The sequence below is a fragment of the Conger conger genome, chromosome 2 (assembly GCF_963514075.1).
Source record: "Conger conger chromosome 2, fConCon1.1, whole genome shotgun sequence".
Classification (NCBI taxonomy): Eukaryota; Metazoa; Chordata; class Actinopteri; order Anguilliformes; family Congridae; genus Conger; species Conger conger.
In genome coordinates, this window is record NC_083761.1 from 12,152,810 (window position 1) to 12,277,393 (window position 124,584).

General features: G+C 40.1%; 6 protein-coding genes across 9 annotated transcripts; 3 read left to right on the forward strand and 3 right to left on the reverse strand.

Moving 5' to 3' along the window:
* Positions 1 to 11,349: 11,349 nt before the first annotated feature.
* On the reverse strand, positions 11,350 to 15,832 carry LOC133121503 (small ribosomal subunit protein eS24-like). 2 transcript variants are annotated; one of them, XM_061230708.1, is made up of 5 exons: positions 15,742 to 15,832; positions 14,947 to 15,012; positions 14,491 to 14,700; positions 14,166 to 14,279; positions 11,350 to 11,857 (listed from the first exon to the last, which is right to left on the reverse strand). In XM_061230708.1, exons 1-5 carry the CDS (start codon positions 15,742 to 15,744, stop codon positions 11,855 to 11,857), a joined length of 396 nt encoding a protein of 131 aa, XP_061086692.1. In that variant the 5' UTR covers positions 15,745 to 15,832; the 3' UTR covers positions 11,350 to 11,854. The 2 variants fall into 2 exon arrangements, with proteins under 2 accessions (XP_061086692.1, XP_061086691.1); XM_061230707.1 differs by having other exon boundaries at positions 11,781 to 13,086.
* Positions 15,833 to 16,142: 310 nt separating this feature from the next.
* Positions 16,143 to 39,404, forward strand: polr3a (polymerase (RNA) III (DNA directed) polypeptide A). 2 transcript variants are annotated; one of them, XM_061232181.1, is made up of 32 exons: positions 16,143 to 16,340; positions 17,052 to 17,187; positions 17,561 to 17,698; positions 17,816 to 17,987; positions 18,232 to 18,386; positions 18,927 to 19,166; positions 19,292 to 19,454; positions 19,657 to 19,793; positions 20,228 to 20,331; positions 21,454 to 21,595; positions 21,976 to 22,116; positions 22,238 to 22,307; positions 22,598 to 22,725; positions 25,069 to 25,207; positions 25,299 to 25,463; positions 25,866 to 26,038; positions 26,701 to 26,812; positions 26,991 to 27,109; positions 27,740 to 27,877; positions 28,674 to 28,844; positions 29,441 to 29,554; positions 31,317 to 31,352; positions 31,973 to 32,059; positions 32,136 to 32,218; positions 32,780 to 32,950; positions 33,531 to 33,624; positions 34,850 to 34,942; positions 36,156 to 36,320; positions 37,046 to 37,210; positions 37,370 to 37,501; positions 37,637 to 37,769; positions 38,199 to 39,404. In XM_061232181.1, exons 1-32 carry the CDS (start codon positions 16,297 to 16,299, stop codon positions 38,345 to 38,347), a joined length of 4,209 nt encoding a protein of 1,402 aa, XP_061088165.1. In that variant the 5' UTR covers positions 16,143 to 16,296; the 3' UTR covers positions 38,348 to 39,404. The 2 variants fall into 2 exon arrangements, with proteins under 2 accessions (XP_061088165.1, XP_061088166.1); XM_061232182.1 differs by lacking the exon at positions 31,317 to 31,352.
* Positions 39,405 to 43,145: 3,741 nt separating this feature from the next.
* qrfprb (pyroglutamylated RFamide peptide receptor b) lies at positions 43,146 to 49,045 on the reverse strand. Its single transcript, XM_061224810.1, has 6 exons — positions 48,688 to 49,045; positions 45,881 to 46,039; positions 45,412 to 45,473; positions 44,258 to 44,493; positions 43,808 to 43,905; positions 43,146 to 43,522 (listed from the first exon to the last, which is right to left on the reverse strand). Exons 1-6 carry the CDS (start codon positions 49,043 to 49,045, stop codon positions 43,146 to 43,148), a joined length of 1,290 nt encoding a protein of 429 aa, XP_061080794.1.
* Positions 49,046 to 51,216: 2,171 nt separating this feature from the next.
* tbata (thymus, brain and testes associated) lies at positions 51,217 to 62,204 on the forward strand. The gene is made up of 9 exons (XM_061233094.1): positions 51,217 to 51,274; positions 52,084 to 52,325; positions 54,369 to 54,539; positions 54,727 to 54,803; positions 56,287 to 56,445; positions 57,878 to 57,959; positions 58,762 to 58,924; positions 60,258 to 60,301; positions 61,108 to 62,204. The coding sequence occupies exons 2-9, from the start codon at positions 52,088 to 52,090 to the stop codon at positions 61,200 to 61,202; spliced, it is 1,029 nt and encodes a 342-aa protein (XP_061089078.1). The 5' UTR covers positions 51,217 to 51,274; positions 52,084 to 52,087; the 3' UTR covers positions 61,203 to 62,204.
* Positions 62,205 to 67,914: 5,710 nt separating this feature from the next.
* star2 (steroidogenic acute regulatory protein 2) lies at positions 67,915 to 70,975 on the forward strand. Its single transcript, XM_061224822.1, has 7 exons — positions 67,915 to 67,978; positions 68,159 to 68,281; positions 68,398 to 68,543; positions 69,120 to 69,278; positions 69,587 to 69,771; positions 70,066 to 70,159; positions 70,829 to 70,975. The coding sequence occupies exons 1-7, from the start codon at positions 67,915 to 67,917 to the stop codon at positions 70,973 to 70,975; spliced, it is 918 nt and encodes a 305-aa protein (XP_061080806.1).
* A 351-nt stretch (positions 70,976 to 71,326) lies between these two features.
* LOC133122241 (A disintegrin and metalloproteinase with thrombospondin motifs 14) lies at positions 71,327 to 120,340 on the reverse strand. 2 transcript variants are annotated; one of them, XM_061232106.1, is made up of 22 exons: positions 120,067 to 120,340; positions 119,128 to 119,522; positions 110,084 to 110,240; positions 104,023 to 104,219; positions 91,681 to 91,764; positions 89,738 to 89,885; positions 86,143 to 86,248; positions 85,522 to 85,665; positions 85,250 to 85,382; positions 84,691 to 84,804; positions 84,174 to 84,322; positions 83,535 to 83,707; positions 82,803 to 82,936; positions 81,710 to 81,833; positions 81,274 to 81,354; positions 77,678 to 77,841; positions 77,407 to 77,572; positions 77,112 to 77,244; positions 76,318 to 76,525; positions 75,286 to 75,415; positions 73,803 to 73,913; positions 71,327 to 73,344 (listed from the first exon to the last, which is right to left on the reverse strand). In XM_061232106.1, exons 1-22 carry the CDS (start codon positions 120,143 to 120,145, stop codon positions 72,764 to 72,766), a joined length of 3,711 nt encoding a protein of 1,236 aa, XP_061088090.1. In that variant the 5' UTR covers positions 120,146 to 120,340; the 3' UTR covers positions 71,327 to 72,763. The 2 variants fall into 2 exon arrangements, with proteins under 2 accessions (XP_061088090.1, XP_061088089.1); XM_061232105.1 differs by having other exon boundaries at positions 89,729 to 89,885.
* Between the last annotated feature and the right edge of the window lie 4,244 nt (positions 120,341 to 124,584).

Sequence of the window (124,584 nt, forward strand, 5' to 3'; positions counted from 1 at the left end):
CCAGTTTCTACCTGCTCAATATTGTGGCAGGTAAATTCTGAGGCTACACTCAGGTATACAAAAGGTTTGATAAACACTGTGCACCCTGGGTAATCTTGAATAATTTTAGAAAATTGAAAAATAGTTTGCATGAAAAACATAAAACTGGAATGCTCTGGGGAAAATGTGTTATCTGCTATGTCTTGTGATTCGAACAGTGTGGCAAAATGTTGTCATATGATTATTTCATAATATTTTAGTTTAATTTCATCAAGATATTTGCTCAGATAGTATGGAACATGCAAATGCTGCAAAGTGTGAGTTTGTCGTATAGAGTCAACACTTTTATACATTTATCCAAATCTCAAAGCACCTGACAGAGGGAGAAATTTATCTTTCAACATCAATTTTCTCTGATTCATGCACAGCTTACGTTTTATCCCAGAATCCACACAACACATCAGATATGATGGGGAGGCAGTGCTGTCTCTCAGCCTGTCAAAGTGAGAGGTAATTAGGCTGCCAGACTAGAAACAGACTGACTTCATTGCTTACAGGATGAGAAAACTCACAAAATTCCGAAGGAGAAAAATAGGCTGAACGTCTTCTTTAGCTTATTCACTTTCTTTGGTTCTTTGTGCTTAATATAAGTATTCATTATTTTGATTGCGATTTGAGACCACATCATAGGAGATAGGTATGACCACACAACATGACTTGGGTCATTTTACCCAAAGGATAATAAAAAATATTTTTAAGTAAGGTTTCAGCCCGAGAAGGATATTGTGGCTTTGTCATCTCAGATGAAGATGGCCATACGTACAGCGCAGGCAGAGTGAGGAGGCAGAGGATCGGAGAGGACACTCAGGGTGTAATATGTACGGAACCGGAGGCCGGGCTCCCTGGAGGACTGCCGAGCCCCGGGTTCATATGCACCCGGGAGGGGGTTCATGCACAGGGTCACTCTGTGCCATTTCAATAAGCCCACAACATATCATAAAGGCAACAGAACAGTGCACAACCTGGGGGAAGACAAATCCATGCATTTTAATTGCTCCATTTTCACTGCGTTTCAGGGCATTTCTATGCAAATCTGCCAGCACACTCAGAGGAGGAATCTAGCTTGCACACAGCACTGAAAATACAAAGGTCTGTGTACAGAGCTCCCGCTATGATAACACTGTAGAATAAAATGTTTTCCTTAGCATGTTTGATGCTCCGGAGTGCAGGGAATATTCAAAACAACATGAAATCAAAACGGAAAAGCATAACAGCACCAGACTACATTATTATATAAACTGCAATGTGACACCCATTCTATTACTGTGGCACCTTGTGCTGTTTTTTCCAACACGGGTTCATGTGTAAAAGTGACTACTTAATAAATCTTAAATATGAAGTTAACCACAGTTGGCCTCGTCTTGATGCATGTGTGAAACAAACAAAGAATTCCATACATTTTCTAAAATATGTACTCCAAAATTATTACATTTCATTTAGTTATAATATATAATTCATGCTGATGTATGCTCTATTTTGGTCCAAACACAGCTGCAACACCTGAATTGCAGCAAGCTGTTGATCTCAATTAAACACATTTAATGTCTTAATGTCTATTAAAGGATTTACTCTCTGTCTCATTTTATGTGAAATAGCTAGGCACACCTTGAAGAATAGTGTTCCATGTTCAGGTTCCAGCACTTTTCACGAGTCAGACCAACTGATTGATTTAAAATGATTTAAATGCTAAACTGACCGGTAAAATAAGTGAGATCCAAACTGTGTTGACACCTGGTCACTGAAATCAAATCAATGAGCCAAACCTGCTAACACCATTAAGATATAATTAGGTAAAACATTCTGTAAGAAGTTAAACACCCATTTAAAACAACATTAAGTGAGCAACAGATTGGCTGTAAGGAAAACCTGCACTGTAAAGAAAAGTTGTATGGTCAAATACTGGTAACTGACTTGCCAGAATTTTACCTTAAATTATACACAAAATTCTGAGATTGAAAAACCCCAATTTATAGCATAGAATATAGTGTAGCTCACCTAATTCAGCCACTTTGATTCATGCTCATTAGAGGCATTTCTGTGTTGAGAAATTATGCACTTCCACGTAATTATATTCAACATGCACAGGGAAGTATTTATACCTGTTATGCATCTACTGTATATTAGAAAATATTCAGAAATAAATTATTCAGCTTCACTAACTTCCTACAGTAGGAGGCTGTAATGAGACATGGCTTTGAATTTGTAAATCTCAGACAAATAATTAGAATTAGAAGGAACAAGCAGAGGAATAGATTGATAAATGATTTTTCTGTTTCAATAGTGTGTCTAGACACACTGACCTTTCATGGTCATCAGGAGAATGAATAGGACGTCCAGTGTAGGCATAAAAGATGTAGATGTTATTATAACCTTGTTTTCATCTAAACAGGACAGCATTTTCATGCCACCGCTGTAAGACACATCAACCTTGGCACCTATCAGAGCGCACTGAAAAACAGGCGATTGTGTCAGCTCCTCATTTCAAAATGAATTGTGTCACATTACCCAGCTGCCCTCTTCTGTGCTCGTATGATACAAACAGCCCTCGTTCTGACCCTGGTCATCACACATTAACCACTCTATAATCAAGATTGTCTCCATAGAGAAGACACACTAATTATATGTATTTTTTCAGCTTGCCATCCCTCCTGACTTATTTCGAGTAATAAAGTGCACTAAATCCAAATTTAAGTAGACAAGGAGCCCTGTTTTGACAAGTTAAATGACGATGGGGGATGATGGTCTTCCAGTCCACAGGCAGCCCACGTCACCTTGTGCTTCTTCTCTTTATTCCTGCGGCAGCCTCCAGCCCACCGCATACCCTTTTGAGGTTAAATTGAAACGAATTGTGTTGTTCAATATTTTATTGACAGCAGCCTCGCAGAATGTTGCTACAATGACACCACGGATAATTATTTCACCGCGGATTTCCAACCCCCCCTCGCCCCCCCCCTCTCCTCCCCGGTTTTTCTCAAGCCCTGCTATTCCTGTAGAGAATTAGTTCTGCATAAATTACCCAGTAGAATATTGAATCAGCCTCTCCACAGGGAGGCCATGTGGCTGATTACCAGGAGCAGAGCAGACATGGAGAGCAGGAGCCTCCAAGCGAGAGATGCTACAACTGCAGCACCGAGCCAGAAATATTTACTGTTTGTGCGGCTGTGACTACCATAGTCTCGCTGAAGAGCAGTCGGCCCCCTTTCATAGGTCAGTGGTTACAGTGTGTTCGATTGTAATGGTCAGGGCGAAATGGCCACCAGATGATTTGGATTTCTACCACCCCCCAACCCCAATCTGGACATTTTCTTCCCCAATAATCCATAGTCATTTTGTATTGTATCAAAATAAGAATAGGTGCTTTCCTGTCGGTCACTTTCAGTCAATGATAACATTTTATTTATTTATTTCCATTTTACATATCCCACACAAGGTAAAAACATGCATATAGGTGTAATTTGTAACATGTATTTTTCAACCATTTATAGCATGCCTGTAATCTGTAGTACAAACATTTAAATCTACAGCTTCATCTAACTTGTGCATTGATGTGGCATATTCTAAGCAAATGAACCACAGTCCCTAACAGAATAATTGGGACATTGAAACTTCTACAGCTCAAAACAAATGAGTCATGTTCATCAAACGTTATTTAATTTGACATTCATATCAAATAATTAACAAATATAAGTACATTGCGGCAGGCATGAGCAGTCCGCATAACTGTCACACGAATGAGTCATCACACATCTGCTTGTAAAACGGACGACAAATCTTATGCATTTGACTTGCTGATGGAATATTCAAGACGCAAGGAAACTGCAGAATTGGTGCTATGGCAGACTGCAAGTCTAATGCATAGTATTATTTCATTCGGTATAATGAAAACCAGTGGATATGAAACCACTGCTTTCCAGAGTGAACTGATTGATTGGTAGATAACTCAACTAAACATGCAATCGGCTAGCGGACCTTATAAAAGGGAACCGGAAGGGCTCTGAATCTTTCAGTGCACTGAAAGGGAATGCTCAAAGATTGTGTCTGAATGTCACTTTTTGGTGTTCATTGTAATGCAGGGAGAGATTTTCTCAGGACAAAAAGTACCTGCAGAGTGTGCGATTAACAGCTGAACCTGAAGATAGCTGTGCAATGCAATACTGAAGCCCCTGAACTATCGCCCACTCTGCCGCCTCGTTTGTCTCTCACCCTTGAGGTAGAGACGGAGAGATACCCACACACCCATGCCTTTGTTCATCCACGGTGACACAAAGGAGTATGAACGTGTTTGGGTAGATATCCTCTCCCACTGGGACCCTGCACGTCGTTTGCTCTTTGCTATAATTACAGACGTAATGGATTGTTTGTGTCCATACTAATCAAATGCCCTTCCTTGCCTAAATAGATCAATCATGTCTCTCAAGACTAGCTCAGACATTGGGATAAATACATCAGTCAGATTCTATATTACTGCCTGGGAGGTGCCCTGTCGCGTTATCAATTTACAATGCCCTCATGGGGAAGACACAGATACTGCTACAACATAGCTTACAATTACAGTACAGTGCATATAGCAGTCTAATCTTTTGTTTGCATGGTTCAAAGGCAATCATTTTGGCTATTGATTAAAAACGCAGGCCAATTCACATTTGTAAATATTGTAAAAGCTGATCCCAGCACTCCAACCTGTTGGTGTGAATTGAAGGAGGCCTAGTCATGGAGGTTCGAGGTCTTTATAATTACTTTTGCGATCAGAGGTTTTGCTAAATCCAATAACTTAGGGATTTGCTAAAGCAAGCATGGACATTTGTGTGCTTTAGAAACAAATTAGTTGTGTTTGTATAAACATTTCCTCATATTTCAGACATTTCATTTGAAGGTGATTATAAAAATATTTAGATTTCCCAAAGCAATTCAGACTTTGAAGGAAAACCTTTGCTTCTGAAGATAGCACAGCACTGCACACGATGTGCTTAATTTCCTCGATCAGCTGAGTTGGTCCAGCAGGAGCTGTGGAATTTCAGGTACCCAGGGAACGAGAGGAGTTGCTGTTTGTAAGAGAATATAGTATAGACTGAAACCCTCCTTCCATGGGTAATGCTCAGGGTGATTAAGCATCACCCCTACGAATCCTGGCTGATGGTACAGCCCAGGATTCAATTGTGACTGCAGAATTCATGAGCCTACTAAGATCAACCAACTCAGCTGTTTTTTATTTATTGTTTTTTATTATATTATTAAAGTACATGTACAACACAGTGAAAAATATACATTTGCATGTATTACTTATCTTCAAACTTTTATTGATAAACATGCTGTTGCTGGGGTTACCGTAAACACTAAAAAAGGTTGTAACCCATTATTACAATGTCCTACTCACACTGACTTTCACTAATGACTTAAGTAGTTGCCTTAAGTTATGAATGCACTACATGATTCAAATACACATGCTGAAATAAAAAACTATTACACAAATTATACTTATAAATATAGACAAATGCTTTCAGCAAAAAATGACAGAGATGAGTTGTGGTATGTTTATCAATAAATAAAGTCCAAAGACATGCACGTTAGGCTGATTGGAGAGTCTAAATTGCCCGTAGGTATGAGTGTGTGAGTGAATGGTGTGTGTGCCCTGCGATGGACTGGCGACCTGTCCAGGGTGTATTCCTGCCTTTCGCCCAATGTATGCTGGGATAGGCTCCAGCCCCCCTGCGACCCTGATCAGGATAAGCGGGTTCAGATAATGGATGGATGGATGGATGTTTATCAATAAGCTAATTGTAGTCATACACTAACGGAACTTAGGAGAGAGCATTTATCTATATGTGTCTTCTTCTGTATAAGCCATCATCATTCATGAATTTATCCATACAGTCCCTGATCCCAGGCACCCGTGCACAGCACACCCATACTCTCTTAACTATGTTTTTCAGATTATGCACATTTATTGCATTACTGCATAATATTTATATCAATGTCACTGCATTACTATATTGCTTTCCGTACTGATAATTTGTTTGTTTTTTGTGTGAGGAACAAATCCCCCTTTCTGCATAAGTCTTCATTATTGAGTCCAGATTCCTCCTCTGCTGGGAAAACGCATTCTAAGAGAATGGTGGTGGTCCTACTTACTCTGTTAGAAATATGCAACAATATATCACCTTTATGTAATAATATGGTCTAAAGGGGAAAAGTGCTTAGAATTTATGTTCACTGCCAGTAAGGTTCCCTAGTCCACCAGCTTGCTGTGAGAGTTCTGGTGCGACTGCAGTTCTGGGCACTGGATACCGGCCTTGGAGCACAGAATGCACTCAACCCAGGGATGAAAGTCTCTAATATGGAGGCCTGTTGGGACAAAACTATCATTGCTGAGAGTATCACAGGTGTGACAAAAACTAAGAAGTAAATGGTTTGTAAAAGCATTTAGACTACGTACTCATCAAGACTTTAAAGCGGTTACAGAGCCAATTAAAATATAAGAGTTTATACATGAGTCATGAATACGGGCACACATCAACCATTGAGAGTTGATTTAAGGCTTGTGTTCTTGCTGCGTTCTTTTCACATTCCATGTTGCTTATCCGGTCTGTGAAACCGCTATAACCTGAGGAGTGAGAGCAGTTGTTTTCCGGTTTAAGAAATTCTAGTAGCGTAGTGAAAAGCACAAAATGAGGTGGAGAAAAGGCTGTTAGATCACATGTATTCTCAGACTCAGTTGACGTGTTATTGCTAATGCCTCCCAGTCAATTCAGGGTCCTTTCAGTTCCCTTGTGAGATATTTCTACCGCTGCAGAATATTTTTCAATTTACCTAAAGCATTCAGCACACATCCCTTTTTACTCAGTTGCCTGCCTTGCTCCTTTGACACCTTCTAGAACAGTATCATGAAGAGGGTGAAAATTTGTGAAATGTTTGCTCATACTTTAATGAAACTGGGAATTAAAATTAGATTAGTCTCTCCATTCAGTTTTCAAGTATGGACCATCAATTATAATCATATTTTGTTTCCTGTGGACATTCATTTTATAATATAACGCCTGCATACTGGAGCATGTGTGATGGGTGTTTGAGAGACACTTAATGCAAAAAATGTTCTGCCGTTGCAGAAATTTCAATATTTTCTAAATAAAGGATATGAGGGTGCTAGTCTGCAATAATAGTCTGCATTGATCATATTTTAAAATGTGCTTAGTAAGATACAAAGGCCATTATGAAAAGAAATATATATATTCTACACTCATTGAGCACTTTATTAGGAACACCAGTATACCTACTTATTCATGTGATTGTCTAACCAACCAATCGTGTGGCAGCAGTGCAATGCATACAATCATGTAGATACGGGTCAGGGGCTTCAGTTAAAGTTCACATCAACCATTAGAATGGGGAAGACATGTGATCTAAGTGATGTTGACCGTGCCAAACAGGGTGGTTTTGATTCTCACGCACAACAGTCTCTAGAGTTTGCAGAGAATGGTGCAAAACATCCAGTGAGCAGCAGTTCTGCAGGTAGAAACACCTTGTTAATGAGAGAGGTCCAAGGAGAATGGCCAGACTGGTCAAAGCTGACAGGAAGCTGACAGTAAGTCAAATAACCACAAATTACAACAGTGATATACAGAAGAGCATCTCTGAACACATCAAACCTCTAAGTGGACAGGCTAGAGCAACAGAAGACTGCTCACTGAGTATATATTTAACATTATGCTGTCAGACTTATTCAATATACTGGCTTCTTCAGACTCATTAATGCTGATGGTTATCCTAAAAATCATAAAAATATGATTGTCAAGAAGAGTATACATCTGGATTTTGTACTCATACCAAGATCCATTCTTAAGTAAGTGTTAGCATGTTCTCCACGTGTTTATGTGGGTTCCCTTTATTGCATTTGATGATACTTACCAACTCTGTTGCTTGGAATTGCTGCTTGCAGCTATATTTATTATTATTATTATTATTATTATTATTATTATTATTTTGTACCACACAAATATGTACTGAGAAAAACGGACAGCCAGAAGTATCATCTCTGACACAGTGCACATACATGTATTTGCACACTAGGGCAGAAATGATGTACTCTATCCCAACTCTACAAACATAATTGGGTAGTAAACATAACAACATTACCATGGAGATGGTGGCTTACTTTCAGTTGGGGAGTTGTAGGGTCTCTCGAGGTTCTGATACAGCCCCTGTTTATTTACTTTACTGGAGGCCTGCAGGGATTTCAGCCATGGAGAACAGAGATGTACCAACATGGAACTTAAACAAACAAATGACATCTCCACGTCTCATAAATAGAAAATAGACAGCCAGTCCACAGTATATATATATAACCTGCCAAGCTACTTTTCATAAAGCATTTTTATTGCACTGTTCAACTTACTCTATTATCTAGAACTTTACAATGATGTTACTTGTTTCACAGATGAAGAATATGTTTCACTGGATAGGATTCTGCACCCAATCATTTGGAATGGCAATCTCGGATCAGAGTTTGTTTACTAACAATGTTTGGTTCCGATGCTTCCCCCCAAACAGCAAAACTGAAACTTGCCACAACAAATCATATTGGAGTTAGCCATACAAGTTCTCTGATGTTAAAAGCATTCATACAGGGACTAAAAATAAAGCCTTATGTACTGTAAGTACACAGTGATTCTTCCTGTGGCAGGTTTGAATTGGTCCTGCTTGATTTCATTAAGAAGTGATTGGAGTTGACAGCGACTGGTGTGACATGACAGCTTGTCAGCCAGGGTGTGACGTGAGGCTGTAATCTCCTGCCAAGAAGACAAAAGGCCTGAGAAAAAAGCAGTCCTTACTTTTTCTCAACAATTAGTTGATACTCCTTAGGCCCAAGGTAGTTAATACTGTGAGACCCTACAAAAGAACATTACAGCTGATCGTGGTATTGATGTGCCAAGAGACGGTAGTTTTCCATTTTAATGGGAGATATTGGTATTGTTTAAAAAGGCTAAAAAGGCACAATAACCCAGCTAGCTGCAACTTGTATTTTTGTACTAGGGTAAGGTTACATTGATTTAATAACCCATGGCCAACCCATAGACCTGCCCCAAAACCATGTAACGTATACAGTTGCAGAAACACAATGCAGAAATTGAATATGAATTAAATTCACTTAAATATAATTAGTTTTCATGGGACAGCTTTAGTTTAGGAGAGTCCAAAGACATGCAGGTTAGGGACTACAGATGAAAATTAGCTCATTAGCTAACTCTGGCACATTTAAATTTATGTGAAAACTGATAATGTTGATTAATGTGCATTGTCCCTGGTAAATAAATAAAATAAATTAAAATGCTTTTGAAACAGTTGATCCAGGGCAGCATTGAGGACACTACTGGAAGAGTTGTTTATCCAATAACATACAAAAGCAGTAAATAATATTATTTCACTAGGCCTAGCATGAAACCCCATTCAGTATGATCTGAGGCAATACAAAATACAGGCCTGAGCCCAGCAGGTAACAAGCACCTCACTGAAACAAGATTGATCACCATTGCTCATGCTGAATAGCATCCCAAATATAAATGAACCCAGTCAGACACCTTCAAATCTCCAAAGTTAACTTCACGCTTATGCTGCATATCAAGTTTATATGATGTCAACGAACCCAACCAAACTACACAACCAGTCATTCATCAAAACGGTTAGCTGCAGCAGTATATTAATAGAGCTAGACAGAATCTCTCATTTTAAAATGGTAGACATGCTGTGGATGCCCTTGAAACTCATACACAATAATGGGTGCACCGAAGGGCAGCTTTAACAGATACACAGGCCCACCCACACCACTCATCAACAGCCTGTGCTCCAGGACACAGTGGGCATGCCCAGTTTGATACTCGCAGCTCTTCACGCACATAAATCACGTTCAAAATCGCATTGAAACATCCAGAAATCTGTTCTGTCGCGTGGGCAGATTGAGACCTCGGATTTCAGCATATTCCAATTAATTCCCAAGACGCTGAGGAAAGCATCGGTGCTTCATACTGTTCATAGCCTGTGCGCTTGTTTTACATCATGATATTGCCTTCATTTATCAGTGTGCCAGTGGTAGAACGGCACAGCCTCAGCATTTATACACTGTCTGTCTTGGTCTTGGCACAGCAGGTCTTGGCACTGGCCAGGGTCTCAGGAGCCCTGGTTTGGCCGTGGTCTCGGCAGGGCCGGTCTCAGCTCATCTCAGTTGAGCGCATCTGAACTGGAGGTGCTACCGCATCACTAGCTGCATGCATCTCTGCTGTGCCCACCCACCTCCCCCAATCAACACAGACAATAATGGAGCTCTGGCGATGGTGAGGACCATCGCACCAAATTAAAACCTGATGTGACGTGTAAGTCACATCCCAGAATGAAGAAACTGTTCTTTTTTCCCAATATTGTTGTTTTTCCAGCACTGTTTACAGGGCACGCACGCAAGCGCACTCATACTCCCAACCCAGCCCTGGGAAATACACTGGAAAGTCAGGTCTGTCACGTTGCATTATGGGTTCTTTTCGCACGAGCCCCTCACAAAGCAATCGTTACGATCCCCGAGTGAACGCAGACACCGGAGGGGAGAACACAGCTCCGGACTCTCTTCTGTTCCTCCTCCAGTTAACCTCCGGCCATGTTGGAGGATAATTCACCACACAACGCAACAATAAGGCCAGGCTGCTGGAACGACCGTGTGGACCAGGTCCTGAGCTTCGCGATCGTACCAGGCAGGTGGCAGCAGCGCCTGTCGCCCAGCCCAGTGGGACTAATTAGCTTTTACTGCGAATAACACACGCCAAGAAAGCCATTCGCTCCCTCCGCAGTAAATCATCGTCCAGAACACGCCCGTTACCAAGGCGGTATCCGTGCCGTTTATCCCGACTGAATGGGAAAATTCTACAGGCTTAAAAATAATTGCTATTTGTGTTCAGCAAGGACGGTTATTTAGTTTGTTTTTTTGGTCCCATGTGGTTCTTCTCTACTGCATGGGGTTTTACGTTATCTGCTTAGCAGAAAACTCAACCCACAATAATCCTTTACATTCCGTCACCCGTTTGTACAGATCCCTTGTTTACTGGTGCAATTGAGGTAAAGTGGCTCATTCAAGGCCACAGCTGCAGCGTGGCCTATCCTCTAAAGCTCTTACACCACAGGCTGTCGTGAGAGAGAACATCCCGAGTGGATAAAACTGCACCTAATTCAGCAGTCCCTGCAATAGTTTACAACAACTCTACAGATATAAACATACAAGCACCATCATAAACATCACCTGATGCTAAATTAGAATTATAAAATCAATTAAAGCCATTTGCAACAAATCGGATTTTGCTTTAATGCTTCAACATTTTCAGATTTGAAATTGAATGGATTAAACTAATAAGAAACTTTGCACTAAATACAGCACTCAAATACGTTTCAGAAATTTAGCAACATGCTGAAAATTGGCCATCACAAATACTGTGATAATTTGGTGCCACCTAGTGGATATAGAGAAGAATCAAAAGCAATCATCCATCTTGCTCTGAATAGTTATTTTGTTCAGTAAATTACAAAATTATATTAAATACAAAATGCAGCCATTTCATTCAACAAAATGTAACAATTGTTATTTGTAACTACAAATCAGAGCAAATAAATGTTACCTTTGTTTTAAGAGATGCATCATTTAACCACATTTGGCTATTTTATAGTGGTCACATTTTTTAAAATTATAATTAAACATTAAAGACGAAAAGGAGTTTCTTTTTTTTTTCTTTTTTTTTATTCAAGATACATAAGAACATAGTCGACGGCATTCCTGGAAGATCCGGGTTTACTGCAAGAAAATGACAAGAAACACAGAATTAGAAAAGCCAAAAATGCCTTGGTTTTAATCCATACTTGTGTGATCAGGTAAGCAAAAAAAAAAAAAAAGAATCACCAGCAGAGGAAAAGGTGGATTTTGCAGTTCAACAACTAGCAATCTAAATGCAAATGGGAGATGAAGTTCATAATCACATGTTGAACAGTAATTTCATATAAGCTCTGGACTTCATTTCCCATCAGCCTGCAGGTGAAATGCCGCATACTAAATAGACCTGCTTAAGGTACTCCTATTAGCAAATGAAAACTATTATGCTCAACAGAGTTTGGTCAGTCAAATAGCTTCTTCAGACTAAGACAATACAGCAATTGAACTGTACAAGTAAAAATTTCCTAAAATGATCATGAAGTAAAGTAAGCTTTTCCAAGGATACTTGAAAGCTGCCTTCATATTAAATAAACCTATGCACCCAAAATGTAATTACATTATTTGGACCAATGAGCCATACTGGACATTTTTAGCAGGCATCTGTAAAAGATATCAGCCCTTAAAGCAAGGTAAATAAAAATATGCAGGCATATTCACCCTTCATGTAGTACAAACCCGCCATTAGAATATCATTATTTCCCCAAAAAAGATTACTGTGCCCTGAAGAATACTGTGTTGAAAACTCAAAACCATTTCGCTTGACGTTCAACAACAGTTAAGAGCAAATCGGTCATTTGTGAGGTTGCACATTATATTAACATCCATTCAAAAGAACAAGTGAAAATCTCAGAACACACAGATGAGCTAAGTTCATTTTAATGCAGCACAACTGTGTACACATTGTGTTTTATCTGCTGCAGAACTGTGTACAGATTCATAATGCGAACTAGCAGCCCGACCCTGTTCCTGGACATCTACGGTGCTGTAGGTTTTCACTGCAACCCTAACAACGCATACCTCATTCAGCAGCTAGAGATCTTAGAGCTACTAATGAATAGAATCAGGTGTGCAATGTTAGGGTTTAAATGCACAGGATGGCAGGTCTCCAGGAACAGTCGGGTAGCCTCGGACTGAAGTCACTAAACCATCACACAGACACTGCAGCAGAGAAACAAACAGCATCGGAAGGGTATGGTGATGGCAAAAGGCAAGCAAAGCTCTCCCCAACTGGGTCAGACGCAGTGTGAGGCAAGATGAACAACGACCCAAACCCCCTGCTCCTTTCTTTAATACCTGTGACTGAGACTTCATTTCTGAAAGCACCCATGGGAAGTACGATGAAGAGAGAGAGACACATGAAATGGCAATTTAGACCGCTTCACTTAGCCCAATATATTCTCAAAGACAAGTCTACTCAACTCCTGTCCTGGAGGACTGTGGTTCAGAACATCTTCCTGCTTCATTTACAGCCCAAATGCACACAGAGATTTATTCAGTCTCAAACAGGCTGTCACGTTGGTACAGAAGCCTCAGGCCCTTCAGGACCAGGAGTTGAACAGTGCTACCCCAAGTGATTCTACCAACTAGCCTACATTTACATCCAAGTGCTTTACAACAGTATATGCCAGCACATACTGTACACATGGCAGTCAGGTGCTCAAACCAATAACACTAGGGAAATTAAGAGATTAAAAGAGAAACTACAAAAAGAAGCTTAAAGTGTCAACCTGTATTTTTTCCATATTAAAAACAACTTTTGATACATTCTCACAATGGCAATTTAGCAATACTGACTCAATGCGTTTGCGTTCTTCAATTGCTCCTCTATATGCAGTTTCTCACTGTTCATACTGGGTGTGACATACGTGCCCCGTATTAAAAATTGATGATGCGTGTAAACTACGTATATGGCAAATGTGAAAGCATTTGCCTAAAATATTAGTGTCAGATGACATTGTTAGTTATCTCTAGGCACTCTTTTTACCAAAATATGCTGACGCTGGGTTATCTAAAACATTAAGAGCCTGATCTGCAGACTGTGCTCCTAGTAATTTCGTTTGGAATGGAACTCTGGCATGTGCAGTGTGATGACAAACCCTTAAACACCAGATCACAGATGTCACTAACTCAACGAAAACGGAAAAATTACAGATAAGACACTTTAAGTACTAAAACACGATTAGAAATGATAAAATAACATCACTGAGCTTCAGATGTTACAGTTTTACAGGAGCTACACTACTGGTGAACGAATTACCTTCTGTTGTCCCAAGGAACACATTAAAAGGAGAAACATGGGGAAAATTAAAGCAACAAAACACGGATGAATGAGGCAAGCTGAGAATGTTTGATGAGTGTCTGATAACACAGAATTTGTAAAAAAGCGAGTTACCTTTTTGCCAGAAGCGCCAACATTGGCTTTGGCCACTCCACGGACTTTCTTCATTCTGTTCTTACGTTCCTTACGCTGTTTCCTGGAGGACTTTTTCTTTTCAAACAGGCCGTGCTGTAGGTACAGATGAACACACATTCGAAAATATTCTAACCAATTAGGGCTTTAAATGACATGTATACCTTTGACTCTGTACCATCAACGCATGCAAACCAAAGTGGTCTTTTCAATATTTCAGATCAAATTAGACTAACAATTGAAGAAAACAGTTGGAGATGATTTAGGTTCAGCTGTAAGTTGTATTGTGAAGTCAGCGTGAACTCACCCTGCCCAGCCTATGTTTGGGCTCATTCTTCTTGGCGTAATCTAAAGAGTCGTACACCATCGCGAAGCCGGTTGTTTTGCCGCCACCAAACTGAGTCCTGAAGCCAAAAGCAAACACCACATCCGGGGTGGTTTTGTACATTTTGGCGAGCTTCTCCCTGATCTCAGTCTTTGGGACCGTCGACTTGCCAGGGTGCAGGACATCGACAACCTTTAAAGTAAAAAGGACAATATTCATAAACATAGCAACAAACTAAGGATTCACAGAAACTGTATCAACATAAACGAATAGTTTAAATTCAGATGTGTAAATCATGAAAACCGTTTGATGAGTATAAAAGCCATACTGGAAATTATATTATTTGTACCAATAAGCCATACTGGACGTTACATCATATAGGACAAAGTCTATATAACACCTATAAGTTGATAAATGATGACTAGTGGCCACACTTACCATTTGCTTCCTCTGAAGCAAACGGTTCGTCATAAACTTCCTGGTCCGAACTGTCACGGTGTCGTTCTGCAAAATAAAGAGTAGAGGAGATGCTAAGTTACACACTGAAGTCACATATTTAAGACAATAATATTAGCAATACAGACTAGATTGCAGTAAAATCAGAAATGTTCAAATCGCCAAGAGCAAGCTACTATTGTGACTTCCCATGACTGTTCAGCTGGAGACGCCACATTTTCTAAACGTTTAAAATACCACTCGAGGACAAAGCTGGGCATTTGACAAGTGTATTTTAGAATACAATTTCTGCAGCTTCATTCTTTCCATTTTGAGAATTGACATGCCATGTAGGAAGCATACCTAAGTTACCTATGAGTATGGGTATGCAAGTTATGGTTGCTAAGGCAGATACAAGGCTCATACAAATTGGCAAGTTAGCTCGTCGCACGCATAAGTAATATGTTACAAGGCAGGATGATGTTTTGAACGGTCTGATAGGATATACTTAGGTTGGTTATCGAAGACCTACTTCTGCAGTTATACCTCAATATATGGATATCTGGAACAACTTCACATGGAGCTTGCTAGCTCATATGGCATCGCTAGCTAGGTTTTATCGGAGGGAACTTGGGAAACTGAAAATTAATCATTTTGTCTCTTATACCCACTCATACAGTGTAATGAATCATTGGACCCTTTTTATATGATGTCTTAAATGTAGTAGGTCGATTACGATGGAAGGATGGCACAGATTTTGAACGGTTTTCTTTCCAAACTCTGGGTTACCGCACTCACCATATCGGCAGTTGCCTCTCTCAGGGATGTGGAAAAGACCGAAGGCCCCGCAACTGGCTAATCATATGCCTGAATAGGGGTCGCAATAGGAGTTCCAAAAAATGCCTGATTTCAAATAGACAGGCTTATATACGGTAGAAATAATAATATGTAGTTTCATTTATTCTAACTCGAAACCACGGATCATCCACCATAAATAATAAAATCCATGATTCTGATGAGAAAAACTCTTGATAACGGGGTCCTCACATTAATGGTTGCATGTGCGACCATTCACCGCTAGATGGTAGTAATCATTAAATAACGCCATTTGTATTTCTCACACCCTACACTGGGAATGTCTTTTTCAGAATTTGCGTTACACGTTGTCAAATAGGTTAAAGTTCAGGAGTCAACACATTGCGGCAGCTTTACGTCATGAGCGAAGCTGTGACAGTATGATGGTTGCGTGCGTTTCACCTTCTAGCTAGCCTGTGGTATCAGGAATCATAACATTTAGCATATTCCTCGTCATAACTTATTTTTCCTCATAACAGTATCTCTCAGAGCTCCATCATGGTGAAGGAGCAATTTAGAGAAACAGATGTGGCAAAAAAGATGTAAGTTCGATTAAATAAATTCATTTGGAGTCTTTTGCTCCTCAAATTAATGTTGGCTAGCTAGCCGGTTAACTGGCCAGTGAGAAAAATACTATTCCATAAACTAGATTGTAAAATGCATGTGCGACTCCGTTGAGGAGACGGTCTGTCGTAGCTAGATTAACGTATGCTATTTTGCTATTTGATAACAACACTTGCATGATCAGTAACAAGTATCTGTTGCTAACATGACGTTTATAATCGCGAGACATCAGTTGTTCATCGCCTTCTTAATTTAGTTGACTAGCAGTAATTTACATTTAATCCATTATTGGTAGCAAACTACCTGTAATCCACCACAGCAATTTCAAATTGTAATGAATTCATGAACTTGTTTTGAGAAACTTGGCCGAGGGTGTGCTGCATTGTAGATGTCTGTACTTTTCACGTTGGTGCTGATCTTTTTTTCTTTTTCTTTTACCACTACCGTGTGCAGCCTTGCCGATTTTTACATTGTGGTGTCACATTTTATTCTGTTATGTTATATGGGTCTTTATCCTCATCCCAAAGTAAGGTTTATCTCGGTCAACTGATGACTAAACCATACGAAATGACGAGCTTTAACCCCATTTTACCTTTAACCTTTCTGGATAACATCGTAGCTAGAACTACTTGTGAAAATGCATGTTTAGAGTCTTCAGTGATGCATTGTTGTTTTTCCTCCTGTTTCAGTAGCCACATCTGTTTCGGGATGAAATCCGCCGAACAGATGCGTCAGCAAGCTCACATCCAAGTGGTCAGTAAAAACCTGTACAGCCAGGACACCCGGCATACCCCGCTGCCTTACGGAGTGCTGGATCATCGTATGGTGAGCAAAGATGGTTGCCGTGTCATCCTGACATCACACACCCACCTTTCCTGCTGTATGTGTTACAAAACATACAAATTTGGTAACGCTCTACTGTGAGGTTAGGTACATTAGTTCGTGAAATAGCATGAACTGTAGTTGTTAACTAAATACTGATAAGTTAATCTTATTTGCTTTATGTATTTGGACATCATTAATTAATGTTACAACCTACATTAGATGATGACAATTCATATTGGAATGGAAATCCAAACCGACTTACAAAACAATGAAAACATAATGCAATCAATTAATATGAAGAGAAATAATAAAAAAATAAAAAAATTGCTATGTCAGAAAAGGTCCATGTCAGGAATTTCTCGTTTTCCTTCAGGGCACTAGTGAGAAAGATCGGCCTTGTGAAACTTGTGGGAAGAATCTGGCGGACTGCCTAGGACATTATGGATATCTGGACCTGGAGCTGCCCTGTTTTCATGTGGGGTATTTTAAGGCGATCATTGGGATCTTGCAGGCAAGCTTCTTTCAAATACCTTTTTTTTACTTTATCGCAGTCTTTCTTAAAATAATGTGACTGTTGCCAGTCTTTGCCCAAAATGTGAAGGATTTATTCTGATGTCATGCTTTACAGATGATCTGCAAAACGTGTTCCCATATCATGCTCACCAAAGAGGAGAAACAACAGTTCCTGGATGTTTTGAAGAGGCCCAATCTGGCCTACTTACAGAAACGTGGCCTGAAAAAGAAGATTTCTGATAAATGCCGCAAGAAAACAATCTGCTTGAACTGCTCAACCTTCAATGGTAAAAACCAGTGCCATTCATTGTAAAGTTGCATTTGATTGAATTTTGCATGTAATTTACAATTTACTGTTTTGTCAATGCAATATTTAACTGCATTCACAGTACTTGCCTTATTCAGCCAGTGTAGACACACAGTGGTATTTTGGTGGTATCACAGTGGTGTTCTCTTGTTGCTGCCTGTACAGTTCTTGCATATCTTGCATTGAGATGGCTCGTCCTTTATGAAATTACCCTGTTTTGTTAGGTCCGGTGAAAAAATGTGGGTTACTGAAGATTATCCACGAGAAATACAAGACAACCAAGAAAGTAGTGGATGCTGTTGTGTCAGAATTCCTCCAATCATTTGATATTGCGATAGAACACAATAAAGAAGTGGAATCCTTACTGACAAGGGCGCAGGTAAATCAGTTGTGGACTGCCTCTGATTGCAGCCTTATGGAAAAATTAAGCATTTCAGGGGACTTCATGTTTCATATGATATACCAATTCTCACCAACGAATGAGACCAAAGCTGCCTCCAAGTCTTTTAATTCAAGTTGCTTTTAAAGGCACATATTTCTAAACAGTATTTTAGTATTAGTTTTTTTTTTTTTATATAAGAGCAGGAAATCCACCCTTTTGTTGTATTTTTTCACTTTATTCTGATGGGGAAAGGCAGAAAGGGTTACATATAAGAGATTGGGTTGAACAATAATGGGGAATCAAACTTTCAGTTGAGTAGGTCATGGTGTAGAATGTTTTGTAACTTCCTCATTTCTTTTAGTTTCTATTATTCCATGTCTTTAACATATGTAGATTTGTTTTGCCCATTGTGTAATGCTGTTATATTGCGTGCACTGAACCTGTGGTGTGAAATGCACTTTACAGGCAAAGCTTTTAATTCTGTCCATGTGTGTGTGTGTGTGTGTGTGTGTGTGTGTATACGTGTTTGGACCGCAGGAGAACCTGAACCCTCTGGTGGTGCTGAACCTGTTCAAGAGGATCCCATCGGAGGACGTGCCCCTGCTGCTCATGAACCCAGAGGCAGGGAAACCTGCGGACCTGATCCTGACCCGGCTGCTGGTTCCCCCTCTCTGCATCCGCCCCTCTGTCGTCAGCGACCTCAAGTCCGGCACCAACGAGGACGACCTCACCATGAAGCTCACCGAGATCATCTTCCTCAATGATGTCATCAAAAAGGTGACTGAGAGCTCCCTCCACAATTCAGCCTGATGCAGGAAGATGATCCTTTTTGGAAACACTCTTTACTCTGCTCACCTTGCAATGTATGTAAACAACTGTGACAGCTGGTCTCCTCCTCTTAGCACCGCGTGTCTGGAGCCAAGACGCAGATGATCATGGAGGACTGGGACTTCCTCCAGCTCCAGTGCGCCCTCTACATCAACAGCGAGCTGTCGGGCATCCCGCTCAACATGGCTCCCAAGAAGTGGACCAGAGGCTTCGTGCAAAGACTCAAAGGGAAACAAGGTGACTCGCTGTGGACTCACTGTGTCACGGGCCTTTTCATACACTGCTTTCAAGTGTGAGGTGCAATCATCATTTCAATGTGCTGTGACTTGAGGAAATTCTATATTTGGCACAATTCTTAAATAGTATGTGAATGGTCTTGCATTAATATGGTTAAAATGAGCGTAGAACACAATACAGGACGTTCTTTTATGGTTTGTAGGGCGATTCCGAGGAAACCTTTCTGGAAAGCGAGTGGATTTCTCTGGCAGAACGGTAATCTCTCCTGACCCTAACCTGCGCATTGACGAGGTCGCTGTGCCGGTCCACGTGGCTAAAATCCTGACTTACCCAGAGAAGGTGAGCCCTCTACCGCTATCCTTGAGCTCAGACAGCTGTGCATGGCAGAAGCACAATGTGACTTTTTTATTTTTACGGTTTATTCCTAACTCAATTTCTTGTATTGTCTGCTCTATATGCAGTTATCGGTTTCTACTTTATCCTGCTGGGTCTGTTTCACTGCCCTATACTTGACGAGTGGATAGTTTTGTGGGTAGATGGATATGCACATTCATTGGACACATGGTGTCATTGATGCGAAGCCCTTCTCTGTAGTAGCACCCCTTAATTTCAGCAGCTTGAGTGCTAATACCTCCCCCTTGTGGGGAATCTTCAGCCCGCTAAATGTTAAATGAGTGAGTTGCAAGCCAGAGGTCCACGAGGTGCTTTGCATTTAAACACAAAAACAGAATGTGTCTTTGAGTGTGTCTCTTTGCTGGCTTGCTGTGCTCCAGGTGAACAAGGCCAACATGGACATGTTGAGGAAGCTGGTGCGGAACGGGCCAGATGTGCATCCAGGAGCCAACTTCATCCAGCAGCGCCACATGCAGATGAAGAGGTCAGAGCAGAGCCTCCTCTCCCCTGACCCTGCGCTTGAGCAGAGCCTCCTCTCCCCTGACCCTGCGCTGGAGGCAGAGCCTCCTCTCCCCTGACCCTGCGCTGGAGGCAGAGCCTCCTCTCCCCTGACCCTGCGCTGGAGGCAGAGCCTCCTCTCCCCTGACCCTGCGCTGGAGGCAGAGCCTCCTCTCCCCTGACCCTGCGCTGGAGGCAGAGCCTCCTCTCTCTTCACCCTGCGCTTGAACAGAGCCTCTGCTCCCCTGACCCTGGCTTGAGCAGAGCCTCCTCTCCCCTGACCCTGTGCTTGAGCAGAGCCTCCTCTCCCTTCACCCTGCGCTTGTATAGGCTGATGCTGGAGGCAGAGCCTCCTCTCCCTTCACCCTGCGCTTGTATAGGCTGATGCTGGAGGCAGAGCCTCCTCTCCCTTCACCCTGCGCTTGTATAGGCTGAGGCTGGAGGCAGAGCCTCCTCTCCCTTCACCCTGCGCTTGTATAGGCTGAGGCTGGAGGCAGAGCCTCCTCTCCCTTCACCCTGCGCTTGTATAGGCTGAGGCTGGAGGCAGAGCCTCCTCTCCCCTGACCCTGCGCTTGTATAGGCTGAGGCTGGAGGCAGAGCCTCCTCTCCCCTGATCCTGTGCTTGTATAGGCTGAGGCTGGAGGCAGAGCCTCCTCTCCCCTGACCCTGCGCTTGTATAGGCTGAGGCTGGAGGCAGAGCCTCCTTTCCCCTGATCCTGCGCTTGTATTGGCTGAGGCTGGAGGCAGAGCCTCCTCTCCCCTGATCCAGCACTGCTCTGTGCACCTTATTGGTTTATTGCATTGAACAGTTCTGCATAGACTGCAGCTGTGGGGGGGTGGAAAGATGATAAATGTCTCTTGAAAGTATATTCACGTGAATAGCCAATTAGCTTTGATTGAGACGGCAGGTAATCTGTTCTGTGACCGAGGTAATCGGTTTTGCATCTGCTATAATTATGGTCATGAAAGGCTGGCTAATGACTTTTGGACTAAATTATAAACCAGCAAAAGAATGAAGTCGGTAGCAGGTAGGCTAGTCTTCGTTGGCTGTGTTGGATTGTGTGTGTTCATCATAGTATTGTTAATCTTTTTCCCGTTTTTTCGTTAGGTTTCTGAAGTATGGCAACCGAGAGAAGATGGCTCAAGAGCTGAAATACGGAGACGTGGTGGAGCGACACATGATCGACGGCGACATCGTTCTCTTCAACCGCCAGCCGTCCCTGCACAAGCTCAGTATTATGGCCCACATTGTGAGTCACGGCAGCGCAAGATCTGATCCTGCATGAATCCGGCCAAAACTGTCGAAGAGATAGCTTTTATGACTGGTAGAATAGGGGAATTTGTTAAGACGGGTGTTCTCAAATCAGAACTGAAATCGGCTCATATGTCAGAGAAAGAACTTCCATTTTGTTCTTAACATTGTATAAAGTGTTAAAAGCAAGCAGCCAGCAAGATTTTGCAAGGCTTTTTGCTAGGTATTGCGTCCTGCCTCGAACCAAATATGGCTGCCTGACCCCAAAAACACGTATAAAATGACTTCAGATACAACTGACCGCAAGGTCACTGGCTTCCTTCAAACTTTTAGATTTTTCATTTAATTTTTCATTACCCCTATTTTTGATCTCCTTAGGCCAGAGTGAAGCCTCACAGAACCTTCCGCTTCAACGAGTGCGTGTGCACGCCGTACAACGCTGACTTTGACGGGGACGAGATGAACCTGCACCTCCCGCAGACGGAGGAGGCCAAGGCCGAGGCCCTGGTTCTGATGGGGGTGCGTGTCCGCAGGAGGGGTGGGGGGGGGGGGGGGGGGGGGGGGTCTCACTCCCCTGTTTTTCTGTTTGTCAGACCAAATGTGCCTTCAGCCCAAACACTGCATTTCTTTTTTATTCCAGACTAAAGCAAATTTAGTCACCCCCAGAAATGGAGAGCCTCTGATTGCAGCGATTCAGGACTTCTTGACAGGTGAGGGTTGCCCATCAACCGCTGATTGGATAAAAGGGCAATGCTGTTTCCCTTGAAAGTGCTTAGGTTAGCCACTTTGATTTTTGAGAAAATACTGTGTATGACTACCATTGGGGAATGTATTTTAAAGCAGTTGTTGTTTTTATTAATACACTTCCCCCAGATCTTTTTATGCTAGTAAAGTCAACAAAATGACTTGGTAGGCCCACAAAGGCTTATTGCTCCGGTGCTCCAGTAGGGGGAGCTGATGAGCTGTTCTCATTCGCTGTTGCTGTGTTTCTGTTTCTCAGGGGCCTACCTTCTGACTTTGAAAGATACTTTCTTTGACAGAGCAAAAGCCTGTCAGATTGTTGCCTCTATTCTTGTTGGAAAAGATGAAAAGATCAAAGTTGCACTCCCTGCTCCGGCAATCTTGAAGGTAAACCATTTTTCTACATTTGCTTTCCTTTAACAGTAATACTTTAAATGCTGTTTCTGGAAAAAATGTATCATTACATTACACTGCTCATGCTCAGGAAATGGTGCAATAAGCTTATGTCTTGGAAGTTATCCTGGAATATTTTTTTCCATGGCTATTTTCACACAAAAATACTGTTAACCCTTTTCAGTCCCAAGCTCAATAGGAAGTGGCCTGACCCACATCCCAAGGGGTTTTGAAAGGGCATAAGGTTGAGACTGACATATAGCACTTTTGGGACTGAAAGGGTTAAATTACATTACATACAAATGTGGGCTTACTTTGTCTCTTCCAGTTAAAGTCCTTGGCCTTTGTCTTATGACGCACCCAACTGTTCACTATGATCTTGACGATGGTCTATGATATAATCGTGACGATGATGGTGCCCAAAATACTAGTGAGTGAGTGGTTGTGCCCTGCAGGCAGTTGGAGGGCACTGAGTGGGAGGGGTTCTGCCATTATGAGCCCCACCTCATCATAAAAAGTCTCGTTAACTTCCATTTTTCACTGCAGTCCACCAGCTGCCTGTACTACTTCATCTGCTGTCATGACTGTGCAGCTCTGTCAAATTTATTTGAAACACATTTTCACCAACATCGCAAAAACTCTGCAAAACAAAGGATACATAAAATAACATGTATGCTTAAGCTAATGTACTGATGTGTCAGTTATGTTTAGTGTGTGCATGTCACAGCACTAACTCTGCAAGTAACTCTACAAGTGCTACAAAATGTTCCAATTTTGGGGAGAACTTGATAAGCTGGAGATGTTTTTCACCAATATGTTTCTGGTTATTTTGTTTGGACGCATGTGGACTGAAGTGCACCTCAGGAAATTGCACAAAAACCATCGGAAAATCAACCTTTTAAAGTGATTTGGTCCTATAATTACTATACTTCAATGGACTTGTTATTTTAGACTTTTCAGTATTTGCAGACAGCAACCAAAGGTTATATCCTCTAATGTAATTTTTTCTTGTTTTGTTTAATAGCTTATATTCATGTCCACTCAGCCTCAAAATAATGGTATTTTTTTGGTTCTGTTCTTGGCAGTTTGAGGCACAACTTGTCTGACAGCCAGAGCGCACTCATTTTCATATTAATGAAATGATATGTTAATTATGTCAGTAAATAAAATAGCATCTCCCCTATCGGTTTTGAAATGGCATTTTGTAATGGCTGTTAATTATAGGGCAATTCCATGCCAGCTTCAGGAAGCTGCACCACAGCGCCTCTTTTTCAGTGTGTTTGTAGGCAACAGTGATAGAACTCCACGTTTAATTTTGCAGATAGAGCCATTTCAAGTTCACCGGGTGTCGAGATGAAAAGCCTGTTATGGCACGAAATATGATTTTTATCAGGAAAAGTGCTTGATTCTTTCAAAATTATCACAGTTACCTGTATAGCTACTGTAGACTATTCCACTGTTGGGGTAAATGGGATTTAATCCATTACTGCATACATCATTGATTTGTATTTGTTGACAGTATTTTATTTATTCTATTGGATTGATGCGTGTACAATATGCATAATTTCTAATCATAGATAAAAAAAATTAATGTTCATTGGCAAAGTTACACGACCTTTAGAATAATTGTTTTGGTATCACTCCAAATGCAACTTCACACGTATTACAAAATAACCAATTATTCTGAAGGTCGTGTAACTTTGCTAATGAACATTTATTTTTTACCTATGATTAGAAATGATGCAGTATTGTACACGCATCAATCCAATGAAGTAAATAAAATACTGTCTTTTTTATGTGCATGTCATTTCCTGATGTGATTTCAAATTAGGCCTTCAATAAATCCCCTGAGGTGATTCTAATTTCAAGTGGCATTTGGAATGATACCAAAACAATGAACCTAATTAACAGACTGTGTTTTTTTCAGTGGATCAGGGATATATACACAGTAATGGATTAAAATGTGGAACAGTCCACTGTGGCTAATACTGGTCATTGCAATTGGACTTGAGTTGGCCTGGAATGGCCCCAAACTGTGTGGGGTTTTTTTTTCTGTTTAAAATGGGCAGCAATGCCTTTTGCTGGGTTCAGATTAAACATGCATTTAGCTGAATAGTAGTGAGAGATTAGGTTGAAATGAAATTAGTATGTAGGTTAGTAGCAGTGAGAGATTAGGTCTAAATGGAATGAGTATTTTGGTGAATAGCAGTGAGAGATTAGGTCTAAATGGAATGAGTATTTTGGTGACTAGCAGTGAGAGATTAGGTCTAAATGGAATGAGTATTTTGGTGACTAGCAGTGCGCGATTAGGTCTGAATTATGAATGTGTGCTTGCAGCCCGTAACTCTATGGACAGGTAAGCAGATCTTCAGCCTCATTCTGAAGCCCAGCAAGGACTGTCCTGTCAAAGCCAACCTGCGCACGAAGGGCAAGCAGTACTGCGGGAGAGGAGAGGACCTCTGCTACAACGACTCCTGTGAGTGCTCCGCACGAGAGCCCCAATTACATCCGCCCTGCCGAGGCCCTCTTTCTGAGCTCTTACCTCCTCCCCTCTCCTGTGTGTCCAGTCGTGGTGATTCAGAACAGCGAGCTGATGTGTGGCAGCATGGACAAGGGAACCCTGGGGTCCGGCTCCAAGAACAACATCTTCTACATCCTCCTGCGGGACTGGGGTCAGATGGAGGCGGCCAACGCCATGTCGCGCCTGGCCCGGTTGGCTCCCGTGTTCCTGTGTACGTCCCTCCGACTCGCCCCAAGTGTGCACATCCTGTCTGACGTCCATGGTTTGAGGAAATATGGTGGTGTAACACTTTCAGTCCCAAGAGTGCCAAATGGCCCTCGAGTATAACTACCGTAAGGCACCCTCAACCTTTATAACTTTTGTACCAGTCAAAATGACTGCTATACTGTTGTTTTGAGCCCCTATTAAAACACTACAAAATTCTCAACTTTCTCTATTTCTTCAACCCAAGCCAAAACCCCTTGGGATTTCAGTGGAGCCACTTCATATTGGGCTTGAGACTGAAAGGGTTCATTTGTGGTGATTTTGCCCATTATCGCCGGTTTGCAAACGGTTAAATATCAACACAGTTGTTAGTAGGCCACAGTTAATGATGGATGTTGCCCTCTTGCAGCCAACCGAGGGTTTTCGATTGGGATCGGGGACGTGACCCCAGGCCAGGGCCTGCTGAAGGCCAAGCAGGACCTCCTGGATGCAGGGTACAAAAAGTGCGATGAGTACATCGAGGCACTGAACTCCGGCAAACTGCAGCAACAGCCAGGATGCACCGCTGAGGAGACCCTGGAGGTAAAAAAACCACATTTTTCCTCCAACTCTTCATTATCTTACCTGATCTATTCGCAGTTCTGGTCGAGCCATCTGGTTGATTGTTATGAAACTCAATACGTTGTTAGAGCGTAGTTCCAAAGCAAAATCCAAACTCACAAATTTTCCTCAAGGACCCATTAAACATTAAACTTGTTGTACTATTTTTGGTGAAATTGTGTGTAAACAATGTTTCTGCATCAAACAATATGCCGACAATGAGCCAATACCATTGCAGCTAGGCACGGCTAATCCCAAAACTTTTTGTATGTCCCACATGTTTATTGCAAAGACCACAAACTTAATGCTTTGACCAATCCCCTCATTAGAAATGTATATGTGCCCAAAGCATCACCCCCGTCCTGAATTAGCTGCAGATTGTTGTAGTGTATGAACATGGGATTAATCTTGCATCTAAACTGTCAAAATGTGGACAGTCCACAAGGATGACAAAAATCACAGCGCAACAATTTTGGGACTCATTTGCCACACTAGGGCATTGTCAACTTGCTGTATACATCAGTTTCTTTGTGTTCGTTGTTTCCTTGTGTTCATTTTAAATGAATACAGAGACTTTATTGCAGTTTGTGAGAGTGTCCTTTGGTAAGTGCTACTGGGGCGGTGTTTGTGATTGTGTGCTGCAGGCTCTGATTCTGAAGGAGCTGTCGGTGATCAGAGACCACGCGGGCAGCGCCTGCCTGACTGAGCTGGACAAAAGCAACAGTCCTCTCATCATGGCCCTGTGTGGCTCCAAAGGTAGGTCACCGGAAGGGCCTCCCGTTCTCCCCAAGAGCCGTGCGGCCCGCGTGGAGACCCCACCGCACCGTCCGGCCCGCCTTTGCTGGGCCTTTTGCGTCACAGCTGGGAAGGGACACAGGAAGTGCGTTCACCGTTTTTAAATGCTAATGAAGTGTTTTTCTTCTCTTGCTGAAAGGGTCCTTCATTAACATCTCCCAGATGATTGCCTGTGTCGGTCAGCAGGCCATCAGCGGGTCCCGGGTCCCCGATGGCTTTGAGAACCGCTCGCTGCCGCACTTTGAAAAGCATTCGAAAGTGAGCCCTTCAGTACTCACGCATGCTCACGCTCCAGCTGCTTTTACTCACCCATCCAAACATTCGTACATTTCTTTTGTACTATTTTTTCCTTGAAAGGTTGATTCATTTTACCAAACACCTCTACACCATGAAAAAAGCCCTTCATGATCCTTTGTTCCAGTGAATGAACAGTAAGAGAATGCACAAATTATATAAAATACTACTGCACCACGAGCACAAGAAGGGCCCCACTTGATGATTGAAGACTTAACTGTGTTATGCCGGGTCTTCCCTCATTCCACTTTACATGTGGCACACTTCCCTTGTCATAGCTGACTGTGAGAACAATGTATACCTCTGCTGAAATGGAAACGCCAAATGCCTGGTAATGGACTGTAAATGAGTGTCCCCTGCAGGTTATGGAGTTTGAGGGAGGCTTCTTTGTGGGCATTTCAAGACTTGTTTGCCTGGTTTTGACTGCATGGAGTGGAGTCGTTCTCTGATCAAAGCTCCACAAAGAAATATGTGGAAAAAACTATTTAAATCAGCATGGGGGAAATGGTTGGGAAAAATTCTGAAAGGATAACATTATTTCTTATGATACAGTGACATACAGTGAAATGATAACCATGTCATCTCTTCCTACAGCTTCCCGCAGCGAAGGGTTTTGTAGCAGACAGCTTCTACTCTGGGCTGACACCCACCGAGTTCTTCTTTCACACCATGGCTGGGCGAGAGGGCTTGGTGGACACTGCTGTCAAAACGGCTGAAACTGGGTACATGCAGGTAATTCACGCATTTACCTCTTCCCCCTGTAGCTTTACTTCGTTCATAGTATACTCTGAACAGCTTCATTGAAACAATGCCATACATGTTGTTTTGTAGGAAATGTTATGTATAGGTTCACACCATGTCACATCACATTTGATATTAATTAAGCCTTCTATTCTTCTGCAGATTGTTGGGATGAAATTGCAGTTCACTCAAAGCCTTATGAAAAATTATACAGTACATTCTGTTGTTTTTGTATTTATCTTGCCACAGGGCTCCAACAGTCTTTGAAAAGCAGCAGAGTTCTGTAAAAGTTTCAAATGCAGATAAAAATGCCTGCTGCCACCAAGTTCTGGAAAAACTTTAAAATGCAAAAACAATGACAGCAGGCACTGTTCTGCAAAAGTTCTTTCAACTGATGAAATATCTTGCTGTCCTTGCGAAGCTAGTGAAAATTGTCTTCGGAAAGATATGTCTACTCGAGCTTGATGACACTTGAGTCACAATGACGTTTTGAGTGGTAGTGCTGACACCTTTTTTTATTCTACATTATTTCCTACCAGAATATGTTGGTCCCTGTGGCATGAAGTACATGCCTTTGTAGACACTTGAATTAGGAATAGGGTGTTACTGTTCGGTTGGAGCAAAAGCCTGCACCCGCCCCGGCCATTTCTGGATGATACTGAGGACCCTCTGGTTTAGTGTTTACAACCAAATAATTTTCCCCCGATTTTATTTTCCCCATAGCCAGGTAGCTGAAATGTCACCTTTTTGTGTGATGTGTTGATTATGGACTTTGGCTTGTTGGCAGAGACGTCTGGTGAAGTCCTTGGAAGACTTGTGTTCTCAGTATGACCTCACTGTGCGAAGCTCCACTGGTGACATCATCCAGTTCATATACGGAGGAGATGGCCTGGATCCGGCAGCGATGGAGGGCAAGGATGAACCACTAGAGTTCAAGAGGGTTCTGGATAACATCAGAGTATGTGAAGTACTGCCTTTCTACCCATCAGTCAAATGTTTTTAGACAAGCAGGCATGTATACACATACACACAGACAAATGCTAACATATTTTAACAATCATGTTTCTAGATCAGGGGTGTAAAACTCCAGTCCTGGAAGGCCACAGTGTCTACAGGTGTTTGTGGTTTCCTTTCAATCAGCAGCCAATTAAGGCCTTGAGAACAAGGTGTGTGGACTCTTTAGCCAATGAAAGACTTTGAAATGTATATCTGTGCTGAAACACACCAAAAACCAGCAGAAACTGCGGCCCTCCAGGACTGGATTTTGACACCCCTGCTCTAGATGTACAGTAACATGGCTTGTTTTTAATGTACATCTTATACTTTTTTGATACCACAGACCAGTAGTAGAAACCTTCGCAAGCATCTGTTTTTATTGATACATAGAGGTGGCCAGCCTGCTGCCCTTAATGCATGTGTGCCTATCTTATGTGTTGCCTAACTGTTGCATAACTGAACTCTTTTGTAATTAAAAAAAGAAAAAAAAAGAAAAGGCATTATATTAAATCATGTTGGTAGATTGTCTTTTCAGCAGTAACCGATTTTCCGTTTCAGGCTGTGTATACGTGTTCAGACCAGCCGGCTCTGAGCAGGAACGAACTGGTGCTGACGGCTGAGTCTATTATGAAGAGGAGTGATTTCACCTGCTGCAGAGACAGCTTCCTGGAGGTCAGCTTCCTCTCCAGGGCCGGGGGGATGGGGGAAATATTCATTTATTTATTTTTTATTTATTTTATTTGATCTTTTATCTTTTATTTTCCTTTGTGTAGATCTTTTATTTCGCAAATCTGCTAGCGTGTTTTCTTCCTGTTCGCATATCGTGAGGCAAATTTTTTTTCTGCCTGAGGAAAGGTTGGCTTCTCTGACCCCTGCTCCTGTGCACCAACAGAAATGAACAATTGGCAAACGGCCACTGTGAAAGCGCAGACCAGTGTGTGCATTCTCCAGCCAGGAGTTGGCATGTCGTAACTAGCGCTCGTATGCTACAGTTTCTCATTTCACTGAGCACATGAAACGATAGCTGGTTAGATGCCGGGTGCGGAGTTCGGAAGTAAGTTTGAAAGGTAAACGAGCATTCTGCTCTATTAGTTAACGTTCCTGGATTTCCAGTTTCCACTATAAGCAGTGCATGATGTATGATTTTAATGACTGGAAGTATCATAACAATAGCTATATAAGTTTCATGTCTAATTTAAGTTTAACTTGTCTTTCATTATTATCACAATGATAGAAATGACTAATCATGAAACATGTGATGCCTACATTGGTAGTGTAATTTATCATGAACCATCTCTTTACAGTCGTCCATTGTGCATAGGATGACTGACACTTTAAATCCTCATTGGCCTACTTTAGTACCTCAGCTGTTCTGGATAGGATACAAGATTCGAAACCATAGAAATGGTTTGAAGAAAGCGTAATCAGGACTGCTCTCAAATCTACCAGCAATGACCCTATTACCCCTCTTGCTCGCTTGTTCACGGTGGACTTGCAATGGGTTATTCTATATTTGATTGATCACATACACCCGGTCTGGTATGTGATTGTAAGAGGTTTCTTCATTCTTACAATTTTATCAGAAGTGATGATCTGAATTGTTGCTGGAGAATTTGTTACACTGTAGTTTAAAGGACATGGTCTTTTTGTGATTAATGCAAGATATTCTGTAAGCAATTAAATCAAATACACCCGAGGTAATTGGAATGGGTCCATTTGAGCAACTCTCGATTTCGATAGTGTGGCTGTCAATCGACATGGGGTATTTATTTGTGGTAACTGACTCTCTGTTGTTGGCTGGTGAAGTGAATGAAATCGGTAAATGAGCTAAGGCTACGTGCAGCTACATCAAGTTAATCATGAGAATTTGCTAAATAAACTGCAATTTTTGGGGAATAATATTTCTATTGCAGCAGCTGCACTAAATGAATGCTAGTGTGGGTGTGCGAAAGAGGAGAGAACGCTTTGCTTAGTTGTTTTTAGGGACTGAGCGGCACCTGTCAACAACATAAACTTCGGTAGTAACATGAATACTACACATCCCGCAAGATATTTGACACGAGCCGCGGTTCTATGCTTTTTCTACTCCTTGTACCAAGATCGTGGTAGCGACTAGTACAAGGTATCGCCATCCATTGGCGGACTGACCACATTACACACAGAAATCCAAATCAACTGCAATTCATTCGGATATGATTTTTTTGGGCCGTTTTCTCAATTATTCTCATTTTGGCGGTCATGATTTCCCTTTCGCTTTGGCCTCTTCCAAAGAATTTTCTATGTATAAAAAACCCTATGTAAGGAATGATAATGCAGAGGCATTGGGATGGTGTTTTCTATGGTGAGACTATGCCTTCCCAACATTGAAATATAAGTCTGATTCTTTTTCTTTCTTTTTTTTCCTGCGCATTTGTTTTTCTTTTTTTATTTGAAGGCATTAACTGAAACAGGCTCTGAAAAGTATTTTGAGGTACCGTGACTCCAGCATGTAGTGATATTGTGTGAAGTGCTTTTATGAGATTTACTGTACTATGGCGGGGTTTCATTGTACACACTGCATCGTGTTAAGCTGATTACACCTTTAGAAAATGTTTGTGCTTTGATATAATACCTTTTACCAGTTTGGAAGTGTGATTATCAGTGTTATCAGTGTATCAGTTATCAGTGTAGCACTATCTTTTATTTAATTGGCATGTTTCTAACGAACTCAGTCTGTGTGCAAATTACATTTAATTTATGAAGGGTGGCACAGCATAAAATTTTATTTTATATCTTTGGTTTGATTCATTTCTGGTATGAGCCAGGAAATCTGGAGTTGTTTTTGGCTAATATTCCATTTGTTTTGGTATGTAATCTGTTGGAAAATTTGGACTGTGTTGCATTATTTTATTGTGTTTTACCTGCACACATTCCACTTGTGTGGTTTTATTAACAGATTAGCATTTTATTTGTATGAACAATTTGTTCTTGTAACCTTTAATGCCTTGTAATCTTCTAATACCATGGTCTGCCAAATGAATGACTATTTCTGCTGCTTGTCCTTTTGTTTCTTTGTCTATTTATGCTCACTTTTTTTCTTTTTAATGAAAGGAAATCAGGAAATTCATCAAGAATGTTTCAGAAAAGATCAAGAAGACCAGGGACAAATATGGCATCAATGACAATGGTACCACTGAGGTAATGACCTGAAATTATTATTTCTATATACAATAATGCAAATGACTCCTATTAACTGTTTTCTCATTTGTTCTAGCCTAAAGTGCTTTACCAGCTGGACAGGATCACACCAACACAACTGGAGAAGTTTCTGGAGACATGCAGGGACAAATATATGAGGTAGCACACTTGGGGGGGGCGGGGGGGGGAATAATGTGATATAATACACTTGCTTTGTGTACACATTGACCACTTTATTAGGTAGACATGTACAGCCGTTTGTTAATGCAAATATTTAAGGTAATGCTGTTCACAGTATGATAAGCAAGTGATGAGTTTGAACAACTAAATGGTTTAATCTGAATTACTGTGAAGCACTCTTCTATTGCAAACTTGCACAAAAGGGACTATATAAAGTTAGATTTGATTTGAACTGCAGTACTGAAAGCCCCCTTTGAAATGGCTAAATAAGAGTTAAATGCTTTAAGCTTCATGTTATTTACTAATCGCATGGCTGGCACTTCATAGGATGAAAAGTGGTGACATCACTCCCATTGTAATGCTTTTGCAGCGTTGTATGCATCATACTTTTCTCATCATAGTTTCTCAGTTGAACCTTTTTCATAGTGGTTTTTACTGTATTGGTCTGCTACCTGTGTGGTGTCCCTATTGGTTTGTGTGCCTGTTCGTTGTCGGTTGGACCCACGTTTGAGTGATCCTGCTCTGGGCGTCCCTCCACAGGGCCCAGATGGAGCCTGGCTCCGCCGTCGGGGCCCTATGCGCCCAGAGCATCGGGGAGCCCGGCACACAGATGACCCTGAAAACCTTCCACTTTGCTGGGGTCGCCTCCATGAACATCACCCTGGGGGTTCCCCGAATCAAGGAGATAATCAATGCCTCTAAAAATATCAGGTAGGCTTTACAGGGCAGGAGGGGGGCTGTGACTGAAAACCTGGGCCTGATTTAATTTTAATATTTTACTTTCAGCAATGAATGTATGTCTTTTTAGTTAAAATACTTGTTTGAGCACTGCTGAGCTGGAACATGAGATGAAGAACTGAAAGAGCACAATGTTAAACAATGTCACTCTTTGACAGGCAAACGTATTTGCTTTTTGATTTAAGTGTCTGTGCAAAGTCTGAGTCACTCTGCTGGGTATTGTGACACTGGAAGTCTTTGAAATTTGATTCTTCCACGTTACCTTTGTAATATTTCTTTGGTGGCATGTATTGCTCTTTCTGTAGGTGAACATGATACACTTGTATCCGTGTAATTAATGTATTTGCTCAGCTAATGCTTTAGTCGATCAATGAATGTTCTGATAATAATTTATTTATTTTAAAATTTTTAATTTAATTTTAGTTTAGCCTTCATTTATACAAGGTAGTCATTTACTGCAAAACTCCCAGGAGTCAAACCTGCATGTCTTTGGATTGTGTTATGACAGCCCTACTTGTATTATAGTGGAATTTAAGATGGTTTTCTCCCATAGCACCCCCATAATCAGCGCGCATTTGGATATTGTGGATGATGCAGACTTTGCCCGCCTGGTGAAGGGGAGGATTGAGAAGACCCTTCTTGGAGAGGTATTTCAGTCTGGTCTGGATTAAATTGGATAAATTTATACACTATAATCATAACAGATTTTGAGTGCTCATTGTCCTGCTTGTTCTCTTGCTGAAAATTTTCTGTGCGCTAAAAATGAAGACAATTGAGTTCTGCCTGACCAGATACTGGCACCGATTGAGAAACTCTTGCAGATTTAGTCCTGTTGGGGGAAGTGAGGATTAATTCAAATGTGTTTAAAAGAGCGATTCCTAAATCCAGCAGTGTTAACCATCCACACCCTTTAAATGTCCAGCACTCTGAATACTGAACACATGTGTGCCAACAGTTAAAACGCCTCACTTAACCAACATGTAATATATATTTATTTGATTTAATTTGGTAATTGTCAAAAATAAATCCATTAAATCGCCAATTCTTTGATAGGCAGACCAACCTGTTGGATCAAAATGCACAACTTACATTCATTTTAACCCGGTTGTATAAAATGTATTAAGTAGAAATATGCACATCTAAACTAAAGACATGCTGCATCTACCTTAAAACAGTGACGGTGAAGACGGCCAACATTCCAGAAAGACCAGTGATTTAAAGAGTAGAACGGCAGACCAATGTGCAGGGCTTGGATGTTAATTTCCAATTCTAACCAAAAAGCAAAAAGGCTAGGTCTGTTGTAAAGTTTGGGATCTTATATCAGGATGTCACCCCCCCCAGTTCTGTCTCTCCGCTTCTTATCTCTAGACCAGGCCTGGCCTTTTGAAGTTCCCTATGGCCCAATGGTGAATTAGGAATTAGTTCCCTGACACTCCCTCTCTTGAAGGATTAATTAACACCCCTGTAAAGTGATTAGTCCTTCACACTAACATGGCTTATGTCCTTGAATGGAAACTTCATTCTACAAACCAATAAGGAGAGACTAAGGGAGGGGGTTTACCACACGATAACACCAACAGAATAAACCAGAATAAACCATTTGCATCTTTGAACGCATTCCAATCAATCTCAAGCTGGGAATGTCCACTTTGGATTACTGTCATGGAACTGCAGTCCAGCTTTTGTGCTGGGCTTCCAGCTTTGTAGTGGAGCAGAGGCTTCACCATGCCTCTGGTAGTGTCCATCAAAAGATGTGTCTTGTCATTGTGTAAATTGAAAGTGTCCTTCTCCAGTCTATGTCTTATATGATCTCTTGTGGCACTGTGATTCATGGAAGTAACCAAGTAATCAAAATTTTCAACTCTCTGTCAGATTTCAGAGTACATTGAGGAAGTGTTCCTTCCCGACGACTGCTTCATCCTCGTCAAGCTGTCACTGGAGAGAATCCGCCTCCTTCGCCTGGAGGTAAGCTCAGACGTCAACACTCCCAAGAGGCCCTTTCTCAAAGGGTTGTATTCACTTGGGTGAATTATATTGCTTATTTTTTATTTCAAATTCCTCCCCTGTAATATCAAACAATTCCTCCCCTGTAATAACAATTTTAAACGTTAACTGTTTATATGCCCCCTTCATGGGGTCAGATTCATATAAAATCAGCATTGGTTCTGCTCCATTTAAAAATCGCGAAGGTTTCAAGAAAATGGCATAATGAAGCAAAGTACCAGCCTGTGTACAGTAAAATGCATTATTTAAATTTCTGGACTCATTTACAGCTGAATTTGTTTAACGGTGGTAGAATCCTTGACTGTCATTGCCACAACTTTGGGCCTCATGTTGACAAATGCCAAAAACAGACTCCAAAGGAAACCATGAGTCTAGAATCAAGACTAGATACTGAAAGCTTTCTTATACCTGTGCTTAGGAAGTGATTGAATACACCTGGCTATTCAGAAGAGAAGCCAACCATCCAATTATTTTGATCCCCTAAAATAGGGGGTGACTATGTACAGTATAAAAAAGGATGTGTTTACCCAATATGGATGTAAATACCCTCAACTTAAAGGGGACAGTCCGTTTCATTTCAAATCCGATGTGCAGGCTTACAGAGCCAGACATTGTACCAACTGTCCAAATGCATTTGGACTGCACTGCATGTAGTCCCGTATCTTTTTAAAACAAAAACATGCGCCCCTGAAATGGTTGTCCTGGCGATATCCATTTGTGTCCTTGGTAACGTGCGTCTCCGGGAGAGGGCTGCCAGGCAGCGGCGGGCATCTAGAGTGTGTCCTGGCATGAATCCTCAAAACAGGACCGTGACGACATCCTCTCCTCCTGTAGGGGAGGCAGAATCCAGCCCAAACAACCCTGGGATGTAGCAGTGTTTGTCTTTGAAGCGACAACATTCAAAGAAAACATTATCCCAAACCACTTGCCTATGGCCTGCCGTACTTGTTCAAGGCCATCAGTTTGTAGAGCGTGTTCTGCACAGAATTTTGTATCATTCGGATGGGAGCGCGGTAGATGAGATGAATTGATTCAGATTCTACATCAAAGCAAGTTCCACATAGTACTTCAAATGTTTATTTCGGTGCATCATTTAATCGCTATCATGGGCATTTCTTTTGTTTGGAGCAGGCATTGGAGTGTGTTCACGCATTCACCTGGCTGTGCTCTGCAGGTCAATGCCGAGACGGTGAGGTACTCCATCTGCATGTCAAAGCTGAGGGTGAAGCCAGGAGACATCGCTGTCCACGGAGAGGCTGTGGTGTGCGTCTCCCCGCGGGAGAACAGCAAGAGCTCCATGTACTACGTCCTGCAGACTCTCAAAGAAGATCTTCCCAAGGTTAGAGCCAAAGCACACAACACGTATGCTTCTGTTGAAGGTTATGTTCTGCTGGAATCTGTGTAATACATTATAGAACGCCACTGCCACACAGCAAATTATTCCAGTGGGAATTCACTTCAGGTAGGTCTGCATGATTAATTTCTGTTTAACTATGATTTTCTGTTTGAGGAAACCACACACAGCTCCCTGTGCTTCATACAGGCACCTCTTTGAATACAAATGAGGCCTTTTACTTTCCACCTTTTTGTTAACCAAAACTTCTTCTTTCTTTTTTTTTTACTTTATTGAACATTAATTTTATGCTGGGTTTTTTGGTTTAATTCACTCCTGATGCTTTTCGTGGCAAAGACAGCATTGTTAAAGGCAGGTGTCTCATTAAAGTATGCAAATTAGTGATGTTTCTTTGAAAAGTCATTTGACGAGCAGACGTGAGGTTGCGCACTCTCCCTTAGCGACAAATGGGATTCCATCACTGATAGAACACCTGCAAAAATAAACGCATATTTGCGGCTTTAATTAATTACTTTTTTTCCTTCTTCTTTTACAAATGGCCAATAAAATCCGAGTGCCAGCAAATTGATTGCACAGGGGATGAAAGTAGCAAACAAGAGATGTATTATCATGAATCATAGATGTTCATTTTAATCATTTTAATTATTTCTGTCCTGACAGATTCATGTCATGTAATGTTTTCTGTTTCCTCCCTCCTTTCTTTCTTTCAGATTGTGGTCCAAGGAATACCTGAAGTGTCCAGGGCTGTCATTCACATTGATGAGCAGAGCGGCAAACAGAAGTACAAGCTTTTAGTAGAAGGCGACAATATGCGAGCCGTCATGGCCACCCATGGCATTAATGGCAGTAAAACCACCTCTAACAACACATATGAGGTAGGCGTGCTATCAGATGACTGACGGGAAATGTATCACATCTTCTGATTGTCGAAACAAGGAAAAAGAGTATTTCCTGTTTATTGAGTTTCACTTTTTCTTCTTAAATAGTTTTCTACATAGTTAGTCATGCCTGAACAACTGTTCCTGTTTTCTAAGGTTGAGAAGACCCTTGGCATTGAAGCTGCAAGGTCAACCATAATCAACGAGATTCAGTACACGATGGTGAACCACGGGATGAGCATCGATCGGAGACATGTCATGCTTCTGGCAGATCTAATGTCCTATAAGGTTGGTCACGCTGGTTATTCCTTCTCAAAACATCAGTGAAATTGAGTTCCATTCCACAACTGTCTTCTGTCATGCAGTGCAGAGCTTGTGTTCCCGAGGTGACCTCTCGCTGTGTATTTCCTAAAACCTTCGCAGGGTGAGATCTTGGGCATCACTAGATTCGGCCTGGCCAAAATGAAGGAAAGCGTCTTGATGCTGGCCTCCTTTGAAAAGACTGCCGATCATCTCTTTGATGCTGCGTACTTTGGACAGAAAGACTCTGTCTGCGGTGAGCACACTGAATTTTTCATTATGGCTGGTTTACTTTCAACCGTTTTTAATACAGCTGAAAGGTGGAGCTCTTGTAGTTTCAGAGGCATGTTGGATTTTAGTGCAGGCTTTGGACTGTTGATTTAACCACGCACCTGCTTTATTGCAGTGAAAGCGCATTTGAATTTCGGGTGCAACGTTACAGTTTTGCACACTGTCAAATGTGTACAATAACTACTGTACTTCTACCAGTTTACTTTGGCCCCTGTAACTGAAGCCTTTGAAAAAGTACCTATGAAGTTTGCTGTATTTGTTAACTGGTTACCATTCTGTCATATACATTTAAATGGCCATCGCCTCCCTCTGTGCTCAGATATTGATCACTTGATCACAATTGGAGCACTTCACCAATTGGCAAGGAAACGACCCTGCTTGTTTTTGACCACAGGTGTATCCGAATGCATCATCATGGGGATTCCAATGAACATTGGAACAGGACTTTTCAAGCTGTTGCACAAGGCAGACAAGGACCCAACACCACCCAGAAGGCCCCTGCTCTTTGATAACAGTGAATTCCACATATCGCTAATCACATAGTGCTACCGTCTGTCTGGTCTGGTCCAGCCTCTGTAACTGGTCTGTAGAGCTTTTTTCTCAGTCTATCCATGACCGTGAAAATGACTGCCTGAAGGAATGTAAAACCAGGTACTCTGTAAGCCAAAAAGGGCTTTGCTGAAAAGTAGATATTTCTTTTCAAAGGTCTCACTTGCTTTTTACATGATTACATGTTACATTACAAGCCTTTCTGAAATCATGATTAGCTCTGGTTTTCAAACGTGAAAGCACTACATGAAAGCTATCATTACTCAAAAGGTATAAACTCCAGCTACGTAAGGATTAGCAGAAAAAACTGTGTTGGGGTTGTTAACACTCCTATAATTAGTTTATTCAGTTTAGATAAAAATCTAAAACCTCTTTTCAAGTTGTAATTGAGGCATCATTTTGAAATTATGAGCTCATTCGAATAAGGTGTGTGTAGTTAATTTTGTATTTTTTTTTTTTTTTGGCCAGAAATAATTTTTCAAATTCAGATTATTTCCATCGTGAGTTATGGTTGCCCTTTAAATTAATGTTCAGAATGACCACACTTTACATTGTATTTTTGGGGAAATGGAATTAAGTCAGTAAGATGTTTTAAATATCATTTGGGCTGATATTAATAGATTTAATTTCATATGGTCAAAGCTAATAAATATGACTTCAGTTCTTTAAAACATGCGTACAGTAAGCTGCAGCTGCTTCCCCGAAATCTCATTACCCCAGCCTTCTTTGTGCAGTTTCTTTGGGTTATCATCAATGTGCTTAATGCATTTAATGTATTATTTACCTTCATTGGCACTTACACAGGGATCAGGTTGAGTTTCGCATTGGAAATGGATTGTCTATATTTCTGTCCTTTTTATCTTGCAGTCAAACACACAGAAATTTGACATGTTATGCAAGACATTATGTAAGGGTACCTATGTTGTTTATTTTCCTCATTTCATTCAAAGTTGAAACTCCAAATTGCTGTCAAAAGGTTTTCACTGTATATTTTCAAATGTGTCAGTTGTGAATAAAATGTAATTTAATAAAATGTGAAAAAAAGATTTCACTATCTATTCACTGTAAGTTTAATGGCCCAGTTCCATGTTTCTCTGGTCAATTCTGGAATTCACCAAGGGCATTGATTCTCAGTGTATGACAAGCTAACCCCAGTAACAGTAGATTAGCTGTTTATTGCAGCTTTTTTATAATTGTAACCCTGGAGAGATGATCACAACTGATCAACCCTGGCTTGGTCGCCTGGGCAATGTCTCTGATATTGAAAGAGGCAAAACTTCACTGATGTGTCTAAGCAGCAGTTCTGTAAACGGGGTGGATGGTAGGTTAGGATTATTCCTAGGGCCCTGCCTGACATGGTAATATCTGGAGTGAGAGCGTTTCATGGGACCCAAAATCCCTGGTGGCACCTTTTGTGTCTAAGTGCATCTAAAGATTTCAATCAATCAATGATCAGTGTTTTTTTCTTCTTTTTTTTTCTTTAATTCAGCAACTAGACTAAATCCTTACATATTTTATTGATCTACACATACATTACCACTCAAAGGTTTGACCGTAATGCATGCCTTTGTATGAAATCTTCAGTTTCTTTGTAATCTCAGGCATGGAATAGCCTTCTCAAAACAACTATTGACTGACTTAATTTCTAGAAAAAGCTATTTCGTTTTGGCCATTTTTTAACCAAAATTGAATTTCAGAAATGCCAGTGTACTAGATGGATATACTATTTTGTAGCTTCCTTAAACGGCACAGTTGTTTTCAGCTGTGTGTAATATGTATCTCTTGTACCAGATTAGCACATTAGCAGGATTATTTAAGGATGAGTGTGTTGTTGCTACACTGGAGGAATGGCTGATAAAAATAGGGCTTTACAATAATATAAACATCGAATTTCAAATGGTTGGTGGTTTATAAAATTATCTTGTTTTGTGTCTATTTTTAAAAATCTATTTAATACTACCTTGGTGAATAAAAGTGTCAATGTATTTTAAAACATAAAATAACTTTCACAATCAATATTTAAGTCCCACAAAACTCAGGCATGGTCTAAAGCTATCATTAGGAGATTCATAACTAGCTAAATTACAAGCTAGTTGCAAAAGTATCTTGTTCTATTGAAGCTTGGAGAAAATCAACTGGTAATCAAACAAAAGGCATTTGTACAATTCAAATTTATTTGAAAACATGGGGAACAACGTAGTCATCATGTGAGCCTTTCTGTGTTTATTTTGCCATTTGTCTCTACAGAGTGACTTTGGATCGGTGTGCATCCATCGTGCTAATTCAGAATTGGTCATTAAAGAGCAATGGCAAAATACACCTGCTGCAAACAACATTACATTTCTACAGTATGTGAGCTTCTAGAACTATAGAGCTCAAGCAAAATACAGCAAAACACAAAACGGCAGCCAGCAACTGACAAAAACGCAATACAAATCAACACACTTTGCTTAAATATGGATTCATATGAAGTAATCCCCACAATAGAAACTCACACACTGTTTCCATTGTTCGGAATGATATCAAAGCCTTGGCCACAGTTTTCACAAAGCATTACATTATCACAGATTCACAAAATGTAGAGTTTTTTTTCTTTCTTTTTTTTTAAATCACTTTCAGTATTACACAAGAGATTCAAAAAGAGACAATGTGAGAAGTGATGACAATAGGGATTTAATTGCAATAATCCAGTTTTGATGCAACCAGAACGATTTTGAGTTATTGTTTTGGAACACGACAGACATTTTTTGTGCAGATTGAGAAAGGCCGTTCTCAAGTCATCTTCTCCATGTAATATAAATGACAAAGGACAATAAGAAATTACCTGAGACTAACTTACTTTTGTGGATGGTGAGACTGGAAATGTGTCAACCATTAATGTAATGTAATGTAATGTAATGTAGGAGAAGAGTTTGGAAAACATATCCATAAGTATGTCTTCAGATTTGTCACCGTCCCATCAGAAAGAGGTTAAATGTCATCCAAACTCTGATGTAGCCCATTAATAAGAGAAGTGGAAGGAAGGAGGGTTGTTTGTAAAGTAAAGGCATTATCCTTACATGGTAAGGGTTCACTGAACAAAACTCATAACAATGTTTTCTCCAGAAGATGTGCTAAACTGTCAATATAACATTATTTTTTACAATTCTCCAGAGGAAATGTAATCTTTGTCAATTTCTCCTGCCTGCACATTAAGGAAATGCTAATATCTCTGGTGAGTTTGTATTCTTTGGAACAAGATTAGCCCACAAGATTTTCAGACCAGTACTAGCCAAGCTTCTCCCCAGTACACAGCCAGCCAAGGGCAAGCTATTATATCAGTGACTAACAATAATTTTAGCCAACACATTTACGATTCCAATAGTGTATAGGTTGCAAGGCTTGTGTAAAAGGACCATAGCTTTTTCACAGAATATCATGCATGGTCAAGAAAGTTATTTACACCTAAAATGAAAATCATAGTGACTGCCTAAAGTAAGTCTAAGCATATGACTTGGCATGTGAAGGCCTTGGAAGAGATCACCAGTCTGAATTAATATTTCTGAGGACAATTTTCACTCCACAGCAGAGGACATGATCCAATTTTAGATCGGTGAGTATTGAAAACTCATTCATGCAATTATCTAATCAGCCAATTGTGTGGCAGCAGTGCAATGTATGCAATTATGCAGTTAAGAGTCATGGGTTTCAGTTAATGTTCACATCAACCATGAGAATGGGGAAAAAATGTGTTTTAAGTGGCATTGATCGTGGAATGATTGTTGGTGGCAGATAAGGTGGTTTGAGTATCTCTGAAACTGCTGATCTCCTGGGATTTTCACACACACTAGTCTCTAGAGCAGGGGTGTCAAACTGAACTCCCAGGGGGCCGCAGTGTCTGCAGGTTTTTGTGGTTGCCTTTCAATCAGCTGTCAATTAAGGCCTTGGGAGCAAGGTGTGCGGATGGCTTAGCCAATTAATAAAAAAATTAAATGAACCATAGGTGCCGGGAACAACCCGAAAACCAGCAGACACTGCGGCCCTCCAGGACTGGAGTTTGACACCTGTGCACTAGAGTTTGCAACAAATGGTGTAAAAAATCCAGAGAGCAGCAGTTCTGCAGACAGAAACGTCTTGTTAATGAGAGACGTCAGAGGAGAACGGCCAGACTGGTCAAAGCTGACAGGAAGGTGACAGCAGTGGCATATTACAGAAGTGGTATGCAGAAGAGCATATCTGAACACACAATGCATCATAACTGGAAAGTGGATAGGCTACAGCAGTAGAAGTAAAAAAAATTACTGAGTGTACAGTAGATGGTATCTTTATATATAACATACATACATTGGTCTTTACACTTCAAAAGACCGATAATATAATTTGGTTACCAATGTCCAATTGACTGCAAATGAGTAACTGTTGGTGGGTCACCCAGCTCTGTAGTAAAAATAAAAACTTGCTTTCTGGGAAAACATAAAAAAAATTTTTTCGCATTGCTTCTAAATGTTCTCATTTTCTAAATATATTTCACTTTTTCACATGGGTGATATGGGTGTTTGATAATAAATACATTTGTTCATTAAATTAATTAATTGATCATGTGTTTACTCAGTTTCCCTTTGTCTAATATTAGATTTTGTCTATGGATCTGAAAGCCTTCTTTATGACAAATAAGTAATAATAGAAGACATTAGGAAGGGGACAAATACTTGTACTTTCACTGAACTATATCTATAGCCAGAAACATACTGTAAGTGAAACCTGAAGTGTTCTTAGTCCCCTTACGGACCGAGTAAATGATTTCTACCCATGCTCACTGTGAGTAGCTGCTAGATGGTAGCTGTGAATTTTCAGTAGATGTTTTCTCTTCAATGAAAGCTGTGAATGTCTTCCGGTGCGATGTTCCCGATGGACCATCCCCAGAACTGTGCACCATGTGCGTGTCCACAAGGAAGGCCTCCTCTTTAGGTTTTGTGAAGTGCACAGTCAGTTTGGGCCTCTCCGTTGGAACCGGGCACTGGATTGGTTTTTTGAGACAGCCGCATAGTGTAGACATGCAGTTCTTCTGGAAGTTCTCGTTCATGAAGGCGTACACGATGGGGTTGTTGAAAGAGTTGAAAAATCCAATGGCTTGCACAATTGCAATAATCATGTTGACGGTGACCTCGTCGTATTTCTTCTCCAGGTCATCTAGGCAAAGATGTTTTAGAGACTCAGTAAACAGGCAGGGCTGTGCAATCCTTCATCATTGCAAGCTTTGTTCTTAAGGTTCAAGGGAAATGTTTAAGGGAAATGATAACTTCAACAATGAGGTTTAGAACAGAAATGTACTGATCCTGGTATAGACCACCCTGTAGTGTTTTCACTCTTGAAGTTAAAAGAAATTCACTTGTATAACACAGACTCATTTTAAACGCTCTCCAGCACGCTGAAGTTTAGCCGGCAGGATGATCTGAGAAAGCATGCAATACTTACTGAACTCACACAGCATTTGGACAACGTGGAAAGGGGCCCAGCACACTGTGAAAAGCAGCACAACGGTGATCATCATTTTGACAGCACGCTTCTTCTTCCTGCACCAATCAGAACAGACGGAGACAACAATATCATCCTATATTATGTATGTAGAAACTTTTGTTTTTATGATAATAATGGGGTTCAGAGTGTTTTTATCTGCGGAAGTGTGTCAGGGTTTTATGACAGCTCTAATTTTAAGTAGCATGTACATTTATAATAATACAAAATAAATGATAATAATACTATAGCAGTTATGTTACTTCCAAATATGTCATTCAGATATTAATTGTAGACTAATAAAAAACATATTTCGCAATTAGCCAATGATCACAGTGCAACATAGGAACTCCTGACCAAAAAATGTTTTATCGATGAACTATCCTCAACTCTTGCTCACTGGTTCCTTACCTTGATATTTTGTTAACTTCACTGTGGTTCATGGTGCTTAACACAGAGGAGTCACCGACCCGCTTGTGGATCCACAGCTTCAGCGCAATCCTAGTGTAGAGGATGAGCATGACGGCTAGGGGCAAGAGGAACAGAGCCATCAGGATGCAGGTGGTGTAGACCTGCCGTTGGGTCATGGATTTCCAGTGCTCCTGGCAACAAACGTGGTGGTGCTCATACAGGAAGTCGTATTTCACCTGCAAGGAAAAGCAACGGGATACAGTGGCCTCCATAATGTTTGGGACAAAGACGCATCATTTATTTATTTGCCTCGGTACTCCAAAATTTGAGATTTGTAATACAATTAATTGCATGTGGTTAAAGTGCACATTGTCAGATACCTTGAATACCTAAAGCCATTTAGTCAAAAAAAATGTGTTCCATACTGCATCAGCATGATTTACTATTAAAATCGGACAATGTGCAATTTAACCACATTTCTTTATTTTGGTCATTGCCCAAACGGGGCCTCGGGGAGCTACCAGGGGGGTCTACAGATGATATGAAACTATTGAACACTTCAATCACAAAACACCAAGATGTAAGTGATTATTCAACTAAATAATTAACACAAAGCAAGCAATTTGTAGTATAAATATAATAACTTTGTCACACTCATATGTTTGCTATGAAATTGGATTTTTGCTTTGTAAATTATTATGATTATATTACTTTACGAACACTTTACGAACTGTAAAGTGTTTACATAGGGAGTCAAAATGATGACAGGCAGATAGTGGGTGGGATAATTCTATACACAGTGGGGGCCATGTCATAAAAAAGGTTGAGAACCAGTGATTTAGCATGCACTACGTTCTTTATATGTAGCATTATACTGCCTTTCAATGTGATATTTATCATGCAGTACTTCTAAATTCAATATTTATAACCTTTCAGTTCAATATTTAGCTCATAGTACCTTTCCCCTTTTCCATGTGTGGTTGTCAATATTTAAAAACGATTAATCTAAAATATATTATATAAATATATAGTTGCATGTCTTAGTTGAGATATTATTGAATTTATGTACCTGAAATGTTTTCTATGAGTTTACATAAACGCTAAGACGAATCTGCCAGAATGAGTTTGTCATGCAATACATATTGGATACACACCTCCAGTTGCTGCACAAACAACATGGGGGAACCAACGATAACTGCTGTAATCCAAACGACTCCTGTTCAAACAAAGTTCAAAAAAACAAAATGGCCATGTTATGATGACTGCATAAGTACAGTCTGTCTTTGTTCTTATTTTAGCAGATACATGCTGGAATGCTGATTTGTCAGATTTGTTTATGTTCATTGTAGATTGATATAATTAACATACAAATTTAACACACATTTAACCACATTAAAAATTTGACATACACACATTTTGAGAGGCTATTTTAAAGACTGACAGAATCACAGAATGTACAGTATCAGAATCAGAATCTACAGTACTGTCTTTTGTCTGAAACATGTGAGAATTAGGCATGATGTCCAGTGTGCTCACAAACACACTGCCAAACTGCATACACTCAACATTTTTTTGATAAAGTTGTTTCAGGGAGTAGGTATCTCCAACCTAACACCAGCACACCTAGAATTTTATACGCTCTCAGTGACGTGTAGTGCCTCCTCATTTTCAGTGGATAGACGATGCCCTGGTATCTCTCCACAGCTATGCAAGTCATCGTGAGGATACCAGTCACAATGGCTATTGTCTGCACAAATGGGACAGTCTTGCAAATCAGGACACCTAAAATGAAGACAAAATGATAAAGAATAAATGTGCCAATTTTTTTTTTCAATAATATGTGCACTACCGATACATTTAAAGTGACTGTAAAGGTAAATCTGTGAATGGCTTCTGACCACATTGTATGGTGTTATTACGCTATGCATTAAGCATCAGTAGAGAAATAAGCTGCATTGCAATATCCACTTGCAATGCAGTCCATAAGTATTTGGACAGTGGTACAATTTCTGCTTTGGCTCTGTACTCCAACACATTGGATTTGAAATGAAACAATGAATATGGGGTTAATGTACTGTCACATTTAATTTGAGGCTATTTACATCATATCATATTTACACATTTAGAATGTGTTTAAAAGAGCAGTTCCTGACCATCAACACCCTTGTTTAAATATCCAGCACTCTGAATACTGAACACAAGTATGTCAAGAGTTAAAACACCTCACTTAACCAATCTGTAAAATATGTTTATTTCATTTAATTTGGCAATTATTATCAAAGATATAAATGATCGATTAAATCGACAAATTCAGTGATAGGCAGAGCAACCTGTTGGATCAACCTTTATCAAAATGCACAACTTGCATGCAGGTGAAAATAAAGAGATGTATTTAGTTACAAAAATGATCAAAATTGACATTAAATCTAAAGACGAGATTCATCTACCTTAAAATAATGGAGGCTACAAACACAGACACATAACAGCCATTCGTGGAAATGGATGAATGATAATACCAAACCACAGCTTGTTTCCTCAGGAAACCTGAAGACATCCAAACATTCCAATAAGACCAGTGGAGGAAAAGTTAAAAAGCCAGGTCCAATGCAAAGTTTGGGATCTTAAAGAAGGATGTCAGCATGAGGCCTGCTCGGCCACCCCCATTGAGAGACACACACACACAGACACATGCACACACACACACACACACACACACACACACACCATATTAAAGAAAAAACCCCAAACACCTGTCTGACAGATGAGAAGATAACACGGACGTGTCGTTAAACAACTCCTTGCAGAAGACTTTGTAAACACATTTACAGAGGCTACACTGGGGAGACTAAAGGGAACTGCGCATCTGTCGAATACGGTGGAGGGGTCTTTGGACAAGTATAGCTGTCACAGGTGCTGGCTCACTTGCCTTCTTTGATTATGTAACTGCTGATAGCGGTACCAGAATGAGTTTTGAAGTATACAGAAGCATCTTATCTGCTCAAGTTCAATCAAATGCCTCCAAACTCATTGGGCGGTGCTTCACTGAGTCTATTGTTTAGCCTATGTCTCTGACTGATTTTTTTCTTAGTTCTCTGTCTCATTATGGCTTCCTTGACTTTCATTGGCACAATTCCAGTCGCCATATTGACAAACGCCAATAACAGACTGATATGGATGTAAATACCCTCAAATTAAATGTGACTACAATTTAACCTCACATCCAGTGTTTCATTTCAAATCCAATGTACAGAGCCAAAAGAATAGAAATTGTACCACTGTCCAAATACTTGGTACACTTGGTACTACAGAAATATTGCTTTCACCTACCTTTAATTAAGCTCTTTCCAGTCCATTTTTCCACATTTTGGATGCTGTTACAACGTGCTCCAACATTGTTACAACATGCCCCACAGGTGTTACAAGTTTCTCTCTAGTCGGGGCTGTTACTTTTGATATAACTGTAACTGCCAGGAATGTCCTAGAACTGTACTGATGGTTTATAATCACAGCAAACAATTGTATCTTCTTTGTGGATTAAAAAGTACCCTAATATGTGCACATATTTGTAATTATGTATTTGTAATAATTTGGTTTAAGCAAAAACCAAAAAGTTGGCCAGTCTCCCAGTGTCCCCGACAATACTTAGTGTATTTAAAGGTTACCACAATAAAAATGTGTTCAGAAATGGAGGTATACAAATAATTTCATTTTGCAACCCTCCATTCCTGCAAGCCTTCAAACCTCTTTTTTTTACTGTGACACATTTAAGTAGCCCACAGTAAATATTTTGGAGGTTTTAAAGGTCTGTACCGAAGTGGTCAGGGAAGTGGGTTTCCAACAAGGTTGTAGGTTTATTGCCCGGGTGAACTGCTACTGTTATATCCTTGAAAAAGTAAAAACATTTTTTTTAAATGGATTGTAGCCTATGTAAAGAATGTAAGCTAAGCAATTTGCTCTGGATAAGAGCATCTACTACATGTCTAAAACATAATGTTTAATGCAATTTGGAAAATGTTAACGTAATGTGTAAACCAACGTGGTACAGTATGAACTTGTACTTTCCCTTAGAAGTGCTCACCTTTATACAAGTGTGGTTTGGGGTTTTACAGAAAAGCTCATTCGCATTTCTTCATAAAGGCTTCTTACATAGTACATGCTGATGCAGCTAATGAATTACAGTGTCTGCATTCCCTGCATTCATTGATAATCACAATAATAGCCGCATAAATAATGTACATTATTTTGATAAACTGCAACACATTATTTATCCATCATTATTACGTTCTATGAATACACTATAACCGCGTGTCAACTTGAAAACATTGTCATAACCGTTTATCGTACTTAAATCAGACCTTGTTTTAAGAGTCACACGGTATATAGTAGGCTGATAAAGTAGGCTACCCCGTATATCTGCTTGTGAAACTTACCTCCAAGCCACTCAGAGGAAATGTTCTGCAACAAGGTGACGGGTATGCAGAAAAAGGTGATGAGGAGATCGCTCACTGCTAGCGAGCATATGAATATATTGGTAGCAGTCTGCATCGCTCGTTTTTTCACGACAATATAAACCACCAAACTGTTTCCAACGAGTGCAAGAACAAAAATGACTGCATACATAATAACAAATGTGGTTTTCGCGCTGGTCGGCAGCTCGGGTACATACACGAGAGGCTGTATATTATAAGTATCAATAAATTCCTGACGAGACAGGTTATACAATTGAAGGAGCTGTTTCAAGACTTCTGGAGTTATTTTCGTTGTCCCCATCTCTGTAACCGTCGTCATGTTGGAGTTTCTGCCTATTCTGAAAAGTAGGCTACTCATAAAACGGGAGAAATATTCTTTTGAAAAAATCCAGCTGTAAATCCTTTAAAAACACGACCCGATATACGTCCAGCTGTTTTGGTTGTCTTACAGAAAAGATGTTCGTATCATAATTTTCTTAGACCTAGAAGGAATATTTTTCCTTTTGAGTGACAGACTTGCGTTAGCTCGGTAACAGTGGCTGGAACCACACACGTGTTTCAGTCCTTTATGTTTTCTATTGTAGACTATTAATCTGAACAGTGGCTGATGTCATCGAAACATGCCGCGAAGAAGTAGCAATTTAAAAAAAATGTTGTCATATGTGCGAGAAAAAAAAACAACTCATTTTGACATTCTTAATATATTTTTGCTTTGTGTTTGTTGCATTAGCCACCTCAGGACTGCCATACCTTCCAGATAGAAAGTGTGTGTGTGTAGGCTACTGTATGTGAAAGAGCCTCAGAAACAAAGGATGAATTTTCTGAATATCCGATAATGATTTGTAAATGTGTGAATATGATATTGCATATCATCCTTTTATTTCTTATTCTTACGTTTCTTTTATCAATGGTAAGACCAAGGTTTCTCTCCCCAGGTACATTTTTATATCCATAAAACCTAAGACCAAACAGCCAATTAATTGTATCATGCCTAACTGCTATCAGGTCTGACTGCTCTTTTTTAACTGAATTTTGCCATGTGTTGCTTTGCATACTTGGTTTAAACTTGTGTTAGAAGTTTGTCTTGCATGTTAAATCCCCTGCCCTTATTGTGCACACTACACTCTACAATTCGTTTTTAATAATGTTGCTAGAAAGAAGGTCTATTGTTTGCTGTGTTTATAACAAGATTTGCACTAATGTGGCTTAATTATTCCATTTTAATGATTAAATCACCCCCTTGTAATTCAAATATTGCTCTATTGTAGATTCAAGAAATGACTTGTATATTCAAACTATAAATACATGTTTTATCTTGCCATTTATACCTATTGGATAAACCAATAAAATTTGATTACAAAAAATATATATATATAGATTCATGGATTTAAAGACATATATTGAGACTTTTAGCCTGTGTGTTGAAACACCTATATATACACATAGTGACTACTTTAGTAGGAAGACCTGTACACCCGCTTGTTAATGATATTTAATCAGCCAATCATGTGAGAGCAACTAAATGCATAAAAGCATGCAGCCATGGTCAAGAGGTTCAGTTGTTTTTCAGACCAAATGTCAGAACAGGGAAGAAATTTCATCTAATTGACTTTGACCGTGGGATGATTTGTTGCTGTCTCAGATCTGAGATCTTCAAACCACAACAACAATCATTCCATGGTCAAAGTGAGTTTTCCTTTCAAAGATCAAGTTTCTTCCCTATTCTGATGTTTGGTCTGAATAACAACTGAACGTTTTGACAATGTCTGATATGTTGCCATGTGATTGGCTAATTAGATATTTGCATGAACAATTTGGTGTACAGGTCTGCCTAATAAAGTGGTATATAATAAAGTATATCTACACTTTATTAGGTACACCTTTCTAGTGCTCGGTACCTTTGCCCCCAGAACAGCCTGAATTCTTTGTGTCATGGATTCAACAAGGTGCTGGAAACATCTGTCAGAGATTCTGATCCATGTTGGCATTGCACACTTGCTGCAAATCCGCCATTACACTTCTTCAAGCCTCTTCAGAGAAAATGACAGACAGTTTAGAAATATTGCTGTGTTCACATAGCAGAATACAGACTTGCAGAATTACAGGATTTGGACTTGCTATAGATAAACCTGTAACAGTGCTGGCTAATGGGGCTCTGGTTACCTTAATTGTGAAATAAAGTTCCATTTTAAATGCAATTTGGTTAGAAAGCATTAGGAAATTACCCATGGGTTAAGTGGAAAGGGTTAAAAAAATGCTTCCTTGGAAATGCGACTACCTTTTAAAGACAGTTGGGTAATGTATAAAAGGTTCTATGTTTACAGTACTTTTAATTAATTTAAAAAAAAGGGTGATTAACAAATGCTGAATGTAATGCTAAAATGCTACTGCACTCAAAGGTTGTGCATGGAGTGCAAGGACTAAGTAAACTGAAGTAGGATGTTGTTCTTTGTATGTTGAGAGCTGGTATCTTAGCAACTTGAAAACAGTGAATCTGGAAGAATACTGGGGAGCCATAGATTGGGACAGACTGGAGCTTCTGGAAAAGGTAAGGTTTTGATTCAATTTGGTAAACAGAAACTCTGGTTTTGAGATTGATACAAATCCTTATTTTGTTATTAAGGGAGTCAGATAAACAGAAAAATAATTGGAAATATATCCTGTAAATTAAAATGAAGAAAAGCGGATTACCGATGCTACATTCCCTAAGGAGCATACTTAATTCAGAATAAGCAGAATATCAGAGGCAATTGAAATGCCTTTTCCCTTACCATATCTATTTTTGTTCATTTTATAAAATATATTTGACTGAAATTCAACTCATTAAAATTGTTTATGCAATGCAAAGCTGTGGCTAACTCATTGCATTCTCTGTTGGTTTTCACAAGATTTCACATTTTGTTTTTGGTAGTCATTATTTGAACAGACGAGTGTTTTTGTATGTTTGAAACATCAACCCATAACATGTATACATCAGACTTTCTGTTGACGTGTGCCTTCAGTTACAGTATATCATTTGTAAATTTATTTTTTACATTCTTGCCTCCTGGGTTTGGGCCCTTGCCATATAATACCTATAAATGCAGTTTGTCTCATGGGGGTGGCAACCAGTAATTAGCAATATGAGACCATGAGTGTGTTGCTGTAACAACAATACTAAGTCCCATTTAAATAAATGCTGAATTGTTATGTTAGCAATATAACACTCAACTGACGCATGTCAGTTGACACAACATTTCACAATGCATGAATGCATTGGCTCTCTCACCAGACAAGCACAATTGGTACAGAATATGCTCCTCCAATTCAGCCCAATAGAAAAGTGGGCTGCAGGATTTATCATGTGTCTTCCTTTAGGAACATGGAGCCATCAGAAAAAATGCTATTGGAGACAGGGGATCTAGTTGGTTCCAATTTTCACCACCGAGGCACTCTGCACAACATAAGGAAGGCAGAGGATGTATCTTTTGACAATCCTTTCCTGCCTGTCCCAAAAAGTAAAATGTCCCTAAAAGGAAGTCCACGTTTTGGGATGTTGAGTCGACACTCCTTCTTTTCCCGTCACAACCCTCATCCCAACAGGGTGACTCACATGAGAGGTGAGTGAGAGCTGTATACAGGCTCCCTGTGGAGTATTGCCTGAGGGTAGGTGCACAGCACTTTCTTCTAAAGGCATCGGGCATAATCCAGGAGATGTGGGTTTCCCTGCAAGACGTTTTATTTTTCATATTCCATCTCCATGGAGTTGGATATTCCATTATGTGAACTATCATCAGTTGATTATAAGAAATGGAACCATTAATAGGTCTTTTCTGCATGCTCACCATTATAATTATGTCCTGTGCCTTTAGTAGCAGTAATAACAGCATGGGGTGTATGACTAGTAAATTAGCATGATTATGTGATAGAACATACTTGTTAAAGTTATTTAACAATGCTGGCTCTTGTTAGTTGAGTGTAAAATGTTCAGTGTTATGTCACCTGTTACAGAGTATGGTCCCAATTGGACTCACATTCTCTGTTAGGGTTGAATTAATACTGGACTGTCATACTTCTTGGACTTTTATTGCCATTGACTACTGAACTATCTTGTCATTGCTGTGGATTGATTTATGTATTGGCTTAAATTGATTGTGTTGTAATGGTGTTCATTTGTCTTCTCCGCACTATTAAGTGAGTGGCAAAATATATCTTTAAATGACTAAAACAAGAATATTTTTTGCAATAAACAATACATTCAGCAGAGGGGGAAATATAATATGTAATCCACCTCTTCTCACAATGATAAAAATGATGTGTGTGTGTTTCCATGGCATATTTCCGTATTACAATACTTACAATAGTATTTTAATATTACAATATTAAAATATTTTATCTATTTTTTTAATTTGCACATTTAGGGTGGAAATGTTTTGCATCATCAATCATTCATTATCACCAATTCTTGAAAGGAATAAACAAATATGGTTCCCCAGGCAACATAGCAAACAGTATTCAGATTTGCATGCAGTATAAGCTTAGTTTAGCTTTTGTTTATGTATATTTGCATATCAGATGTGACATTTGAGAGTCAGGAACAATATATTGCATTATTTCACCTCTCACCGGACTCCATTCTGTATGTCTCCACAATTACGTCTGTTAAAGTGTTTTCAAGTGCATACAAAAAGCATACTACAGTTAATAAATTTCTAGTTATACTAGCTTGATGAGTACACCAGAATATGTTTATTCTGAGCTGTGAGCTATTTTGTGTTGTCAGCATGCAAATTGAAATAAGCATTTCCTCCTAACATAATGAACACAAATAAATGGACACCATAATAATTGCTCTGCCTGTGGTGTTGTCATGATTAGCTACATACCTATTACGTATATCTGAACGCCAACGCCTGATCATTATTGCTAAAGCGTGTGGTTGGGTTAATGTTAATGTGACTGCATAAGAAGCCCCAGTTTTGTACTTAACCGTTCATCTGGCGAGGATATCAATTGACTTGAGATGTTTGTTGATTTGAGGATAAAATTGCTATTAAAACGATAATGTTAGATTGCACTGATGCCATGAACAGTTGCAGGTGTCAACACGCTAGTGAAATACATTTCCAACAAAGCCTTCAGTGGAATCCAGTCTCAGCTCTTTTGATCGGAGAACCCAAACCATTAAAGATATCTGACAGCTTGACCTGCGGCTATAATCCTGTTATCTTTATGTATAGCCGCATGGTGTGTTTTCATCTCGAATCTCATCCTTGCATTTATGATTAAATGATGTCTCTGTTGATGTGGAGTGATGTATGGCCTTAGATCTCAGAGGGAGGACCTATGAATATATGACCCCATTAACTTCAGAGGGAGATAAGACTTTCTGAGCAATTTCCAAGTGCTAAATAGAATTTTTTTAAACAGGCAAAATCATGGTATTCTGGGTAAAAGTGATCAGGTATGCTTCCTAAATGTGGATGAAACTACTGGAAATAGGAAATAAAAAACATTTGAAAAAAGAAAACATTTAAATGAAAAAAAAGACAATTTAACATATTATATCACACAGCAAAAGCAACAATGCAGATGTCATTGACTTATATGTAAACATGTATTCATATTCTGTTTTTCTGTTATTCTGCCGTGTTGTTTTTCAGGTTTAAATGGGAATCCAGTGTGTATTGTGAATGATGACTGGCATGTTTCCACACCACTATCACCTCACCCTTTCATTAAGAGCCAGATCCCTTGGCCTACATATGGATCACCTGCCATTCAGATACCATTTCTGAATTTCAGTGGAAGCAATGCAGCACACCATAACACAGGTAAACAGTTACAATATTGTGGGTATAAATGTCTTAAACATTTCAATATACATTTTAATTGATCTAACTATTGATTTACCTAATAGCAGTTCTGAGGTATGGGGGGAAACTACAATAGAAAATGTGACACAGCATTTACGTAATTGTTTTTAAGTAGCACCATTCACCATTCTTGTACTGTTGTCAGAAACTTGGAGGGAAGAGCTTAAAGATCTTGCAGCAAAAGTAATCATGTCAGCATCAGCTAATAAGGACGAAAAAACAGTAAGTATAGAACTGAATCTTTCTTGTTTTTATATCTTCTTTTATACTTTTTATACCTAAAAGATCAAAAGTGTGGATTGCTATTTGTAACTCAAGGTTTGCTGAAACTTTGGTGTATAAGTATAAGCCAGACTCAGCTATAGTGTCCTCTCAAAGTTGTATTTTATTGGTGGGCCAGTAGGGAGCAGGCTTCTCTATGTACCATATATCAGAATATCAGTTCTCCTGTGAGCTGGGGATATTGGTTTTTAAAGTGTATAGGCCAGTCCTTTAGTTTTATCTGTTTATCTTCATCCAATTGCATTGGGTAAATAAATACATCTCCCATATCCCCCTTCTCCCATCTCCAGCATATAGTAATTGTTCCAGTGCTTTTGATGTGTGATAACAGTGTACATTTCCGTGAAGAGAAAGGTAAAAACACATTCTGCCCTGCAGAATGAACCCAGGGGAAATTCTGTATCAGCTTCTGTATCAACATACAGTAGCAACATATCTCTAAATGGTTTCATTTTCAAGCTACCCAAAATATTGCACATTTTTTCATTTGAAGTATTTGAAGATGCAGTACTTCATATCTAAATTACTTTCAGTTTTTTGGGGGATTTCCACAGTTTGGAGCCATAATAATTAAATTCTATTAATAATTTCAGCTGTATTGTATGGCTATTGGATGTTCCGAGTGGCTTGGTTAGACCATAAATGGCAATCATATCACTGAGACAGTCAGGGGCAAGACATTTAAACTTGAATGAAAGAACATTCAAATCTATTCAAAAAGATAGAGGCAGCCTTTGAAGAGATTTGAATGATATCTGATTTTGGAATATGCTAGTATTCTGGCTCTATTTTGAACTGTAGATCAGATGAAAGCACTACAGTAATCCAGTTTAGTTCATACAAAGTCATGCCGCTTTGCAGAATTCTTTTAAAAGGTTTTTAAAGCTGAGATCACTGTCGCTGTTCAATGGTCAAACTGAAATGCAGGGAAGAGGCAGCATTAAGCCCCGTTTACAGTTCAGCGACAGAGCGTCTCTGAGACCGGTGGCATGCGACGCTTGGTTCATACTCTGGGCGACTCCAGTGTGTTTATATAGGACAACTACCACAGTCTACGTCAAGCTACAATAGAACTTTCTGCAATTTCAGTTGACACTCTCAGGGCTGTAAACTGGCCTTCAGGCACTGAGTATTCTGAGTAGTGTATTTAGGTGGTTGGTGTGTTGACGTGATTCTCGGGCGGGGCGACATGGCCCAGGCAGTAAGAGCAGTCGTCTGGCAGTCGGAGGGTTGCCTGAGCAAGACACTTAACCCCCAAATGCTCATGACGAGCTGGTCGGCGCCTTGCATGGCAGCCAATTGTTTTTGGTGTGTGAGTGTGTGTATGAATGGGTGAATGAGAAGCATCAATTGTACAGTGCTTTGGATAAAAGCGCTATATAAATGCCAACCATTTGCCATTTACCATTCTGCCCTGCGTCAGGCAGCAGATGAGCCCGGCTGCAGAAAGACCCAGTACTCAACTCAGACAGGGCGGATAATCCCCCCCTCCACCCAGGCATCAGGAAGGCGGACCTCCCACCGACGGCCCAGACCCCGGGGTCCCGCTTGTCCACCTGCTCTCTACGACCAGGAGCTCATGGTAACAGGGCACAGGCGCACAGGCACACAGTCCCTCGACAGGGCAAAGGATTACTTTTTATCAATCGCAAGGGATGGGCAACTCCAGTCCTGGAGGGCCGGTGTGTGTGCAGGATTGTGCTGTCATCAGTTGTCCCCGCTCAGTCAGCTAATTAGCCATAAGCACCATGATCGATTCACTCATGAACTGGACCACAAACAAAATGCTACAAGACAAGAACATTTATCAGCTGCTGTTTACATAATCGTATGCGTCATACGCTATGAATGACAGATCATGTAAATGATTGGGATAAATAAATAATAAAGAGAAGTTGGTTGGAAATCCAGAAACAGAAACATTGATCATCCCCGAGGGTAAATGCCCAGATTGTACAGATGCCCTTTAACCCTTTGAAGAGTAGATTTTCCTGAATGGTTTTGTTAGTCAGTGTTCCAGACCTCCATCGCTTCCAGTTACCAGTTGTGATTGTTACATCGGAATTAGAGTGTTTGGTTAAGGACATTCTAATCACATATTTGTGGTCTTACATGTTAAAGTGTTACACCTTGTGAACCAGACTGCTGAAATGCGTGGGATAATTTGAAATGTCCACATGCAGAAACAAATCATGTGACACATGAAACTTTCCATATTCCATATTTTTACATGTGAACCAAAACTTTGATGGGAAAACAAACATGTATCTTTAGATAGCATAGGTTACTTTTTTTCCACTTTCTTCTTATCCAGTAAGTGGGATCATTTTTATAGTTCACATTGTACCAGTCACATGCATGTCGTTTTTTAAAACATGATTGTTTCAGAAGGAAAGTGATTATTTTTTTCAAATGAGAATCAATACATGATGGCTAAGCCACTAGTATAGTGGTCTCCATCCCTGGTCCTGGAGAGCTACTGGGTCTGCTGGTTTTTGTTTTTACCTTAAACTCAGAACCCTATTGAGACCCGGGTAAACAGGTGAGGCTAGTTAACTGTGTAATCAACTGCTGGAATAAGTGCAGAGTAACAACATAAACCAGCAGACCCTATGGCCAGCCAGGACCAGGGCTGGAGACCACTGCACTAGTATGAAACAGATTTTTTCTTCTTTTTTTTTTTAAACAGTGAGATCTTTATTAATTTGAATACCAGAATGTCGCAACTGGAAATGTTGTTCTCACACTGAATTTCATTAGGCTACTTCAGAAATATTGCTTCATATCACACACACACGCACACACTCACACACACATTGCAAATAAGTATTGATAAAGATGTCCACGCACTTTCCACCTGAAACTCCCCCCAGATTTAATCTTTGTTCTGAGATGACCTTTCCTTTCAGAGGCAATGTGTGAATTGAACTATTTGCACATGTACTGTTTCTTATAGGCAGATGAGACTGAGTTTGTGGCTGTGCTTCTATGGTTGTTCTCTGTGGTCCTATCAGGTGCTGGAGCTCCTGTGTCAAATCCTGCAGACAGATTCTCTGTCTCATGTGCAGCACTGGCTTCTGCATGCAGGACAGAGAGGTGGGAGCTGCTTTTCAGAACAACACTTTTTCACTGAACAACCTGCAGAGCATAAAGAAGATTCAACATTTTACCTGATAATAATCCGCTAACTTGTGCACCAGCATGGAGAAATCCGAATAACATTTTACCTGCTAATAATCTGTTAACTTGTACACCTGCATTGAAAAATCCAAATAACATTTTCTTGTCAGTACTAATACGTTAAAAAAAATTTTTTATTTAGACTTTCTTTTTTTATTTAGATTTTATTGAGATCTCTTTTATACAGTCCACTCAATGCTGGTTTCCCAAACAAGGATGCATATACACAATGGAAGCCTGTGTAGTTATAATGCATGCTGACCCGTAGCCTACTTAAAAAAGCCATCTCACGTTCATTACCGGGTTCAGAGGTATTGAACTGTGTTGTACCTGCCAGCACACATTCTCTCTTGACATAAGAATAGAATATTACAAAGTTGTGACTATATGTGGACTTGGAGGTCAGTAATATCCTTTTTTGTTACATAGGGAGTGTCCATTACACATTTGTACAGTATTTTGGTTCACAAATATGGCATTAACTGTATGCATTTTTTATGTACTTCAACTCATCTTTTCATTGTCTGTGTGCTAAAATAATAATTTGAACAATTTTTTTTTAAATATATATTTTTATTGCTTTTTTCATATATAACACAAAACACCGCTCAGTCACGACATGACACATTTGAACTAATTTTAAACAAAATATGTTCAACATTAATGTTCCTTCAGCAATGAAATAAGCAAATCTGTTATTCTTGTGTTCCCTTGGAAGAGAAAGACATGGTGATGTGTTTGCTCCAGAAAGCACTGGATGGGAGTGCGTTGAATTGCCAGGAGCAACCTCTTAATCAAGCAGGGACACCTCACTCTCCACTGTCCCTGCCTTCAAGAGCATCCTCCACCAGCCAGCACTGGATAAATCACAGGCTTTCCAGGTAAATAACCGTGATTTCCATCAAAATGAAATCTATTTGCCTTAAAGTGAGTGTTTATCCACACATTCATAGTAAGGCATGTTATTACGGACAACAAGTACAGTTTGATTCTAAGGCTTACAGGGTTCACTTTGACCTTTCACTGCATTGCCTCTTCTTGGTGAGCAATGCGTCAAAATCAATTATGTCTGACTTGTTATGGTTCCATTGCTCCATTGTTATTTCTGCGCATGAACTTAATCATAGAGAATAATAATGTTGAAATGACTTTTCACATGAAATTGTAGTTCAGTAAGTATTGTAGAAGATTCGATCCGAGATTTGAGAGAAAAAAGCAAGCTTCCATAATTTCTGTTTTCAGTCCATCAGAGAGCAAATCTTTCTTTTCTTTTTGGCTGAACAAAGTAAATTGAAAAATAAGACTCTTAACTGGGGCAACCCGATGTAACATTACTAACTTATTAAAGAGAACAAAACAACATAGGTTTTCCGAAAATAGTAAGGCGAAGTAAGACTCAGCCATTCTCTTCTGACCTCTTTCATTAGCAAGGCCTTTTTGCCCACGTAACTGCTGCACACTAATGTTGTTTTGCACCATTCTCTGTAAACTCTAGAGAATCTTATGTGCGACAATCCAGCAGTTCCGGCAGTTTCTGAAACCAGACCTTCTGGCACCATCAATCATTCCACAGTGAAAGTCACTTAGATCATATTTCTTCCCCATTCTGGTGTTTGGTCTGAACAACAACTGAACCTCACAATTTGCGACGGCAAAAGCTTTTCAGCTTAAACTGTTCTCAGTTGTCCAACTTTGCAGCTGACCAGTTCCTCAACTTTTCAGCTATGTTAGGCTACTTCCATTTTGTTTCTTTTGCAAATGTGCTCCCAGTGTCAGACCCATTTCACTGAGAGCAGCAGGCCTACAAGCCCTTGGGTTGATTAGCCAACACAACCCAGGCACATGCACTCACTCCACAAGTAGGTGTGGCTGAGACTACTCTGGCTCTCCACCAGAACTAACACCGCATATAATATCACAGCATACGCAATATGATATACAACGTGCAACATGATATGCATATGCAATCCATTGCATATACCAAGTGCAATACTAATTTCATACAATAAACTTTTTTTTAATTCGACTTGTCTTTGTCTTGACTGTTGTAGAGAGAGCAACTGATGAGCAAATTCAAATTCCTTGTATGCACAAAAGCATACTTGGCCAGTGAAGTCTAATTCTGATTATGATCAATATATTTATGTTATAAATGAATTATTAACATATTATTTATGTTAATATGTTTGTATTTGCTCTCCCTTTCATTCTCAGTGCTCACCCAGTGCTGGGTGAAATCAGTGCTGAGGAAAAAGCAGGTAATTAAATCCATCAACCTGGCAACTGTCTATTTATAACTGAAATGGTTCAGAAGTGCTTTCCCTTGCTTTTTGTGGCAATGTCTCACTAAAACCCAAAGTGATTCCAATAATGGAAGAATCATGGGGCTTTTCAAATTTGGATAAAGGTTTTCTTAATTAAATTGCATGTTGGAAAACATTGTATTTTCCAATATAGATTTTAGTTTATTGTTTACATCTGATTTATCATCATAGAAAATATGATGATGAATCAGACACAATCTTGTTCTACTCATACAGTACGTGCAATATGTGTATACACTAATAGGCTATGATTATAAATGCCTTGCCCTCACAAAACACTACTAAACAGTTGAATTATCTATCTTAGCTTCAGTGTCATGGCTTCACATTCCTGCTTACTCTTTGTATAATATTTGCACTGCTTTGTACATTGAACATGTACAGTATACTGCAAGGGCGGACTAACAGGTCCTTAGCTTCATTAGCTGACAAGGACAATCGGAATTCTATGTCTCTAAGTCAGGGACACTCATTACGCTTCTTGACTTGGGCTAATTAAGTCAAAAATCAAAACAATTTCATTTTACTGTAGACATACAGGTTAAGTACAGTACACTCTACCATGCACTTTACTCCACAATACTGAGGTTCAATCCAATATTCAGAGGTCGCACTGTGATTACTGCTCTTACGATCATGGAAAAAAACTTCACTCACTCAGATTTTAGGCCTAAATTGTACATTCTCAAACAATATTATGATGATATTATCTAATATATCTGCTCTATTCTTTGTTTCAGAGCGTGTTGGAACAGCTGAGGTTCTTCGAGTTCATTCAAGTGACCATGGTGAAAATAACATTCCTGGTAGCACTAGTAGTGAAAGTCAACTATAATCTCAGAATTGTTTCTTGTTTTATCACTCTGAGTAAGGAACCTTCTATCATGAAATTGGAATTTCAGCCAATTGAGACTTATGTCATGAGATTATTCATGAAGTTTATATAATATTTGTTACTAAGCTATTCGTCTTTCAAGCTACTCCTGAGTATAAACTTTTAAACCACTGCACAGATTATGAGCTGATGGAAATACAGTACACAGGTAGATGCTGAGAAAATGCATAATACTTCTTTCCTTTATTGTCCAATTTCAGTATTGGCTGACAAAGAGTCTGTCTTCTTTAGAGAAGCATAATTTTAATATAATGGGAGTTCATTTTACCACCATCAATCACACACAACTATGAGTGCCAAGTGAGATGGCATTGCTTCAGCAATACGGTAATCCCGTATCACTGAAGGGAAAAATGTAGGCAATGAATAATCAAGCAATGATGAAGTAAGAGACCAAGTAAGTTTTGAAACATTATCCATTGCTTTTCATTTTAACAGCTCTGGTGTGTAGACTTAGAGTTAGTGCAACTGAGGCAAACTAATGTCCTCTATTCGTCATACAGCATGGACTGATCTATTTGCTATTAGTTAAAAGACATACCTAAAACTATTAAAACAAATGTTACTTCAAACTTCAAAACTTCAAAATACTTAAACGAATTGTGTCCTGTTCCCTTCTGACAGAACAAAAAGACAAAGTAGCACAAACTAGGCAACTGGGTAAAATATGAAGCTGTCTAAAACTCCCAGAATGCCAGAGAAGCTCTGACAGTACAGTAGCCTGCACATACCCTCCAATGTAAAGACAACTGAAGGATTTATGTTCAGCTGTCTGTTGACATGAATTTGAATATGTTGAGAGTTATTAAAACTGTCAGCACTCTGTCTCCTGTACAATTCCCTGTGTAAATAAACTGTGAGAAGCAGAGTCTCCCTGCTACCTAGCGCTGTATATTCCCATCTGGAAGGAGTAAAAAATAATAATAAAAAACTGAACAGCAACTACCTATTTCTGTTGATTACTTTTTCCACCGACTCAGTTCATTCTTCATTTCATATAACAGTTATGTTATTCAAAGTGATGGCAGAAAACGTTTGTCGCTTTGAAAGAAACTGAAAAGGTGCGGGTAAAATCTATGAGGTTCACAGGATTATACTTGACTGACAGGTTTGATTACGAAGTTTGAATCCAAGTAAAAGACATTGATTGATCCCGTATCAATACCAAAATACAGAAATAATAGGGTGACGCTTATGTGTGCTATGAGTGAGAGTCACTTGAACCAACTGCAGTGGAATGAAAAGGTGTATTGATTTCTCCATGCAAGTGAGTGATTGACAACACAGGGCAGGCACACTTATTTTAGGATTCATGAAGTCTTCCCACCACCACAAATACATGGTATGTATGTATGTACACTCACCAAGCACTTTATTAGGAACATTTTAACTTTATTGCACCAACTTATTCATGCGATTATCTAATCAGCCAATTGTGCAGCGGTAGAGCAATGCATACAATCATCTAGATCGGGGTCAGCAGCTTCAGTTTCAATTCAAAAATTGTGATCCGAGTGACTTTGACCATGGAATGATTGTTGGTGGCAGACAAGGTGGTTTGAATATCTCAGAAACTGCTGATCTCTTGGGATTTTCACACACTTTAGTCTCTAGAATTTGCAAAGAATGGTGCAAAAAACAAAACAAAGAGTGTTTCTGTCTGCAGAACTGCTGTGAGTAGCAGTTCTGCAGACAGAAACATCTTGTTAATGAGAGACGTCAGAGGACGTCAAACCAGACTGGTCAAAGCTGACATGAAGGTGACAGTAACGCAAATAACCACACATTACAGCCGTGGTATGGAGAAGAGCATATCTGAACATACAAGGCTGTGTAGGCTAAAGCAGTAGAAGTCTAAAAATAAGTCTGAGTGAGTGTATGTATGTATGTACGCATGTACATATGTATGTATGTATGCATGCATGCATAATTGTATGTTTTTATGTATGCATGTAAGCACAGTGGACCACAGAGCACACAGTCCAGCAGAAAAATTGCATGAATGTTCCATCACTATTTCACCCTTTGCTCTTATTAGTGACCGACTGTAGATTTGCCCAGGGGGCTCTGAGCATGGCATCCAGGTGTCTTGGAAGCAAATAAAAGCAAGTGTGTACATACAGCCAGAGAGAGACATGGTCAGCAGGTGAAGTTCAATTCTCACGTCATTCGCCCCCACACAAGGACACCTGTTAGCTCTTCCTGATAGCAGCCAAAGTATTCACTGGCAAAGGCCCAGCACAGCCTGCAGCTCACAGCCAGCTGTGCTGGGAGATTCCAGATCTGAGCTATCAAGGTAGGTCAGAATATAAATGGCACCATTCCAGCATGCCCTTGCTGGTGTCTTGTATTTCATGTGAAATTAAAGCCTGAGAATATTCCTTCTTTTGATACAAATATATAGTCTAGGGCAAGGGGGAAACAGTGTAGCAAGACAGCAGTGACAATAAAAACAAGCAAGACATATTGTTGGACCCAGTCCAAGCTTTGCGCATTCAGGGCCTGATTTACTAAGACCGTTAGCATTTGCAAAACCCAACACATGCAAAATGAATTGCACAACCAATGATAGGTGCAAAAGCAATATGATGACCAGTCATTGGTCAAGCTGTTGGTGTTGAGTGTGCTAAAGGTTTTTGCATGTGATGAAGATCTTAGTAAATCAGACCGTTGCTGTTTTATACTGTAGTTAAATAGCTTCCTTCATTGGTTACGCTCACTTTATGACATCCTCAGCTGTTCAAATCAATGAAACCAAAGTGATAGTAATAGCAAGACATGATTCTATTACATAATATATATTCCATAATTAAGCGTTATGAAACGAGAACCCATGGTATATCGTGGATCTTGGCACAGCTAGCGGAGTGCCGTTATTCCCCCGAGCAGTGCCAATATCCACGTTATACCACAGGATCGAGTTCCAGAACGCTCTCATACAACGGTTACCACATCTTTCAAAATTTCACAAAAGAAAGACACAACATACTTTAAATGAATGTATTTTAATGGAACAATGTTTTATGGTGAATTAATTATTCTGCTGAACAGTAGTTTATTGGTTGCCAAGCAACGGTATTGCTAAGGTTAGTATCCCCACTGCACTAGTTAAGCAACGGTACTAACGTTAGCTACTTGCAATAATGTATCCCCACTGCACTAACGTTAGCTAGCTAGCTTGCTTATGTTACACCTGACGACACTGACACACAAGTAACTTGTCTTGGTTGTAGACATTTATCTACAACAATGTGCAGTTATGAAATAACTCATAGCGTTGATGACTGAGTCATCATTTGCTTCGCCGGGGTTTGGCGGTCTTGCTGGTATTTCGATCCAAGGATGTTGCCTTAGATGTTACAAATTTTCTTTGTTCCTACTCCTTTCCAAATGCCTGAACACTTTAAAATCACTCATTGTGTTTTACATTGGTAACGTTAGGGTACTTGCAGCGAAATGATTATAACGTCAATTTCGGTTACGAAGTAGATAACATTCATCTACAAACGCGGAGTAATATGATGTGAATTTAGCTGTGCGTATATCATGGATATTGAAAAAAATGCTAAATGTAAAGGTTGTATCTGCTTAGCCCTTTCACATTTGTATTCAAAGGTTCGATCTACTGTCCATAATCATCCAATCATAATTCCTAATATTTACCTGGCTGGCTATAATATAAATCTTTACAAAGAATCAGAAAGATTCTAAATTTTTTCTGGCAGAACCAACCAGACAGACCAGAGCAGCGGAGAGGGAAAAAGACACATAGGGCAATACAGTGCTGAAGGACTCACTAGGTACTGTTGGGAGACAGACAGATTTGTGTATTACAAAAACTTCACATATGCATGTTAATGTCCGCAGGAAGCTTCCATTGTTTTATAGACAACCAATAAAACACAGCGGTAGAAATTGCAGCCTATAGGGCAACCCTGTATAACAAATGACCAATCAGAGGTCACACTGTATTTAGCACCCAAATTTGAATACATGGAAATGTACTTGTATAAAGTCCCCGAACTCCAATGGTTCGATGGATACTTTTGTGTAAATCCTTCATGTTGGCTTCCTGCAATAAATACTTTCCTGACTCAAGACACAAACATCGGATTTGCTGCTTCCTGAGAAAACGGTCACTTTAATTATTTGGTAAAACTTTGTGTTACCAACAGTACCATAGGTGTTATCATTTTGATCAATGAGGAGAACTGCCCTGCATTTCAGTTTTGCTGTGAAGGATATAAAATCTTTATAGCTCAATATCTTATACTACTCAGAACACAGATAGAGCCTTATAATGTCACATTCTTCTTCTTCTTCTTCTTGTTATTATTATTATTATTATTATTGTTATTATTATTACCAACACCATACAAGTCTGAGACCTTGTCAGCAACATTTGTGCTGGTTGCAGAGAAAATGCGTTACCCCCATCTGAGCGTAAGAAAATTCAGCTTATCAAAAAACTGAAGCGTCCAACTGTATATAATTTGTTAGGTTTGCATAAAACAACACAGCATTTTCTTGCCTGCGTAACAAAACTGTAGCTTTTTCAATATGCAGTCTGAAAAGTCTCTTGCGCTTTGACAAAAACAGTTCTTCAGATTTTATGCCAAAAAAGGTTGACGTTTTACAAACAAAGAATGTATTTTGTGATGCCTACATCTACATAGAGGGCTTCCTTTGGAGGAGTTCCAAGGAATTTCTTCATTATTCTGACTTTATATTTCATGATAATGACTATGTCTGTATTTCATTATAATGACTATGTCTATTCAATTCCCTGATGCTAGCCTTCATTCATTTTCTCTTCTTTTGAGACACCTGCCCTTTGTATGAAAGGTGCAATCTTTTAATGGAAAATTTTCATGTCATGCTGAATAGCAGAACCATCAGAAATCTCAACTGCAGCCCCCTCCCCACTCCCCTCCTGCAGAGAAAGAGGAATGTATGAACCTCTTCACATCGCACAATCACAATAACCTCTTGGGTCAAGCTCTATTGTTTAACTGCAGCAACACTTATTTCCTTTCTTACAGTGAAATACTTTATCTTTAGACTCTTTGGAACCATGAAACCATAAGCCAGGTAGACAAAAGCAAAAAAGGTTTAGGGCCACCCTGTGTGCTTTGGTCTTCCCTTTTGTTTGGAAAGGAAAGCAGAAGACATAGAAAGACAACAAATAGAGCATTCTTATTTCCAGACAGGTCCAGGTGTATTTGATTAACATTCCAAAAAAAAGCTTACTGAAAAGAATCATATACGGATTGCTTTTCAGATTTTTTTCATGTGCTGCTTCGAAACTGATTTTTGCATTTTTGTGGACATGTTGCTGTCGGCTGTGTTGTCTTAGAGCCGTGATGTTTATGGGATGGAGGACACCCAGTCATACTGTATGCGTGTGCAAGCCATGGCCCTCCGGACAGCCAACAGGGGTCACTTGTGCAATCAGCAATGCTAATCATCTGAATACCTCCAATATATCTTCACATATATTTGGTGATGTGAAGCTAATTGTGCTGCCCCCCCCCCCCCCCCCCCCCCCCCCCCACCATCCTGCAATGATACAGGTCAGAGATTCACTTTTACTGAGTGAGCAACCCAGCAGCTTTCTTATTTCCATGTGGAATAATTAGATTTTCTTGATTTTTTTCATTTTTATTTTGTATTCATCGCGATATATATTTTTTTGATTTCCATATCATTGCCAGTGCTGCTCATGACTTCTGTCATGAAGTGACTTTGCTACCATTTTATTCAGGCTATCCTTTGCCACAGAGCCTTGAACGTGAAGGCTGATGTTGCTGCTTGAATTGATAGAGCGAGGATCAGCAGGTTCAGCATGCTTTCTCCAGGCTGTTTCACTGCGATGCATCCCAAGGCTTTGCTCCTTTCTCCCAATTTATATTTACATTTTACATTGCAGATGCATTTAATCCAAAGCGATTAACAAAGTGCATAGGTTCTTCCACAAGTGAATTTGCAGACATGATTGCCATGATTATCAAAAAGATAAGCAAAAGATGAATTTATAGGACAAATTTACAAATGTACTCCTTGCAAAATAATTCATAGAAATACCCAGAGAAAAATTCAGCTACAGGCAAGCATTACTGCTTTCAAGAACTATTAATTTAATCTACACCTCTGAGAGACTAAGCTTTAGAATGTCCATTTAAATATTATTTTCAGTTGCTGCACCTGCAATAAATTATTTCCGAGGGTGAAGCAACTGGCAAAAAAGAAGCAAATGGTTTCGACTTAAAGTTTAGCTGCTTGACTTGACTGTCTGCATGCCTATTATTCACAGGGTGCAGACCAAAAGACCATTTAACTTGCATTTAAATGTGGCAAAGCTTGTCAACCGTTTTTATTAAGCTTCAAAACAGAAGACTTGATGGGTACAATATTTGAACGCTTATCATTAACACAACCACACCTTTTTCTATGCTTCATTCAGCCTCTTCTTAACTTTCACCTTTTCTCCCTCCATCTTTCACAGGTTCCTTGGAACTATCCATAAATGACCTTGAAGTGCGCACTCACACCACTGCTATCTTATAACCTGTTGCTTATCTCATCAGCCTGTCCTTCAGAGTTGCTATAAAGCCATGTGCATTTCCAGGCTAGCATCCCTGTGACGGACATTATGCTGCCAGCTGTTGGGAAACTCTGCTGTGCAATAGTGTATCCACACTGCCGGAGCATGACAGGTATGGGAAGTATGATAGTGGCAATTCATGATTTTGTGCATGTGAAAATAACACCATTCTTACAAATGCAACTTTAAAAGAGTAGGCGGAAAATCGCTATTACTGAAATAATGGATGCATTCGTGTAGCTTTGATTTTGTGTCGATGGGTCATGTTTAAGAAGTACATTTTCCCCTTCAGGTCTGCAAAGAACAGCTATGGCAGCCATAGTTCACGAGATAGGTCACATGAAGAAAGGAGGGCATCTCTCCCTTCCTGACTGGGCTGGCCAGCTGAAGTGGCCTGGATGCATGAACCGTGGAGGTAAGTCCAACTCATTGCAGCGTACGCATGCTGAATTAACTGAAATATCTTAACTGATTTGTTTTCTCCCATAATTATATCTTAAAAGGCTTCTTGCACACAACTTTTAATTACAGAAGTGAGAACAGAAGAAGTAAGAACAAACAGACCCATCACCTTGAGGGAGGAAGAGATGGCCTATTTGAAGCAAGGACAGGAAGCTTTGCAGAAGGCCCTGGAGATCGTTGATGACCAGACTGGATGGAAAATAGAAACATCAGAGGTAGGTTTTTTAAAAACATTTTCTGATTTCATTTTGTCATTTTATTTATATCTGTTTCTTTTTTAAGATATTATAATCTTTCATATCTTGATTCTGCCTTGATAATCTGAACCAACTGTTGCATGATTCACATTTTTCAGAATGCAAAGATATAAATTAATTAAACCATTTTGATGTATCAGTTTATCAATGCTTTTGTTTTTACAAGAGTTTTTGGTTATTCATTTGGATGGCAAAGTAAATGACAGCGATATCTGCGATTGGTTAACCTTACTCCAGATTGGATAATTTTTTCCTTAATCTGAATGGACGTAAAAAGGAAGTTAACTGCCGTTGCTCATCCTGCACAGCAGATGTTTTATGAAAATATTGCAGATCCAGGTTTTGTCATCTGTATTAATTTAGAAATTTGGATCAGAATAATCTTTTGAAAAAGCAGATGAAAATGATCCCAGGTGAAGCTATCATGAATGAAAAAATATGGGTTTGTTGAGTCTCACATGATTTATTTTGATCCAAAACAAGTTTTGAAAAGCTGGACCCAGGTGTGATTCTCCTGGAAATGTTATATTGCAGGAAAATGGGGATGTGATCTACAGTAAGGTTCTTCCTGGAGCCAGGAAAGTTTTCAGACTAGAAGCTGTTTTAGATGCTTCCCCAGAAGAGCTCCATGATCACTTGTTTGTGAAAGTGGAAGAAATGAATCAGTGGAACCCCAATATCAAGCAGATTAAAGTAAGTTTCCTTCATTTTTATGTTGGCGCTTGACAGTTATTTACAGGAATGATTTTAGACACATACTCACTGGCTGTCAGACAGCAGCAGGACTTCTTTACAAAGACTTTCACCTTGAAGGTCCATGTTGTTCTTATTTGTGGCTATCTATGTACATCATTGATTGTGCTATTTTGATATCAGTTTTGCTGTTGCATGTGCCTTAGGGGCACTTGCACTGTTATTTACCGATCAACATCTGTCCCAAGTCAAGTTATTCACGATTTCTGATCTGTTTTCAGTGACCAAGTTTATTTTGTTTTCTGCAGGTACTGAAGCATGTTGGCAAAGACACCATGGTTACCCATGAAGTCTCTGCAGAAACAGCGGGCAATTTGATTGGCCAGCGAGATTTCCTCAGTGTCAGACACAGCTACAAACAGAAGTCCTGTATCTACTTAGCTGGCGGGGCCACACACGTGGAGTCCTTCCCTCCCCAGAAAGGGGTTGTAAGGTAAGATCCACAGCTGTCTTCAACATATGTATGTCATTCCAACAATGGCATTTCATCTAGGTTGCTATTCTTACACTATGGAAAGTATTGTAATTAATGGTTTAATTAATGGATTTTACAGCTGGCATACAAAGCCTGTTTAATTAATGATGAAACCATCTTCACAAATACACGTTTTGGATTACAGCAGATTCTAGGGTCCTAGGTTGGCAAGGCTACAAAGTAATAGACTATATACCTGTATGTAATGTTTTTATAAAATGTTGAGCCAATGCTTTGGTTCCTCTCCTGCAGAGCGGAAGATGGGCCAACTTGCATTATCATACAACCGGATGGAGACAATACTGACAGGAGTCGATTCACTTGGCTTTTAAACATGGACCTGAAGGTACAATTACCATTTCAAACATGGATAATTAGACGCCTGTCTATAAACAAAAAAAATTTACTCTGAAAAACAAGTACTTGTCAACAGTTGTGCTAAACATAACAAAGATATGTTCTATTTCTGCCAAAGATCTAACATAATTTGTCAAAGCACTCATCACAGGAACAAAATATCTCTTTTTCGTTTTCCAAGCGGGGTGGACATGCAAGGGAAAAGTTCCTGACAGCCAGTTCATAGACAATATTTGTTTTTTTCACAGCCAGTTAATTGAATCAAAACCTTCCAAAAGCTAACATTTCAGAAAGAGATTTGGTTGTGTATACTGGCTCAGGTGGTTATTCTTCTTCATGTATCTAATGTTGGCAGTCTGATTCCATGTGTCTGTGGAGCTGTAAACACATTGATTAGGTGACACTGTCCAGAAGAGTAGTAAGAGCTGTGAATATGTGATGACTGATTATGAGCAGCTATGCTTCTCAGACAGAAGGTCTCGAGTACATTAGATTCAGCACCTTTTAACCACGGCAGCTCCTGGCACTATGCCAACTGTCTTGAGAAGAAGGTATTCAGTGCTGCACAATGCAACAGGAGCCTTCTAATTGACTCGTCTAGAAACACGAGGCACGCAGCCCACAGCTTTATTTCTGACGTCTCATCACCATTTTTCAGGGATGGTTACCGAAGTCCATCGTGAGCCAGGCGTTGCCACGAGTGCAGAGCGACTTCGCGCGGTATCTGCGCCGGCATCTGGCAGAGCGGCTGCAGTCGACGCTGATGAGCTCATGCACCCCAACCTTCAGATGTGTGCGTGCTTGAGGAGGAACGTCCTCGCCACGTGTCTCCGAGAACAGCAGGAGAGCGCTTTCATCAGGGGCTGGTGTGCAGCCTGCTGAGAGCTGATAGCAAGCTGATCGCTTCAAACTGCACTGCTGCAGAACACTCAAGATACACTTCTCATAATATAGGAAATAATGCTCCGCTACAAAACAAACCTCAGGTCTCTTACTGTACATTTCAATTTCTTACATTGCTCTGTTTACTAATGGATGATGGTAATCCAGATTTTTTTTTACTCAATAAAATTCAGACTTTTTTGTCAGCAAAATGAACTACTGTGAATATCTTGCTATACATTATTGCTGGTAAAATGACAGGTTGGCTGTGTGGTTATTTTCATGTTATATAGAATTTATTTTTAACAGAGGATTACTCCTGTTTAGGCTGTTTTGTTCAGTTTGGATAGGATGATATGTAAATAAAAGTCAAAAGATAATGCAGAAAACCAGAAAATGCATCAGAATGCTTTTGTAGCTCAGTGTTTCAGTGGAAACATCCACTTTTGAATACTGCAAAGTTATTCAAAGGCTTGTGCATACCAGTAAGTACATTATTTCTGACAAATTATCCTGATACAGTCTTTCATTTAAGCTAAACATAAAGTGTATAGTTCTCAAATCTGGTAACATTTCTTCAGTTTCCACAGAAAATGAATATGCGTTAAAGGTTTTCTGCGAGTTCTGTGTCTGGATCACATCTACAGTAATATTTCACAAAAGGTTACACATTCTCGTCAGCACTCCAAAAGCACAGGTACAGATGGGTTATTTCTCCAGCGTTATGTTTAAACACGTCTTTTTGAGTTTTCTACCATTTTTAAATTTAATAAATATTAACATTTAAAGCTCTCATTCATGTATATACAAGAACTATACAAAACACATAGTCACATTGTGAACCACTAGACAGGAAGGAAATAATATAATGAGCAGCCAAGTGTGGCTGACATTCAATCAACCACACTCTCCAGACATACAGCTGTTCCGTATTTTCCCATTACCTTATATTTTAAATTACACGCTTTGTTGTTATTTTTTTTTCATAGGCTGCAGGAATTTACACTATATACAATTTTACTTGGAAAATATATCAGTTAAAAAAATATCAGAATATTTCTTAAAGCATATGCAAGTTCCACAAAAGCAATATGCATGCTACAGTAGGGAGTGAGGATGACATGCATTCACTGTGGTGTATTAGGCGTCTTTAGGTTGGTTTCTTTGATGACAGTCTCTTGGAAGCAGATTTTGTAAAAACACATAAACAATGAAGCACCAGAAGGTGGGGTTACATAGGTACCTGTCACATGGTGAGTGACACGGCATCTATACATCACAGCATTCACAAAAGATATTGTGTTCATACCACACATATTCACAAAGTACAACAGTAGTTCTGATGCACTGAAAACAGGTTAACAACTGTACAAGGGTCAAAAAAGAAATGTTTAGCAAATGCAGTCATAATTATATCTTAGCGTGTCTCATAGTCCTTTTAGTTTACAGCACCTTAATTTTATACTTTATTCCATTTCTTAATTAAAGCAGAGAATGTATTGCAATGCAGTATTTGTGCATTTAGTTTACTCTGCTTTTTTCGAGGTAACCATTACTGGTCTAAGTCCACTGGCACTGGAATTGTTTTACTTGCAGCAACTGGTTAAAAGTCCACAAAATAATTCATCAGCAGATGTTCAAACTGCAAACCGATGAAGGCGATGATAATTCTGTGTAGCACGTTCACAGAAGAGGAAAAAAAAGACACCACTCATGTCACCAGTGGTACGGTTCTGTGAATCAGGTCTCTCTCAGATTCTAATTCATCCCTTCTTGACCTGGTGACACCCTTGGAGGCTAAAGTGCTGTTCTGACTGTCTTTGCCCAATGGATTTTCACTGGAGTTTGAGGTAAGCCGTGGAGGGGCAGGACTCTGCCCTGGAGGTAGAGTAAACATGGTGTCTGCGCCTGGGTCCCCAGTCAAGGGAGGACTCTGTGTGAGACCCTGGCTGCCTGTTTGGGGGAGTCCAGTGGACTGAAGGCTTGGAGCGGAGACAGTTGGGCCTTGCGAGGTAGAATGCAGCCTTTCGGTAGACTCTGTAGTCATCTCAGGTGGATTCTGAGTCGCAAGGGTAAGTGTTGCCTCTAGTAGTGGGATAGAACTGGGCAGGATAGGAGCCGAGGAGTTGGGCATCTCAGTAGTTGACGTGCTGAGGTTGGCAGTTGGTGTAGTTAAGTCCACGTTCTTGCTGCAGGACTCACAGCATAGCTTGTTGTAGCCTGGTATGGAGCAGTAACGTGCCAGCACTTCCATCTGGCAGAATATGGATTTATCACCAAGACACGGTTCATCTGTGTGAAGAGGAAAATCAAAATCATATATTATACCAACACAGCATCTGAGAGTGTGATTTATGGGGACATCTGCCGGGTGTCATTTCTGCTTGTTCTCTTTATATGGAAGCAAAAATTATCTCTGTCTGGCTCAATTGTGGACACAGCTTCTGACCACATCCGCTTACAACTACCCAGGGTAGACAGACTTTCTGAGCAGAAGTTGAGCAGGTGCAGGAGAACATGCAAGCTCCGCACAGAGTCTCGTCGGCCAGGACTACAGTCCCAGAACCTCCCTGTGAGGTAACAGTGCTAAACACAGTGCCACCGTGCCACACAGTATGCATGCTAGCAATGAAAAACTCCCTCCAAGGGTACACAGATAGCCATTCTGAGAAAGTTGGCTCAGCTGGAGAGCAGGCAGAAAGCAGTACCTCCATTTGCTTCATCTGTATTGTCCATTCGGGAATACTTACTTGAAGATATTTTATTCACAAGGTTGTCAGGGATAACCTGGGATAAGACATCATCCTTTAAGGTCCCATTAACAAACAGGTCCGCACTGGAGGAGGGCAGAATGAACTGTCCTAAGGATAGAAAAAAAACGAGATTACCCACCCTCAAAACACAATCTCGGTGTGTATTGCAATTAATTTACATACAGGCCTGCTACATCACTATAGGATATGATTTGTGCAGCACATACTGATTTACTTAATGGCAATTTACAGTACAGTACATAAATACAACCAGTCTCCTTGATACTGAAAGAAAATGGAGAATTCTCCATTTCTATATAAATGCAGACCATTTTCTCACACGCCTGTAATACAGTTTTCAGCTATTCATAGCAAGTAACCCCAAAAGCCTGCCTCTTTCATTAAAAGAACTACTGTTCCTCCTCCTAAATGTCTCCCATTCATGTTCAGACAACTCCCATTTCATCCTCTTTAAAGGCAACAACTAAATACTTTCAGAGACCTCCAAAAAGAGTGGATCCCACCCTTCCAAGAGGAAGTGGCATGAAACCCTGCAGAAAGGTTTGGGAGCAGCCCTCTCTACAGGTCCCTCTCTGTGGAGGGAACTACTGTGTGTAATGTCCCATTTCCTCCCCTTATTTCCAACTAAATCAGTCAAATGGCCCGTTCAAATTTCAGTCAGGCAGGGAGTCTAATAAACAAAAAACACGCCTTTTTCTCTAATCCCACATTTATTTGCCCTTAGATCAGTGCAAATAAAAACATCACACTGACCAGAGGAACAGATACACACTGTGCAAATTCCAGGAACAAAGTTGTCCGAAGTCTTTATAAACAGGAGAGGGATATCTTTACTCCCAAAGTGGTGTGGTACACTGGTGCCAAACCCATGCACAGCATATTGGTCAGTTAGTTTAGCTGAAAACATGTAAGTTCTATCATAATTGTTTTTCTTAAACTATATAAACTGCCACTTGAGCACAATGCACATTTTGACTTGTCATTTTCTTTGAACTCTTTGACCTGCCAAAAAATACTGGATTTTCATAGCATTAAAAAGGTATAGGTAGTAGCCCAACCTCACCACCACACACAATCAAATAGATTGTCTGATGCTAATCTATTTCAGTTAGACAACATACTATATATTCACCGCTTGTCTTCATTATACCAAAACATAATAGATTTATTTTTGACCATTTCCTACAGAAAACATGAATGTTGTGAATATACAGTACTGCATGGTTTTCGGAACACAATATATAAATGTAAGAGTGAACTGTAATATCAAAAGGTGTATGTCAGTTTTGAACATAATAGGAAGGCTGGGAATAATTATGGTACACTGCAGGGGTTTTGGATATGGGTCCCCATAATCAAGATTGTGTCCCAATGCTGTAGTGTGTCAATTAACACTCAACATCAATTGAGCAGCATTTCGGCTGTCCAAGTAAAGCTGAAACAGGAAATGGATTTGTACCTGAACAGGGAGCCAATTTGCAGATTATCACGGTTTCTGGCTTATCTCCCTCACACTGCCCAATGCTGTTGTCGTTCGCCCGACATACAACCTGACGCTGCTGAATCCCCTCTCCACAGCTGACAGAGCACTACAGGGCAGAAGTTGGAAAAAAAAGATAAGCTGTGTAGGAAATGAGACCTGGGTCAATTTGATTAATGCAGCTAATACTGGCAGGGTTTAAAATGTACATGCTGGTGAAAATGTACAGGGTTTAAAATACCACGGAGACCATTGATCGCCATCTCTAGCTTCAAATGAGGGCAATTACATTTATCTTTGAATAGAACATTTCCTTCTTGGAAACGTACATTCAGCAGAGCCTGAATGTAGAACAGTCGTTACCATCCCTGTTCCTGGAGATCTGTAGGTTCACACTCCAACCCTAATGCAAAACCTCATTCAACAGTTTCAGATGTCATTGAGCTGCTAATTAGTAGAATCAGGAGTGGTAAATTAGGACGGTAAGTATATTTGTGAAAGGAAGTGCTTTTTATTGTTATTCCACTCCATGCACAGGGTACTCTGTGTGTGCAGTCATAATGGTGTTTTATTTGTATTCAATCAGGATTCAATTAACGTTTGTGGACAATCTAGGATAATTAGAGGTTTCTTGTGTCAAAATATCTGATAAATTAAATTCTGGTTTACTCCATTCCATAAACGCAAAATTTGATTCATGAATCTTACATTGAATCATTTAGGCTAACTGCGCACATCCACTCTGCTATGAAGGTGAAACCAAATAATGAATCCTTATATAGACAAGGGAGAGATGGGGCTCTGCCTTCGTCAAAATTGACAAAAGTAGGATATAGATATTTTTTTAAACGTCGGGCAATATATTTCAAATTCTCATAATGTTAAGATGCTGAGCACCCCCTACCGGCCCATCATTGCCTCTTCCAGCAACAACCTGGCTCTCCCCAGAGGTCTTCAGGGGCAAACTGAGCCCACACCTACTGAGCTGCAGCTGGCTGCCCAGCGACCCACCTGAGACCAGGCCCCTGTCCTCCACTGGGCGGGGCAGGCAGAGCGGTTGCAGGCCCTCCTCATCTCTGGCCGCTCTTCGGTGCAGTACTTGGTGTGGACGGTCCTGTTAGTGCCGTTGTGGAGAGCTTGCACGCACTGCACGAGCCTCGTTTGATAGCCCAGCTTCCCACATGTCTTACTGCAAGGGCTCCATTCCTCCACCACCCACCTGGGTAAATCATAATTTCTGCTTTCACTGCACTCTAAGGAAGACCTTACACCGAATCCAGACATAAAGCAACACAAGCGAGCGAACAGCTGAACAACACGAAAAAAATCTATAGAACATATTTGTTTCAATGAAGTTCTCAAGGCTGACAACGAACAGAGCAAGCTTCGTTGTTCTGGACCCAAATATCACTCGCTTTATATCTATTTCTGGTGTGTAACTACATCTAAATTTCACCTATTGGTGGAAAACCAGTGATGATCGCAAAGGCCGCTGGGATGGAAGGAGTGTTCATAGTTAACGTGCATGATGAGAAAAATAAATGTTTTTGTTTGTTAAATAATTCAATTTTACTTAATGTAATTTAGAAACATATAAATCTTTCTGAAAAGGAATAAAAGAGCGCAAAACCGAGAGACTGCCCTGCCTGTCATCCGATTGGTTCTGCTGTTGTCACAGCGGAATCCTCTGATCATATCAAGGTTTGCGGCATGACATCGCCCCCTGATCGCTCACATTGCAGTATGTTTGGATGTCGTGTCATCCACCAGGGAAACAGGTTGCCTGTATTTTGTTGCTGACTTACGTAGGCTGGCTACATTCGTTCACATTGCATCGCTTTCGGATTGGTTTCGGCTTCTTGCTGGTTTCACAGAAGTTCCGGTGTACAAGCCGGCTGTCACTTTTCCTTCTGCATCCGTATTTTGTGAACTGGACACCTGTAAAATAAAACACAAATCGTACTGTGCGGTCCGATATAAAAATATGTCCGTCAAAGTCTGCATTCCGTGTTCACAGTGCCTGTGGTGTATTTGAAGTGTTTCAACAATCGGTCATGATTATGCCAGTGTGACAGCTTGCATAAGCATAAAAACACCAACCTCCCCCACATGGTTTTGAACACTGCGACCAACTTTTTAGTGCCCACTCATATGTGTCTAACTCAGCAAGCAGAACGTTGTTATTGGTAATGACTGGCAGCAGGTCTTCGTGAATTATGTACTTGTAGGTCAGGCTAATTTTGGTATCTTCCTCCTGAGGAATAACCTGGTGGAAAAAATCGCATACTGATTATATACGTCAGTCACACATAATCAAGGCTCAGAGTCAATCAAATAAAAAGAGGACACCAAATGTCCCCACTTTCCTTACCAGGACAACAATGCTTTCGTGAAGGGGGCCAATGGTTTTTAGGCTCTCTTTGCCGCTCCCAAGAGAGTACTCCCACTCCAAACCGCTCTCAATGAACGTCTTCGACTTGGCATCTTCGCTTTTGGCATTCAGTATGAACGTGCCCGTCACTTGATTTTTCACAGCTGTTGCACATGAGACAGAAGATAAAAAATTCTCTTCAAATTTGCCAACTGTGCAAACAAATTGGTTATACTTTTTCTGTACATTTTCTTTTTATAAAACTGAGTATTACCTAACTACATGTTAATTGCAATAAACTGCAATAAATGTTAATTTTGTTGTTGTTCTGTTACTAATACTGACTAACATCATGTTACATGTGAATGCAAAATTTTTATAAATGTACAATACATTATTGAACTGTTTCAAACAGTTTCCAGTTTCAAATCAAATCCATTTTTGTGCATTTTTGAGAAAGGTAAATGCAATACTTATATATAGCAATAAAGCTATAGCAAAATGCTATAAATCCACACAAGCAATACAAATGTAAAACAAACTTACTTCTCAAACACCTTTATTCATCAGGACCCTATTACAAGGGAAATCTAATAGGGGGATTTAGCTAGATTTGATTTAACCTCTCACATCTCACTAGAACCTGGTGTTTTATTTCACAACCTGGTGTTTTATTGAACAGAGCAAAAACAACAGAAAATATGTTATGGTCCAAATACTTACAGACCGCTTACTTACAGACAGTTTTTTTATTTCAGACTATCAATACAGAACATCCCACACTGTATTTTATCTATTTATTTATTTTATGGACTGCAATGTATGTTATACTGTACACTCAGAGCCTGATAGCTCCATCATGTTTTGTTTTGACACTATTATCACAATTTATTTTAGTGTTCCAAAGTAAGGAAACTGCTCTGGATAATCTGGGGACATCTGGGGACATTTCATTGAGAGAAATATCTGTAACGTTTTATTACATTTCAGAGATGGCTGTCCCAGGGCTACCGTGAGACACAAAGATCTATCCTTGAACAAAAGTACACTACATCTATCCAAGAGGTTCTTGTTCATTCTTTGTTCTGCATGGTCTGAGGACTTTTACAATATTGGACATTAAACTGGTTATCTGCGATTATTATGTTTGAAAGAAAGAAATGGTGAAACGATCATGGTTTTCTTCAGACCATCATCGGACACACATATTTCTCCTCATAATCAGTTCTCAGGCAACCATGTCATCTTCCTTTGAATGAATAGCTTGCAGCCTGGCTTGTAGCCACGATGATACAGACTTGCACTGTTGGACAGAGAGCCATTTTGTGCCAGAGAGGATCACTCACACACTCGCTCATACACCTGATAGAACTCAGGCCAGAGGGCTTCCTTCACACTCATGTCTGTTCCTTCATTTAGCCTCCTTTATTTAGCCTCCTTATTTTTTCAGGGTGCAATTTTCAATCACTATAGTAACAGGATGTACCGTTTCAAAGAGTTAAAACTCACGGTTCTATCTGCATAACCAATTTTAAGATTCCATTGCCTTAGCGACAACAGTTCCTTATTTTGCAACATGTGGGTGGTAAAACAAGTGTCACCTCACCTTCTCCATAAAGTACTGTCAGTGTCCTGTTCACGACAAGTGTCCTGCAGACCAAATCCATAATAGGTTCTCATTCTAAAAATGTAATCTCAGAAACGTTGATAGAATGTTTTAGAATTTCTCTGGAGAAATTACCATTGCCTGTTTCGCTGTTGTATACTTCTACAAAAGTACTTGAACATAGAAATTATCTACGTTTTGCAGAGGCTCTCTCAAACACGATCAGCCCAAGTACAACCATCTCTGACCAGTATTTGTAACATAATTGCGGAGAACTACTTTTTTTGGAAAACTACCCAGACATACTGTAGATTAGAAAAAACCACGCAGAATGCTCATTTTTGGTGATATTGTCATCAAATTTGAAAGGGAATATGAAATGGCTCTATTGCGTTTCAAGCGCATCAGCCAAAGCTACAATAATCTGTATCCAGTCAAAAACAGAAAATCTTTTCAGGAAGAAAAAAGGCTTCACCTTTCACTGTGTTTGAGCTTCAGTAACTTTGTTTTAATAATATTAAGTAATTCTGACTCTTGGACAACAAGCCTGAAAGGGTTATATTTCAGAAGAGACTAGGATTATGCCTGTAGTCAAAAGGGTTCAAGAATGATTATTTTGGGGATGTCATTTGTCAGCTTGTGTCAAGAAAAGGGACGATACTTAAGGAGTTAACTGATGGCAGTACCAGGGACTTGCAGTTGTAAGAACACAAATAGGAAACATATTCTCATGCATTTGTCATATTTACAATGAATTAAATGGCTGTGGGAAGATATTACTCCTTCAAGCCTCAAAAGATGGCATCTTTCATTGGATGTGTGGGCGGCATATATTCAGTGTTTTTCAGAACTCCCACACTACTGTCGGTTAAATTTTACAGCTTACAAGCCACTTACAAGAGTAAACGGCAGTAATTAAACTGCCTCATACTGTACACACGCAATCCATTACCACTGACATCTCTATACATCCATCACTTACAATTTTGAAATAAAGCATTTTTATCTGTGGTATGTTCATGAGCCTTCAATATTGATTTTCCAATCATTTGTTTGAAAGCATCAAACAAATAGATGGCATCTTGCCAAAATGCAAACACTACTGTCTATTGAATCTTAGGTAGGATTTGCCACCTGCAAGACTAAATGGCAGCTATTGAACCTCCTCCTATGCCTCATACACACACAATGCTTCACCACTGACATCTCAAAATACATGTTCGGTCAGTCTGCTATATTCACGAACCTCCAAAAATGTTCGCTTTCCACCGTAAATACACAAAGAATAAAGCAGTCATGGTCCTAGACAACCTGTAGTCCCCTTAGCATTTCACGATCAAATCTTGAAATATTAAATCCAAATTGAGAGAAACAGGACAAGATAGGTAATTTCAGATGTGGCCCACGGTCTGAACTGAATCCTGGCCGTGTCAGTACTGAATGTGCTGTGAGAGCCATGAGGCAATGTGTAGCTGATCACCATCCAGGGAGGGACACTCTCCCCCTGCATTAGCAGCTCAACAAGATCTCTACCTGTCGAATGAGGTGCGCTTTGCTGTTTGGAGTGAATACCAAGAGGACAGCAGTTCTCCAGAAACAGTATGGCAGACTACAGAGGAAATGGGACATGCCTGCTAATATTAGTACCCATTCCAAATGCAAAGATTCAGAAAATGAGAGAAAGATGCGTGTTCAGAAAAGGTCCCTGCTAAAAATACAGCTCAAGCTAGGTTTTGAAACAGCTCGTCGCTGGTTGACCGGTTCAGACCAGCTCCCAGCTTGACATGGTTTGACCAGTTAAAGCTATGTTTTGAAGCTACCAGAACTAGCTGGTTGACCAGCTCATACCCAACAATGCTAGCTCAGGACCTGAAACCAAAAAGGGGCGAACATTTAAAAAGGGGTTTTTGAATGGAAAATATAATTATACAGCACTATTTTTCCAAAGCAGAAAGGCCACACAGTAATCCTATCATTAACAAGCTCTTACCAATAAGGTGAGGAGATGTCTCATTTTCCTCTATGAGTATATGTCTGGCTCCAACTGGGATGTCAAACATTTTCAGCATGCCTATTAACAATAAGACCAGACATAATTGAGAAGCAGATGGAAAAACTGTTTAAAAATGCTTTGAAAGCATTACTGAATTTGCAGTAATTGTTATTAATGTCCTGTCCTTCAACTTCATTTAAAAAATTGTCTCCAGAGGCATAATGCATCAATTCAATTAATTCATGAACATGAATGGACATTATTAGTTATGTCATGCTCTCCACTGACTAATAATTTCGCTTGACAAACAGCAGCGGTATATGCTGCATCTTCCAGTTCCACTGTTTCCTCTGCCAGCTCAATAATACAAACCAGATTTAAGCTGAGAACGTGTAAGCGTAAATACAATTTCCCAACAAAATCCGCTGAGTACCAGTTTTCTTCGGCGTCTTGGTGAGGGTCAATTTGACGGTCCGACAGTGGGAGTTGTCCCCTCCGCACACTCCGCACTTATCATCTTGTTTGTACGACCCCACATCTTTGTCACAGCCCACGTGCTGCAATGACAGAAAGCAGAATCAGTGAAGCGAGAGCTTGAGAATGACTCCAAAACTGACCTGCAGTATCACAGAATAATAGCACAACACTCTCTCTTCCTCTCAGCATTTTGGTTGTATAGCCCTGGCATTTATGAAGTTCTACACAGAACTCTTTCTGTATATACACTCAGTGAGCACTTTATTAGGTATTTATTAGACTAGATTAGATTAGATTAGATTTATTATGACTGCTGTAGCCTATCCACTTAGATGTTTGCTGCATTCAGAGATGCTGTAACATCCCTGCTGTAATGTATGGTCATTTGCATTACTGTCACCTTCCTGTCAGGTTCAACCAGTCTGGCTCTTCTCCTCTGCCTAATAAAGTGGTCACTGAGTGTATTTGGCCACTGCTTATCTTCAGCATATTTGCTGTATATTATTCTGGACAGTGTGATACAGCCAGCTGACTGATACTGCATATGCTTTGTTTTCACCATTTCACATCAAAAGGGTTCTGACAGTACCTGTACATCCAATGAAAAATTCATGAGACATCTCAGGGGCTTTCATGATTTATAATTTACTTGATTTATAATGGTCTGTAACTCGCTTCTCATGGGGGTTGGACATTTGGGAGGGCAATGCTGATGTCCCTAATTTCACAATCATTTTTGAGTTTCATGCATGAAATAACACGCATAGACAAACAGAAAATCAAGAGCATTCAGACAACCTTGAAACCACAAAATGAAATGCCTGTGTGAAATATGTATAAGGTCATTGATCACCATATGCCATGGTCATAGCTTATCATTTGTGCTTTCTACTATGTATTGGGTAAGAGAGAATTACATAAATAAATAAACAGATAAAATAATGAAATAGCAATCAAAGGGCTGCTACAGCACAAAGGTCATTTCAGAGCAGGTGCATGTATGGGTTTAATATACAGTATGACAGGTTTAAGGGCGAGAGGTGGCTTACCAGGCACTCCCCGCGGGTGCACACGCTGTAGGGGTCTGTGTAGCTGCATCGCGTCCCATCATGCATCACCTGGTTCATGAACACCACCTCTCCCGTTTCCTTGGACTCACAGCTCAGCTCGCATTTGTGGGCCTCTGGAACATATTTGCATTCTCATATTGTTATGGCCTCAGCTGATTGGAGATTATTTCCCCATTCAGTGTACTGAAACTACAAACTTCCACCATGCATCTATTTCCCTCTGGACAACAAGAAAGCAAAAACTACACAGTGCATTCTGGGAATATGAAAATAACGGCTTTCCTGTCATTGCATTATAAAGTGCTTAATACATCTAGGACAATTGAGACCACATGCCATTAAGATCTCTGCAAAGAAACTAACAACACAAATTTTTAAAAAGAATTAAAATGCTACCTATGCATCTTCATATCTTCCCTAACCCTTTGTCATAAATAATGTTTGGGAGAAATGGTCCTAATTCAATAAACGTTATCTAGGTTACCTTGCAGTTATTTATAAGTGTAAAGTTGGCCAGTAAGTTTCTATCTCAAGGATAATGGCCCCACTCAGAAAAGAGTAATGATTTCCTTACTCGGTGTGCTAGGGCCCTGCCCAGATCTCCACTTATATCACCCCCCAGACCCCCCCCAACCCCACCCAAAATGCTCCCCCTTTCCTGTTCTGAATAAAATATTGCAGCCGTTATTAAGAAGGGAGGCTGGGCCTCACCGTCTGGGTGCTCATATGGCAGCCAGGTGTGTTTGACGTTCTGGTGGTACTTGTTGCTCCTCTGCAGGCACTGCTGGGCACGGAAGTCCTCGTAGGGCCCGGGACATTCATCGGTGTTACACATCTGGTAGTCAAACGTGGAGCCGGGACATTCCCTTCCGCCGTAGGCAGGTCTGCAGCACAACGATTCAACACACAGGACCGAGTAAACAGCAGTACTGCAGTCATGGTTTGCAGATAGTATGCACACACATGAGAAGTCTTGAGGGAATCAGAGGTTGGTGTACCAAACAGCAAACAAAAATATACAGCGAGTGATGGGTTACATGCGAAAAATGATCTACCATAGAAATGTAACAAAATTTTGACCGAAATATCAGTCAAAAATAAGTTATCTCAGAAATGATTAGTCTTTTTGTTACCACATACATGAAATAGTACACACAAGTAAAGATAAATGTGTGTGTGGTCTGTGTCTCTGTGTATGCGTGTACATGTGTGTGTGTGTGTGTATGTGTGTGTGGGCACACAGTTATCTGTGCGAGTGTGTGTACACTGCACGTGTGTGTGCGTGAAGCCTGCTGTGATGTTTGCCCACTGAGAGTCTTCCTAAGCCACGGGGGCTTTCCCCCTCCTTACGGCGGGTCGTTGCACTGCCTGCTTCGGGAGCGCACTCCTCCCCCGCAGGTCCGGGAGCAGGACCCAAACTTTCCCCAGGACCCCCAGCTGCCATCGTGACCGTACGGCTCCTGACTCGACCTCCAGATGCAGTGGCCCTTGAAGCACCACTAAACACACAAAAATACAAGTGGCAGAACACTGAAGCCTGCACGACTGTCTGAGACTGACTGACAAACTCCCCACAGATACAGTATTCATCGTACACAATAACGAGCATCTATGAAAGAAAGGAAACAGTCTCCTTTGCATTAGATCGTTTCACTGTTTCACAAGGCGAACACAAGGTTTTTGCCCCGCAGTTTATAAAGTACAGTTTATAGAGGAGTTCTCTTTCATGAGGAGTAATAAGAGTGAATAGAAGGCATTAACTGGAGCACAACCTTACAGATAATAAAAGTAAAGGGGGACACATGACTGACGGTCTCTTGCCCGCTGTTTTTCTTCCTGCCGTAGGTGTGACCCTAGCTCTACCCACCTTGCCGTGCGCACACTCGGTTCCATCGACAGGGGGACCCTTCTTAGTCTTGCAGAAGTACTGGTTGTCTGGGTGACTGCACCACAGCTGCTTGCAGGGGTCGTACGTGCGAAACTGAGGAGGGAGAGAGAGAGTCGGGCCGTGTCAGACGACACGGGGAAGGAGCGCATACCTGCAGGGAGGCCCCAGGGGTGAGCAGCGCCTTGTTGCTCAATGAAATATTTCCTCTCACACTTCTGGCTTCTCTAGGGCCCGGGCCTCCCTGGGGTCACGTGAGTGGTGGTGTGTACACATTCCTGTGCTCGGGGTGGGGGGGTGTATGGAAACGCAACAGCGGGGCTCGGCTAAGCCGGCTGGCCCTGGCTGAGCACATCGCCGTCAGCACCCGGATTACACCCTCTCAGGACAAAAGGGGAACGAGACCCACGCTGCCAGCCAGCCTGGAAGCAGAACAGCCTGCACACAGGCTTCCTAACCCCAGCTTGTGGCGGGCACGGGGGGGGGGGGGTTGGATTCATGAAGGGTTGGGGCTTGAAGAGTGTCTTAATGAGGTACTTACAGCCGTACACATCTTGTACCCCACGCCGAAATCAAAGCGGCACTGCTCATCCATGGAGTAGTTAATACCTGGCAGCTCAGGTAGCGTGGGCCATTTGTGTTCAAAGGGATCATCCAGCAGACAGTCATAAGAGCTGGACAAAACAAACAAAGGCACACCTAAGAATATCGCATCCGACTTCAAGGTGGAAGAACAAAGCAGCAGCCATTAAGTCAAGGTCAGGCAGAGAACCGGCAGAAGGGACAGCCGGAGGGGTACGAGGAAGGACGTACTGGATGTATCGATTGAGCTCCTGCTTGCTGCAGCGTGACCAGTGGTAGCGGTGGAAAGCCGCTTGCACCAGAGGCGCCATGATGCTGCCCATGCTGGTCTCATCCGCGCAGCGGTTCCCCTGACCGTCGTGTTCCATACCTAACCTGTTAACATTTCATATTAGCTCATGAGGAAAAACACTTTCATACACCGCTGGTTAGCAAATTTAGGGAAGTGCAGACCTTGACACTCAGTCCTATGCAGACGACCGATGAGAGAAATATCACTGATAGCCTTACAGTACATCACTGGATAATTAATTTAGACACTATCAACGTAGTTCTCAGTTGCCAAATACTGTAGCTACATACACTCAAACAAAAGAGCCAGTTCAACAAAATTCATGGCATATTTAAAAAGTACCTGCAACAGAATTAAGGTTGGTCTCTGTCTGTTTTGTGATAGTCTTATACTACTACACGGGGAAAAATATAGGCATTCCAATAAATGTACATATACAGTATATGTAAAATATAATGTGTGAAATTCACAGCACAATACAGCCGTAACCGTTCCTTCAGTCAGTGCCACTGAGCTCGTCTGGCTACATGCCCGTGCAGCAGACATACTCGTGGACTTACACATGGCCGGTCTCGTGGGCGACGACAAAGGCAGAGGAGAAGCCATCCTCGTGGTTCAGGGTGCAGCTCCGGAGAGGGTGGCACATGCCGGTTACTGGGGCGTAGCCTGGGCAGAAAAGGCCAGAGGAGACTGGTGATTGGGCGAGCAGCGATGCTCCCACGCCACCATCCTAATGACGTGGGCCAATGGGAGGCCAGGCCAGGCCAGTGGGTGCTCCTCCACCACTGGTCCGCCCCAGCGAGCTTGCACGGATTAAACTGCAGGCTGTCCTGCGCTGCATTCCAAAGATGGTGACCCAACGATGTTGATTTTATCGTAAATCAATCATTCCACAATTACTGGAGGTTTGGAAAAACTAGTAAGAATTAAAGGTTAAAATATGAACCAACAATGAATGTGTTTCCAAGAAAAAACTATTGAATGATTAAATGAAAATGCTTGAAAATGATTCAGAATGGCTCCCTACCAAAATAGCAAACGGAAATGAATTGCGCACTTATCTTTGTTATGGGTGAGAAAGCTTATTAAAGCACTGTAGACATAAAATTTAACTCACATACTGACCTCAGGGAACAGACCCCAATGCCAGTGAAATTACATTAATATTGCATTAATCATATGGCAGGAGATAAGGCTAGGGAAATACTGACGTAGGCCTGTCCCTGTTGTCATGAAAATAATGATCTGCAGATAATGCATTATGGGTAAATGGGTAAATTAAATCTGCAACAAATAAATGAAGCCCTGCCACAGAGGAAAAGCATGAAAGCATTTAGTGCAACCCAGCACAGACCAGCGCAAGCACGGTCAAATCAAACATGACCGCACCGTATCACGGTGACCGTGCAGCATGGCAAACCTTGCTCTTCATCAGAAAAAAAGAATCAACATTTACAATGCAAAGCGAGACAAACACAGTGTACGATACTCGATCAAGAGATGTGCAGTGATTCAGCTTGGCGCATTTAATTTGGTCCAGAAGCACATTCTAGTCTCTTATTCATGTATTTCCATGCTTTCTGACCATTCGAAGACCTTTGGCATGCAAGTAAAAAGCATTAAATATAGATATTATTGCAGATAAACAACAGAAAAGGCCACCGTAAAAGGACACGGACAATCAGCATAGACAAAAGCAGCATCCATTAGGGAATCAATAGACACCTGTTTCCCAGCCAGAAGGCACATTCTCAGCATCACTGAAAGGGCACATTGATGTCACATTGAGCACCATCTGTGGTTAAACTGCATCATAACATTCCTGTTTTTGGATTTTTTGAGCAGTAATTGATAACGCACACGGCGAGATAAAAGCAAAATAGACAGGTGGCATTTGAGGCATTCGAGACAATGCTTGGTGCGCCCCCAATAGCGAGCCAGCTTAAGCTTTGCACAATGAAAAGATCACGGAAAGCTGCACCGTGACATTTATTTTAAATGATGGTCCACATTATTATGCATACATATGCTGTATACACACAGTAAAAGTCAAACGTTTGGATGGTTAAGTATAAGTAGTATTAAACCCTTGAAGTATTTACAACCGTACATATATACTGGCAGTATGGTGGTTTGAGGCTGGTAGTATCTACTGTGTATCTGCCAGTAGCACAATGTTTTAAGGCTCATTTGACACCTCAGACCCTTGATGACTTAAACAATTTAGCCAACAAATGTGTTTAAAAAACATACTCTTTAATAAAAGCTGAGAATCTGCACTTTGACCACATGTGAATTCTATATACAGTGCAGTCTTTGATCAATGAAACACAACTGAGACCAGTGTTTTTATGTGCGGTAATACAGGCAGTTGATTTTGCATTATGTCATTGTAAAGGGTTTCAGTACATTCAGTTGAACACCTTGGTCCAGGTAATCTGTGTAATCTCTTTGCTGACCCACCACATACACAGACTCACATTCTCTCCTTGTTCTACATGTCATAAATGTGTCTTCTCAATCAACTGACTCTTGCAGGTAAGTGTGATGTTTACTTTTCTACCTCAAAGGTTTTCTATCTCTGCAAAAAGCAAGGTCAAGCCCAACCAAGTATAAAGTGCCTTGGAGACCAGGCTGTTATGGCCAAAATACAGTGGAAGCTATGGCAACGCTGCAAGTATGATGAAAATAACACCTGTGATTCCCATTTGGACAAATGTGTATTGAAAACTAGGGGTGAAGCACAACAAAGGGACATCAAAGAAACACAAGAAGCACATCACAGAATAATAATAGAGAAAGGTGAGTATGCATTAGTGCTGGCCCTCCATGAACTTGAGTGGATGTTTGTTTATTTTATAATCTTTCAAAATTACCAGTTACATTGTAATGCTGGAGAACACATGTGTCTCTGAAGAGCTCTTCACTATTTTAATGGTTTAATATTTTAAACACATTAGTTTTCAGAAGAGTGCTAACAATTTTGCGTTGATGAATCTATGGACTAACAGGTCAAATCAGCACAGTTTTGAAAGTGTTGACATTGACATTGGGTCACTTGATAAAAACATGTGTTTACATTCCATATTTTGTGCTGATTTTAACAAGCTTAATATCAGCACAAAATATGGAACGTAAACACATGTTTTGACCAACCTTAATTAACCAACATTCACTAACCATCACATACACTGTCTTTCCAGGTCCAGGATTGACACTTGATTACAACGCTGTTTGAATCAATCTTGCTTCTGCTAGTTTTCTCAAATTTATAATCACTGCTTAAATTTGGATCAGAGCATCACATTGTCAGAAGAACATAGTCATCATTACAGTTTCTTTATTATTCTGTGAATCTGTAATCAGATTCAACCCACTCGTATTCAGTAATGAACAACAACATTACATGCACAGTTGCCCAATTCAATTAAATTGATGAAACTAATATCCATACAGATCTTAGTTCAACCACGGCAATCTATCATGGTGACATCAGGGACATGGATGTTAGGATTTTAGGATTAGAAAACAATGTGCAGCTTTATTATAAGCTATTTTAAATGAGATTCTGTGTTTCAATGTAGGACAAGGACACATGCACTCTAAATCTACGTGTTAGATGGAAAAAGGGAATACAGATAAAACTCAACAGACTGGGAGATTCTCCTGTTAGATAGGGTGGCAGGCAGAAGAAGTTGGATGGTATCAAATATTTACATGGGTTTTCTATGTGTTAAAGGCAAAACTACGAAAGAAGGAAAACACAGAAAGTTAACAAACTCTGGGGGAAAATGTAGTTTCGATATATCCAGTGCCGTGTCCCGCCAAAAATGTTAGCAGACCTGAAGTGTTTTCTTTTTCCTCTACATGCCAAAAACTCTCCTTTTGATGGCAAAGAATAAATATAGTTTTAAACAGGTTGGCACCAATACCCAGTCAGCAAGGTGCTGGAAAAATACCCAAGGACAACTACAGACTACAGTGCGGTGTCCGCAGGGAGGCAGGCGGGGCCGGCCAGAACGGCGGCAGCTCCGTAAGTTTCCAGGTACCTTACCTGAGCAAGACTTGAAGCCAACCCTTGTGAATGGAAGAAGATACTCATCAGCATTCACTCTGCACAGGCCTGGATCGAGTGAAATACAGTACCTTGCATACCTGCGGGACCAAAATCTTGCCTTGTAAGGAAGATGGCATGATCATGGTACTCAGCGTGGTCGGGGTTTCGCCGCTGCTGCGTGTTGGCCCAGCGACACACCTGCTCCAGGCTGCGGGAGGGGTTCCCACGCTCAATTAAATTGATGGACTGTGAAAACACACGCACACAAAAACACACACACACACACATACACACACACAAACATAGATAAGAGTGTGTATACACATTGAGAACACACACACTCACACATACAAGTGTGTACTGTACATACACTTGTATGTGTACACAATTGCAAACACACACAAACACATACTGTCGCATGCTCTATCAATTGTTTGCAACCCACAGCACTGTTATTTTATATATAGTCTTAACAAAAGAGATTATATATAAAAGATTGCCATTACTTTTTACCCATACATGAACCCATATACTATCCAGCATAAAACATACTGCACAACATTTTGTTAAACATCCATATCAGTACACAGTGTTACAGAATGTAGCCAAACATGTGAGCTGAGATCTCTCACGGAAAGCAGTGAGACTTGTGCATTTTGACGTTCCATAGACTGTCACTCAACAACCATAATACAACCTTGTGAAAAACACTAGCTAGCCTCTTCCGCTTTAACATCACAGCAATCTGTGAAAACTATAAATCAAGTACAAGTATAAGTACAGCTCGGGAACATGTAGGAACGAACTTTGATAACAAGCAGCAATCACGTGATATCTGCTGACATTTCGCTGCTATGGCAACAGACTAGCAGGTCTTCATTTTAATATGCCCTTTTCTCATGCTGCATTGGTCTGTCAGCTCCGCATGCTCCACAATCCACAAGTGTTAAAATTCTGCCTGGACAAAAGCGCCATAAGTATGGTAGTCCCTCATCTATGAGCAGGGCAGTGTTCACTTGGGAACTCAAAACTAGAAGACTGCTGACGTTTTTGTTTGGACATACAGCCAGGCAGCAAGCTGGCAAAAATAGCACATTAGTACTGACAAAAACTGAAGTGCTTCCTTGAAAGGTGTACAATGGACATGTAGGTATGACATTACAAGACACACCAGGTTACAGAAACAACAGCTGCACAGTGGCGAGCCTCGGACTGGCACTAGTTCTCTTGCTGTGCCGAGACACGTTCAGTATGTGCCATCACGTCTACGCAGGGTTGTGTCGACAGGCTCCGCTTTGGCAGCCAAGGGAGAAAGGAGTGGCCTGATATCAGAGGCATAACAACGACCCAGAAACAGCCAGTCATGCAAACAACAAGCAGCCACACTGAAGCAGTCGGTCCAGCTGTTTATTTGTGATAGTGAATTTTGGCTGAGGTCCCTGCTAGCAGTCATTATACAGTGAATCACTAATATAAATTATTAGTCACTCAAGGGGAATTATATTATTTGCATTATTCATTATAAATATTGAAAATGGTCTTCCTCATGAAGTCCAACACTATTCACAAATGATCATCTTTAATATTAAATTTCAACAGAGAATGTAACCTTCTTACCAGCGCCGAGCAACAATGTATGCAAAAGTTTGTTAAAATGGAATAATAAAGAGGAAAATAAATGGTGAAAATAAATGCATTTTGGAAGAGCTCCCTGCTAGCAGTCATTATACGCTAATATAAATTATGAGTCACTCTTACAGAATTGAAAATGGTCTTCCTCATGAAGTCCAACACTATGCACGAATGATCATCTTTAATATTCCATTTCCATACATTGTTGCTAGTTGCTATTACGAAGAAAATATATTTTTACAGCAAACTTTTAATTCACAGTTCTCTGATTCACAGCCACAAGGTAACATCCGGTAGCTATGCTTACAATGCAGTGTACGTACACAAGTGGTGATTGATTTTACAGCGACTGCATGGCAGCTTTTAAAAGAAAAGCACCGCTTCACAAGCTTAAAGAGGTAAATCGTACCTGCCTGTACCCAACCATTATCATACGAACAAGGACAATGTTGATGTTGGTTCCCAATGATTCATCGTGGTAGATTTCATCAACCTGAAACAGTAAAGAAGAAAAGTTACCCAAAGTGTGAATGAAGATGTTCCCCAGTCCCTGTCATATCACACAGTGCTGTTTACAGGGAGCAAAATAAGCTCTGAATATTGCTTCCGTTCATATGGATATCTTCAATTCTATGGAGACAATAAATAAATGTATGTGGAAATAAATAATTTAATCTGGAAATACATTATTAAATTAAATAATTTTATGTGGAGAATATTATTAATGGAATTGATGTTGGCATTTACACATGCCTTGTATTTATTATTTATCTATTTAACTATGTATTATGTATGAAGCTATTAATTTATTAATACACTGAGCACTTTATTAGGTAGACCTGTACACCAGCTTGTAAATGCAAATATTGAATCAGTCAATCATGTGGCAGCAACTAAATGCATAAGAGCATGCAGACATGGTCAAGAGGTTCAGTAGTTTTTCAGACCAAATGTCAGAATTGGGAAGAAATGTCATCTAAGTTACTTTGACCGTGGAATGATTCTTGGTGCCAGACAGGGTGGTGTATCTCAGAAACTGAAAGCTGGTTTGAATATCTCAGAAACTGCTGATCTCCTGGGATTTTCACACACAACAGTCTCTAGAGTTTGCAGAGAATGGTGAGGAAAACAAAAAACATCCAGTGAGAAGCAGTTCTATGGGCAAAAATGCATTGTTAAGGAGAGAAGGGCCAGACTGGTCAAAGCTGACAAACGCAAATAACCACACATTACAGTGGTATGCAGAAGAGCATTGGTGAAACCTCTAAGTGGATAGGCTACTGCAGCAGAAGACCAATAAGTCAAGGTCTAGTAAATACCTCACTGTGCTCACTGAGTGTATTTCATTTCATTTTGCCAACAATAGTCCTCCATACAATTCCAGCAGATTTTTCATTTGTGCATTTGTATATTCCAGAAAACAATAAGAAATAAAATAAAAAGCGACAATGTTGGACAGCTTATGGAATTGGAATGGAATAGTGAAGCATAGAGAAAGGTCTGGAGGCTCATGACCCCGCCGTGCAGCGACACAGAGCAGACACCGGCTGCTGGTCTGGAGGCTGTGGGGGAGAGGCTGCCACAGCTGAGGACAGCTGGGAATGATATCAAGCCACAAGCTTTGGCCTGGCCAGGACTGGATTCTCTCCTTCCATCGGGTCGAGCTTTTCTTCCCGCTCGAGAAGCGGGCGCTCTGCTCCTACTTCCGGCTCTTCAATTCCAGGTAAATCCAGAATTATTTGCCATGACTGCACTGGTTTCTCATTTTTATCAGCAAATACTGTTTGAATGAACAACCACTCAGAAATGGCAACTTCAGATGCAGTCAAGAAGCTTACAGTCAATGTCTAATGTAATGACTGATTATAGAAAATTATGTTTACATCTGGTATGTAGGTAATATAATGAGACTAGATAGGCGGCTTGACCTTTTTCAACATTAAACATATCCTGAGCTTCTTCTACATATTACTTACAGAGCGGCCTGTAGCGTAGTGGTTAAGGTAAATGACAGGCAATGAAATGGGACAGGCAAGGTTGGTGGCTCGAATCCCAGTGTAGCCACAATAAGATCCGTACAGTGATTACACTGTACAATCTGGATAAGAGCGTCTGCCAAATGCCAATAATGTAAAGTAATGTACTTACATCACAGAATCTCTTACTGTGTAAAGATTATTGTTCTCTACACAGTAAGACGCTCAACGGACCTCCACCTGAATACCGTCACTTGCTCATAATATTGCTTCAGATGAGGAGAAGATGCAGCTGTACCAATCCCCATCATCTACAGTTCATAAGTATTTGGACAGTGACACTTTTGTTTTGTTTTTTTCGCCATGTACTGTTTTCGCTTTGTACTCCCGCAAAAAATAGTTTAAATAAAATCACTATCAGTACTACTATAGTTTGTGCATGTATGGCTGCTACAGGCACTGGTTCACTGGTGTTCATTGATAATGTCAGGATTGATGATGAAGTATACAAAAACATTTTGGCTGCTCAGATCCAAGCAAATGCATCAAAACTGATTGGACAACGGTTCATCATGCAGCAGGATAATGATACAAAACATACAGCCATAAGGCCTTTTTTGGACCAAAAAGTTTCATGTTCTTGACTGGCCAATTAAGTCACCTGACCCCAATCCAATTGAGCATGGATTTCACTTGCTGAAGCTAAGTTTGAAGGCAAATAGCCCCCACAACAAGCAGGTGCTGAAGAGGGCTGCAGTACAGACCTAGCATAGCCTCACTAGGGAAGATACCCAGCAGTCCTTGATTGCAAAGAATTCACAATTAAATATTGAATCCCGCACTCAAATAAACTGCATAAACACACATGCACACAAAACACACACACACACACACACACACACACACAAATAAAAGTGTGTAAACACAACGAGAACACACGCACATGCACACAGAGAAATACAAGTGTGTACAATGACAATGCAGGCACACACAATTACATGACATTACTTTATTGGCATTTTGGCAGATGCTCTTATCCAGAGCGACGTACAGTTCATTAGACTGAGCAGGAGACAATCCTCCCCTGGAGCAGTGCAGGGTTAAGGGCCTTGCTCAAGGGCCCACGGCTGTGCAGATGTTATTGTGGCTACACCGGGATTAGAACCACCGCCCTTGTGTGTCCCAGTCATTTACCTGAACCACTACGCTACAGGCTGCCCTGCCACAAAGGAAGGTTGAACACAGAATGACCCACACAAACACACACATACACAGTGCAGACAAATATGCATGTGCAAATAACCCAGCAGCTCCTGCATCCACTCTTGAAAATATGGCAGTGCACATTCATTTGAATACATATATAAAGCTAATTATATAACTTATAAAAATGATATAATGTATTATAACATGTAAAGTTCAATAGGCTTCCATTGTCATTTAAACATCTCCAGTGGAGCCACTGAATTTGTAGTTTGTAACTTTCCATACGAGTGGACACACAAAAGATTACTGGGGCATAATTATGTATAATTTAGCTTAAAAGGTACGCAGCTTATGTCGTCTCTCCTCTAATGCCTAACAGCTGTTTCAATCAAACTGGAACATTTACATTTCTAATATTCAGACTGACACATAACATCTGACTCAACACCACTAGCATGTAGTCTTATTTGCATTTGAATCATTATTGTACTTACTGTCACTTAATGTAATTTTTTCAGAATCTTCCAGACCTGCTTCCACCAGAGGCAGGGGGAGAGCAAGGAGAGGGAGATGCAGAGGGAGAAGGAGGGGGAGTGTGACAGGCAGGGGGACAGTGGGCACTTCAGCACACAAGGGAAGTATAAAATATATTGTATTTTACACCTCATGAGACCCATAATATTATTTGGTTACCAAGTGTCATTTTGGAGTCTCCAAATGGCCTTTTACTTTGGAAACCTGCCTAGACATAGCATAGAAAAAACAATGCAGAATGCTCATTTTTAGTGGTACTGTCATCAAATTTGAAACAGGATTTGTTGTGTCTCCATTGCGTGTCTAAGCCCACCTGGCACAAGCCCCAGCATCTGTATCCACTCTGAAAAAAACGTACACTGTGCTTGAGCTTCTGTAACTTTTTAAAGTCATATTTAGAGTAATTCTGACTCTTGGAAAACAAACCCCTGAAGGTGTTATCTTTTAGAAGAGACTAGGAATATGCCTGTAGTCAAAACGGCTGAAGAATAACAATTTGTATTTTGGGTATATCATTTTCAGGCTTGTGCTAAAAAAAGGGTGCTACATAAGGGGTTAAATTATATTTAATACATTTAACACATTTCACAGATTTTTTTGCAGATGGCATCCCTATGTGTATATTTCGTAACTTCAAATAATGAACTGAAATTGGTAAAGAAAGACAAACCACAGCATAAATAGCACTTGCCATTTCCTTGGAGGGTTGGCTGCTGGCAAAAGAAAGTTTGATACATTTCACAAATGCAGGCTTCTTTAAAAGAGAACAACCCAAGGACGCAGTAGCCTGAATGGCTCACTTTAGGCAATGCCTCTCTTGCATTTCAGCAGGTATCGGCCCTTTGTAACAGGGAGATCCAGTCAGAACATGTAGCTGAAGGCGGAGCACTATTGAAGCTTACAGGAAACAGCAGAAGGCAATGGTAATAACAGGACAGTTTGCATATGTTGTGCTTGTGCTGTTTGTGATTACATATGCATACGTCTCTGCACTGTCACATTATTGAACAAACCCAAGCACCCCTTTTTGTCACTTGAATCGTACACTAGACGGTTAAGAGGGTAAGATGACATTTCGAGTGTTAAAATCATTATACAAGCAAGAAGAGACAATTTATTCAGAATCAATGAGTATGTTTTTTTTCTCTGTACGATCACAGGCTTTACTTTGACAAAAGGTTTTGCTTTATGTGAAACCTTTAAAACAAGCAAACTCAGCATAATCCTCCACGCCTGTCACCCTGGTGAATATCCAGTACATCAGAACATCAGCTGAAAATTGTGCTACACCCATATCCTGTCCCAAGGCTACGCAGCCTGGCTTGTGGAATCCTGGAGATTCCTCTGGCTTTCATTCTGACCGAGCCCCAAATTGCATAACCGGATCAGCCATTACCCTGAGCTGACACAGGTGACCATGTGTGCTCAAGGCACTCCGTTTTCACTATTTACAGAAACTATTTAGAGAATATCTCCACCCTGGAATAGAGTGGCCCAGCACTCTCCATACTTATTATGTTACAATTATACAATATCCGCATGTTAGCCTCAACAAGAAGCAGTGAATCATATCTTCATGTGAAGATAACAAGGTAAGTCACTTTCCAAGTCACCAACTGACCTAGGTCATTGTCAGAGTTTGACACCCAGAGTGGATGAATGGAGCTATACATGCAGTCTCCGAACCTCACACCCATTCCGGTGTGGGAATCAATGCCTAACTCATGTTTGTGCTGGGGCTGTTGTGGTTCTGCAGTTTGCTCTGAGATGCTGCAAAAACAGTGCTTGCCCAACAATGACAGCAGATAATACCACTTAGTCTGGTTAATAAGCTCACTGCAGAATGATGTGAATACTAATGTTTGCAGCCTAATCACCCGAGAAAGCCAGGTTTAAAAATAGCCCATGGGTATGTTCCTCTGTAACCATGTAATTAATGTAAATAATCTGGCTCCATGCAATCAAGGTCTCAAAGGTAAAAGGTATCTTATTAATACCTAATGGCTAGAAAATCCACTGATATGTCTTCACAGACGACCTCCATGCGTGCAGTAGTACCCTCCCTTATTGCTCCAGTCCTAATAACATGTTGTTTCAAAAAAAGTTAGCTATGTAATGCATGCCTTTGATAAAGTTCTACTTCTCAGGTGAGACTTAACCACAGCCTTAAAGGGACAGTTCCCCCCAAAATAACAGGATGGATAGAGAGCTATCTATTGAGGCAGATAGTTTTGCTAAGATTTTACTAGTTTTCTGGATATCTGCTGCAGATCACCCTGATACAACAGACCTCAATGGTGCCAATGTTTGTGGTGCTCAAAACACCAACAAATTATTGGTGTGAACAAATTAATTAATTAGAAAAACTCAACAGCAGGACCTCTTTCCACACATAACAATATGGTCACTCACATATTCACAGACCAAAAATTGCATTCTACCACAGTACATCAACTGTGTAAATCCACACAAATCCACACAAAGGCAAGGCACACCAGTATTCCGGAGCATTCTAGTATTCTTGTTTACAATTATTAATAAATTACATGAACTGTTTATAAAATGTATTGCCTGTAAAAGCAACTGACTCAATACTGTAAATATCCTACATTCTGGGCACTAAAATTCCTAGACTAAATGTAATGTTGACCTATATAAATTAGTTTATTTTGGACCTTCAGTCGGGCAGCTGTGGAAAAATGAGGACATTAAAAATAGCCATTGCCTTTCCAATGACTATTTAAAACATCACAAAATAGCACCTAATACACAGTGTTTGCATTGGTACACTGACATCTCCACTGGCAAAATGTGGACAATGGAATTAATGGAAGGTACAATGGAATCAATATCAATATCTTTCAATGCAACCATATCGCTGTGGCAAAAAAGATTTTTTATTTATTCAAGATGAACATTTTCTACAGCATTTTACAGTAACATAGTTTCAGATTAGCCATGAAGGAAGTGAGCAAAATTACACAGATACTCACTGAGCACTTTATTAGGAACATTTTTACTTTATTACACCTACTAATTCATGCGATTATCTAATCAGCCAATTCTGTGGCAGCAGTGCAATGCATACAATCAGGTCAGGAGCTTCAGTTAATGTTCACATCAACTATCAGAATTGGGAAAAAATGCGATCTAAGTGACTTTGCTGTGGACTGATTGTTGGTGGCAGACAGGGTTTGAGTATCTCAGAAACTGCTGATCTCATGGGATTTTTTCACTAGTCTCTAGAGTTCATAAAGAATGGTGCAAAAAAATAAATAAATAAAAAATCCAGTGAGCAGCAGTTCTGCAGACAGAAACGCCTTGTTAATGAGAGACATCAGCGGAGAATGGCCAGACTGATCAAAGCTGACAGAAAGTTGACAGTAACGTGAATAACCACACATTACAACAGTGGTATGCAGAAGAGCATCTCTGAACACACAACTTATCAAAACTCTAAGTGGATAGGCTGCAGCAGTAGAAATCTTTAAAAAATAAGTAGAATAAAAACCCAATAAAGTGCTTGGTGAGTGTATACTGTAGAATTACTTCTGGTACAAACCCAAAGCAGCTCACAATGTGTGTTTATGTGTGCCGTCTTGGCCAGGACTCCCTGGAAGAAGAGATCTTGTATCTCAATGGTGACATTTCCTGGTTAAATAAAGGACAAATAAAAATAAAAAAATAAACAATAACGCACATTTAAAAAACCTGGTGCGGCCGCTGTAGCCGGGAGGGAAAGGGCCCCTGGCTTCTGTGCAGAATCACATTGATGCTGAACAAACATCTATAATTTAAAACAACAGAGCCATTGTGCACGAGCACTGGCTTTGTCAAGGCAGGATGTGCAGTAATTAGTTCCTCAAGGAGACTTTCTCTAGGTGGTACTGCAGTCTTCTAATGGTGCTGGAAAGACCGAAGGATTTCTTTTCTTTTGGATACAATGAGCCACTGCCTTGCCAGGAGAGCTAAATGATTTGCAATATTCAGGCAGGCCGCTCCATTCCACACTCCTTTTCAAGCCCTTTCTCAGGGGTCCACAAAAAAGCAGGGCTGTTTTCAGAGGAGCTAATTCAAGTACTGATTATTTCAACTAATTTCTGAAATTAGTTTTCAAAATGGATATAAGATACATTACATCACATTACATTATTGGCATTTGGCAGACGCTCTTATCCAGAGCGACGTACAACAAAGTGCATACCCATAACCAGGGATAAGTGCACTGAAAGACCCTAGAGGGAAGTATAATAAGGATAAGGACCAGGGCCTTTTTTTTTTTTTTTCTTAAATCAACAAATAAACAAACAACAAAGCAAAAGTGACCAAACTTAACTATCCAAATACTGCTTACCTAGCCAACTAAAAATACCAAAACACTACATAAATCACAAAGAAAACAATTAAGGTTCACAGGGAGGTAGGGAGGGACGGGGAGAGGTGCTGCTTGAAGAGGTGCGTCTTCAGTTTGCGCTTGAAGGTGGGGAGAGATTCTACAGTTACAAACAGAATAACATATACACAGTATATATAAATAGACTTATATATAGATATTAATCTAGCATAAATGGAAAATACTTTGGCATAAATTATTGTCCTGTTATTGTTGCTGTTCTGGTATCTGAATTAGGCTTAAATGAATACTGATCCAACAAGAGCACACCTGTATTCAGCTGTTCCGCTATTTATATAAGTTAATAGATGGCAGCCTATTACCTGCAGCGTCTCACATTATACCTGCAGCGTCTCACATTACAGTTTTTTACAATCACTTTGCCGCTAATTTCACAACTTTGTGCTCAATTTTAAAAACTAGATGACTCAAAGCGGTAAGCACTTGTAACAGAGTGTAAGTGTAAGTGTAACTTTTAACTTGTTCGCCTGTTCAAAACATGCATTGTGCATTCAAATCATTAAAGAAATCTTGCACTTCAAAACTCATTGGTTCAAGTAACTAATTCATTGTGAAATACTAATGCATTTTACAAAACTGATTTATACAGTTTTGAAAAATTACCTCAAGGTTCTGAAATGTGTCAAAGGGATTGTTAAAAAAAGAATAGCTGAAAACCCTTTTCTGGCTGTGGTAGCAGGCCATTTCAGCCATGATAGCGTGCTCAGACTGAATCATTTGTGATCCATCGCTGCCTTGTACAGCACCACCCTGAACCGCCACCTGCTCCCTCCATTCCCCCTCTGCCGTCAAGTCTGTAATTGGTCCACTGCTACTAATCGGACCACCCTGTTGAGGCTAAATCGTAACTGTTACAGAGTAAAACCAGCACTCCAGTGAAAATCTGACTTGGGGGGGATTTTCTCCCTCTAATAAGATTAAGGTGACAGGAGCTGGTGTAAACCGTAATGAACAAGCTAAAGGTTTTTTTTCTTTTTCTTTCTTATTATTATTTTTTTGATATATTGTTTTAATTAAAGTAATCCGTGAACAGTTATAAAAGAAAGGGAAGTTCGAGTGAGAAATGTGGCAATGCCCAAAAGGCAATAAAACTGCGGAAACACAAAAACAGTGTCCGTGTTGTGGGCACCCAAGACCTCCTACCCTCCCAGCCACTTTCCCTGCTGAGAGCCTGGAAGTGCTTTAACTTCTCAGCGTCAGACAAGCGTGTCGTGAGACCTTAAGCTTTGGGGCTTACAGAGGAGGAAAGTAATCATTTTGTGTAACTGCCATAAATAAGGCGTTACTAGCCTTAAAATACTAAACTAAGGAAAATGGTTTCCCATGGGCTTAAATGCATTTATATTTTGGACCTCAAAACTTCAACACACGTCACGTTCCAGTAGGTAATTCCTGACTTTAGGTACGCCAGGAGTACAGTACAACTGGTATGTACGTAAACAGAAAGATTTAACAATCTGCTTTGTCTTTTTTCCTTCCTTTTTATACTCTTCTTGTGTTTATGGAAAAACTGGCAAAGAAGGAGGCTACAGGGCATACAAGTCCTTTTTCTCTGCACTTCCAGTCCAAGCTTTCCTTCCGTGTGGTTTCTCTGCTCTGTGCCAAGCCACCAATTTCTTGAGCTAATGTGAGTGTGTGGTGTGTAGTCTGTGAGATGATTTGTTGTGTGGTGTGTAGTCTGTGAGATGACTTGAGGTCTGCAGAAGCTGGCAATGCTGAACAATCACTGATCTTCCATATGCCTGGGGAGAGCCCAAAGACTTTTCAATTCACAAACTTCCCATATGCCTAGATAGCCACACACTTCAAAATGTGCTTTTCCAAACAAAGTATTGGGAGGTGGTGAAAGTGACTGACAGCCTCTGAATGTTTTGTGTTAGCCATCATCAATAAATCTGAGTCTACTGTCATGTTTCGCTAGCTCACTTCACATTGGATGTCGACAGCTATGATGTTTTCAGTCATTAGATTAAGCAACGATGCTCAGTTGTAACCATAGACTGTATGGAGTTAAAGGTACAATAGGTAATTTCGGACTTCTATCTGTAAAGAGAGGAATAGCAGCAACACCTTCAAACCACAACGCTGTTTATCCCTTCCCCTTCTCTGTAAACACAATTAGAACCAATTGTCAACCAATGAGCTTGAATTATTGTACAGTTATACAATGTTTTCGTACAGTGTCGGACCATGAACTGTATATTTTGAGGGTGAGTCAACATGTCAGTGAGCCTTTTTCAATGATAGGAAGGGATTTACAATAGTCTTGTAACAATGATTTAACACAAAAATCTTACCTACTGTACCTTTAAATAAGAAAAAACAAGATTAAAATCAATTCACTATATGGGAATGAACGCGTGACCAAAGAGAAACCTCAGCGATTCTCTAACTTTGATGCTGCCATCGAATGTGATGCGATTGCTACAGTGGAGCTGCTGTCATTAATTGCAATGGAATAATTTCCTCAGCGTCAGATGGCTTGATGACGCCCCACGTTGCTGACTCTTCTGGGAAAAGAGGTTGAAAGGGTTGAGGTCGTCGGACGTGTCGTAGGAGATCCTCCGGCCCATGGAGCTTCCCCGGGGCTTACAGAGTGTGGGCCCCGACACGACGGACGAGACTCTGCTGTCCGCCATCGCTAGCGCGCTGCACATGAGTTCGGCGCCCATCACGGGCCAGACGTCGACGGCGGCCGAGAAGAACCCTGCCATTTGGCTCTGCAAGGCCTTCATCGTCACGGACGAGGACATCCGGGAGCAGGAGAAGGTGCAGCAGGCGCGGAGGAGCCTGGAGACGGTTTGGCGCGGGCCGCTGAACTGACCAGAGTCGCAGGTGCGGAGAGGACGGCCAGCGTGTGAGGCGTAGCGCCACCAGGAGCAGAAGACTCCTTTTTGCACCGGATGCAGGTTCCAAAATGTTGAGGCGAACAAGGAGATTTTGTCACCAGTCACCTCTGAGAGCTGACCAGACCCAGGCACAATTTAATACCTTCTAATAAATAGCTTAAACCAAGGCCTTTTTGACTATAATTTTCTTTTTTTATGTACATATCTATATATAATTTCAGAACAATGCTTATTTTGTTTCCTTTTTTATAAAGGCAAATATTGAGCAATACTATTTGAACTTCTGGAAACTTCTCAAGTCAGGTTGCAATCTGCTGGATTTGTATTGCCAACTGTTTTTATTTTTGTTTCTGGTTTTGTTGGCAGTAAGGGATTTGTCATTTTCAGGGTTTGTAACTGATAATTAATGCATTTTCTGAACATAAATGGAAATTGCTTATTTAAGAAAAATATTTTATACCTTAAAAGAGATACTTCTTGTATCACTTTAGAGTAAATAAATGATTATATAAAAATAAAAAATAAAAAATAAAAAAAGGCTTGATGGCTGCAGTGGAGCCCTGTCGTCACTCTCTTCATGTACAAGCACTGAAGACCTGTTGCACTGTCGATTTCTTGTGAAAGATAGCTCATGGCATTTGAAAGGTAAATTCAAAAGGCGAAGCAAGGTGACAAAGGTGATCCACAGGTCACAATTCATTTACTTGGCATCTTAAGACTGTCATTCTACCCACAACATTGACATTGTTTCTTTCTTGAATGTAAAGAAAAAGGCTATTGTTTCCTAGACCGAATTGGGAATTTAAAAGGAGGAATAAAAAGAGGGATTATTGATTTCCATACATCTCTTCTAATAAAGTCAGTTTTTCTTAAATCAATACATCTTTCTTCAACCAGAGCGTCAGAGATAATTGCATCACCTTACAAAAGCGAGACAACTATTCTCAGTGTGAGCTTGCTAACCATAGACAATATTTCTTGAGGATAGAGGATCTTTATGCTGCCCATGTGATGAAATCACCAGACTGTTTTTATGGTTGACCCCACAGTATCGGACTGAATCCGAACCATGCCAGTACCGACTGTAGACTGTAACTCCAGGTTGATGTACAATTTGCAATTGCATCACCCGGGGTATGGGAAGGTTCAGTCACCTAGGGATCTACGTTTCATCACTAGAGACCCCCAACGGCCGATCAAGATTCTGTGAATTACATGCTACAGCTACATATGAAAGGTCCTCCTCTGACTCCACTTAACTGTAGTCTGCTATGTGAAAACAAAGCAGCTGGTTGCACCATACGTTTCGGAATGAGGAGAACTGTGGATGTCTACACTCTCCTGGATCAGCAGTAGGGTTCACACATGAACGCGGCTTCAGCTGCAGATAACTGGATATCCTAAATTATGGTGGGAATATGTACAGATATGTACAGCCCCGCTTTTCAGTGTTCAAGCATGACACTGCAGCAAAATCGCTGGACACCACCATATACAATGCGGAGCCACCATTGTAGCATAATAGCTGTACACAATAGCTTTACTTGCAAAAACGCATGGGCTATTTGGTGTTTTTAAATTATTAGTTGATTTGACAAGGTGAAAGAAAAGAGGAAACCCACAAAAACAAGGAGAATGCACAAACCCTGCTGGCCCCAAACCCAGAACCTCCTGCTTGCGTGGCATCTGTGCTAAGTGCTAACAACCGTGCTACAGCCCGACGCAAGCCCAAGCAAACACAGCAGTCTGAGGAATGGTACTGCAGGACTTACGATGTTCATGAGCGTCAGGACGTAGTTCTGGACATGCTCCTTTCCGTGGAAGCGCACCACTGAGTCGTCCACCGCCAGCAGCACCTCCATGTTGTAATCGTCCTTCCTGGCATCCCTGCGCTTGCGTTGCGATTCGGACAGCTTCTGCTCCATCAGGTCTAAATCGTTGTCAAGTTCGCCAATTCCAAAGTCCGAACCTGGAACAGAATGCAAAAACAGTGGGAGCATGGAATATAGCCATGCAAAATAATAAGGCAGTCTCACTTGTAGTCCAATTACTTTACTAACAACTTTATAAAGACATACATTTTTTGGCTGACAAGGCCAAGGATGTGTGGGGAAAAAACAAAGGATAAAAAGAGGTGAAGTTTGTCTTGACGGCAAAAAACACAATCCAGAAGAAATAGTAAAGTACATACTTCTACATAATGATATATACCATTATTTTTAAAAGTACTACTTGACTACTTCTTGCCTACTAGTACTGTACTATTGGTCAGTGGTTGTACTGAGAGAACTACTCTCTTTTTGCACAGAACATTTTTTCATATGCATAGAAGACACTTTTTAACGTCACAAATTAAGAACAATAAACGATTCAGGCCATTTAAATGTCAGAAGGATCAATCTCAAACCATAGATCTCAGAACGTCCTATCTGATCCTCCTATTCTATAGCACAAGTGTGAATAATGCAATATATAGATTAAAAAAATGACTGAGATCACTTTCAGCCCAGGTTGGGAAACGCATGCACCTCTTTCTTATTTGATAGGAGCTTTTACGCAGCACTGAGACTGCCTCATAACATTTCTGACATTTATGGCCATACCTGGCTGTCTTTCATTTCTCTTTATGCTATCAGAAAGTGACTTATGACTCATCTCTCACAGTCATCTCTGAAAAGTGGAGATTTACAGGCACTCAATGATAAATGTGCAGTACAACAGTACAAAAGAATTACATTAATGTAGTGAAATGTGGATTGGCTCTATGGCTCAATTAACCTTTTCAGCCCTTTTCAAGTGCCCAATACGGAATCTATAAGGGCAAGCAACAACCTTGCCTTAAATTTTTTCCATACAGTATTTTAATTCCCAAAAGTGGCAGACTGTGCAGAATGCTTAAGAAAACATTTACACCCTGGACAACTTTCCTTATAAAGCCAGGTCAGAAAAGTAAAATTTCCTGAATCTCTCTGCAGCACAATCCTTCCCCCCTCTCTTCTGGGTCACAAAATTTACAGCAGCTGTTTGAAAAGCCCCCAACCTCAGCTCTCCTATATATCATCAGACCTCAGGATTTTCTCTATCTGCAAACAGTGAACCACCACGCAAGACAGCTTCTGTGAAAGACTCCAGAAAGCCCAAGGTACACTTTCCTCTACCAGTGAATTCCATTTTGTTTGGAGTGCTGTCTGCACTCACTAATTAATTTACAGATGGAATTTAGTAAGTTTTCTCAGCCAAATTTAGGTAGGAATTGTTTAACTGCATGAAGGCCTCTCAGTTTGTTGAATGACACAGCACGGAAAACACAGACAGCTAGCACTGAAAATGTAATCACAGACAACAGACAGTTTAATGTATATGAAATGAGCAACATTATACACATACACTCATTTAGGTATTTATTTTTTAGGTTCTGCTGTGGTAGCCTATCCACTTAGAGGTTTGATGCATTGTGTGTTCAGAGATGCTCTTCTGCATACCACTGCATGTCACCTTCCTGTCAGTTTCGAAAAGTCTGGACCTTCTCCTCTGCACTCTCTCATTAACAAGGCGTTTTTGCCTGCAGAACTGCTGCTCACTGCATGTTTTTTTTTCGATTTTCACATCATTCTAAGTGAACTCTAGAGACTGTTGTGCGTGAAAAAGTTAAAGTCACTTAGATCAAATTTTTTCCCCATTCTGATGATTGATGTGAACATTAACTGAAGCTCCTGACCTGTATCTGATTGTATGCATTCCACTGCAGCCACACAATTGGTTGATTAGATAATCACATGAGTAAGTAGGTGTAAAGTTCAGTTCCTAATAAAGTGCTCAGTGAGTGTAAATCAACTCTGAGTACATATGGTCCCTATTAGATTGACACTAGCCGACTTAACCATGGATATTTTCCTGATCAGACCACATTAGGATTGCCCATGAAAAATCCAAACCAAAGCAACAAGAAACAAGTTAGGGGGGTAAAGAGAAACAGGTTATCTTAAAATGCGACCACCAGCATGTTTTCTTCTCCTCAGTGGGGTGAAGCAGGCAGCTACCGTATGTAGAAAGAGCAGAATCAGTGGAAGCTCAGTGGCTAAGAGTGCCTCCCATCTCCCGCTGCTCAAACACATATCAATGGGGGTACTCACTATAGGAATGTCACAGGGGAGCCTTATTTCCTGAGCGCGTGGTCAGATGGGACCCGATCTGTTAGATAGTGAAATTGAGGCAGCGGTCGCGGAAATGAAGCAGCAGAAAACGGAAGGCATGGATGGAATGCTACCCGAATTTCGGAGGCGTCTCGGAGAGAAACAACAACAAAGGAATCGGCCGCCAGGAGCAGAAGAATGTACCGGCAAAAATAGGGACCTGAACACTGACAGGTTTCCAAGAATTAGCTCGCAGATTAAGTAAACCGTCCACGCCACCGTAGAGTGTGCAATGCTAGCATCAATGCTGCACACAGATGCAACAAAGCATCTTGGAAAGAGGAAAGCGTGAGCTGAGAATTAGAAGGCCCTATCTGCGTTCTGAGTAGTTTTCAGATATAGAGCTTCAACGATTCCAAAGTGAATGAGCACCAAGCAGATACGACTTCTAATTTTTCCATAATTTTAAACAGTATTTTTGTATGAAAAAGTGTAAAGAATGACACTAACTAAATGTCAGTTAGAAGCTTAGAATTCTCAGCTCATTTGTTGCAGAGAACATAGGCTGGAATAATTCACTAAAAATAGATCTGGGGGTCAAAATAATCTATTTAATCAATTTATTTAATGAATGATCTTCAGTTCTGGTCCGGCAGAGCCTTAAGGTTGTTATTTAGTGCTTGAGTAGCACAGCAACTGATCAGTTAAAGTAGATGATTGCACAACTCAATGTTTCTAGTGTCTGAATTGGTTGCTAAAACAAAAACCAGCACTCTGTGGCTCTCTAGTACCAGGGTTGAGGATTAAATAATTTGTTGAGCATTCCTCAAGTATTCACATTAATGAAAAACACTTATATTTGTAAGATGTGAACAGATGAGTAAAAACAAATTAATTAATGGATTATTAATGGAATCCACTAAATCATTAGTTGGTCATTTCTGAAAATCTTAAAATGAGGATAAATTGTTAATGGTATTCAAGATAGAGAATGAATAGGTCATTTACAGCAACAGGGTATTGAAGGATGATGAAAGTGTGGAAACGATAGACCAGGGGAGTTGGAGGCATTGATCCATAAATGATGGGAGGGAGAGATGTAGTCCCGGCAGTGGGGTTATGAGATGACAGGAACAGTGGACTGGATGCTGGATGTGCTTGGAGTCAGACTGAAAGACGTAAAAAGATGACATGGAGAGCGATCGCCAGATGCAAAGGCGATAACCAGGGAAAAGCAAGATTGCCTGGAGAATGCTGAAGAGAAGAACAGAACACGGAGAGGGATGACTGAATGAGACTGTATGCTCGTGACTGGCCCCACTAGGCACAGAAGATACAGGAACAGAAAGTGGTGGATAAGGGTCAATTGTCGGATACCTTCTCCACTAGCTCATTCACAGTACCATTGAATTCCTCATACCACTGACTATTCTTCATTGTAAATGGTAAAATGGCAGGCATTTATATAGCGCCTTTATCCAAAGCACTGTACAATTGATGCTTCTCCATTCACCTATTCATACACAAACTCACACACCGACGGCAATTGGCTGCCAGCTCGTCAGGAGCATTCAGGGGTGTCTTGCTCAGGGACACTTCGACACAGCCCAGGCAGGGGATCGAACCGACAACCCTCCGACTGCCAGACAACTGCTCTTACTGCCTGAGCCATGTCGCCCTGCCTGAGTAGGTCATTCTGATACTATGTGCATGGTTGTTGAGCAAATCGAGCAGTCTGCCAGTGTCTGAGTTTCAGGGCTGGGCCGTGATGGGATTTTTTGCATTCATTCCTTTTTTCACAGTGCAATTTTGAATCACTATGGTAGCAGGATATACAGTTTGGATATAGTGATACAACTCACGGTTCTATCTCTTTAAGATGCCATTGCTTTAGCAACAACAGTTCCATATTTTTTTATATGAGGGTCCAGCAAACCAAATGCATTCGTTTCTAGTCTCTAAAAAGCCCAAATAACCTGTATCCACTCAAAAACATAAAATATTTCAAGTGAGAAGAAATCTACCACTTCCACTGTGTTTGAGCATTTGTAACTTTGTTATAGTAATATTTAGATTAATATTGACTTTCAGAAGGGACCAGGTGACTGTAGTCAATGAGTTTCAAAAGTATTAACCATTTTATTTTGGGCACATAAGGTGTTAAATGTCATGAATGCCATAAACTGAGCAAGCGCTTAGCCACTGCAGTGCAGGTGCATTTTTATGCTCATATAACAGTTACATATTTCCATTTCCATTGCTTCCTTTATAAAAATATATAATGGTAAAGAGCGCTACAATAAGGTCTACTGCAGACCAAACCATTAAATGGCACAGCATTATGGACCATTTTCAACCTCCTGGTACATAATACATTTTTAAAAATACACATAATCAAAGCCTTTGAGATAATATGCAGCCAAATTATAGGCATAGGCACATTTGCACATTGGGGAAGAAGTATGCTCTTCTCAAGAAAGAATGCCGCTAAATTGATAAGTTGAAAAATGTATGCAGAGGAATGAGGTAATGCTGCACTATGAAAGTTATTTGATATTCTGTGAGCTGAATTCAGTGAACTGATATGACCAAACATGGAGAAGCAGCACAAGCCCTCATCATCACCGCCGTGGAGACAGCCCTGCTGGTATGGGCCATGGGCCTGTTTAGAGCAGCGTTCTGCAGGTCTACTCTCCTCAAGATCCACTGTTACTTCACACAGTACACGGAGAGATCATATGACACACAATATGAAAACACTGTCCTTCTGTGGCCTTACAGGTCCCTTGAGATGACAATAAAACAAACAGCACATCTCATTCAAAAGCAAATCTGACATGGATCATTTTTTGTTGTTTATGAACATATGTACATATATTTACATATATTCTGTACAGAACATCCAGTTACCAATATTGTGCAGTATAGGGACAATTACAAACAAAATAGTTTTCGAATCAATTAAAACAATTACCAAAGAGGTAGTTTCAGTCTGACATTGATTAAATAAATCCCACATAAGCAATATTGCCTCAAAATGTAATGGCTTTCTGAGCATTATTATGTATTAAATTGTTTATTTATTCCTTCAAAACCTTCAGAGATTACAGTACGAAGACAGTGAACCGGAAATTCAGATTTTCAGTTTGTGTGCAGGCAGAATGTAGTGTAAACTCACAGTGCAAACAAACCATTTTAACTGAATGACTCCAGCACATCCATAGGAGCCCTGCATGCCTCATTTTACCAGCTGGGGCTCAGAGATGTGGGCCAGCTGTGTCTGGCTGTTATTCTGGTGGAATGAGTCAGTCTGGGGGGGGGGGGGGGTTGTCTACACACACTGGAACAACTGCTCTTCAATAAAACAACTTTGCTTGTATTCACATAAATACTTTGATTTCATCCTCACATTTGATTTGATTCAAACCACCCATTGCATACTTTCCTTTCAAACCTCCCAGCACGCTAGATAACCCACAGTAGATAGAATATGTTTGCCTTCAGAAAAAACAGCTTGCCATTTCTTTCAATCGCAGGATTGCAACTTTCACTATTGTTACTCACCAGTGACAGAGGAGTGTACTTCTTCATGAGCAGCATCCTTATTTGTTCATGCTACAATTTTTGTGGCTTTAATAAGCCCCCCAACAGCCCCGAAACTCTCTTACTGTATGTCCATGATGCCATAATCCTTGCCTACCTTCATTGTGGACGTCTTCCCTTCCTTGGGTTGGTTCCCTTTTGATGGCGGACCTGCGGTACACCACGTGAACACGCCCCTTCTCTTCCACTTCCTGCTGCCCCTTCTCTAAGGGCTCAATGAAAAACTCCCCATTATCAGTGCGAATCAGGCCTGCCTGGAAAAAGAGTTCTCCATTAGTACTTGCTTCAGGGCCTATCAAGCAAGTGGAACGGAAACTTTCAGCTGTTCAATCTAGTGCTTGCCAACAGCCATATTGGACGTTTTTAAAGGTTGACTACTCCCAAAAGAGGCAAATGCATGCATGAGTTCCTGTCTAAAGAGCCCAACAAGTTTTGGCCAGTGGACTCATTTACGTCACCACCACCGCGCCCTTTTGAAGACCACACAAGCTATCATTTAGCTTAGAAAAAAGGCAAGAGAAAATACACCCACAAACATTTTGGTAGATGGAGAATGCAAACTTGAGACATCCAGACAAAATTATACATGGTTAACAACAAACTGAGAATTGTCTCTCAACTGTTTTGCAGTTAACTTGTTCTCACAACACTGTAGGTCTCACTCCCCCAAAAGTAGATACAATATTATTTTTTTATTGCTCTTTTTGAGCCATAAAATAACACAAAAAACAGGTGAATATGGCAATGAGATACGGTATATAGAATATCTTTTGACATAAATAACTGACAAAATGGATCAAATTTGAAATCTAAATGTTTACATACGAGAGAGGAGGTGTACTAAAACTATTCCATAAATATTATTGGTGCATTACATATTTCATGATATTGTGTATTTATCACAAAAGGCTAAATAATATGAATGTTTTCTTTAACGATAAAAAAAACAATACTGAGAGACATGAGACAGCTGGTGACAATGATGACAGTTGATGGCAGATTTTAATCCAGGAGCGCACATGAAGAGTGTCACAACACCACTGGGCACTGAGACTGAAGTGCTGTCTACAGTGTTTAAACTGTCAGCATCACAGTGATTGCACACTGCTGCGTCCCAAAAATTGGTGAGGCACAAGACAGCTGAAAAGTGGAAGACTCTCTCTCTCTCTCTCTCTCTCTCTCTCCCTCTCTCTCTCTTGCTCTCTCTCTTACTGTTTTCTCATCTTTTATTTGTATTCTAATGTAATTAATTGACTGAGAGGTTAATGAAGGGGCATCAAAGTCAAGTCTCTCTCTATCATGTCTAACAGCAATTGCTGCTTGCCAAATATGAAAATGAATTCTCATTCATTCTCACTGTTGCACAACTCTACAGTTACTGAACAGCGGGATATAACTTGCAGTTACTGCAAGAAAACTGTAATTGTGTAAAATGAAATTCATATTTGTATCCGTGAATGTGAATGAACACCAAAAACATTTAGAGAAACAAGCAAGTTCTATAACTCGTATAACCTTTAACTGCATATTGTGCATAATTTAAACATATATTGAAAAACACCTTTCTGATGCCAAAATATCAGATGTCATAGATCTTTTTTGACAGTCATCTGACCTCTGACATCACCAGCAAATACACTGCAACTTACAGGTCAAGAATACACAAACTTTCACAAGCCAACACTGCAAACTTTGAAGCTGGATATGTATGTAAGCATTGAAACATATTTTCCAATTCAGAGAAGCTATATTGCAAGCCTTTATACTGTAGGTGCTATTATACGAAAATATTATACTATTTTAGAATTAAAAAATGGACAATTTTAGTCCTGGAATACAAAGAAATTCAAGAACTTTTTAGTGCATGTTTTTTAGTGAAATCCAAATACCATGAATTAAATTAGTTGCTTTGCTGAACTTTTCAAGGGTACCTTCTAAGCACTGCAACTAGAAAATAAATAAAAATGGGTTTCTGTTTGCTGACATGCAGAGGAAAAGGTTAAATCATCTGTGATGTTCTTTCTCAGTAAATCTCCTCCAACTGAAGATGACATTTAGGATAAACCAAAAATCAATATAAACCAGGCAAATTTGCAGATATTTCTGTTCCAGCAATTTTGGCAATTATTCCAAAAAGGTGGCACTTATTTTCAAGACAGGAGCACTTTGTATAATCAGTAGAGAGACAATTCAAAATCTTTAATATTTTCATCATTAATAAAGCGTAGAATTCCAGACTAAACGCTTGCTGTCAACTCTACCATGGCTTTGTGCACCAATCACCCCAAATGCTCTCTTTATATGTTGGGAAGAAGCATATGTATTTTCCACTCAACTAAGTGCAACTCAAGGCAAGGAAAATCTCTGAGATGTCTCCTACTCTGCAGAACCCATCAGCACCAGCATACATGTCTGGGTGTACAGATCTTTTATCGAGTACATACTCTAAACAGGCCTTCCACATTTATGGAAATACAACTGAAAGAACACCTAATACAGAGAAAAGGTGATTTCTCTTTCAGTCATTTTGTAACATATGTATTATATGAACTACATAATAGCATTTCACATTTTATTATTCTGTTTCCAAGGAACCATCAAAAAACATTTTACCACATTTTAGCCCACACCCTCAAAAGACTGAATGACAACACCTTGGAATATCTCTCCTTCCCTTGGTCTTGTTTTCTATTTGAAATACTGTTATTTCTGCAAACCATTTGAGATCCTGTGGCCAGCATACTGATATCTCTAAACGAGAATGATTATGCCGAATGTAAGCACAAAGATGTTTCCAGAAATGGGTGACACATATTAAATAATACAAGATTTTAAACAGAACACACAAGCCAATTATACAGTATGTAAAATTATTGTGGATGAGAATGGTAGCACTGCAACCCTGAGACAGATTCAAGTAGAGCAATATCCCCACAAATGTATATATTTATGGCAACCTTAATCTTGTCTTTGACTGTCAGAATGGTAACTTAACTTATCTGAAACTTAATCTCAGCACATGCCTCACAAAATCTACATCAACAGTCGGAGGATGAAAAACTGGGACTGGGATTGCAGGTTCAGCCGCATAAGGCCGTGTTCAGAGAAAGAGCCAGAGAAAGAGGAGCATAATAATAAAGAATTATTCAAAATATGATTCACGAACAATAAAGGGTAACAAACACAATAAAATCTACTGTCTGGACTTGATTTGTTCTTATCTGGCAATATATTTTCTGAACAGAGGGAATATTAGGTAACTGTTGTTTTATGCTTTGTAATTAAGGGTGTGAGACATACCAGCACATCTGACTTTGTCAAAACATTCTGTTGCAATGGATGGGGAGGGGGGCAGAGGGTGCAGTGCAAAGTATGCCACGATCATTTGGTTTGAGAATTGATTAATGGCTTAGCGGTGATAGAGGCTGAGGACCGGATTATCAGTTGAGTTCTTCTCATCTATTTCCATCGTTCTCAGTAGTGGGCCAGAGATGGAGGGCCTAGCTAGGACTTATGAAGATTACACGGCAAAAAGTAAATGACTGTACTTTCAATGTTCTTACATCATGTTCTGAGTAACTACATGACAAAACCTGCAATAGATTAGCCCACTAACAAGACAAAATATCCATCTGGATTAATTTTCATGTACTTAAACCTACTACTGTATGTTGTGCAATGCAGAAATTGTGAAACTATGGAAACATACTTGCTTTTTATAAACAACTTAACTCTACTGTCTAACAAATAGCTTGCAAACCTGCGGCCAGCTATCAATCTTATATTCTACCCTACAGTGCAGTATGTCGGGAAATAAAAGTGTAAAATTATCACACTAATTAGGCAGGGTTCAGAATGGCAAGAAATTAACTTGCTCAAACTCAATTTAAACATGCCCAGATATGACATATTTTTTACCAGGTAGTTTTGTCCAGCCACATACTGGAACAGTGGCTTTGCAACATGAGCCACTCAGCAGACTTTGCAATATCAGCCTATGGATCTCTTGGTCCAACCTATGGAAAAAGTCCACTGAAAGCAGGAAATCAGATTACAGTGCTGTACTGAATGTGGCAGTAATGCATTGTGAGGGAGTTTGAGATGTGAAGGGAGTGTACAGTCAGTAGATTGCTGTTTATAATACCCTTTATTAACGTGACAAAAAGTCTTGACTATATGATAAGGCTTTTTGTTGGGTTAACAGAGATGTAATGACATGATAATAATAGTAATAATAATAATAATAATAGGTGGCTGTGTACAGCAGCTTTCATAACTTCAAAGCAAAGCTCACCTCAGCTGCCACTAATATGCCAGAACACTGAACATACAACTCAACAACAGCTGCTTAATTCAACTTAACACGATTCACCTCAATTCACATCAACTCAACAACAGCAGCTTAATTCAACTTAACACAATTCACCTCAATTCACATCAACTCAACAACAGCCTCAGTGCAGACGGAGAATTTTATGAATCATACTGTTCCACAAATCAAATCAAATCATATTTTTTTTTTATTCAAAAGAGACTGAACAATGTGGGATCACTGATGCCTGATGGACAACAATTACATGCCCTCTGCGTAAGACGTGAGAGGAAAGATACATACCAGTCACATTTTTATGTCGTGCAATGCACGGATTGTAGCTAGTGACCTTAATCCTGTGGAATTTCCTTCTGTGATGTACAGTACCATGACATTTAAAAAAATCAGGCTCACAAAAATGCAATTTATTTATACAACTAAAGAGTGGAATAGGACTCAGGAATGGCAAGATGGTAAAATAAATGTAAACCTGTAGGGGAGATCCAGCACATTTTTCACTTCTTACTCAATTACACCAAGGTACACATCAAATGCTGTGAAATTTACACTTGTTAAAGAGCATACACTTGTCAGCTTCAATAAGACATATTAGTTTTAAGCTGATCACAAACAGTGTGTGTACTATTAAACAAACGTAAACGCTGTCCGATGTTACAATTGTGAAGTTTATGTGTTACATTTGTAACAGAGGTGTAGCACAATTGTAACAACAAAAAATTGTTAATAACTGCATTGTTTTCCAGGAAAAAAACACTTGGTTCAAAAGAGCATATCCTGCATGGATTAGGAAACCAGCGACCAATTAGGAACAATTTGGTTATACATTATACAAAAGGATTCCCAAACATTTGCATAGGGCCCTTTTCATTTTTATAAACAGAAAAAAGTTTAAATAAAAAGCAATTTTGCTTTAAACTTTGCAGAAAGGTCTCGTGTTTAACTCCATTTAGAGTTCAGGTTTGCTTTCGATCACATACAGAGTCATTGTAACAGACATTTAAACCAGGGGTGCCAAAATGTTTTGTTTTAAAACAAACGGCAACAAAATATTATTCATTATAATGTGTTTCAGTAGCCTAGTGTATGCTAATACGCATAGTGAATATCCCCATAAGGCACAATTGTAACATTATGTTACTACTGTGAATTATATTCACAGACTTGCTGTTCCATTGCTTTTTAATTTATGCAAGTACGCAAACCAAGCCAAACATATGCAGACTTGGAACCAGGATATAAAAATGGAATGTGTTTTTGTTTAATGTGCACAAACATCAAAGAGCAAACAAAAAAACACTACCAATGTTTTTTTTGGAATAACTTGCTCAGATGCACAGATCTCAGACTTCAGCATTCCAGTTAGAGGACAGTACAGTACATACTATATGAATGCATTTTCACATCCAGTGCTTATATTGTTGAATGACAAATTGCATTTGTTACAAGTGTGAAGCGTTACAATTGTGCCAGTTATCCCCTACTGAATATACTTTCTCTTACATCAACCAACTTCTTCAATGGCTTTTTTTCAGATCCAGCCCAGAAAATACAGATGAATATGGACATATGAACCTAATTTTTTATCGATTAATATTCATCTTTAATAAACCCTTGTTGTATGTTTAAAACACACAGCAAAATTGTAGCGTAGAGTAGCCTTAGCAGCATTAGCACTGTTGCTGGGCTGACCTCTTACTTCCAACTTACGAATGCACAAATACCACATTTCCCACCCCCCTTACTGGAATACTGGTGCTTCAACTCAACTGGACTTTCTGTCACACTCACTTGTCACACAAGTAACCTGATCCGGCCTCACCTGCATTAATTCTCCTCAGTCTCCTGGTAGTGACTGTAACAGCCATCATTTAACACCGTTGAACAATGATGGAATCGGGCCAGTGGCCCACAGCTGTTGTCAGCCATGTGTTCTTAGGCACAAAACCCTCCTTTCATTGGATGTTTTCCCTGCCTTTCAGCCAGCCAGCATATAGGCATTTATCACACAAAAGAAAATGAGGGCTCCGTTTTATCGAATTTGCATGCCTATTTTCTGCTTTCTCTCCCTCACCTGTCTCTGTGGAGTGGTCTGCATACGCACAGGGGAAATCTAGCATAAACACGGCTGGGGATCTGGCTCAGAGGCTGACGGCATGTGTCAGATGTCTAAGATGAGCAGCCCTGTCCCTCCAGGGCACATGGCAGAGAACCAAGATAACATCATGCCAAACTGATGAGGCCATGCATCATTCCTACAGAGGGCTCTGTGCGTTCGGGCTGTGACAGCCCCAAGCTTAGCTGCAACCTTGAAAACGCTTGCCTTATATCTCATCTGTCTCTTCAAATGAGAATTTAGAGACAAACATTTGCTTTTGGGACCTGGCGGAACTCAATGTCTGTCAGTGGCCTTGGATTGTTTACACTAGTATCGCTCTGTCTGCTTTGAAATGATAAACATTGAACAGCACTTGAAGTTAGCTAAACATTCAAAGAAATATCACACTAGTTGTATAAGTTAATACACTTGTCAGTTTCCTTCTACATTTTACAAATTAAGCGAAGGCAGGAAGTTATCTTCAACGCTGTGCCCAGTTGTTGTATCAGTTCTTGGAGGGAACAGTAATCTAAAATATTCTGATCAATCCTATTATTCCAGATCATAAGCAAAACAGATAACTAAAGCAGATGGATCACTCCACTCCTTGCTGAATAACACAGCTCAAGCTAGGTTTTTGAAACAGCTGGTAGCTGCTTGACCAGTTCAGACCAGCTCCCAGCTTGATATGGCTTGGCTGGTTTCAACCAGATCTCAGTTTGTCACGGTTGACCAGCTTTCAGCTCAGACAAGCAACCAGCACTAGCTGGTCGACTCTTCAGCGCATTCCCAGCTAGACCAGCTTATGGCCAGCTTGACCAGCTCAGTTTTCAAGCTGGCATAGCTGGATTTTACAGCAGGGCTGTTCAATCTCCACTCTCCTTGCAGCAAGAGCACCCCTATCTCACCTGCAAAATTCTACAATAGATACTTAACTGTGAAAAGGCAATGGGACCTTAATCACACTATCTCTTTTTTAGGCCAGCAGATATGGTTCACATTGTGTTGCTGTGCCAGACTAGTTGTCCCATGGTAAGATCAATATCAGCATTACTTTTCATTTGTTTGCCACGGTACATTGGCAATTGGCAAGAGCAGAAAACACATTAGGCCCATTCTGCAATGGAATAATTACTGTGGTCAATAAATCTTCTCTATAGTGAGAGAGTGAGCTTTGATCCACATAAATCCATAACTCTTTTAGCATAGAATGATAGTAACGACAGCCAACAATAACAATGTTAGTAAAAACATACCAGAGTTGCCCTAGCATATACGCACCCCTTTGCTTTAAAACCTGAAAATCTAGGCATTGTCAATAAAAAACACTGCAGTTAAAACGAAGAATATGCTATGACTACCAAAGTTGAGCTGGAATGGAATTCCTAGTGCTCTCTCCACATCTTAAAGTACGAAGCAGACTTTCACTGGATTGGTCTCTGGCATGTGTTTTGGTAATATTATACAGCAAGTGTTACGGATCCGAGATACAGTGACATGCTGCTTGGTTCACAGTAATACACTCAGTGAGCACTTCATTTATTATAATCTAAATACCTTTATTATATTATAAATACCTATTTATCACTTTAGGTATTTATTAGACTTATTGGTCTTCTGCTGCTGTAGCCTATTCAGTTAGATGTTTGACGCATTGTGTGTGCAGAGATGCTCTTCTGCAAATCACTGTTGTAATGTGTGGTTATTTGCGTTACTGTCATCTTTCTGTCAACTTCAACCAGTTGGGCCCTTCTCCTCTGACCTCTGTCATTAACAAGGCGCTTTTGCATTTTTGAACTGCTGGGAGCTGGATGTTTTCATTTTTCACACCATTAAGTAAGTAGTAAACCAGAGTGCTGTGCATAAAAATACAAGGAGATCAGCAGTTACAGAAAAACTGAAACCAGCCCATCTGTCATCAATAATCATGCCACGGTCTAAATCACTGAGATCACATTTTTTCCCCATTCTGATGGTTGATGTGAACATTAACTGAAGCTTCTCCTGACCCGTATCTGCATGATTTTATGCATTGCACTGTTGCAATCCCATAAATAAGAAAGAAACCAGTCTCATTCCAACGCAAAGGAACTCAGGGACCCAAGGTGAATCAGGACATGGGAGCCATTCATTCTAAAAAACTACTGTTGCCTTGAGCAAGGGATTTAAGCAGAAGTGCTGGAATGTGTGTGAAGCAGCGCTCATTGGTCTGGCCAATAGTGTGTGGTAAATGCAATCCTTTTCCCACTTATGCTGCATGCCATTAAGGATTTATCAAGTGTATGAATTACTACCACCTCTAGCACTCATTAATAATAATAGTAACAATAATAATAATATTAATAATTATATATATATAATGCATAATGCACCATTGCAGAAGTCCTAGATAGGTTTATGTTCATCCACAGTCTTGAAGCAATCATAACAGCCTATGCAGCTGTTTAACATGTGTACCTTACATAACAGTCACAAAAGAAAGCTTTTCAATCAAATATAGCATCATATTCTTGCTCATTTGTCTCATGATACAAAAATACAGACACCATAGTCTGCAGAGGGAACCTTAGCCTTGACCCATGGGCATACAAAGAACCATTGTGACATGCATGAGAATGAAGGTGTATCAAGAGCTCCTTTGCTGAGAACAGATAAACAATACCATCTCTAGTCTATATGGTGTTCGACAATGTCACGATGTAAACTAACTTACCAGTCCATCACAGTTGCTTATTGCCACTGTGGCTTCTGGCATATCTGATACATCCCCTGTGAAAACGCAGTCACCATGAATTTGCTCATGGGCCTTTTCCTCAAAGTCTTCCTGCCATTCCACGGAGGCGCCTGGAGCAACCAGTCTTCTGTTGGCTTTCAGGCGTAAGTGCAATTCCTTCCCAAAAACAGTGACATTGAAAAACAAGTGTTGTCCAGTTGAGGTTACAGAAAGGGTCTCGGAGGTGCTGCGGGCTACCCGTCTTCGCCCAGGGCGCGAACCCCCGCCTTTAGTTCCAGTTCCAGCTGAGACCACGTGAGAAATGTACCGGCCATGGGAGTCTGTACTGAATGGCACGATAAGACCATATTCACTTAACTTTCCAGAGAGATTGGCTGATGGAACAAATATTCAAGTAAGAAACACATCATCTGAGAAATAAAAATCAACAGTACTGCAAATCACACTCATCAGACGTTACAGTAGCCAAGACAAAAGTTGAAAAGTTAAATAATTGTTCAATTACTTATTTAATAATTATTGCACTTTCTCATTTGCAAAGTTAGTTTGCAAAGAGTACCGCTTAACACGGCGTTTAATTGATTATCTTCATGATAAGAATTTTTTTGTCAGAACATTTAAATTTTGCAGCGGTATATTTAAGTTAAGCAAAATGCTTTCGTCATAAGAATAACTGACACCATGATCTGGTCACTTGCCAAATTAAGACTCCTGTTATGGTGTCCTCTGGATATAATGTGCACTTTCATAATGAATCGTAATTTGCAATTTCTACAAAAAAAAAATATATATATATATATATATATATTAAATAAAAGTTATGTAACAATGTACAGCACTGCATTTGATTCCGCCTCGAGCCATTCGCGGAATCAAAAGAAAGTTAAGTAAGTACAAAAATACTGAAGAAAAACTTACCATGAGCTTTTGCAGAAAGTCTGTAATCGAGAAATAATAAACTGATTGAACAGTACATAATAAAATAGACATAATCCATTGCGAGACTTATGACATTAAAAGCTGCTACTTGAAACCAACGGGAGTAGAAGTAAAGTAATGCAAACTATTTCAATGAACCCTCTTCTGGACCCACAGTCTGTGGGACACGTTTTCAATCTGTTGCTGCAACGAAACTGGCAAGCATTCTGAGCGTTACCCTAAAAGCCAAACTGACGGATATTCATGAGTTGTTCCGATCTTTTGGCCTCTGTTGAACTGTGCATAAACCAGGACAGCCCCATCCATTTAGGAAGGGGGAAAAATCTGAGAGCTGATGACGAAATCTCTCTGGCTAATCACAGAGTTCAGTGAAGTAAAAATGGTCTATACGGGAACCAGGGAGCCGGACGGCTTCGCAGTCTTGTGTGTCTTTTTTGTTTGCAAAACAAATATAAATACATGTATGTCAGTTGTAAGAAGCCATCCCAATAGATTTAGAGTTTAATTGACACATTCGCGCAATTATGCGATGTGGAGGACATGTTTATGCACTCTGCAGAAGACGAAGTCGCTACCTCCTGAACTTCAACCCACCCAAGCAGAAATTAAGTTACGACTCTGGAGTTACAGCACTGAAAGCAAGTTATGGCGAATGATTGTGAGGGAAACAACTTCAGGAATGCACGGAAAAGTTTTTACCCACTGCGCTCCTTAACTGTGACAGTGGTGCAGCTTGTTTGTCATTAGCTAGAATGCTGCTCGCAATGTAAAATCTTCATGAAAAACATGCAACCTGTATCTATCAAAACGGTAAAACTAGGTTCCTCTTTGCAGAAGTTTACAGTTATAAACAAGCTAGTATGCTATTTGTCTTTAGTTGGATGAAATGGAAAATTGGCTGGCTATGTTATTTACATGCGTTTATGCATGTATTATACATTTTTAAAGAATAAATTACCACTTTCAATAGCACCGCCTACCGGAGGAGGTTTCGTTCGTTTCAACAGTTGGGGAAACCTAACCCAGAATAAATCTTATCCTAATGTATTCGCACGAGGAGGGAGAATGCCATTGCAACAGCAGACAGAAAACTAACGTAGAGTTATATTTTAATATAATAAGCTAAAATGTCAGAACATTTAAATTAAAATGTCAGAATCGCTGCATGCAGAGACATAATTATATTTACCGTGGCTTACAACATGTATTCATTATCATATTATTGTAATAACAGCAACTTTGACGTTTTGCACTTTCGAACAAAAAGCTATTTAAAAGCAAACGGCCATGTGAAATCTGCTATATTGTAGGCTGCTCCGCCTCTGGTTGTTTTGGAGGTATATTCTACACTTTTGAACAATTAACCTGTAATAACTGAATCAATTGCTTTTGCAGCATTTTCTTTGCCTGTCATTAAATATGAACTTTCAAATCAGTTATACTCAACCTGAATAGGGCAACTGTATGAATCCCTAGAGATGACTAAAGCCTCTGTTTTTCACTGGGGATATCAGTAACAATGCCTTGCTGTCCACTGGTGGAAAAGCCACAGTGAATCAGATCATGACAGCGCAGACCTGCTGACCTAAGGCACATTTTAAACAGATGGAGCATGGTACAAGCGCTCATGAACAGTGAGTATGGTACACTCCCAGAAAAACAGGTACGAAAAGTGCCAAAAAAGGTACAAAAGCTAGTCACTGGGGCGGCACCCTATAGGTACATACAATTGCATCCCTGCCATTGGTTTAATACATTATTTGTACTATTTCTGCCCAAAAGAACAGCATTGTACCTTTGAGGGTACATTTGTGAAATTTGTACATCTACTGTACCCTTATTTCTGAGAGTGTATATGGATCCCTATTTGATTGCAGTTCACTTTATGGACTAGTTATAAAGGTTTTTCAAGGCATTACTAAATCAATAGTATATATAGTATTGTGTGTGTGTGTGTGTGTGTGTGTGTATGCATACATGCGTGTGTGTGTGTGTGTGTGTGTGTGTGCAAATTAAAAAGAACTCCGGAACAAAAATATAATGAAATGTAGTGAGAGATGTTTGAAATGCTTTGCAAAGTCTTAATGGTGGCCAATCTCCAATTGTGTGGCAAAACCTATAAGCCCCCGTCTTCAAAGACTGTATACATCCATAGAAGGTTATGATCATCACTGAGATAGTGGTTTCCAAAAGAAAGGTGTCTAGACTGAATTATTTTTCCAAACAAGTTTTAGAATGGGTCTGTGGTGAACGACATTCCCAGGACTTCCCCAGGCCCTGTGGGTAATTGTCTTCATACTTTGTGGATGGCCCATGTGCAGCAGGTGTGTTTTCATATGAGTTTCTTCCCAGGAGCGGTATGAGTATTTGCAACCTAAAGCTCAACATTAATGAGCAATGGAAACTAACCACATAGTATTAAGAGAACCATTAACTGCCTTGTAAGAACTTTCATTCTCTGTTTTCCATTCATGGTATTGGTGCAGTGCATGCAAGCTTTCAGATGACCTAGAAAGCCAATGCCAAGTGTTTAATTAACCCTCATTTTTTGATGTCTTAATGGTAATATATTTGACCTTTTCCAAAATTTCTTGACTTTGTCAAGCCACATGTCCTCAATAAATACATCATTTTTTTCTGGTTTCTGTTTTAGTCTGAAGTGATGTGATGATTTGGCGATGACATATCCTTTGAAGTCATATGTGACTGCAGTCAAAAGCAAGTATTCTGCCAATGCAACTTAAAGGAATCTTTATAAGAATCCAGATTTCTGCGGGGACAAGATATAAAGTGATACATGCCCACAGATTTCTTTGGCAGGTAAAATTAGGTTCCAAATGAAAATAATTGCATACATGTGCTTAATTAGTATATATTTTAAATGTTTAAATGTTTAAGTTATAAACATTGACTGTAAAGATTGGTATTTGGTATATCAGGACGTGGCACAGTAGACTGTGGGGAAAAAGTAAAAATTGTACAAATTTGGGCTGGAGCACGAAGTAGGGGCTGTCTGTGGCTCAGTAGCTGTCGAGCAGATTAGCAGCAGCAAACACTGCAGGTTGTGAACAATATCACCGAGTTCACAAATAAACATTAGAGTGTCATATCACATTCACAACAAGGATATATGCAATTTATCACAATGTTACATCAATAACATTACATATTGACCTCACATGGGTTATATGTCTTATGGCTTACTATTCATTACTATTACTGGGTGACAATAATGATGACTAAATGTTCTGTAATTGTAATAATATAGATAGATACTTTAGTTTTTTATGAAAATGAAATGTATTTTACATGTTTAAAGATATTTTAATATAAAAAAAAAAATGTTTTTCAATTGATTGGGGCTTCTTTTTCATGAGTTTGAAATTGGGGTCAGATGTGACTCCAGTTGGTCATTAGTGTGTGCGATATATGTTGGTCGCTTGAGGGTTAAAAGCCTCACTTTCCTGAGTGCATGGCCATGACAAGCAACCGAAGACTGGGTCCAGTAGCAGTGGTGTTGAGTTATGGAATGAACTGAGTGCTGGTTTCCAAGTCTTCGATCCGCCCTGCTGTAATGTTGGCAGCACCATAGTTCTGGTAGCAATTATTTGCACTTTTTTAAATGGGCCATTTTCAGCAAGATGCAAAATTTCTGTTAGAGACCCAGGATTCCGCATGTCCCGGCACAGACAGAGTACTTTCATGAAATAGGTTTTTAAATCAATAGAGATCCTAATATTTGCCTTGTCCAGGCCCCACAGGAAACCACACAGTGTGGTGAGGCATGTTGGTGATGTCAGTTTTGGCAGTGGTTGCCCGCTTACATAGTCAGTTTATCCTCTCCCGTCGCTACAGTGAAATATCTGGTGCCCAGCCCAGAGGTGGCATGTTTCATGGTTTATCATCTGTCTTTGTCTGTTTGCCTATACAACATTGAAGGTTATCTTGTGGAAAGTTGCTAAGAGAGAAAAGTAAAGTTTTGAGTAAACAGTGAAGCAGTGAACAATGTGACCTCCACCCTACAGTGGGTTCAAGAATTTTTATTTTTTTTATTTTTTTTACAAAATACAAGTGTCATGCATTACACTTATATTAAGAGAAATACTGTATGGAGTTCAGTGAAGCCAATATTTAATGTCTCAGGAGGTTAAAAAAAATCAGTGAAAAGGCTGCAGATAATACAAAACACATATAATAACATATACTGTATGTTATGTTAATATAAATACACTCACTGACCACTTTATTAGGTAGAACTGTACACCAGCTTGTAATGCAAATATTTAATCAACAAAAACAGTTACCAGTAGTTCTGCAGGCAGAAACACATTGTTAATGAGAGAGGTCAGTGGAGAAATGGCAGACTGGTCAAAGCTGACAGGAAGGTGATAGTAATGCAAATAACCACACATTACAACAGTAGTAGGCAGAAGAGCATCTCTGAACAGACAACATGTCAAACCTCTAGTGGATAGGCTAGCAGTGGAAGAATAAGTT

Coding starts and splice junctions, on each gene's coding strand:
- LOC133121503 (XM_061230707.1), bottom strand. Junction 14,701..14,946: donor TGCTTCAGAGGAAGCAAATG/GTAAGTGTGGCC, acceptor TTTACTTTAAAG/GTTGTCGATGTCCTGCACCC. Junction 14,280..14,490: donor CCAAACATAGGCTGGGCAGG/GTGAGTTCACGC, acceptor CTGTACCTACAG/CACGGCCTGTTTGAAAAGAA.
- polr3a (XM_061232181.1), top strand. CDS start 16,297: ATGGTGAAGGAGCAATTTAGAGAAACAGATGTGGCAAAAAAGAT. Junction 26,813..26,990: donor GGCCCTGTGTGGCTCCAAAG/GTAGGTCACCGG, acceptor TCTTGCTGAAAG/GGTCCTTCATTAACATCTCC. Junction 32,060..32,135: donor ATGACAATGGTACCACTGAG/GTAATGACCTGA, acceptor CATTTGTTCTAG/CCTAAAGTGCTTTACCAGCT.
- qrfprb (XM_061224810.1), bottom strand. CDS start 49,045: ATGACGACGGTTACAGAGATGGGGACAACGAAAATAACTCCAGAAGTC. Junction 45,474..45,880: donor GAGAGCGTATAAAATTCTAG/GTGTGCTGGTGT, acceptor TTGTTTGAACAG/GAGTCGTTTGGATTACAGCA. Junction 43,906..44,257: donor GAAGTTAACAAAATATCAAG/GTAAGGAACCAG, acceptor TGATTGGTGCAG/GAAGAAGAAGCGTGCTGTCA.
- LOC133122241 (XM_061232105.1), bottom strand. CDS start 120,145: ATGGATTATGTCTATTTTATTATGTACTGTTCAATCAGTTTATTATTT. Junction 85,383..85,521: donor GAGCTCAATCGATACATCCA/GTACGTCCTTCC, acceptor TGTTTTGTCCAG/CTCTTATGACTGTCTGCTGG. Junction 75,416..76,317: donor GGACAGGGGCCTGGTCTCAG/GTGGGTCGCTGG, acceptor TCTGCCCTGTAG/TGCTCTGTCAGCTGTGGAGA.
- tbata (XM_061233094.1), top strand. CDS start 52,088: ATGGAGCCATCAGAAAAAATGCTATTGGAGACAGGGGATCTAGTTGGT. Junction 54,540..54,726: donor TGCAGCACACCATAACACAG/GTAAACAGTTAC, acceptor TACTGTTGTCAG/AAACTTGGAGGGAAGAGCTT. Junction 54,804..56,286: donor CTAATAAGGACGAAAAAACA/GTAAGTATAGAA, acceptor GCCCTGCGTCAG/GCAGCAGATGAGCCCGGCTG.
- star2 (XM_061224822.1), top strand. CDS start 67,915: ATGCTGCCAGCTGTTGGGAAACTCTGCTGTGCAATAGTGTATCCACAC. Junction 69,279..69,586: donor CCAATATCAAGCAGATTAAA/GTAAGTTTCCTT, acceptor TGTTTTCTGCAG/GTACTGAAGCATGTTGGCAA. Junction 69,772..70,065: donor CCCCAGAAAGGGGTTGTAAG/GTAAGATCCACA, acceptor CCTCTCCTGCAG/AGCGGAAGATGGGCCAACTT.